Source organism: Manis javanica, chromosome 15 (assembly GCF_040802235.1).
Source record: "Manis javanica isolate MJ-LG chromosome 15, MJ_LKY, whole genome shotgun sequence".
NCBI lineage: Eukaryota > Metazoa > Chordata > Mammalia > Pholidota > Manidae > Manis > Manis javanica.
Genome location: NC_133170.1, coordinates 17,688,866 through 17,833,044, shown reverse-complemented (window position 1 = coordinate 17,833,044; position 144,179 = coordinate 17,688,866). Strand labels below are relative to the sequence as shown.

Here is a 144,179-nt window from a genome sequence, read left to right as displayed (position 1 = left end):
TGGGGAGATTTGAAAATGTCTGGGTATATTTTTGATTGTCATAAGCAGGGCTGGGGAGAAACTACCTAATGGATAGAAGCCTGGGATGCTGCTAAATATCTCAAGTGCACAGCAGAGCACACCCTCCCACCCCCCAAAAACTCGAAGAATTATCCTACCCTAAATGCAAATAGTGAGGGATTGAGAAATCCTGAAGTGTGTGTGTATAGACACACACACACACACACACACACACACACACACACACGCGCGCGCACGTATCTATAATATAAATTCTAGTGTGTATATATAATGTTGATTAAATATATTCTATATATTAATATATTACATATAAATTATACACACAAATGTAAAAGTAATAGGAATTATTTAAGATTGTAAAACATTTCTCAGCTACTATGTGCAGTGGTTGCAGGTAGTGTATTAATTTGTGGCTACCTCTGGAACCAAGAGTGGGAACACAAAGAAAAACAAGAAAATATTTAGCATTACTGGGAAATAATACTTTGTTATACAATAATCTGTTGTGTTCACGTCACCTCAGAGGAACAATTTGACAGGTTAATTAATTTGTCTTGTCTCTTAAGTACTTCTGCTGCTGAAATCCCCTTCGTACCGTAAAGCAGTGCCCATTCGTCAGCAGGGGCACAGCTCACAAACTTTTGCAGTGAGTAAATGAAGCCATTTTTTGTGTGGAGGATGTGGGGCAAGAGATGACGAGTATTTCTCTGGGGTCCGAACACTATTAGTTATGACGGTGGATGTTCATAATACAAGTTGTGCTGTGCCTGGATTCTGAGAGGCAGAGACACCCATGTAGCCCTTACATTCATCTGTGTGTGTGTGTGTGTGTGTGTGTGTGTGTGTGTGTGTGTGTGTGTACAGAGGCCCCTTGTGCTCAGATTGAAGGACAGCCATAAATAGTTTTAAAAAATATGTGAAATTGGAGGCTTTGTATTTTCAACCTGAAATTAGAAGGTGGTTAGGTGGGAATCAAGTCAGAATAAGTGGAGCATATGGTAATGTTAGAAGAATTGGTCTTACATTTATACTTGAATAGTGTAATAAAGGGCAGGCATTTCTGTCTGTCTGCTGGACTCCTGAATCAACTGTAGAACATGTGTGGACTAATCTCAGGCCAAGTTGTTTGTGCCTAGAGCAAGACGAGAAGTGAAAAAGCCAACATGGGTAAGGCCTGCGGGAACAGGACCCTTGATCCTGAAGCTGCCTTGGCTTGATTCTACCCAGGGGATTTCAGGTGAAAGAAAACTTAGGTTTAAATACTTTCACTCTGCAGAATCTTATTTCTCTTCCCCACTCCAATTTCCCTGGTTCATTTTCTCTTAATTGGTCCTGATTGGAAGTCATCATAAATCAGAATAATTTCTCTTTCATGCTCTTCAAATTTTAACTCACCAAAAAAAGTCTTTAGCTGGAAATGTCCATAAAAGATGAATGTCAGTGGTTTCATCTCTAACAGGGAGAAAATGAAACTCAGACATTTTGGAGTCACAGTCAAACTACCTCAGTATGATTGTGAATTGATTTATACAGGGCCTTTAAGAAACTTCATGTCCTTTTTGGAATATACTAAGCAGGAATCACTCTTTCACAAAGCCAGGAATTATAGCCACCCGTGAAGTTAAATGCTGCATCTGTCTTAGCCTGGGTCTGTGCTAGGCTGATAATTTACTTCAAGACTCAAAAAAGCGATTTGTCTCTGCTCTCTAGTTCTCAAAATGGCTTATTTAATACTTAATGTATTTAGATAAAGGGTGAAGATTTCTTTCTTCTCTCCTTCCTTCCTTTGCCTCCTGCATTCTTCCCCTACACCTTCCCTTTTTTCCTTCTGTTTCCTAACCCACATGCTGTAGGTGACCTTGATGATGACCTGCTGTCACACAGGAAACCGTGTGGGAAATATCAGTTTATATACGGATAGAGGTTACACATCTTCCTTTAGCCCCAAGGTTGCAAGGAATAACAACTTGTTTTCTAGTAATTTCTAGGTATTATTTGACTAATTTAAAATCTAGTATGTTAAAGACATTTATATACATCAGTATTTGAATTTGCTAGACACCAAGTCTAGATTGTTGAGACTGCAAAAGTGTAGGGTACGTGTAATATGTATGTGTAACATTTTGCCTGAATAACCGCTGAATTTACCTATTTTATTCCATTACTTCCTCAAGTAGTACAGTCTGGGCATTGGCTTCAGAGAAGACGTGAGAAAACATTTTAGTGAAACAAATCCAAGTTCCAAACTTAAATCATAAGCTAGTCTTTTTTTTGGAGCAATTTAAAAAAATTTAAGAAATTCGCCATATTAGCCCTGTATAGGTAAACCATGAAGGTCAACCAGAAAGATCCCAAGAAAAGATAAGTGTTAAGAGAATAGAATTTTCTTGGAACCATGCCTCATTCTTTTCTTACAGCTCAACAGAGACACTCCAAATAAAGCTCCCCTCATGTTGTCAGGTCAGTTAAGACCAATAGGAAGGCTGCCCTACATTATTTTTTACTTAATGGCCAATCATCTTGAAGCAGTCCTGAGCTTCAGTTTGTCTGTTCATAAAACAGACACAACAATTCCTTCACTGGTTTTGCAGAGAGCTGAAGTCTAAGAATGGTAAATATGAGTTATAACCTTAGTCGAACACCTAAGTTTAATACTGATATACAGCAGTGGTCTTAAGACAAATATCAGTGGTTTAAAGAATAATGAAGAAAGGACCATTGTTATTTTATGGAGAGAAAGGGTGCAGGATAGACTCCTAGGATTAGGCAGGTGTGTGGCTAAGGGGTACCCTACGAGGAGGGGCAAAGAGATGAAATATATGTTTTTCCCACATCAAGTTCTGCTCAGGCTTTGTGTAGCATCGTCCAGCATTTAGTCACTTCTCTCACCTGGTAGGGACAGTTATACATGGTCTACTGAAGGAAAATCAGGATTTTAGAGTCTTGAGCCTTTGGTAGTGAGATATAGAAGTATTTTCTCCTATATAGGATGCACAAAAAGCCAGCTAGCTAGAAAACCCTGTCCCTTCCCTTGGCCTTCCAACACTTCTGGAAAAGAGTATGAAGACTTACAAGTATCATGTCTTGCATAGGATTTCTTATTTTATTTATTGAGATAGAGTGAAGTACTTGGGTTCCTAAGATAGACTTCTGCCTCTTTTCTTCACCTGTTCATCACATACTCTAAGGTGCTGAAAGAAACAGAATGAAAGGGCAAGAAACGGAGGGGACAGGGAAGGAGGGAAAAGAAGGGGAGGGAGGGGTCAGGAACGTGGGCGCCTGCTGTGTGTCGAACACTGCATCCAACATTTTACATTTTAGGAACTTAACCTTAGAGTCTGGTACTTTCTCTGCTTACTCCAGTGACTACTGGACGTTGAGATTAATTTCCTGTTTTCAGATTAAGTGATACTAACTTAAAAAATTACATTCTCTCTCTCTGATCCTGGTGGTATCTTTGGGTGGTGTGATAGACAGTTGGAGCTGCTGTAACAAAAATTGCACAGACTGTGTGGATTGAACAACAAACATTTGTTTCTCACAGTTCTGGGAGCTAGAAGTCCAAGCTTAAGGAGTAAGCAGATGCGGTGTCTGGTGAGAGCCTGCTCCCTGGTGCACAGAGGGCCGTCTGCTTGCTGTGTCCTCATGTGGTGGGAGAAGTGAGGGAGCTCTCTGGAGTCCCTTCTGTGTGGGTGATAGTCCCAATCCAAGGGCCCGACCCTCATGATCTAATCACCTCCCAAAGATCCCACCTTCTGATAGTATCATACTGGAGGTTAAGATTTTAACATATGAATTTCAGGGGAACACAAACATTCAGTCTCCTACATTTGGGAGAAAAGAAGTGCCCCCTGCTAAACAGACAAGGCATAATGCTGTGCTCTGAAACCACTGTGTTCTACAGTTATTCCAGCAGCTAAGCATCATAGACTGACAGAATGTGGAAAGTCCTTATGCAGCTACTCATGAGCTCTTGAGAATTTTCCTGTGTCTCCTCCTTAGGAGCAGCAAGTCTAGTGGTAAGAGATAGATAAATAAAGTCTAGAGACCAATTAACAGGCTAGATGTGCCTTATCTAATCAGACTGTGACAGTTAAACAAAGCTTTCTTTGAGTGCCTGCCTAGAAGGTGTTTGCAGAGAACTCAGATGCTTAAAATGAGCATCTGCTTTTTAGGTGAACTTACTGGGATTATGGATCTGATTTTTCCTGAATCAAATACTCACTTTTCTTTCTCTCTCTCTCTCTCTTTTTTTTTTAATAAAATAAGAGTCCCTTCTTTGAGCTAAAGTGATTAGAAGTCTTCAGCAAAACTTTACTTTTGTCACATGTTAGGCAAACTCTCATGTGACCCTGCCGGCCTGCTAGAATTCATAGAGAAAGCAGGAAAATAAGAGAAAGAAAGAAAGGGATCAAGCTGAAATTAACAGTCCAGAGGATTTTTTTCAATAAGCATGGCAGGGTGCTTTTGCATGGTGATACACATGGTATGCCAAGACCAATTTTGTATAAAAATATCCCCTTCTTGTATGAGGATGAGAAGCTTCTCTTAGAGTAACAGAATTCTGGGATAGTGCTTATTTTGACTTTGCGTCTCTGCTTTGCTTTACAAGATCTCTCCCTTCCAGTTAACTAAGATAAGAATGAAGAGATGGGACAGATTTAGGGATGGGTGGGTTGGGAGGGGGAAATGAAAAATGAATCTGTTTGGGCACATTGCTCCACGTGGAGATACCTAATAGATGGATTTGGAAGTAGTTCTGGAACTCAGAAGAGAGGTATGGATTGACAATAGACTTGGCTCATTTAGGTATTGATTGACACTTGATGAGCAGGGAGCATAAAATACAAAGTGGAATCCAGGGTACGAATGTGAAGGGACTACTGAGCTCTTGTGATGTGGTTCAAAAGAAAATCAGTACAAAAAAAATTGCTACCAGAACACAAGGTACCTGACCGGGATTGAAATGGAAACTTTCTGCTGGTCTAAGCCATGCTGATCACATTTTAGCCATTTTCATAAATTATATTCTATGACAGATGTGACCCACAATGGCCACTTTAAAATATAGCAAGTTTTTTAAATTAGCAAATTGGGAAAACTGAGAAAAGACGGTCATTGTGGTCCTGCTCTTCACTTGCTGCCATTCGACAGTGTAGGACTGTTTCCTGCCCTGACCATGTTTTCTTATTTATTCATGAAGCAAAGTTCTGGCAATTTTAGGAATATTCAGATACGCAAAGAAAACGTCAATTCTTAAATGTTCAGTAGTGATCTGATCTGCTTTACAAGCCTTCACCTACACCAGACAGTGAGGGGAGAAAAAGTCCAGCTATGTTTTGTCTAGGGTTTAACTAGTCTCTTTATGTAAATCGGCCCCTTTGTACGTGTCACCAATAAAAAGCTCAGTCTTTGGGAATCCCATATCCACGCCCATTCTCTTAGTTTCCTGTGGCTGCTGTTAACAATGTATGACCAACTGAGTGGTTTAAAACAGAAATGTGTTGATGAACAGTTCTGGAGGCCAAAGGGCCAAATCAAGGTGTTGACAGGTCTGTGCTCCATCTGAAGCCTGTAGGGGCCTCCTTCCTTGCCTCTTCCTACCTTTGGGTCGCGTGCTAGCTGTCTTTGCTGTTCCTTGGCTCACAGCAGCATAATTCTCTGTCTTTGTCGTCAGGTGGCACTCTCCCTGTGGATCTCTGTCGTCACACAGCCATCTTTTAAGGACGCCCTACTCCAATATGACTTCATTTTAACCAGTTGCATCTGCAAGGCCCTTATTTCCAAATAAGATCACATGCTGATGTACTAGGGCTTAGAAATTCAACATATCATTTTGGGGGTACACAAATTCAAATCACAACAGCATCTTTCCTTAAAGCTGGCATTGAGGCACATGAAAGAGAGTAATCTTACCTGACAGAGGGCCACTGTTTTTTGCATCCTTGCTGGTCTCTGATGAGAGGTGGTTGCTCTGAGTTGCTTCTGGGACTGAGTGCTGAAGTAGAACCTCTGTTCTTGTTGTAATAGTGCCCACTGCCGCGGTGTGATGCCAGTGTGACCTGTGATCCGTTCTCTCTGCTGGTTAAGACTCAACTGATTTCCTAGTTTCCCTTTTGGAGAATGTGGGAAATTTGCAGTGTACTTGCTCAATCCCTTCTCCACCGTGCTGAAGCTGAAAAGGACTGAGGGTGCAGGAGAGCTGAATTTCGGCTTTCCCTTTGCCAAACGTGACGGGTCATCAAGATTACATTACAGTAGCCACGCATAGACAAGGGTGACCGCCCAAAGTAGCCTCTTCCCAGAGTTGTAAATAGGAGGCAGCTCTTGGACTCTTACAAACCTAAGTAGAGGTTTTCTCCAGCTTTCCCTGCACCCAACCTGCTCCACTTCTACAGGCTTTGAGAAGGTGCGGATGGGGAAGAATGTAATAAAGGACTCTGAGGTCTGCTTTCCTTTTCCACCTCTGTCTTCTTGCAAATTCTTTCCACAATCCCTTGGGCTGAAAAGAATGGACCTTGTTTTGCTCTGTGTCAAATTCTCCTTCTACGTTAGGGCAATAAGCCTGACTGCCAGAGGATCAGGAAAGAAGGTGTAGGTCCTTTTCAGTGTGGAAGGAACCCTATGATTTGAGTTCTCCAGCCAGGAGTTTAATGTGGGAGAATTAGAATGTCTTTGAGTTGGGCATAACCAAAGATAACCAAATAGATTGGTTTAACATCACAATGTTTTTTAATGATGTTTTTTGTCACAAATATTTGTACAAACATTTTTTGGTAATATTTTTTATCTGTATGCTCATAACTTGAATTACAGTCTGTACATTAAGGGACTAGGCTTTGGAGTGAGACTGCTTGGGTTCAATTCCCAGTTCTACCACTTACTGTTTGAAAGTGGGAAACTTACTTAATCTTTATGAGTCTCTGTTTCATGGTCTTGACAATAAGAATAATAACAACACCTCCCTGAGGGTTATTGTGAAGATTAAAAGAAGTAATAAAGTGGTTCAAGAGCACCAGGCACATAGTGATTGCTCAGTATATGTTGGCTGATATTACTAGGAGCATTTATTTGGCATTACCTACTTCGTTATTATGCTGTGCCCTTTGCTTTTTTTTCCTCCCAACAAACTGTAGTCCTCTGTGGCATTTTGTCCGACAAGACATTGCCTGTCACACAACAGTATATATCTTTGGTATTAACATAGATGCATTTCACATTGGATTGCAAGTTGCTGATATGTCCATGGAGGGTTTGCTGCCCATCAGTATGTGGGGAGGACTGATTAAGAACCACTGATCCAGTGTGGAATTAATGCATATCCGAACAAAACCATGAACTTGCTAAGCTAAAGAGAACAAATGGTTAGCCTTGTAAATGCTAAAACAGACGTGACATCATTTACTTTTTCTTTTATTTAGAACTAGTGCTTTTCTTTGTATTCAAATATAGGAAGGATGACATTGTAGGACAATTTTCGTCTTTCCATGTGATGCATGTGTCAGCATAAATATAATAGAAAACTTTATGAAACAAATCTTAGCCTTCTTGGTAGAAACACTTCAATGTCTGATTTTTAATTCACACTGTTATCTGGAAAACTCCCTGATGATTTAATGATTTTGAGAAGAAGAGCTCATCTGAGAAAGAAAGTTCTATAGGGACAATAAGGGCAATTTTATATTTAGCTTATTGCTTTAGACAAAGGACTTACTCTATTAGTAACATTACTTGGGCCTTTACTAGTAAACAGCGATGAAAGCAATGGAAGCTAACTCTTCAGCACTGTTCCTTTACTTTTGTGCTCTCAAATGCTTATTGAAATATAACTAAGACTGCCAGTTTTCTTTCTGGAAATTGTGGGGTTTGGAAATTATTGAAGTGAGAATTAGCGAGGTTCTGCTCTATTTAACCCAACTTTTCCCTACTATGGCTTAAAAGCCATTAGCTCTTGTTCTGTCTTCATGACTAATGAGAATAATTGATTCCTGTCTTCTTTTTACATTATCCATTTATGTATTTTTGTCCACTAAGTGTTCCCTTTTAAAGTGATGTTTTCAAGAAATGCCATATAGATGATCCATGAGTAGAGGTTCCTGGTTATACTAATCTGAAAGGGTGAGTAACTTTATTTCTGGATCATTAAACCAATTGGTGGAATTAGAATTAGACAAACAGATCTTCTCTACCTCTAACTTGAGTCTGTCTATTAGAGTGGAATAAAATGCTTGGCTTCATGCTTTTCATTTCCCTACTTACCCACTAATTACTTGAGTCTGTTCTTTATTGGATTTTAGAGCAGAAAGTAACATTTGAAACCAGGTAGCTCAATTTCATTATTTTACAGATGGCCCAGGATGGTCAAATTCTGTGCAGCTGCACATGCCTGAACACTTTCTTCCTCATTTTTTGTATGGCTATTGCCTTCCTCCCTTTCAGGACTTAACTGAAAGCCTAAATATTAAATATAACCATTTTAAAGAGAACTTCTCCTGCTCCCCTATTTGTGAAGGCCCTTTGTCCTTCCCCATCACTGCACTTTCTTGATTTTCTTCCCAGAGCTTATCATAAAAACTTCCCATGCTATGCTGAGTACTTACTTATTCTGCCTTTTCTGCTATGCAGTACGATTCAGAAAGGCAAGTTTTCTGATGGAACTGGTAACACCCGGCTTCCAGTGCTCAGGAAGGTGCCTGATGCTGTGTAGGCACTTGATATAAGAGCTGGGACCAGAACTATATCTTCTTTCTCTTCTTTAGTCACAGACAGACAGACAGACAGACAGACAGACAGACACACACACACACACACACACACATACACGTTCATATGCAAGCATGTATATACATGCACACAGACCCTGATATAAACCAGCAACATTGTTTACCTGAAATTCCTGGTCATGTGACTGCCATTAAGTTTTGTAATAGTGTTACATACTCAGTCCACAGTAGGAGTTCTTACATTACTATTACATGCAAGGGACTAATTCAATTATGCAGAAATCATATAACATCTGGGAAGTGGAATAGCTACAATTTCCCTTCTCCCACAAGGGAAGGAAGATTCTGAAAATGGAAAATGCATGTTAAGCTAAAGCAGCAACTTTCAAAACAGTATGTAGGCGTGCTCATGGAATAAGCTGAAGCCAGATCTCGTGGAAGCGGTTGCAATAAGAAACTGTGCTGGCCATAATTTGCACTTGTAGTGCAAGGTAAGATTACCTGTAGAGTCCTTGAAACACACTGATGTCCTGGCTCTACCCCTGGATCCCTTGGATCAGGAACTCCAGTGGTGGGTCCTGCGAGTGCATATATTTAAAAATCGCCACTTGTCATTCTGTTATAAACCAGAATTTAGACCAAAACGGAGGATAAACTTTGGTCCTGGATAACCAAATTTGCCTTCAGTGTGTTAGAGTATGTCCTTTGGTAAATCAGTAAGCCAATAACTACCATGGATGCAAGATTATGCACACTATGGAAGGTTCTTAACTGAAGATAGTTTGTAGATGAACACTGATAGCGTTACTTTAGGATACAGTCTATATGATTGGCCACTGAAGACTTCTGAAAATGATCTGACATTTTAAATGTGGTCGCCTAAGTGGTAATTTTGTGGGAGTGATTACCCTTCTTGAATATGTGCCAGTGTGCCTCCGTGTGGATCTGTCACCTCTCTCTGCCCACTCACCATATGGATTCCTTCTCCTGTTTTAAGTCAGGGTTCAGGGCTTGTCTCCTTCAGAAAGATTTCCATAAATAGCTCCGTCTATTCTAAAGCATACTTACTGTTTGTCATATTGAGCCAGATCTGTCTTCGTAAATTGCTCTTATGCACATACTTCTATGAGCTGCATATTAGTCACAATGTCCACCTCAATAGCAGTTCAGCAGCTTTTTAATATGGATTACAAGGACCCAAGGACATATGAGTGCCCAGTAGATATTTTTTGACTAAATGAGTAGCCAGGCCTGCTCATTCCAGGCAAGCATGTTTACAAGGGCAATTTTAAAGCACGAAAAGTTGTTGGCAGTTTGTTCCTGTGAAATAAAAATGAAATGGAATTTTCTTTTTTCTTGCAGCTGATTTCCTTTCACAGGTTTCTTCACCACTTGGCTGGTGTTCAACTTTGTCAGAGCTGAAACATCAGACAGCTAGAAAAGAGGTTCTCTGTTGATAAATATTTGATTTACAAGGTATTGAGAGGTTTAAAGCAATGGAAGGGAGTTTGCCTAATGGGAGATGTGTTTAATATGGTGAGGAAGATGACCAATAACCAGGTCTGTTTTTCCTTCCAATGGCCAGTGGGTACCTAGCTTTATCAGCCTTGTTGCATTAGATTGTTCTGGAATTGGCTACAACTAAGCAAATTAAGGAGGACTGGGATGCTCCTGGTTCCACAACAGAAATACAGCTGAAGGGAATATTCTCAGATTTTCTTTTCTTCTTTTCTATAACCTGTGATAAATATTGTATGTCTCAGCAGCATAGGGGGAAAAAATGATTGATCCTTTCTCAGTAATATAGATATGTGGCTGTATATGTTATATGCAAGATGAATGATTGAGCGAGAATGGGGGAGGGTGGCAAAGGAAGTGCAAGCTGCTACATACGGAGTTGCCAATAGCAATCTATCAAAGCACTGTCAGGAGTGCTGGAATAGATGCTGAAGTTTATCTCTGATTTAATCACTTGTTGTTTTTCTGTTGTCTAAGTTTTGTTTAAATTTGTTTTCTTTTTAAATTTTACTTCTCACTCCCCCCCTCCCCCAGAATGTGAAAGAAATAGGAACAATGAGGATAGAAATCAAATTGATTCAATCAAACCCTAAAGAAAATAATGTGCTGCCTTTTATATATGTTGTGAATCTTTTGTACAAAGATAACCCTCCAGATCTTGTGCTGCTGTTTATGAGCATTGCCCTTCAGTTTGCTTCTTGTTTTTTTTTTTCCATAGGAAGAGTGCAAGCAATTCATTTTCAGTGGGGATGATATTGCTCCCAAGGGAGCGAAAATTGGTTGGGGGAGCCAAAAATTATTGTATATCATTATAGTTTATGACCCCCCAAAGGGCTATAGGACATACATACGTAGACGATATCTGTGTTTTGTTTAATCTCACCTTAACTACTGAAATTTTTCTTTGCTGAAGCTATCATATGGGAGGATATTTAACCAGGTAATTTTACGTGGACTGTGTTTTGTTGGAAGCTTGGTTTCAAGATGAACACCTGTACAAAGAGTCTGTGTAGGCTTGAGGTGTAAGTTTGAATTCTTCCTGGGTTACTTAGTAAGTTAGTCTCCTCAAACTGCTGGAGAGTAGAAGTATGGGTGGAACACAGATTTGGGAAACTGTGTTATCCTTTGATAATGAATGCTATGTAAGTAAGGTTAGTAGCTCATATACTTAGGTCTGTTTATCCACACAGTGGAGATGGGTTTATGAGTTTTCACCAGGAGGGTTGATTTCTTGCTCCCTATCTCCCCATAGTCTGAACATAATGCAGTACTCCACTGTAACTCTCAGCTGTGTACTCTGAGCCTCCAGCAGTTGGACAACTGCAGTTCAGGTTTCCCTACCTGGCGCTGGTCCCACTTGAAAGTGTGTGTTCGGGCAATCCATGGCTTCCTTTATTTACCTGCTATTCCAATCTTGGGGGAAGCAGTTTGTCCTGATCCTCACCCCCTCCCCACCCCCTCCCACACTCTGATGGATCCAAGAAGAGTTGCTGAGTTTTCAGTCTATCCAGCTTTTTATTCTTCCTAAGATGGAATGGTGACTTCCAAGCCCTTTGCACACAGATCTGGAAACTAGAAGCCAGCACTTCATCATAGAGTTCACTGTTAATATATGTTTTGGTTTTGTCTCCCTCTATAAATTGTGTACTCTGAAAGAGAAGAGATCATGTAGAATCATAAAGCATTAAGGAAAAGGAAGGGAATTGCACTAAGCCAAAATTTACTTGTTCATTCATTCATCACTCAACAAATATATTGTGTACTTATCACATGGCAGTTATGATGCTGGAACTTTGGGAGGTACAAGTCTAAATTAGTCAACAATTAATCATGTTTTTAGAGAGCTTATGTCCAGCAATAGGAATAACACATTTCCTCTTGCCTTACAATCTCCTCAAAAAATTTTTTTAACAGCAGCATTTTGTATGACTATACCATGATCTATTCAATTATTCTCTTATCCTTGAACTTTTTAATTCCTTCTTATAAACAGCACTGCAAGGAACATCCTTATATATAATACACAATTTGTTAATTGCTATTTCTAGCATAAATTTCTAAGTGGGGTTACTGGGCCCAAAAGTATGGGTTCTTTAAACTGTCTTGACTTTAATAGTCTTTATACTGTTCTCCAGAAATTTTTTTTTATCAGTTTGCATACTTAGTAGTTATTGTGTGAATCTGTCTCACTATACTTTCACTAGCATTGAGTTTATTATTGTGAAAATCTCAATTAATTTAAGACAAAGCTGAAAAAAAGTTACCTCAAGACAAAAACTGATTGCAACAATTCTGCTTCTTAAAGAAGGTGAATAATTCAAAATAACAAGAAACAAATATCTGCACCATTCCAAGGGGAGTGGACAAGAGAAGGGCAAGATGGGAAATGTCAAAGTCAGTTCATTTTTTCTGTGCTGAATGTGGGACACAGACTAGAGACTCAGTATTAATGGAAAAATATCAGTGACTCCTGATGGTTTGAGCCAAGCAAGGGGGTGAAAAACTGCAGGAAAACAGTAGGGAAACTGAGTTTTGATGTAGGTAGGAGATTCTGAGTTGGCGTGGAGAGGTCGGGGGTAGGGGCAGGGAAGTGGGGGTATGTTTTGTCTGAGGATAAGGATTCTGAAAATAGAGGGGACAAAGAAAGTCTTTGAAGGAAATATGGCTTAGAAAAGTAGTGATTCATAACCTCTCTGTCACCATAAACCTTTGGGAAATCTGTTTTTTAACTGAAAATTAAGGAAAGAGGATATGGTCCATGTCTGTGGCACATTATGTACAAAAAGCACATTGTGAAACAACAAGACAGTCCATCCATGCGCTGGGTTCGTGGAGTCAAAGTAGAGTAAGATTTATAAGGAATTATAACTGATTCTGAAGAATTCCAAAGGCATTAGGAAGGATTTAGGCTTTCCCCTGTGAAGACTAAATTGGGTTATATATCATTGATGTTTAAAGTTGGATTTTTTTAATTAGTTCTGGGGCTGAACATTTTTTTCAAATGGTTTTTAATTTTTGGGGGCCTGTTCAATTTTTCTTCTGTGAATTATCCACTCAGATCCTGTGCCACTCGCATTCATAACTTACATGACTATATCGTAACTGGGCTACATGACAATAGGACAAAGCAAACTTTTGTCATGTCAGGAGAAGAACAAGATTTAAAAGTGATAAATAATACTCAGTCAATAATAATATTCCAGATGTTCTTCCTTGAAATGGAGGGCCAACAAAGGCCTGTCGCATTGTGGGCCTTGAACAGTTACTTGTTGAATATGTACAAAGACTGCTTGCATTCTGCAGAATACCTTGTGCTAGGAGAAGGCTAGGCATATCCCACTTATATTCAAACAGCAGCAAGATATTCCTTCTGTACCAGCTTCCCCTCCAAACGTTCTCTCTTAATTTCAAATCAGTCATGAGTGTTCAGAAATAAAATGAACATTTTCTCGATCAGCTGAGCTGAATTATAACATGTATTTTTCTAGAGAGCAGGCAAAGAAGACCTTAAGACTATGCCTGTGACTCTTTCTAATAGAACACTAAAATTTAGGCAGCTTATATTATGAAGACTATCAAACTTTGTGCAGGAACAACCAATTTTGGAGCTAAATGCCAGATACCTTGTTGGTTTCTCCTTGAACTGAGGTGTTTGGTTTTCAGTGAAGTATACTTCACACACACAAAAAATCCAAAGGTGAGTTTGTCTTGCTTCCAATTTGAACACTATCAGCATATCCCTGAAAAAAATAAAGTCAATCTCAAAAGGGCTTATCATCATAATAGCAATATTTTAAAAGTGATAAACTTCAAAAGCAGGATGGGCTTTTGTTTGTTTTCCTGCTGGGATAGATAGTATCCCACATGGTCCTCCTTTGGGAATCCTTGTCAGAGAATGAAAGAACAAGGTTTACGTAGGCAGTGCCAGCTCCTATTCCTTTCAATAAAACAAAACAAACAAATAAGCCAAAAAAAAAAAAAAAAGAAGACTACTTCTTCCAGTAGTTTGCCATGTGGATACAGTAAAATTTCAGTTGACCTGCTATTGATTGATCTATGTAAAAAGATAAGAGATTTATTTAAAAGCCTATTCAATCAACACGTTTTATTAATTTTCTGTCTAGATGGGAGGCGACTGAAGGAAGCTAATATTGAGATCAAAATCCCTTTGGCCCCAGATCATTGATAAATTGATTATGACGCTAATCAAACCTCCAAGCTGGAGAGCAGGAAACCTGGGGACTGGCTTATTAAGTTTACCTAAATAAACCTAGCTGCAGGAATTGCACTGGCATTGCTCATAGCTACAGCTCATTCCAAGGAGCAGAATAGAGCTGGACAACCTGATTCAAATTGTCTTGTTGTCTCTAAGGAAATTCTGATCTCATATTTCTTAGGATTGTGAGCTGGACAAATCTCACCTTTACTTCATGGGGGCAGATTTAAAAGTGTCAATCACACCTGAAAACAATACAAAGAACTCCTCCATCAACTTAACCCTAAAGAAACTGAGGACCAGATTCCTAGGTGATGGAGAGCCCCAACACAGAGCAGGCTGTGGGTATGGTGCAAGGGTTTTGTTTCCCCACAGGTCGTCTGCAAGATTGTGGCCTGAAATTTTCTTCCTATGGCTCAGACCATCATCTGTGTATTAGACTCTTTGATTTACAAATGACAGAAAACCCAATTCGAGTTGGCTTAAGCAGAGAAAAAGAGCTTATTGACTTGGGAACTGCAAAATGTCAGGCTAGAACTAACTTCAATATGCCTTGATCCAGGAGCTAAAATGATGCAACCAGGACCAGTTCTCTCATCACCTCTTCATTCTGCCTTCTTTAAAGGCTTCATTCACAGTTTTATTTGGAAGCAAGAAGAAAATTTGTAGCTCCAGCCGAGTATCTTCCAATTCTATGTCTCATGACAAATAGAATTCCAATCACTAAATAGTCTGGACATAAGTCTTGGGACTAACTCACATCAGCCCAGATAGGGTCAAAGGCTCACCCCCAAACCAATCACTGTGGCTAGGAGGACAGAATTTTCTTCTTGTGCTGTCTGAGTCACATGCTACTCCGTGAGGCTGGGACCAGAGAAAATGGGAGATACAGTGATATCAGAGAGGACACTGGATGCTTATGGCAAAAAGGCCACAGAGTCCAGTCCACGGTTCTGGAGGCTTACTGAAGAGGTCACAAAGCCCCCTCCCTCCAAAGACTGAAGACACAGATTTAACTGGAATAGGAATTAGCCAATGAAGTTTTTCATTGAAAGACCTAATGTCCCGATCCTCATGGAAGCAACTGGAAGATAATCACCTTTTCTTGCCAGTCTTTTGGCAAATAGAAATTTCATCTCTGGGAAATGTGCTGCTGACGTTGAAAGAAATACATGTATAAAACTATCATTTCTTATAATACACTTCTCTTTTTTGTTTTGTAACCAGCATGAAAGTCAAAGGCCTGGTATCAGCTCACTGGGATGGTGTCTACTGGGGAGAGTTAAACCAATTTCAGAGTCAGAGTTGGAGCTAAGATAAATGTGATACCACCATAAAGATATTTTCAGATACAGGGAACACCATTAATCTGGCACCATTATCAGTAAACAGTTGGAATTTCTTGGCTTCTTTGTGAGACACACATTCTCTGAGAAAGATCGTTACTTCCAAGATTCAAATGCAGTTGGATGAGAACAGATGCTATTTGTATCTTTCTCCAGATGAGGTTCACTTCCTGCACCCAAACTATAACTCAGTTCCTCTTGGCATCTCAACCCATTATATACAAGGACATACAAGAAGGTGGCTGTCAACAAGCCAGGCAGAGAGGCCTCACCGGGCATCGGTCCTGATGACAACCTGATCTTGAAAGTCCAGCTTCTCCAACTGGAGGAGATAAATTTCTGTGGTTTAAGCCATCCAGTGTGTGGTATTTTTATTATGACAGCCTTCACAGATCTGATAAAAGGGGAGCACCTATAACAAAGGGAAGATGTGGCGAACTATGTCACATGTTGCTGATTAATTTCAGAGACATTGAAACTGAAAATATCAGTAACTGAGACACCACTGGAGATCTTGATAGAGCTGCTTCAGTGGCCTGGAGTGAGTTGAAGAATGGACAGATTTTAGAGGAACGGAATGTAAAGGGGAATCGTGGCATGGAGTAGTACATTGAAGGCGACTGTGGGACTATGAGAGGGGTCTTCTAAGAAGAGAGCTTAATAAGATGAGATGTTGATAGGAATGATTCAGTAGAGGAAAGAAAATATTGTGATCTATAAGGGTGGGAAATAATTGTTGGAGTGGCTCTGGGAGATGAGATCTAGTGTTCAAGTATGGATCTTGGCCTTAAACAGGAACACAGATAGTTCATCCATTGTAACATGGGGCAGTAGGGTAAATGGATTTAGAAGCAGGTAAGTTGATGTGGCAGTAGAAGTGTGTGGACATTCTCTTCTGATGCCTTCAACTGTATCAGTGACATTGGAAGCAAGGTCATCAGCTTAAAGTGAGGACCAGGAGAAAGGTATTAGAAGGTTGTTGAGAGCTGAAAAGATGTGAAATAGCCTCTAGAGGTGAGGTGAGTGAATGTAATTGGTGAATGTAGAATTGTTGCTCGATATCCATAATTATGGATTTGGAGTAAGGCAGAAGAATTAAGTGTTTTTCTTCAGCCTGGTTCAACTTTGAGGTTCCAGGTGCAGGGTACACTGAGTTGGTTTAACCAGCCAGCACTGGGATTTCGCCAGGTCTATCAGTCCAGGACCAGCCTGAGGACAGAAGCCACACCAGGAACTGCAACAGGTAAAATTTAATATAAACAACGATACCTAGGTGGATGATGGCTAACTATGAAGAGGCGGTAAGTGAAAACTCTAAGGTGTGTATAGGTAACAGCTGCAGAGGGCAGCTTCCAGTTCTCCAGCCCAAGGCAAAGTGAACATGGGAGGGATCTGGAAACTTGGAGGAGGGCTGAGATTCAGGCCTGAGGAGGGCATGTGGCCACTGGAGGGTGTGTGTGCAGAAGAGCGGTCCTGGCTGGCGCACTGCCCATAGTGATGAGTGCAGCTGGGAGCTGCCTGCCAGTCCACTGTGTCATGGGGTGAGACAACGCCGGACGAAGAAAAAGTGCTATGTGCCTCTTCCAGCCTTGCCGTCTCCCTGCATCACCCTCTGTGGGCGGAACCTATCCTGGAGTGGCACACTCCAGGCAAAGAAGAAATGATGTCCTCAGAATACAGTTCCATGATCCCAAAGCAGGGCAAAGAAGGGTGGGTTTGGAGCCTAAAGGCATTAACAGTAATTGACACAACTTTGAGCCCAGGCGAGCCCAAGGAAGCGGGAGACAGGGCAAAGAAGTGGAGGCTGTATGCCAGAGAGCTGTTATGATAATGAATCAGAGAATCTTATCTGGACACGGCGGGAGAGGAAAAAGGAGGTGAAGGGCAGTGACAATCAGTATGATTCAGGACCACCATCTACAGTCTGGTGAAGGATGCTCTGGAGCTGTGCAGGGCAGCCATTTGCCAAGGCCTGGAAGGCCCTGAAGGACCAGTGGGACCAAGGAAAGGTTTGAGGAAGGTTCTAGGTGTGAGCAAATCTGATCTGGCTATTCCACTTTCCAAAATCATCATAGAGCTCTAATAGGCTGATCCTGTTGAAGAAAATAAACAGATGCACTAACTCCCAGGAAGGCATTTCCATTTACCCCAAGGGCCCTGGGGAAGGCAAATTTCCACCTAAACTGCTATTCAACATTGCAAAAATCAGGCATCTTTCATCACTTTTCTACTTTATTTTCTAGGCAAAGAAAGACTAAAAAAAGAAACAACCCAAGAGATAGAGTTCTAATTATATAACCCAACAATGACATATTAGATGTCTCTAAACGCATGAAGATTGGCATATCCCCTTCTCCATCCTTGCCTCCATGTCTCCCTGCTCCCACTCTCTTGAGAATCATTGACCTACACATATAAATGTCTAATAGGGGAATTTCAGGTGTCTGCTAGAGTTCATGCAGGAAGAAATTTCAGGCATGAAGCATTTTACCTGACTGAAATCATGCTAGTCATTGACAGCTGGCTCTGCCTGCCAGTAATTATGGCCTGTCAGGGTTCATAGGCACTTGTGTTTCCCAAGTGTGTATGAAGTGCACATGCCTCACATTTCTTAGTAGGAGTCCGCCCTACAGCAATGTTCTTACAAAATGACAGTTTTCAAGAAGGCAGAGGATCTTATTTAAGTGAAAAAAATAAAACAGAATAATCATACTTATTCTTCACCATAGGACTATAATAAATGAGACTGTAATTAATGACTATGCTGTCAGGAGCACTTGCTAAAGGCACTAGTTCAAGCTCAAGTTTGGTTTGGGGCAGCTTATTTACCCTTTATTTGGAGATCCCAGATCCTTTTGGGGCGGCAGGCAGTGTAGCCTTAGTTCCTTGATCTGCTTTCTGTTTTTCACCTACTCATCTAGATCTCTCAGGGGTAACTTGCCTCTTTTTAATCTACCTATGCAATATAAAATTAAGAGCCAATTACATTACCATCAAATAGAGGAGGGCCTTTAAAGGATAACTGGAGAATGATGTAGGCTTCCTAATCACTGTGCCTACTTGCCAAGAGGAGTAAAGAATTTTTCATAAGTATCTGAACTATAATTAAGTACAAATACTGAACTCTGAACTTTCCATTATTTTAGCAGCAAGTTCTCAGAAGCAACCACACTCTTCCTAGGAGGAAATAGATGATGTTTGTGGTGAATCAAGTGAGTATGGAAAAAAGGGTATACAACAAAGTGGGAAGAAGGGAGATATGATCCGAAAAGTATCTGGAAGAATTCCTGAGTCAGGAAGAGGTGGGAGAACTTTTGGAGGCTGCATGGGAAAGAAGTAGATAAAAGAAAACCCAAGTAAGCATGAAATGGGAGGGGCAGGTGGACAAGCAGGCTGAAAAGGAAGCCTAGGAATCAGATGGCCAACCTGCTAGGGAAGTCTGCTCAGAAACAGTCGATTTTCAAGCTGGACTTTACCAGAAAACTCTTCCCTCAACTCAGCATCTAATTTTTTTTACGCGCGGCAGTTGATTACCAGGTGAGAAGACGCACTCAGAGCAGGCTTCCTCACTGGGGAAGCAGTAAAGATTCTAGAAGGAAGGCTGTTCCCTGGGGATGAATGTGAAAAGTGGAGAAGTGTCCTGCCCTTCTAAGTACTGGGGATGCATTCATTTTTCTTTAATTTCACATTCCTTTGGCATTTGCTAGGTTCAAGGCCCAAATACTTCATCCCTACTGTGAGCCAGAACAACAAGCTAGTTGCTGTGCTGGTTACCATTTTTTGGCTAAAGAGAAACATAATAAACACAAAAGTAACCAAGACCGTATCAGGTAACAACCTCTGCTATGAAGAGGTCACAGCAGCAGAGTCAGGTGGATGATACGTTTCCTTACATGGAATGAATTATTTCACACTTTTATCTCCCCTCCCTCCATCTCTCCTGCTGTCTTTTCCTCTTTTCCTTTCCATTCTTCGCACATTTTACTGAGCCCATATCATGTGCCGGGGATATCTGGTTCATATTTTTATACTCCCCAACCCCCACCCAGATAAAAAGTATTGTGTTTTCCTCTAACAGGCACTCAGTAAGTTCTCTGAAAGATTCAGTTGTTCACAAACTTAGAGTCTGTTAAGTGAAGAACATAATATATCAGAAGAGAGGAAAGACAAAAATTAGGCATAATTAACACAGAAACAGGTTAAAATTAGATGACAGTGAGCCTTATTGGCACAAATAATGACTATATCAATATGGCATTTGAAATAGCAGGACGGCATCATTTATCTCACTTTTGTGTCTCAGCTGTCTTATGAATTTGGAGAAAGCAAGGCATTTTGCCAAATTTAGAAGCAATTCAAATTTTACGTATTAAGAGTTTCAACTCAAATCGTGTGTGTCTGTACTTGAGCTCTGATTGCTGGCAAGTTAAAATTTCCGAGTTAGAAAATCAATTTTTAAGACTATGACAGGGAGAATAAGGAGAGTGAGAAATGGAAAGAAAGGGAGAGAAAGGGAATAAGATCCAACGTGCAGAGTTAATGGTAAAGAATCAGAAACAGATGGACCGACCTCTTCTTAACAGGTGGAAGTGAAAACAAAGGGCAAACAGTGATTGGCAGAATGCAGTTTGGAGGTGGCTGTCTTTGATCACAGAGCCTTCGTATGTTGGGTGACTAACAGGCTTAGGCCGATTTCCCTGGTAAAGAGGCTTGGATGACATAAGCCAAATGTTTTTCCTCTTAATTCTCCTGGTAATGGCAATTTATCTTTTTCAAGCAGTGGTGGAAATGGAGGAATGCACATGAATGCAGATGCTGGACCTCTCTGCCCACCTCAGATGTGGATGTTGTAATAGGATTTACCTGCCTTAGCAGTACAGTACAGCAGAGGTGCCCAGAATTCATTTTGATTCCTTCCACTGCTCACAAAGGTGCTATAGGTTTGTAGAAAAGATGGGCGTTAAGCAGAAAAAGTCACAGCCACACCAACACTTTTGGGAAGTGTAGGTTTACCATAAAATACCAACCAATCCGAAATCCTACTAAGAAAGTTATGGGTGTCTTAGGGTGTCAGTGGCTGATCTTCAGATGACTTAGGCAGATGTTGCCACTGGTATTATCCTGCATTTCAACATTCATGAATAAATTCCCTCAACCTAACACACAGAAATACACATTCATGAAACAACCCACACAGCTCTTTATTTTTAGGAAATTACATAAAATATTTACATCCCTCTGTCCTCCTAACCAATTACTTTCCCTCAGAAAAAAACAATAGTACGTATGAAATGTGATTAAAAATTTACCTTGTAACAAATAACTGGCAATTAACTCATTCAGTTCCACATCACCTCATCCTCCATTATACTTGGGATGTACTGTAAAATAACTATCACTTTTGAACTTTTCAAACTGGAAATACACCCTATCAATGGTGGCAGGCAAGTCAAAACACAGTGTAGATTTTGTATCAATCAGAATGTCAAATGATCTCATTAGAGTTTCAGGTCTATATGTGGGTGCATTTCAACTACTCCACTTTTCCTGCATGAAAGTTGAGTGAAGATTAAGTCATTTACTAGTGACAGTCGGCTCAGGCAGCTGAGTGGAAGCTTCGATGAAATGTGTCAGTCATTTCCCAGCAACTTGGGCTTTGACAGGAGGCTATCGGAGTAACCGCTGTCCCTAGCTACTGCCCATGTGGCTGGAACTCTTGACAGACTATTTGTTTCTAAATTTTGTCTTTAACTTGTTTGTGAATCTTTTACTTCTGTGATTGTGTTTGTCATTAAAATGAACTATTTGAATGTCATAGCCTGGGATTATTTATTTGAAAATAATTTTGAGGTGTAACGAATTGGAAGGATGGGCTCTACATTTGTATAAAGAAATAGTACGGAGGTTGTCCATAATGAAACAATGACTGCCACATACTGTCCTCTTTATATAATACTTTGTTCCAAGTTTTACTTAAAATTAACTACTTAATCTCATTTAGCTTAATTCCGAGTGTCAAATATTGTTTCTGAACTTGTCCCTCTCCTAAGCCTGAAGCAATCCAAATGGCTGGTGGTGCTGGGACACAGAATAAACTCTAAACAGCTGCTTGTGGCATATTTGTGTAAAGCAGAAAAACCTTGGCCTTCCAAGGGGCTCAGTAACAGATCGCTCCAGGAACTAGTCCTACTATTTCCGGTACTGAACTTCCAAAATACTGCTACTTTCTCAGAGGAACTGGCAGTGATCAGATCCTAACAAAATTTGGAGTCTCTGAGCATGTGTACACAATATCACATAAAACAATAAGTAAATTTAACATGTAAGAAAATGAACTTAAAACAATGACCATCTGTTATTAAAATAGTGATGTTAGCCAATCTTTGAATGTTTTTCTTAAACTAAAAGAAGCTTCTTTCTGTTTATCTTATATAAAAAAGTCAGTACAAGGGCCATGATTTCTGTTTAAAATGCCTCATGGAATGCTTGACCTCACAGCACTGTTTGTAACTAACAACTTGATAATAATGGAGTAGACTGACATTTTACAATGACACATATTAGCCTGGACATCATTACCATCAACTGGAAGCAGAGAGACTTCTGGTTCAAAACTGTCCTCTCCAATTAGCCTGTGTATTTCAAAATTGAATATGCATTTTAATATTTTACATTTGATTGAAGACTTTAGTGAAAGGCTTGTATTAAGGAAATGGAACCAAACAGTGGAAGCATTGTTAAACATTTTCTAAATATAAAGTAACTTTATTTGGGGTTAATTTTTTTTAAGAGAAATTTTTACTTGAAAAAATTGTGAGGTATGTTCTGAGATTTTGAAAACTTTTAGTAGGTGAATTATCAAATGGCATTGATTTGAGGGTGAAGAAGACATGTCAACAGATAATTACAATAAAATACGATAAGTGCTTTTGTGAGGATTTGTGCCACGTCCTTGGAGGCCTCCTCCCCTTCCATATGGGAATTTTGGCAATGACAGAATCAGGGTGTGGGTGACTTTGCTGAAGTGATTGCAATCAGGTCAGAGGATTAAAGAATTCTTGAAGTAAGGACTTAAAACCATCTTCCTACTGATGGTATGTTGAATATGAAGGAAATAATGTTAAATAGGATTAAAAAAAAGACATTAATAAGATTATCTAAGAACTCACTCTGGCATTCTAATTGAAATTAAAATTCCACCTAAAATTGAATGCAGTTATAACGCTTAAAGTGTATATAGCACTTTGAGCTTTACAAGGTAATTTCTCATTGTGTTAACATTTGCTTTAAAAGTAATTTAATTTTTAATATATTCATTCATATTACCATCCATGTATTCAATAAATATGCTCTGTGCCTGATATTGTGTCAGGAGTTGATAATTCCAAGATGAATAAGACACTACTTCTGTGTTTACAGGATTGTATTCTTTTTGAGGCTGTGAACATCTTGGAGGGCAAAAGTATTTATAGCAGAAAAATACTCAGTAAATGTTCACTGAATTAATAAATGAATGCATGTTTTGGTCAAGTTGGCAAATAAGGGATTCTTTTACCAAGTAGAAGTCTGGACATGATAAACTCCTACGTGCTGGAATCAGAAGCTTTGTTTCTAAGTTTTAGCTTAGATATGTGGTATCATGCTAGAATATTCACCTAACATTTTCCAGTCTCAGCTTCCTCCTTGTGGGGATAAAATAATCTCTCTCTTACAAGGTTGTTATGAGGATGGATGTGAAAGTGCTTTCTAACCTAATGTGCTGTGTATATGTTCGTTATTATTACAAACAAGATTGCAAGATTTTGTATTATATTGCAGCACTGAAAGAGAAGTAGTTCTACCAAGAGCAAAGCAAGTTAACCATTCCAGAACGGATAAATCAAGGGTGCTAGTCATGGCAGAATGACAAATACCTAGAATGAGAAGTCAGTATGGAAGTCTGTATGTAAGTGGGCAGACCAAAGGCTCCTGGAAGGGTTGCAGTTTGGGGTAGCACAGACCCCAAATGGTTGTAACTGAAGGTGTGGGACTCTGCATCTGACTAGTAAGGTAGGCCGGCTTCAAGGTCAGTGAACGGTCCCAGCAGTCACCCTGGCACCAGAATATTGGTTCTGGTATTCGGATGATATTTGGAACTCCACTGATGGAGCTAAGGGACTGGATGAGTTTAGGGATGAGTTATCATGAATGTTGATAAAAGTATGTAAGACAGAAGTAATTGAACTGAGATGGGGCTTAGAGCAGGGGCGCTGAATGATATATTATAACAACGACCACCACCACCAGCACCAATAACTAGAGCTGGCAGTCTATGAGGCATTCTCTGTCATCTCTGTTAATATTCATGAAAAACTTATAAAACACTTATTTTTCTTCCATTTACAGATAGAAGTGTACATTCAGATGAATCAAGTGACTAGTCTAAGGCCATATGGCAGGTAAACTGACTCAGCCCCAGTGAACCCAATTCCCCTTATATAAGATGCCTGCCTCTTTATATCAGGGTGCCAGGGTGTCAGCGGATGTGCAGGGCAGACTGGGAGGATAGAAATGGTTCCTGCGTAGTTAACAGCATTTGCCACAGAAAGCCTTGAATTGTTTTTTTTTTTTTTTACATATGTGTGTTTTCTCCCTTATGAAGACTGTGAGGGCAGCAAACACAATCTTAGTCTCTCTTTTCATTCCATGCAGCTCCAAGGGTAGTATTTGTACCTGGTAACTGGATAAATAAATGTTAGCCATTGTTAATATTATAATAAACATATCAATCAAAAATTTGCATTCCATCCAAATAGCTCATTCATGAGCTGCTAGCCATTCCTCCCCTTTCTGACAGATACACACAGATTTCACTACCAAGCCCAGTTCTTTTCCATGCTGCCAGATCCCTCCAGTATATCCTACAACCGGCACTTCATGGCAAACCCCTCCAGGCAAGGAATTCCTGAGCGTGCTCCTCGCTGACTTGTTGCCCATGACGTGATCCTCTTTTCTATAAACATACAACTCATGACCCATCCAATCTACAGCATGATCCCGCTTCTTGTGGCTTCTCCATTCTTCAACCTCAATGTTTCAAAACTAAATATTTGACTTATTAAAGGAAGGAGAGACAGAGGGAAACACAACAGGTTGAAGTAGAAAGAGTAAAGAAAGACAAGTTAAATAAACGCTGGGCATAAAAAATAACCAAAACATTTCTTGTATCCAAAATTAATTTGCACGTCTCATTGTCAATGATCAACTCTAAGCTTATTCATAGAAAAGCTGCGGTGAGACCAAAATGTAGGAGCGACACCCATTTTAGTTGTTTATGAAGCTGCTTCTGGTCGTGTAGGCACTGTTCGGGTCCCCTTGTCATGCCAGGCTCCTTCTCTCTGGTCTGATCTTTTTAGAAACCATGTAACAAGGGCTTCAAACAGTGGCCATTGGAAATTGACTCTGCTGAGACTGATGGCTGCACAAAAGCCTTACTTCTCAACCAGCAGGCTCTAGCAGAACCACCTCGGGAGCTTTTCAGACTGTCCAGGCCACCCTTCTTCTTCCTTCTGACTATTCAGAAGGCAATGGGCATATAAGTTCCAAACTGGTTTGACTCCTCATGCCTGTCTTTGCTCTGAGAATCGCTGGCCTAGTGGTAAAGAACATGGTCCCTAGATTCAGTCCCTTCTGGATTCAAATCTTGACTCAGCCACTTTCTAGATCTGTGACTTTGGATGAACTGCATAACCTTTCTGATCATCTTGTTCTCTCATTTGAAGAATGTAGTTAACAATTCCCAAAACATTTAGACACTATTTGCTGATGTATGCACAAGAACTGTACTGTGAAAACTAAAAAAAAAAAATTGATAATAGAAATGAAAGAAAACCTGAATAAGGGAAAAGATATGTCACACTCATGGAGTGGAAGATTTAATATGGTTAAGAGTAATTATTCACAAATTGATATATAGATCAATGCCAATAAGAATCTTAGTGTGAGTATGATTTTTGTAGAAAATGATATAGAAGTTGATTCTTGCCTGGATAAGATGAAGACAGTTTTGAAAAAGAGAAAGGAAAAAGGAGAACTTATACCACTTGATTTCAAGACTTACTATAAAACCATAGTAATCAATACAGTGTGGTATTGACTAAGGATAGACATGTAGATCAATGGAACAGAATATAGTCCAGACATATATCGTTGATTGATTTTTGACAAAGGTGCCAAAATAATTCAATTGGTAATAGGCAGCCTTTTTTTACAAATGGTGCTGGAAAAAAATAGCTGTCTGTGTGGAAAAAATATGACTCTCTGCCTCTACTTCACAACATATACTAAAATAAACTGGAGATGGATCATAGATCTAAAGACAAGTGATGGAACTATAAAACACCCAGAAGAAAACAGAAAAAAATCTTTTCACCATTGAGGTAGACAAAGATTTCTCAGGACACAGAAAGCTTATAAGAAAATTATTGATAAATTGGATTGCATCAAAATTAAAAGCTTCTGCTCTTTAAAATACACCATTGAGTAAATGAGAAGGAAAGCAACTAACTGAGGAAGAATATTTGTGATATCTAACAAAGAACTTGGCCAGAAGAGATCAGTTACTCTAACAACTCACTAAGAGACAAAACAACCCTCCAAATGGGCAGAAGATTTGAACAGTCATTTTTAAAAAGCAGGTGTGTAATGGTCAGTAACACATGAAAAGAAGCTGACCATCACTATTTATTATTTATTACATTCTAATTAAAACCAGAATGAATGCTACTTAGTACCCCCTAGAATGGTTAAAATGGAAAAGATGATAATACCTAGTGTTGGTGAGGATGTGGAGCAACAAAACCACCACCAAAAGAAATTCTTTTATTTTGCTGGTGGGATGTGAAATAATATAATCACTTTGGAAAGCAGTTTGACAGTTTCTCATAAGGTTAAGTACACACTTACCGCATATCCAAAAATTCTACTCCTAGGTGTATGTCTGAGAGAAAAGAAAACAGGTTTGTTTTCTTTTTAGTAACAGCCCCAAACTAGAAACAACTCAAATTATCTGTCCACAGGTGGATGGATAAATAGTGTCATAGCTACACAATGGGGCAGCACTCAGCTATAAAAAGGAATGAATTACTGATACAACAACATTGGTGAATCTCAAACATAACATTGAGAAAAATAAATGAGACACGAAAGAGTATATGTGGTATAATTCCCTTTAGGTGAAATTGTGGAATAGGCACAGGTAATCCATGTGACAGAAAATCAGATCAGTAGTTGCCTGGATGAGGCAAGGGTGCAGGGATTGACTTAAAAAGGGACCAAGGGAATATTTTGAAATGTTCTATATTTTTATTTACATGGTGGTTACATGATATATTATTCATTTATCAAAACTCATCCAACACTTCTGTTGAAAATCATACCCCTTATATAGTTGACTTAAAAAAAATCCTGCCTCCTGTAATTGTTGTGAGGGAGAAAAACTATATACACACATATGTGATATTATGTTATATATATATATGTAATATATATATATAGATAGATACGTGTATATATATATGAAATATATTTATATTGACTTGTATATACATAATACTTAGGAAGTGTCTTACATATAGTAACAAAATAAAAATAAATAAATAAAATGTATATTCAATCTACTTTCAGTACACACACCTATGATATTACATTATATATATAATATATAAGTAATGATATTATATATATATATATATATATTATAATACCTAGGAAGTGTCTTGCATATAGTAACAAAAATAAATAAATAAAATGTATATTCAATCTACTCTCAGTGTTATTATTAGGGGACTTTGAATGAAATGCCGAAATGTAAGCTCTGATCATTACAGAATGCCAGCGGTTTATAGACAGAGACTTTGGTAAAGCAAACAAACAAACAAAATCCCACACAAAGGAAGAGGCTGATATTTTGTCAGCATAACAATCATTCAAGCTCTTCAGTGAGAGTTGGTCAATATCAGCAAGAGAAAGACTTGTTGGTCCTTCAGATGCTTCATTTGGAAGAATCTGGAAGACATCCTTCACCATGCGTTGGTCCCACATCTGTACTAAGAGCATGGGTATATGACTTCAGGGACAGGTGCACCACCAAAATGGAGATGGGAACTTGGGAGGGGGCCAGCCATGAGAACTGATGCTGGACACCTTTCTGGCAGACTCTGAATGAATTGGAAGGGACCCCATCCAGAAAAACAAACTAATGGATTTGTACGATCTTCTGGGTTCTGTATATTTGTGATAAGCTAACAATGAAGTTGTTCTGAATCCGGCAATGGGCCTGACTCGTGTCCTTTCAAAAAATAACTGGACCTAACACTTAAATAAAGAACAAAAATGTACACCATGTTTATAGGATGGCTGAAAAAGCATTTATAATTTTAGTAACTCTATGTTTGATTAGTTTTTGAGTCGATGTTTAATACTTGTCATCGTCTACTCAATCAATTTCACACCAACCAACCGCAACATAAAACCCTGATGCTATCTCAGGCTGCCCAGATGGCTAGTCTCTCTCTGCCCTGAAAGGGAGAGTTAAGAAGCAGGGAGGATGTAGAGATTCTGAGGAGGCAGACAAGCTTAGTGAAGAACATGAAAACTATGCTGAATGCTGAATGAAAGGAAAGGGAAGGGTGTATTTGAAAGTCTGTCATGCAGAGTTCTAAGCTGCTTTTTCTTTGCTGCTCTCAAGGCTGGAAACCAAGCCAGTGGGTAGAAATTACCATGTGGGAGGTCTGGGTTTGAACCATTATGTTATGTGGGTTTTCAGATGTTTGGCCTCTGCCGGAGTATAGCTGGTGAAGGAGGAGGACTCACCTCCCCACAAGTAGCTCTGTCTTCAATGAATGGCTCTAGATGTTAATGGTGAGGAACCAGCTCATAGTTAAGAGAACAAATTCTAGACTCTGAATTCTATCGGTGCCATGGTCTAGCTACATGACTTTGGACACAGTGCTAACTTTATGAATTCATTTTTGGCAACTTTGCAATGGTGCTTACTTAGAAAATTTTTGTGAAGAACATACATAGATGGTACTTAGAACAGGATCTAGCACTTAGTAAGTGTACATTAAATGTTAGCTAATAATTACAATTATTACCTTTCTAGGGAATTGAGGTGGAGGTTTCTTTGCAAAGTGAGAGGCTGGGCTAGATGATCTCTAAGATTTCTTCCAATTCTGTGTTTTAGTTTGTTCAGCCTGTTGGGAAACATCCTTCTTATTAGAGGTTTGCAGATCATTGGAAAGTGACAGCCAGCCTTTAAATGTGGAATCATCTTCCATGAAGATTTTGAAACAGTACACTTCATCTTGCTATAATTTCACATGAGTTTCCAGGTGAATTAAAAGACTTTCAGATGAGGCTGGATGTTCTCTCCAGCAAGTCCTTTATCCATGTTCCTGCATCTTTTCATGTGTGATAGTCTCACTGAGAAAAAAAAGTGGGATGTAAGGCCTTTTTCTGTTTTTTCCTAACTGTTCTACAAAAGGGCATAGTTATATGCTAACAGAATTTATTAGAACATATTGACTAACAGTCTAAAATAGAGATATTTCTACTCAACTACAAATCAAAAAATACTTATAGGATGCATACCATGACAAAAACATTGTGCTGAGCATTGGAAACACCTCTCCTTTAAAGTCCAAATTAAATACTACTTAAAAAAGTCTGATCAAGATGTATATCATTGCCCGTTTCTGTGTAACAAAACACCCCCTTAAATTAAGACGTTTTATTTTGAACTCAGCCAAGCAGTTCTTCTGGTCTTATCGTAGTCAGCTTCATCACGGCTAGGCAGCTCTGCTTCTGGCGGTGAGTTGGATGTTGGCAGGAGTTATGGTGTCACTGGGCCACATATCTCATTTTTCATCAGGCAAGCCTGCGCTTGTTCTCATTGCAGATTGAGGGTTCAAGAGAAAGAGCGGAATGTGCAAGGCCTTCAGAGGCAGGTTTAGATGTGGCACATCATTCTTTTCTCCAACCTCTATTGACCAATGTACATCACAGGCTCGGCCCACATTCTAAGAGGTAGGGAAACACATTCCTCCTCTTCATGGGAAGATGTGTGAATTCATACTACAAAGAGCATCAACACAAGAAGTCAAGAACTTGGGCCATCAGTGCAATCAATCTACCGTAAGATGCAATCACCAAGTAGATAAGAATGTTAAATAACCGTGTTTTAGAGTCAGACACTCTGCAAGACATTGTAAAAGATTAACCCTGGTCACTGTTCAAAGCTTCTTGGAAGTAACAGAAAAGTGAGCCGCTCTGCGGCTCCGTCAGTCTGAGTTTTGGTTTTCCTTCGACAGTGTTCCCAACAGACCTCTGCTCAGCTGACAAATATAGAACGATTTTAAAGCATCAGGTATTATCAATTATAAAATTATAGTGTCCAGAGTAATTTAACCAAAGGTACCAGTGTAAATAGCCAGGAGTGTGAGTGTTCTAGAGGTATGAAGATTAATTATGTAGTGTGAGAACCAGGGACTTCTGTTTACGGATAAGGAATTAAACTCTCACAGCAGCCCCAGACAAGACTTTTGAATTAATAGCTGATTTCAAACAAAGCATTTAATGTCATCACTTGAAATGTTTCAGTAATAATTCAGATGGTTTAATTCTAAGCTACTTATGACTAAATTTCAAATATGCTAAGGTATTGTTAGACATTTATGTGAAAAATCATTTTTCCCTGGTTCTCCATTGACAACGATTCAAGTTTTTGATGGGGGTTCTTGTTTCCTTTTAATTATAGCCCAAACACTTTGATGGATAAAGCGGTGATAGTATTCCTATTTCATTTTGGAGCCATTATTACTGAAATGCAAAATATCTCAATCTCTAGCCCTCTTCCCCACCCCCTAGGTTTTCTTTTTAATCCCATAAAAGCATCTGTCTTTGATTTCAAGTGGAGTACCTGCTGTGCAGGATGCAATGCAAATCCAATTTGTGTGTAACAAAACCAAATGGGCTGAAATGAACTCTGCATTTTAAAGATGTTTTTGTTTAATCATCGCCATCACTCGTCTTTAATGAATGCATAATCAAGTTAAACTTCAGGCAAGAAATGGAAGGGCCCTTCTTAAGACAGAAAGCAAATTCCTGTGATGCCCCTCACTGCTGATCTGCCGCCTATTCCTGTGTCGGCAGGAAAGAAAGAAAAATCTTCAAATGCGTATTACGGCAAACTGTTGAGAACCAGGGTGTGAGCAGAAGCACTGCTCAGTGTTTTCTGCTTCCTTCGGAAATCATTGTTATTGTTACCTGGAGCAGAAAGTGAGGGTGCAGAATTCCTAGGTTCTCATTTCGTCCCCCCTTTTTCTGCATCTCAAAGAAGTTAGGAGGTGTAATAAATACTTTGGGGGTTGAGAGGATGATACAGCAGGAGGCGTTTCTGTGCCACCCAGAATCTCGCCTGAAGGTTGAATTTAGATTTCTAAAAGTATAGAGGTTTTTCCGTTAGTGAAACATCTGTGCTTCTTTCTTTTAAAGGGGGAGAATCTTCTACAAAGACCTCAAAGTGTCTGATGACTTTTTGTACAGTCGTCATTCTGGGCAAATAGATCAATTACCAACAAGGAAATGGGATGAGAGGATGTTTTCTAAGAGATCCTATAATTTGCTCATTTTACAGGTGAGGAAGCTGAGCTCAAAATGTGCGCTCAGGTGGGCTCAGAGGGTTACTGAGTGGGAGAGTCAGGCCTCTATCACTGGTGCCTTGATAATCAGCTTTTCCCAAGCAATCTAAAATGTAATACTGTGTTACTACAGAACAGAGATGACAGACCTTGAAAGGGAAATTTATTTTCAAAGAATCGTTTGGCGATGAACTGACTACATGAGCCTTGTATACAAAGTGAATGTGGATGGCAGTAGGGTTAGGTACAATGTATGCATGTATATTTTTCGGTTGTAAAGCAAAAATCTAGAGATTTATGAGGATGGCAGAATGCAGGGCTTCTTCTGATTACTTGTAATGGGTAAGAATTAGGATTCGTTTCATTTATAGCTGAGAGGCTACATGGTAGGATTTGTAAAAACTGAGATGGACAGCTTGAGCATCTGCCATTATGCCTAAAATTCTACTTTGCAACTTATTTTTATGTGATAAGGCATTTACTCCTAATAGGAAAAAATTCTTCTGGAGCAGTAACACTGTGAACCTTTACCCTTAAATTTCTAAAGATTTATCAATTTCCTTTCTGATTAGAAACATCTCACTGGGAGCAGGGTCCTGCGTTGTATACCACAGTTAAGTGTTGATGGTTGATGGGAAGGTTAAGGAAGGTTGGAGAATGGCTTACAGGGCAAGCCTGTTAAGAATTCCAGTGACTATTGTGGAAAGCAAGGGGATGGATCACTACAGAGAAAGCCTCAACGCTAGATGCATCTATTCACAGCTTGTTTGAGGGTGGCTGCCCCTGACTTGAGCAAGGAGAACAGATAAAACAATGTACATTCTAAAGAGACCATCCTAGTATCTCCCTTGACCTTGTCCTTGGTAAGCTCACCTGTCCTCTACCTTTACCTGTTTTTTTCGGGTAAGAATATGAATGTTGACTTTTCAGTGTTTTTGAAATTTGCCATGTGATAGGGAGAAATATTTCAAGCTTAATAATTACTGCATTCTCAGAGAAAATATTTAATAGTGTTTTTTTATTGGCCAAATGATTTCAGCTCATGTCAGAATAACACAAACCGATTTCAATAGTATTTTTCTAGGGAGGTTAAAAGACACATGTATTCTTTCCTTACAAAAAGATTTCAATTCCCAAACTTGACTAGCTGATCAATGAGACCTCATGACCCCTTGGGCTTTTTCATTTTTTCTTTATACTGCCAAAAGGAAGACTTCTTTCAATATTGGTGTATCATGTGCATCCTGAGGCCAGAGGTCATCCATGTAAATGGACCAAGGCAAACAGTCTTACGTTCAGATCTTTTTAAAGAAGAAGTTAATGTAATCATGCACTTGGGTTTAATGTAGTAGATAATTTTGAGCAGTCGACTATGATCCAGGTATCCAAAAATAAGTTTATTTGGGGAAGATACACTTGCCAATTGAACCCTAAGTACAACTATGCTTCTACTAAAGGATCCCCCTTAACAATAATTTGGAAATGTTAAAACCAAAAGTCTTTTAAAACCCTTTGTAGCACAAGAGTTTCCATCAAACCAACATATCGTTGCAGGGATAATTCAGTTGTTATCAACCAACGTGGCCACTGGATGTCCCCATTCTTCCTCAAATGCAGCCGAGGCATCACTTGACTGGCAGTTATAAAAACAATGCATTTTGCAAAGAACCTTTAGAAAGATCCTGCAAGAGTTCTGGTGCCTTCTGCTGCACTGCTTGCTCCTGGCAACAGCAGGAGGGACTAAAAATGGGTGACTTGGAGACTGAGTTCAGTGGAAGGAATTCTTGGGGTCATGTCACTTTGTATCATTGCATACTTAGTTCCATGTCTTCTCCAGTGGTTTTTCTAAACAGCTCTAAAAAGGAAGTAAGGCTGAGGATCCTGCTATTATAATTCATGCAGGTGAAACACACATCAGTTGGGAAGGGTGAGAACATGGGAGCATGCCAACCTTGCAAATACAGGAAATACTGCCTCCTGGGAGTGAGGGTTATGAAATACAATGGGATTCTTTAGCATGGTGGGTGGAAGCTCTGGAGTTTGATCACTCATTTAGTCTCAGCAATTGTTCCTAACCCAGTTAATAGCTGTAAGACAATTGGCTGAGCACTATTCTTAGAGTTAGGAGACCAGAATTTGAATCTTATTTCTATTACTTGCTTACTTGCTCTGTGACATTGGATAAACATGCTTTGTTTTTCTGAACCTCAGGCCCTTGTTTGTAAAGTGAGGTAATAGTACTGTCCTTGGATTTGTTGAGAAGCTTAAGTGATATTTTATAAACATGAAAGAGCCTGGGGACATAATAGTTACAGAATCAAGTCAAATATGTTAGGAATTTGCGAGGCAATTGAAAGTTGAGAAAGGATTTTACATCTTTAAAAGATCCTTGGTTTAGTTAAAATGGAAAATAAAAGGATTTAGTTCTACTTACAATGTACTTTACTATCTACTGAGAATTAACGAACATTTATTTAGCCACATCAGCTTTCCCTTTGCAATTGTCAAGAGAGGGAGAATTACACAAGCCACTGAATGCTTCACCTTAAAAAAAAAAGCTTGGAAAGTGAAACTCTCTTAAAAGAAAAGTACTGCAGATACTTCATTAATTCTTAGGCCTTTATAGAAAGGGGAGGAGAATGCAAATGAAAGGCATTTACGGCTGAGGAGCGAAGCAGGGAACCCTGGTACGTGGAGGATAGAGACTTCTCACCATCAGCCCCTTGGCCCTGTGGAAGTCCTTGATGGGACAGAATTTATGTGATTTCTTTTGGAACCACGGTCTGAAACATTCACAGAATATGGAAAACTGAGAATTTTCCTCTCTCCGTAGGTTCAGTGAGGCTCCCAAGTCAAGTTTCATTTCTCTAATTCCATTCTACCATCAGACTATTTTATTTTCATTTAGGGAAAACAGTAAAAGTTGCTTGTAACTAAGGAGCAGTCCTCGCACACAGTTCCTGCTGGGAAAACGGTATTGGAGCTCATCTACTGGGAGGGCGTGCAGGCTCACTTCCCCGCCCTGACTACCAGGCTGCTAATTAGTAGTTCTCAAGGGAGGAAGCTCACTCCTTATTGTGGTTATTCAGTTACCAGTGTTTCTATACAGCTTAGCAAAAAAATTAAAAAAATCGGATAGTACTTCTGGCATTGTCAGATTAAATAAATAAAAGTTAATTTAGAGATACTGTCTGCTTTGATTGACTGAGACTAAGATGCAAGGCTTTAATTAGCTTTTGCTTGGTTGAGAGTGATGCTAAACTGCTGAGAGGTTTGGTAGTTAGAGTTGGGCAGATGAGGAAATCATGAATCAGGGTCCATGGCCAAGACACAGCTCTTGTAAATTGACTTTGGCCAGCCCACTGAGAGTCGTATTGGCCATATTTTGTAAAAAGAATCCTCTCGCAATGTAACCATGTGTAGTTCCTATGGCAAGGTTTCTCACCTGACCCTGGTCGGCTTGCTCACAACACACGTGAAGGAAATACATTATTACTGATTCCATATAAAGAGCTCTGCCCAGGGCTCTAGGCTGCATGGCTGCAGGAGAGCAGAGGCTGGAGTGGTGGTGGCGCCCAGGGCAGAGACTGAGAGGCCTGGAGGCAGGGAGCAGCTTGCAGCATGCAGACTTGCTTTGAGAAGGACGGGCTTTAGCATTTCACCTGTCACCGTGAGAATAAAGTTGGATATAAACCCTTTCACCCCAAGAATGTTCCATTGTTGTTTTTTGGTTTCACTGAATCAAGAGTGAACTTGCCTGGGGCTGAAACCCACTGGCAAGACACCCTGCAATCCTGTGTGAAGCAAATTGCTGGCTCTGCTGCTTTTTAAGATCTTTGGACCGAAGATAAGACATGAGTTAACCAAGAATTGGGGTAAGTCTCACTGATGTTTTTCTGTTTTGGAAACTAATACTGTGGCTTGATTAAAAGTTAGGTATTATTCCTCATTCAAGAAATGTCAGTGGAAAAAAATACTTCCCATTGTGGGTAAAGATGATGCCCTTGAAATTAATTTTCCAGTTTTGGTAATATACTTGACTTTGTCTCTCTAGACTCCTGCCCTGTGTCCCCATGTTGTCTAACTGTTCGTAGTTTGAAAGAATTCTGAGTAAATTCAGAAAGGATAGGAATAGAACTGCCAAGCTAAACTGGATTTTCTGCTTTAGGATTGAGCTACAATCTAATTAGTCCTAACTAGCTGAGTGAACCAATCACAGAAGTCTAAATTGAGTTTAAATGTAAGTATCAGGATCATCTAAGGAGCTTGTTTAGAACACAGTGGGCATCACTTTCCAAAATCTTAATTCGGTGAATTGATGGTCGGATCTTTTTAAAAAGTACTACTGGTGATTCAGACTGTTTTTGGGACAAATTCTGAGATCAAAATCTATGCCTGAATCATTTGAATTCACTGGAGACTAGTCAGGATGCGATGCAGAAACAAAGCTTTACCTTCCTCTTAAGGAAGGAGAGGCAATAAGGGATAGAGAAACTGAGAGAAAAGGAAGACATGTACTTGGCTGGGTGTCTGTAGCATTGACTGCTGTAGCCATAGCCCCTGGGAAATGTATGAAAACATTTTCTCACCGTTTGCCATTGTTCATGTAGGGCTGTGGACCCACTCACGTGAGGGCGACATGAGTGAATGTGAGTAAAGTGCTCAGGACTGTGCCTGGCCCTTAGTAAGTGCTTGATAAAACGATCACTACTCTTCTAATTCAGTGCTTTTCTGGGAAGGAAACGGGAGCAAGTGGAGCTGGAAAAATGAGGTCACTCATATTAGAAGAAAAAAACGTAAGCTGTGAACCCTGAAATCATGCCATTTTGTGACTCGACTTCAGTTATTTTTTAAGATACCGTGATCTTATAAACTTGCATGTATTTGAACTTCTATATTTTCAGTTCTGTTTTGCTTTTTGGTTTTGCTTTGCTTTTTGGGAGAGTCCTGTATGAAATATTCTAATGTTGATTGAAAGGATTAATGCCTTAGAGCATTAATTCTTGGGCTTGAGGGGGTCTCTGATGTAAAAAGTTGCCTGTATGTGCTTAAGTGCATTTGGAGATACAAGGTAAGAAAATTTTCCCCACCGAATTTTGTGAGAGTACTAAAACACAGGAAATTAACATTCTCCTCTGAGAGCCAGCTTACCCCGGCCCTCTTCCTGACCCCACTTTCCACGACCCTAGAGGAGTGGTTCTCATCCAAGGGCAGTTGTGCTCCCTCCTGCCCTGGGGGCATTTGGCAATGTGTTGAAATTTTTGGTTCTACAACTAGTGGGTGCTACTGGCACCCAGTGGAGGCCAGGGAAGCAAAATACACTGAAATGCATGCGGCATCTACTCACAACAAAGAATTATCCAGTTTAAAACAATAGAAGTTTTGAAGTTGAGAAACCCTGACCAGAGGTAAGGTCAGCAGAAGCACAGCCGGAGACGTGAGGCAGTTCTGGTGAAGCTGGGCACTTGGTGAGAAGGGGCAGACCTGGGGACAAGGGTGATTACCACTCCTTTCCTCTGGGCTATTCCTTCAGCAGTAGCATAGGCTTCCTGTCAGATGCCAATGGCATCTACGCTGTGTCCGTACAGAGATACTCCTGCCAACACTCTTTGGGTCTTTGTGACTTGGACCTGGAATACAAACCCACTGCGTGCAGTCCTAGCATTTACCCCACTCATAGATCAGGTATAAGGATCACTTACAATTTGGATATTTGATTCAGAAGCAGGCAAATTCCAGTTTCTTTTTCTATAGCATAGACTTTATCAGGGGAGACCTTTCCTCACTTGGGTAATGGAGTCCCTATAATAACCAGCCCTAATTGAGACCCAGGTAGGCAGCTTTCATTGAATGATGGACAACTAAATCGTCCCTGGTGAGGATCTAGGGGACTAGTCTTGTAGGTCCTTGACTAGTTACATGAGTGCAGAAGAGGAAGGCAGAACTGGGTGAGATTATGAAGTTTGTTCATAACAAATGTAGTGCTTCCTGAAAACTATCAGCAAACTATTTGGGCTAACTGCCATGAACCAGATACACACACACACACACACACACACTCAAACACTTCTTTCAAGGAGACTGATTCTCCCTAGTTATAGACAGAGATCAGAGGGTCAGCAGGATTATTCTTTCAATAATATATAAGTTCTGCCTAGTAGCCTGGAGACAAGATCATATGTCCCAATCATGTCCGTAGAAGTATCTTTGCATGACTTTTACTTAACTTTTCTTCTGTTTCTCCGTTATTAAAATGACCTAAACCTTTATTGTTTTCTGTTCTGTGAAAACTCTTCCATACCTCTGGAGACCTGCATTTGGAGGTGAGGCCAACATCACAGAGAGCTGTGAAGTTTAGAGAGATGTGAGTTCATTAGCTTTCTAGAGCTATACCCTGGTTTTCTGGGGAAATAGAGTAAGTATGTGAGAGAAAGTCATTTGGATGAGAACATTCCTTTTTGATGGATCAACGATGAGAAGAAAATCAATGAAAAAATGAGAAGAGCTGGGAAACCTGCTATGGAAAATGAGATGAAAGATGGAACATAAGATGTTACACTCAGGCTGTGTCATACAGACCGAGGGAATAGATGCCGATCAGCGTTCTCAGGATTTTGACAGTTTCTCTCTGACCTTTCTCATGAGAATATGTAGTGAGAAGTGGTCTGCATTGGATGAGGGCAAGTTTCCGTAATTCAGGACAAATGTGGCCGATGCCAAAGCTAGAAAAGTGCCAGTAATCTTTGCTCTCTTGTTCTTAAGATTTTTTTTTCCTTGATGAGAGAAAAGAAATCATTATCTGGGTTCTAGTTCCAGTTTTGGCACTAACTGCCTGAAAAGAAGTTTGTTTTCTTCCCATGCCAAGAAGAGATTGTACTAGATGGCATCCAAGCTCCCATTCAGGCCTCAGTTTCTTTAAAACATTGACTCTGTGATGTTTCAAAAGCACTAAATTCAATCTCATACAACTTTCTAAGACAGAAGTCTCTATGAGAGTATTGTTTCTATAATCTAAATGCCTGGAACTCCCCAATTCTGAGCAAGATCTCAAGCTCAGAACTTTTCCTGGTCAAATTCATCATCACAATTGACTGCTAGTAAATTCCAAGCTAGAGTCTAGGCTGCTGTCACACTGGGAAGTTGGACATAATCTGCATCTTTTGGTTAAACCCACCCATCAGGAGACTATTCTTACAAGAGACCTGTCAACTCTATGAGTTCTCTGTCTAGGGAAGAAGTTCTTTGAGAAGAGAGTTCTAGACACCCGAGCTTGCTCTACTAGCTTTGGTAGTTGAAATGGTTTTGCATGCATAATGGTGTCCATTATTTCTATGTTTCCACCTACACTAACACCTCCATAAGACCTTGAGTGCCTGGCTACTCTGCTTTGTTGTTTGTGTGGCATAATGGAGCACAAAATGGGTAGATTCTTGGGCCAGAAACAGAAGTGTGGCTTCAGCCAGCTGAGTGCTTCAGAGTATAGAATCTCTAAGGCTCTAGCCAATTTACCCTCAGGAGCTGTCATGCTATGTGGAGGCTCTGTCAACCCCTCTGGCAGCAGTGGTACCTGGGGGTCACACGGAGAAGCAGGACCCTCATGGGTGGGGGCCACACTGTGGGGTCATGATACAGCAGTGCTGGTGAGACCCTCTCGAGTGGGTTTCTTGGGGAGTATGTGTGTGCAGAGGAAATATGACACAGTGTAGTCTACACGGAGTGAAGAGAGCTCTTCCATGGGAACTTAGGAGGCCCCCGGGTGAGACTTTGAGTAAGGCAGAGGCTCCAACAATCGCAGGTCCTGGGGGAATTGGACAAACATGGTGTGTATCTATAAATGTGAGCCCCTCCTTCCCCCCTCTCTCTCGTCTACCTCCAACAACAACCTCTCCTCTACCCACAACCTCCTCCCTCTACCTCCTACTGTCCTCCCACTGAAAACCACTCAGTCAGAAGAGAAATCTCACAGGAAGTCTGAGCAGAATGGGGCTAAAACAGTCACGCACTGGGTACTGTGGTTCTCATATAGTAGTTAGAAATGACTGCAGGGTGGGTGGGGTCTAGGATAATCAAATGGTAAATTTAGGAGATAAGGGCAGAATGCAGGGAAAATGCCAGAAGAAGCATCCAAATGGGATACCCCAGCATAGAAGTTGTGCACGTAACAGAACATCTTGGAAAAGAGCCACAGCCTGAGGTGTACTACATGGCCTTACCTAGTGGCCCTTGCTTGGAATAGAAACATCTCGACTTGAGTTCCATGACTTTGCCAGCTCCCAAATCAAGTACAGTTGCTTGATCACACTGAGCTTCCTACCCCGACATCCTAGATAGGACCGTTATAATGGTTTCTAACCTTTGTTTTATTTTGCTTCCTGACATCCATTTACCCTACTTCTGGTGATTGTACCCCAACTTTCCACTGGCAGACTGCTCTATTCCCGACTTTCTCCCCATGTGCTTCATTCCTATGGAGTAGTCTCTGTCTCTGGCTTCAGAGATGGGCAGTGGGGTAGAGCCCTGCGTAATTAGAGAATTATATTCTTCTGGTAACAGTGATTGGTTCAGAAATGGGTGCATGATCCTTTGGAATCAGTGAAATGTCATGACACAATTGTTGAAAGTTTTGAGAAAGAAACTAGCTTGTTTTCTGCAGCCATCTAGTAACCATGCAATAAGAACCTGGCTGAGACTAAAGCCAACAGGGGAGCAAGCAGAGACAGATAATGGAAGAGATTGAGTTCTGATGCTACCATGAGCTTTCCATAACATTATATCAAGGAACTAGGACTAGTTTTATGGGTGCATGTCCTGTGCAGTTGCACAGGACCCTATGCTCAGAAGGATTCTGTGCTTGGTTGAATGCTCAGCTGTCATCTTGCAAATCCTAATACATTTTATATTTGAACTTGTGTATTGTAAGTGAAGTCCCATGGGATGATGGAGCATGTGGACAGAGGAGCACATGTAATATGCCATTCCTTGCTTCCCCCTTGCATTTGGCATTCACAAAATCCTAGTGAACCCCACAATGTAGAGAGGTTCAGGGAGACTCAAAACAAGTATAAAGTAAATCTGCTATATGGATAAGTGGAGGTGCCGATGGTCCCAAGGGGCCATGCTTTCCCTTTGAATGAGAACTTGCCTTGAATGCAGAAGGAAGGCAGTGGCCCTCTAAGAAACACAGCCCACCAAAGCACCTTGGTCAGATCCTTTCTAGCTGTGTGCTACTTCCCTGTGTCAGTGAACCATTTACACTGAAAATGATGATAGAAAAGAAAAGGGAAAGAACAACCTTTAGTTCCTTTTCCTTCCAGTCCTTCCATGCACATCAGTAAATGTAGGATAAATGTGTGTGTATCAAGAAGTAGAATAAAAACATTTGAGTTGGTTTCTGTTGAGTTCCACTGCTCTGGTAAGAATGCTGTATGGGTGCACAAGGGGCTATGAAATACAGACTGTACAATTGTGGTGATCCTGGATGTAAGAATTAAGTGCTCTTATGTTTGCCTTTAAAACTGGCATTGCATGATATAGAGATGAGTGGTCAAAATTCAACATTTTAATTTTCCTTTGCTTAGACTCACTAAAACAGCAAAAGAAAAAAAAAAAAGAAACCAAGAAACAAAAACAAAAGTGCCCTCAAACCCAAACAACAAAACCATGGAGACAAGTCAGAGGGAGACTAGAGAAGAAAGGTAAAAAACATAATGTTGTAGTGTGGATAAAATGAGAGTTTCTGTGACCAGGATTCTCACCTGGCCATGGTTGACTAGCTCACTGCACACCTGTGGGCAGTACATGGCTGTTGACTCTATAAAAAGAGCTCCGCCCAGTGCTCTGGGGCGACACAGTGGCAGGGCTGCAAGGCTGCAGAAGAGCAGAGCAGAGGCTGGAGTGGTGGCAGTGCTGAGGACAGAGGCCCAAGAGGATGGCTGTGAGGGACGGCTGTGCAGAGAGGCCCAGAGGATGGCTGTGCAGGACAGAGGGGCCCAGAGGCAGAGACTCGCCTGCTGCATGCAGACTCGCTCTGAGTGAACAGGATTCTAGTGACTGACCTGCCACCTGTAAATAAAGTTGGGTATAACCCTTTCACCCCAAGGACGTTTTGCTGACATTTTCTTTGGTCACACTGAATCCATAGCGAACTTGCCTGGGGCTGAAACCCATTGGCAAGACATGTAGTATATTTTTGGTGGCATTTTGCTACTGCTTTTTTTTTTTTTTTGAGAGGGCATCTCTCATATTTATTGATCATATGGTTGTTAACAACAATAAAATTATAGGGGACTCAATGCACAATCATTAATCAACCCCAGGCCTAATTCTCAACAGTCTCCAATCTTCTGAAGCATAATGAACAAGTTTTTACATGGTGAACAAGTTCTTACATAGTGAATAAGTTCTTACATGGTGAACAGTGCAAGGGCAGTCATCACAGAAACTTTCGGTTTTGATCACGCATCATGAACTATAAACAATAAGGTCAATCATGATTATTCGTTTGATTTTTATACTTGATTTATATGTGAATCCCACATTTCTCCCTTATTATTATTATTATTATTATTATTATTATTATTATTTTTAATAATGCTACTGCTTTTTTGAGCCAGAAGCACCATATTTTCATTTTGCACTGGGCTCTGTAAATGGAATAGCCAGCCCTACAGGAGGCTCAGTTCGCTAGGGCTGCTATAACAACACGAGCCTGGGTGGCGTGAACAGCAGACATTAATTTTCCCATGGACACGGAGGCCAAGTGTCTCTCCATGGGGAGCCACCAGGGCTGGTCCCTCCGAGGCCTCAACCCCTGGCCTGCAGATGGCTGCCTTCCTGCTGTCTCCTCACCTGGTTGTCCCTTGGTAATGTGCGCCCCTTGACATCACTGTGTGTCCACCTTTCCTCTTTTTAGAAGGACCCCAGTCAGATTGGGTGAGGATCCACCCGTATGACTTCATTTAATCTTAATTACCCCTTTAGTCATCCCAGCTTCCAAACAGTCCCATTCAGAGATCCTGGGGGCTAGGGCTACAACATCTGAATCCTGAGGGCATACATTTCAGTCCGTATCTAGACTTGTCAATGGCATGAGCCAAGAAATTCCCTTTTTCTTTATATCAGGTGTGTTGGGAGGCCTGTGGCTGGCTGGTGTTTTAAATTAAGAATATGCAGATTAAGACCTGCTGAATGAGGAGGAACAACCTCACCCCCACCCCCTCCACAGGGTTGACAGGTAGTTCTCTCAGCATCCGTTCCCCGACTTTGGGGAGGTGAAAACTCCAGGGTCATTCTGATCAAGACAGTGCTTCAACATACTCACACCAGGGCAATAGAGTTCCTAGACTTATTACCTACAGATTCCAGAAATGGGGAGGTGTGTAGTAAGTGGGGGAAAGAGGAGTCCTCTGTCCCAGGTCACAGGTGAGCAGAAGGTAGAGAGCAGGGAAGCAAGCTCCTACTACTAATAAGGTGGTTGGGGAGGAGGCCACTAATGTTTTGTGGACTTAACTCTAAGTGGTGATTTTTAAAGGTGCCCCAAGAAAACCCAGAGTGGGAATGAGTGACAGGATCTTCAGCTCAGGTCCTTGTGGAAATGTCCAGACTAGGTGTGAGCAGGATCGTCATACTGTAAAATGCCTAACAGCAACTCCAAATAGCCGTTTCTCATTACAGCAAATTAGGGTTTTTTCTCGCTTAGAATTTAAGAGATTCTAATTGAGACCACTTTCAAATGTAACCTCTCAGCCACCTCTCCTGAGTATTCTTTTATCCATGGACAACATTTTTTTAATTCTCTTAAAAGACTTGGAAATGAGGGAAGAGTGACAGATAAAGTTGCCATAAAGTGCAACCAGATACTTAATGAAAGTATACCTTCACACTTTGTGCACAAAACTCAGGAAATGCTAGTGGTAGTGGAGATCAGGTATTAGCTCCTTAATTTTCACACATGGTAGAATGAGAGCCTGGGGAAGTCAGATTAAATCCAGAAAGCTTTAAAAGCAAATATTAGAATCTGCATCTCCTCATGCACAGGTCAGGATTCTTGCTGTCCCACCCAGTGATACTTATCTCAGTTGTCCATAGTACAGAGATTAAGGACATAATTGTGATCCCTGAATTGGCTCACAGTTGTTTGATAAAAAACTCACCTCTCAGGTGGTGTTTGGTTACAAATTTTTTGAAACAAAGGTTTCAAAAATTATTTTGAATGATTTTTAAATCATTTGAATGAACTATGCCTCAATACGGCAAGATCCTGGCTAAATCAAACTAGTAAAATATGTGTTGTAGAGGCATGGCATGTTTTCTCACTTTAAAGAAACTTCTCATGAAGAAATAATGCAAATAAATGCATTTCTCATTCAGGAAAAATCACAAATGCTTCAATCTAAACTGAGATCTTTGTAGATGTGACTTCAATTACAGTATATGCAAGGTAATCAATAATTACAGAAGGCAATTCCTCTAAGGCAATATTGGGCTTCAGAACCAGGATTGAGATTTGAAATTTAGAACACTCTCTACCCATCCCCTGGAGTTAATTCCCCATGCAGGGCATAGACTTTGGTCTCGAGAACATGCAGGTAGCAGAAAAACACTATTTTACTTGCACAATTTTGTAAAGAGGAATCACGTACAAGGTGGATGGATATTTTTTATTTATTGAATGTTCTCAGCATTTCTCATTGGTGTCTCTAAGCAGCAGAGCTAAGATCAATAGGAAGGCATAAAGTTGCAAGATGGGAATGAAAAATGAGATTAAGAGTAATGTTTGTAAAAATGTGAAGATACCTGCTTGAGAGACAGTGGAAGCTGTGTGACCCAGCCTGTCCCCCATTCTCTCTTCTTGAATGACCTCACTGGTGCTTTGGCCTCGTTGGAAAAGCTTCTAACATGTAGAAAAACAGGAGGCATTGTGGAAACTGAGACAGTGATAGAGATGCGATTTCAAGGGACATGACTGTTCAGTCTAAGTTGTTGGCCTAAATACCCATGACTGTAAAGGGATGTGGCTGTTTTTTGGTTTAGTTCTTGTTTTACACAAATACACCAATACATGCAAATAAATATTTCCAATCAAAATAGTCACCTTGTCAATATATGTATGAAAACATTCTAGGCATTGCTTAAAACATTTTGGGGATTGCCTTTATTCTTTCAATATATTCAGATCTAATAAAAATCTGTTGATTTTTGGAAACTCCCAGAAACTTGCAAGTGCCAAGTTTGGTGCATAAGGCCGTGATTTAAAGTGGATCATTTCTTTTCTTTTCTTTCACTTTCTTTCTTTTACAACTGGTAGTCAAACATGGCGAGTCAATATAAATGAATGGAATCGATTTTCCTGAATGGTTTATGAAATGATCCTGAAGACTTAAAAAAGTGAACAATGACACCATAAACAGAACCTCCCAAGATGGCTATTCTGAAGGGTCTAATATTCAAGTACACTTGGTTATGTTCATAAACACACACACACACACACACACACACACACGTACATAATGTGTGTGCAGGTTGCAGTATTTCAAGTGTCTTGGTTATATAAAAAACTATATAATCCAACTAAATATACATGCAAAGAAACCATTACTCCCTGGTTATAAACAACACAATCTAAGTCATTTCTGAGTTTTCTCTATTTCCAGTTTAAACTCCATCAAGTCATACTTTTTTCTTTTTCCTGGGGCTAATCTAAGCTGTGAGGTTTTCATAGTCTCACGGCCTTAGTGAGGAGATGGTATCTCCTCCTGTCTTGTGGTGGCCTCTGCTGATACCCAGGTCTGCCGTTTGCCTCCCTGCTGCTTCATGCTCTGGCCCCCATCATGGCTGCAGGACCCACTTGGGGGCACCTGTCTCCCTCCACCTCCTTGCTGGCGTCTCTCTTTCAGAGCTAACTTTGGTCTTGAAAAAGTGAAGCAGAGGGAAGGGTCAGTGCATCCCCCACACCTTTTGGAGTGCTAGGGTCTTGGAGGGATCCTGGACCTTGTGCCCCAGACGTCCCATGAAACTGTCTAGCTCTACTGCTGCGCAGTATGTGGGGAAAAAGTCCCTGGAAAGACATGCCTGGCACACAACAAGGATCCCTGTGTATATGTGTTGATTGGCAGAATGAATAAATGCTGATGCTGTTGCCAGAGTTCCAGAAGGGCAGCAGGAAGCATGTTTTCTCTTCTTTGGGATTCCCCAAGTTATTTAAGGACTCTATTTTTTTTTTCTCCGCTCTCCTTGAAACTAATCCTAGAATGAAAGTGGAGACAAGAGGATGAGGTCTCTTCTGAGATAACTCACGAGAGTAATTCTAGATCTCCAAGGACTTCCTATGGCAATACAGTCACTTGAGGAGGCTGCTTTGTGTCTCACCTTGTTTGGTTAACTTTTGGTTAAGTTATACTCATATTTTAGGGTTTAGATAAGACCCACACCTTGATTTTTCTCTAGAATTGTGGGCTCCATGAGGAGTCTTTTCTGTTTGCATCACTTTTGTATTACTAGGTACTGTACTGGGTGTATCCAGAGTCTATACATATCTTTGAAATAATGTGAACACAAATAGTTGAACTATTTGAAGCAGGCTATTTTTATATTATAGATGGTTACTGGTGTTTTCTAGATTTTTCTAGTTTAGTTATCTCAGAAGACTTGAAGCATCATCTTAGTCTTGGCTACATCTTTCCAAAACTAGAGATAAGGGGTTAAAAGGGAAAGGTTACTATTCCCACATAAACATCCCTTTCACAGGCCAAAACTCAGGGAGATGATCTGGTTTTAAGATGTGATTTATATAACTTTCCAGATAGTAAAAAAAAAAAAATTTTTTTTTGCACACACGTAAGATCTCACTATAGTGTTGTAGAACAACTTGAGATCTGACAGTCAGTAATTATATGTAAATTTTTAGTTATATAACCAATAATCCATTTCTTACAGTTCAGATTCCTCAGTGACCATAAATGACTTTGAAAGGAAAAACAATCCTCACCAACTAGTACAGGGAAATCTCCAACGGATACTTTGCACGGTGAAGATTAGGAATGGCTGGTAAATCTTTAATGGACAATTGGCTCCACTCTTTATGGGTTTATGAGAACAGCTGCACCAAACTTACTAAGTTGAAATGCTCTGCATTCTGCTGAGAAGGATCAACTTTTTTTTTCTTCCTTCCCTCCCTCCCTCCTTCCCTCCCTCCCTCCTTCCCTCCCTTCCTCCTTCCCTCCTTCCCTCCCTCCCTCCTTCCCTCCCTCCCTCCTTCCTTCCCTCCTTCCCTCCTTCCCTCCCTCCCAACCTCATTCCCTCCCTCCCTCCTTCCTTCCCTCCCTCCCTCCCTCCTTCCTTCCCTCCTTCCCTCCCTCCCTCCTTCCCTCCCTCCTTCCCTCCCTCCTTCCCTCCTTCCCTCCTTCCTTCCTTCCTTCCTTCCCTCCTTCCCTCCCTCCTTCCTTCCCTCCCTCCCTCCTTCCCTCCTTCCCTCCTTCCTTCCCTCCTTCCTTCCTTCCTTCCTTCCCTCCCTCCCTCCCTCCCTCCCTCCTTCCTTCCCTCCTTCCCTCCCTCCCTCCTTCCCTCCCTCCCTCCTTCCCTCCTTCCCTCCTTCCTTCCTTCCTTCCTTCCTTCCTTCCCTCCTTCCCTCCTTCCTTCCTTCCTTCCCTCCCTCCCTCCCTCCCTCCCTCCTTCCTTCCCTCCTTCCCTCCCTCCCTCCTTCCCTCCCTCCTTCCTTCCTTCCTTCCCTCCCTCCCTCCCTCCCTCCTTCCTTCCCTCCTTCCCTCCCTCCTTCCTTCCCTCCCTCCCTCCTTCCCTCCTTCCCTCCTTCCTTCCTTCCCTCCCTCCTTCCTTCCTTCCTTCCCTCCCTCCCTCCCTCCCTCCTTCCTTCCCTCCTTCCCTCCCTCCCTCCTTCCCTCCTTCCCTCCTTCCTTCCTTCCTTCCTTCCTTCCCTCCTTCCCTCCTTCCCTCCTTCCTTCCTTCCTTCCCTCCCTCCCTCCCTCCCTCCCTCCCTCCTTCCCTCCTTCCCTCCTTCCCTCCTTCCTTCCTTCCTTCCCTCCTTCCTCCCTCCCTCCCTCCCTCCTTCCCTCCTTCCTTCCTTCCTTCCTTCCCTCCCTCCCTCCTTCCTTCCCTCCCTCCTTCCCTCCCTCCTTCCCTCCCTCCTTCCTTCCTTCCTTTTTTCCCTATTACTTTTTCTAGCCACCACGTCTTTAAGCCAGTTAACAACATTTGCACAGAAGAAATTCTACTTAATGATTGGCATATGTAGGGGGGAGAAGAGTGCGTATTCCCACAGGTTTAAACCTCATCTACATCCAATTCAGCTGCACGTAAGAGCTAAATTTTTTTTAGAGTTGAAGGATAAAATTCAAGGAAGATACCAGTAGTCTGGGATTTCCTGAGAACATGTGCCTTCCTTTTTATCAAATATCAAAGACAGAGAATTATTATAAGTCCTCAGAGTCAAGGCAAACATGATTTGCATGCAATATTTGATCTTTATTAAGTTGGGTTCATCATGACAAGACAGCACAGCCAATAGGAAGAGTTGGAGTTAGAAGATGTTAATCCTTCATCTTAAATTTGGGGCAAATTATTTAACTATAATTTTGAAATCTGGAACTTCTTTCTCTGGGGCAAACATACATACTCAACTTTTTTTTCTTATTTCCTTCTTTTAATTTGGATAGTGAATCTTCCAGGCAGATGAAAAAGCTGGATTATGAAGGAGCATTGTTAAGCAACTAATCGAAAAGTGTTTATACCACACTTTAAACAAAAGTTTTCACTATAGAATATTTCAAACATACACAAAAATAATGAGGTTGGTATAATGAACTCCTGTGCACCCAGTCCAGCTTTAACATTTATCAACTCATAGCCAAAATTGGTTGATCTAAATTCTTACCACTTCACCTTATGCTAAGTAATTTTGAGGCAAATACTAATTTCATCCATCAGTATTTCTACATGGGTATCCAAAAAGATAAGAATTCTTTTAAAAAACATAACTGTCATTTATGTCATCATTATACTTAAACAATAATTCCTTAATATTATCAAATATTTTCACCCTCAAAATTATTGCATATTTTTTACATTTTTAAATTAACTCAGGAACTTAAAAAGTCCAAATATTGGAATTGGTTGATATGATTTTTAACTTTCTTTAAAAAAAATAATTTTGTTTTGATAAGAACACTTCACATGAGATCTACCCTCTTAACAATTTTTTAAGTATACAATGAATTGTTGTTGACTACAGGTACAATTTTTTCAGCAGATCTCTACAGCATCTTCATCTTGTTTAAGTGAAACTTTAAGCTGATTAAATTCCTCATTTCCCTTCCCTACCACCGTTGATAATCACCATTCCATTCTTTGATTCTATGAAGTTCTTTGATTCTGTTTCAGATACCATGTAACTGGTATCATTTAGTATTTGTCTTTCTGTTACCACTTAACGCACTTAGCATAATGTCATCAGGGTTTATCCATGTTGTAGCATATTGTCGAATTTGTTTTTTGAGGTCAAATAGTTTTCCATTCTATGTATAGACCACAATTTATTGATTTATCTGTTGATGTACATTTAAGTTGTTTCTACATCTTGGCTGTTGTGAATAATGCTGTAATAAACATAGAAGTGCTAATATCTCTTTTAAGATCCAGATTTTAATTCTTTTGAATAAATACTCACAAGTGGATGTGGATCATATAGTAGTACTGTTTTGAATTTTTTGAGGACCTCTATACTATTGTGCATTCTTAGCAATAGTGTACAAGGCTTTAAATTTCTCCATAACCTCACCAATACTTGTTATCTTTAGCTCTTTGATAATAGTCTCCCTGACAGGTGTGAGGTGATATCTCATTGTGGTTTTGATTTCCATTTCTCTGATAATTAGTGGTGGTGAATATTTTTTCATATACCTGTTGGTCATCTGTATGTTTCATTTAGAGAAATTTCTATGCAGTTCCTTTGTCCATTTTTTAATTGGAATATTAGTTTTTTTCATGTTGAGTTGTAAGAGTTCCTTATATATTTTGGAGTTTAACCTCTTATCAGAAATATGGTTTTCAAATATTTTCTTCCATGCCATAGTTGACTTTTAATTTTATTGAAAATGCTATGCAGAAGCCTTTGAGTTTGATGTAGTCTTATTGCTATGAATTTCTTCTTAGTATTGCTTTTACTATATCTCTTAAATTTGGTATGTTGCATTTTTAGTTTCATTTGCCTTGAGATTTTTTTGTAATAAAATTTTTTTTTTCTTTTAACCAATGGTTATTCAAGAGTGTGTTGTTTAATTTTTGCATATTTGTAAATTTTTTAGCTTTCCTTCAGCTATTGATATCTACTTTAAATCCACTGTAGTCAGAAAAGATCATTTCCTTTTAAATTTTAATCCTCTTAAATTTGTTAAGACTTGTTCTGTGACCTAACATGTGATCTATCTTGGAAAAAAATCCATGTGTGCTTGAGAAAAATGTGTCTTTCTGCTGTTGTGTGGAATGTTCTGTATAGGACCATTCGGCCTCTAGTGTTGTTCAAGTCCTTTGTTTCCTTGCTATTTTTCTGTCTTGATGTTCAATCCATTATTGGAAGTAGGTATTGAAGTCTCCTGCTATTATCATAATGCTGTCTATTTCTCCCTTCAGTTCGTCGATGTTTGCTTTATATATTTAGGTGATCTGTTTATCTCTTATCATTATGTAATGTCCTTCTTTGTCTTTTGCAACAGTTTTTCACTTGAAGTCTTTTTTGTCTGATATGAGTATAACCACTCCCACTCTGTTTTGATTACAATTTACATGGAATATCTTTTCCCATTCGTTCACTTTCAGCCTATATATGTCCTTAAACCTAAAGTGAGTTTCTTATAGACAACATATAGTTGGAGTTTGTTTTTTAAATCCATTCAGTCACTCTGTTTTTTAATTTGTGAATTTAATCCATTTACATTTAAAGTAATTGCTGATTGGGAAGGATTTTCCGTTGTCATTTTGTTATTGTTTTCTGTTAGTCTTGTAGTTCTTTGGTCCCTCTTTTCTTCTGTGCTTTGTTGATTTCTTTTGTACTGACAGCTGTCTTCTGCACAGGCCAAATAGGAGAGATGAATGGGGATGTGGTGAGAATCACCACACCTGCATCTTTCAAGTCCTTGTTGGTGGCCCCAATTTCTGCAGTCCCTCCAGAAATGTAGTATTTCTTTTGGTTTACTATTTTTCTACACAGTCAGTTCTAAGAATTCTACCCATCCTTTCCTACCATAATAACCCTCACTCTATAGTCAAGGAGCTAAGATTTTGCCTGCTACTAAGTGTGTCTATTCCTATGCATTCTGGAACTGGGAAAATAACCACAGGATGGGTTTGGAGACCCAGTGGGCGAGTCAGGCTACTCTGCTGCTCTGACTCTGCTGCCCATATGGTAACCATGCCCACCCTGCCTTTGGTGGCTTAGTGCTGCCTCTTGGCCCCAGCCTCCCTGGGATCTAATCATTCCCATTGCATTTATGTTTCCCAGTTCAATGACTATAGTTCCTGCTTTAAGCTCTGTCTTTTTTTTAATTAAGGTATTATTGATATACACTCTTATGATATACACACATGAAAAAACAATATGGTTACTACATTCACCCATATTATCAAGTTCCCACCCATACTCCAATGCAGTCACTGTCCGTCAGTGTAGTAAGATGCCACGGATTCACTATTTGCCTTCTCTGTGCTACACTGTGTTCCCCGTGATCCCCCACACCATATGTACTAAACATAATTCCCCTCAATCCCCTTCTCCCTCCCTCGCCACCTGCCCTCCCACACCCTTCGCCTTTGGTAACCACGAGTCCCTTCTTGGAGTCTCTGAGTCTGCTACTATTTTGTGCCTTCAGTTTTGCTTCATTGTTATACTCTACAAATGAGGGAAATCATTTAGCACTTGTCTTTCTCCGCCTGGCTTATTTCACTGAGCATAATATCCTCCAGCTGCCTCCATGTTGTTGCAAATGGTAGGATTTGTTTCTTTCTCATGGCTGAATAGTATTCCATTGTATGTATATACCACATATTCTTTATCCATTCATCTACTGATGGACACTTAAGTTGCTTCCATATCTTGGCTATTGTAAAAAGTGCTACAATAAACATAGGGGTGTATATGTCTTTCTGAATCTGAGAAGTTGTATTCTTTGGGTTTTAAGCTCTGTCTTATAGGAAAGAGTGATCATGGAGGATCCCTTTAAGGATTCTGGGGCTCTCCTCACAAACTTATTTCTCATGGTATTGATGAAAGGTATGTCTTCTGGAACCTTTCAGAAGTGTGGGTGAATAAGTCTTAAATGACAAATCCACATTAAAATTCCAATCTCCCCAAGCCTTTGAATCCCTTCTTATATATTAAACCAAGCTGTTTGGACTTTTTTAGTTTACTGTCCATCGGTCCATGTTTCAGCCAACCAACTGGACAAATTGTTAGCCCCTTTTAACTCTGAGCTTCAACACTAAATGCAGAATCTTGGCTTAATGCACCCATATCAATAAATTCTGCTTGATCTAACTTTATATTCATTCTATCATTATCTTTTATTCTTAGTATCCACCCCCATACAAATACTCTGATTTTCTGACTTTATAATTAGAAAACTCATGTCGTTCTTCTGGAGTGTCATGCATCTCCTCATGGGTCACGCATTATACCTTACCTTTTGGGTCTCCTGGGATTTAAGTACAGTTATAGGTCTAGAAGCAGAGAGGGGTGGTGAGGTGGGTCCTGAGGATACTTGGCATTGTGTTGCATGGCAGCTGCCTCAGGGGAGGCCATCATGGTTTCTTCAAACAATGCAGAATTAGGTGGAAAGGTCAATACTATTGTGAGTGGAAAGGCTGATTCCACTGGGAGTGAAGATACCTTTTCCTCTGGCAAAGACTCATCAGAATTTAGAAGCTCAATGCCCTCAGCTTCATCTGTATCTTCCCACTTGTACTCATCCCAACATATAGGGCTGCACTGTTACCCAAACAAAGCCCTCACTTGAATAGTAGATACCCTAGGAAGCTAAGAGTTCAACTTGCATTGTGATTCAGCCATTTACAAGATGGTTCTGAGTTTGGTTTTAGCAGTTTCATTCCTACAGCTATAGAAGGTAAGGGTCTCTCAGGGAGGGTACCTAGAAACTCTTAGTGTTTGAACTGGGAATTCAAACCCCTGAGCTCATCCTTTCCTTGCAATACTTTGCCTGGCAACATTAGGAACAACCAGTCATTATAGTCATCAGATTTTCAAAAAAATTAAAAATTGTCACATACAGACTTGCCCCATTTCTTGATCCTCTAAAGTAGTTGATTTGGAGTATCCAATGCAGATGTTTGGCATGAATCCATGGCCAGGTCATGCCACGGACTATCAGAGCTTTCCTTACTACTGGCAACAGAGTGATTATCTTTCAGCCAGCCAATTCCAGAAACTTGGAAACCAATTCAGGAAACTCATCGTTAACATTTTGTTCCTCTAGACCCGTTCTCAGTAACAAAATCTGTATTTGGGTTCTCCAGAGAAACAGAACCACTAGGATATACATATGGAGATTTAACATGAAAAAGTGACTCACACAATTACAGAAGTTCTGGGACTGCAATGTGGAGACCCAGGAAAGCCAGTCGTGTAGTTCTCATTCAAGTTCAAAGGCCAGAGGACTGGGGAGCAATGGTGTAAATCTGTCTGAGCGCAGGAGTCCAAAGCCCCCAGCTCAGTAGGTAGGAATGAAACTTCTCTTCCTCTTCTGTTTGTGTTATTCAGGACCACAGTGGATTGTATGGTGTTCATCTGTATCAGGGAAGACAATCTACTTCACTGAGTTCACTAACTTAAATGCCCAGCTTATCTGGAAACATCCTCGTAGACACACCTAGAAATAATGTTTACTTTGGCACCCCATGGCCCAGTCAAGTTGACACATCAAATTAAAAATCACAGTTTCTTTCCATGTCATATAGTGATTATCTGTATGAAGCTGTAACTCTATTTTGAATTAAATTATGAGTACCAAGGAAGAGGAGACTTTTTAATTGTGTATCTAGAGAAATTCCAAATTCCATGACATCAAGACCTATTATGATAAACTGACAGGTACTTTTTGTTCTGACAAATAAGATTTCTGCCTCTCCATCTCTTCTACCCCTGAAATTGGAAAAATTTAGGGTCTAGTATCAAGGTGATTGGTATGAATAAACATTTTATGTGGAGTAAAATAAATAGGGAAGACTGAATATTTTTAGATTTTCTGAAATAATAGTGGGGAATATATCAATTAATATACATCTGTAAATGTTTTTGAAAATATAGAAGATATCCAACAAATGTTCATTGATTGAAGAGGAGACAAAAATAGCAGTTCACTAATTTGTGCTAACCATCTCTGTGTCTGAGGGTCTTTGCAAAATGCATTGTATATGTTGGTATACAAAGTACTGTGAAAACTATGTTCTTACACTATTTTGCAGATGTAGAAACTAAGGCTTACAGGATTAAATAACATGTCAAAGGCTGCCCAGCTACTTACCCACTGGAGACTTAGTTCCAATTCCGTCCTGTGATTTCCAAGACCTGTGCATTTTCCACCCTACCAGCATTTCCAGTATATACAAAGATCAGTGCTAAGAAGTGTTCTCTGAGTAAAGGATGGCGTGGCCACATGCATTTAGGAGACTCCAAATAGCAAAATCATTTCTTAGGAATTCCCAGTGTATATTAAAACATCTTCTTAGAAGTCCTGAAGAAATCAAACTAAATTTCTTAGCTCCAGCATTTGACTATGGATGCTTTTCCTCTTCCCTAATAATTCTTTGGAGAATGCATACTCTACTGAGCTAGACTGAGAGTCAAAAGTCCTGGAAGCTTTAGCAGCTAAAGAGGTATTTATCTGTGGGTAAGGTAAGGTGCATTCACTTCTCTGGGTCTAGATTTCTACATTCATAAAATAAAATTTTGGCTAGATGATCCTTAAGGTCCTGTTTAAGTGTAAATGATTGATGAATCCAACTCATATTTATGTAAACCAATCCCATTGGGCCTTATATAGATGACCAGGGTATTCAAAATCTCTGCTCAAATTCACACAACATGCTCAACATGTTTGTATCCTTGCCACTGTCCTGTTCCTCCATCTGCCTTTATTCCTTTATCTAGTTAAATGGCATTAACAATCACTTAGTTGCTTAAGTTAGAAACCTGGTAATGATCCCTGACTCCTTTTCCTTTGTGATCACCACATCCATTCAGCAGAGCTTAGTAATTAAATGTGTGGGCTTCCATGTTACACTCCACAAATCCTAGCTCCAGTTGTGAGAAAATGGGTAAGGAGCTTGACTTTTCCGTGTCTCAGGTTCCTTATGGAGAATGTGAAGACAACAATAATTCTAAGAGCATAGCATTACTGTGAAAATTACACGAGACAATAAAACAGAGTGGAAATGCAATAAATGGTTTCTTCCTTTATTCTGTCTTTGAGTTTCTTATGTTCCACCCCTCTTCCATATCCCCCAGTACTGCCACCCCAACCTCAGGCCTCATTTCCTCTTACCAGTCATCACCAACCTGGGCTAACTCTTTAGTCCCTACCAGTTTATTCCCTACATTTTGACTCTGTTCTTTTTGAAACACAAATATCTCATACTATCCTGCCCTTGAGTCTTGTGCTCTGGTCAAAAGTCCGAAAGACTTGAAGTTTTCCGAATAAGCGGTGCTATTTCACACGTGGGTGTTTTGCTCATGCAGCCTCCTAATGTTACCTGAAGTGCTCCTGCCACTGCCCTTTGCCTAACAGGTAGTCTGTTCATCTCTGAACTTAAAATGTCCATAAGAGTATTTCTGTTTCCAGATGCATTTTGAGAATCTCGCTGCTTCTCAGGAAGAGATGGAGCCTATTTGTCTCTTGAAGTCTAGACAGGACTTCCTGACAGCCTCAACAAATAGCCTCAACAATGAAAGTGAGGCCGGCTAGCCACTGAGGCTAGATCACTAGAGCAGTTGGGTTTCTGCCTAGCTCCCTTTTCTTTTGGGGATACTTGCTCTTGGATACCAGCCACCAACCCCCAAACAACCCCAAAGTAACCCATGTAGAGAGGCAACATGAGGAAGCCCACTTGGAGAGGAACAGAGACCTCTAGCTGATGACTGGCATCAACTGCTGGCTGGATATCTCTTCCTGTATGTATATGTGTGTGTATGTGTCTGTATATGTTTATATATGTATATTTGTAAATGTTATGTATAAGTATGTTGTATGTGTGTATATGTACATATATATTTATGTTTGTGTGTGTGTATATATATATATGTATATGCATATACATATGTGAAGATAATGTAGCTCCACAAAAATCCCTGTTCATGGGCCACACATTCTCTATAACCTTGCAGCATGTGTAGGAAATAAGAATACTGTAGTAAAAGAGATATCCTCAATGAGACAGGAAGAGAGGAAAGTATCCTTGTAGATAGACTTACTCATTAATGTGAAAAAAGTCATTTACAATTTAGCATGAATTAGAGAGAGGCTGGAAGTCTGAAGCCTTTGGATTTCTTCCACCTGCTCCTCTAGCCAATGAACTTCATGGACAGTTATGCAGTCAAGCTTCTTTGTAATTTAAGCCTTCTCTTGTCTGTGCATATGGTGATCTGGGCTGGCCGTCTGGGATGTGACTTCTGCTTCAAGAGTAATGATAAAGTTTCTAGCACTCACTGTCGTTGTGGGAAGCAGACTGTTGTGGAAGTGCTATTATTAATGAGAATTACTGCTGGACAGCTTGAACTAGAGGATAATTTATTCTCCGTGAACTTCTAATTGCAGTAAAATGGTTCATTCACTGCCACACTTGTCCATCTTGTTCCTTCCTGTCTTTTAGGCATGGTTGGCTGCAATGAAATAAGGCAGAGCGGCACAAGCTGTACAGGAAACAAAAGCCTGCATTCTGGAGACACCGTGGAAACTGGTCAGAAAGGTCTAACTCGTGTATCGAGTGAGAGGGGCTTTAGAAAATGGTAAGAAGCATTCTGGCATGCTTAAGGGGTCATAAGCAACTCATACAAATCAAGGCTCCTACTATGTGCAGGGCATAAAGCCAAATCAGAAATTAGTGTTTCCAGATGGCCTCTAACAGCTCTCACATTTGAGGCAAATGCTGCCTCTCTGGCGATTCTGAGAGAACGCTCGTCTCTTATTTTAATGTATGGCATATCCTCTCCACTCTTTCTCTCATTTTGCTTCAAGAGATTGCTTTTGGAAAATGAAAACTGTCCATGATGTTGACAACTATGCTTTCTTGGTAGTATCTTTGATGTGATGGTGTCTTCCCCGATTTTGGCTAAATTTCTACCTCTCATGGATTCTGTTTTTCTCCTCCTTTTACCCCTCGTAGAACTGTTGCCTTGCTCTTTGCATAAATGTCATTAAATGTGCACCTGACTTGCTTCCACCGTGATGTAAGATGCTTGTTGTAGGCTACTGACTCATTACTGTATTTATGCGTGATTTGGTCACTTGTGGTTCAGCAGGCTTAAGAAACCTGATTCCCAGCCAGTCAATGGATTCCAGCCTAAGATGGATGATAGATGAAGGTTTGGGTACTATTATTAGTTAATAGTTAGTAAGGTCTCAGAGTAGACTAGTGACAGTGTGTCACCTGGGGATATGATCTTGGCTGTCAAATAGCATCCATTTGCACTACTGTAGACAACCTTAGTGGGACACACAGCCAGAGAGAGAGGAGAGAAAGAGACAGAGATAAAGAGAAAAAGACAGAGACAGAGAGAGGCAGAAAGAGAAAGAAAATGAATCTTACTATTACCATTTTTGATTATCTTTGACAATTTTTTACTCACTGGGAAACAGGCCTGGAGGAAACCCATGGAATCTTTGTGTAGATGCTAAGGAAGTCCTCGGGTTGTCCTCTGGTTCCCATCCTGATCTAATCACTGTTTTCCTTGAGGAACACATGGCTTACATTGTGATTTAAGGAACATTGGAAAGTACCCACACAATAATTGTTAGATATTTCCACTCATTGCCACAGAGGTAAAATTATGCCCTTAGATCATGCCTTTGGGTTTAAGCAGAAGACAGTGATTATTCACAAAAAGAGAGGGAAGGAGAGGGTACAACCTGGGATGTTAAGAATCACTGTTGTTTCAGTCCAGTAATTGCTGATGGAAGAGGTCATATTCTTGGTGTTGGGACAGAAAAAGACTGAAATCCATTGGGCTAAGTCACTGTCTTCCCTGGAATTCTACTGGGAATATATAAAAATATACTGTAGACAACAGCTTTACAGAGAGGCAGTTGTGCAGAGAGAGGCTAGTCCCTGGATTCTGTAGCCTGACTCTCTGGGCTCAAATTTTTACTCTGTCTGTAGTACCTGTACAACCTTTGGAAAGCTATTAACTCCTCTATGGTACATGTTTCTTATCTAAGAAATATGGTTAGGTGTTGTACTTAGCTCATAGGGTTATGCTGATGATTAAATGAGCTAATATACAAAAAACACTTAGAAAAGTGTCTTGTACTTACCTAGTACCACAGGAATGTTCCCAATTATTAATAATACTTTGGGGGGTGTCTTGCCAATGGGTTTCAGCCCAAGACAAGTTCACTATGGATTCAGTGAGATTGAAAAAATGACAGTGGAATGTTCTTGGGGTGAAAGAGTTTATATCCAACTTTATTCCCAAGCTGGCAGGTCAATCACAAGAATCCCATCCACTCAGAGCAAGTCTGTATGCAGCATGTCAATCTCTGCTTCTGGGCCTCTCTGCACCCTTCAGCCATCTCAGTTTCTGTTCTTGGTGCTGCCACCACCCCAGTCTCTGCTCTCCTGCAGACTTACAGCACTGCAGCCATGCGGCTGTGTCACCCAGAGCAGAGCTCTTTGTATAGAGTCAGTGACAACGTATTGCCCACATGTGTGTAGTGAGCAAGTCGACCAGGGCCAGGTGAGAATCCTGGTCATAGTAACTTTCACTTTCTCCATACTGTACCCTTCCAGGATTCTCGCCTCTCAATCTATGCACCCTCAATCTTCTGCAATGGTCCCTGTGTGAGAAAGCTGGACCATTGTAACCAAATTCTATAATAACAAAAGGAACAACAATATACAAATAACAGAAATTATAATAACCCTCAAGCTTGAGGAGATCTATTGTCACCAAGTGGTCATCGCAGCTGTATTCAAACCAGTTCTACTCAAATGAGTTAACCAAAAGGACCATGGGTGGACCTCACAGCACCCACCTTCTCCAGCCTCTCCAGCAGAAACTCTTGCAGAAACACAGGCCGATCTTGTTGCTTTGTCTCTGGCTTCTGCTTCTTCATCCTCAGCGGCTGGAACTGCTGCTCCAGTTTCAATTGTTGCCACAGCTCCAGTAAGATTCTGCCTGACTTTCCATCCAATTCCATTCTGTCTGCTTCTGCTTTTTTCAAATCAACCCACATCTGGGTCCTTATGATCTTCATGGGGCCCTTTAAATTCTTCCTTCAAGTAGCAGACTGTATTTCCTTTTGTGCTTTCATTGCTTGAGCCTGAGGATAGGAGCAGAGCATAGAGTGCTCCCCGACCTGGGGAGGAGGCCACACATTTCCTGGAGGAACCCGTGGTTGCCAAGCCTTTATTTTCCTTTGGGCTTTCTACCAGCTTTCAAGCAGGTGGGGTTTAACCGAGGAGAGGCTGATGCCTCAGGCACTGGCAGAGCTTCCACCCCCATCTGTTCATCAAACCTCAGCTCCTCCATTTGTGGGGCTGGCGGCCCCACTACGTCCTTCACCTGCCCCACAACACCTCACAGCCTGCATTCTCATGCTGCTACTTCTCATGCTGTCATTACATCTTTTACCAATTCCACAGCACTTTGTAGTGATGCCATTTCATAGTCATCAACAAATTTTTTTACCTCCTCTATGGCGCCTCGCAGCTCGTGTTCTCGTGTGGCCTCTCTGGTACTTCCTGCAGGAGGATGTCTTTCTCCCTTATGGCCTTTCTCAACACCAAGAAAAAATACCCACAATTCCCACAGGCTCATGGGCACTCTGTTTCTTTAAGGAATTCCCTATTTTGCTGAGGGCCAACTTTACTGCCTCAGGTGTTTCCTCCCAGTCTTGGTGTGGGACCCAATCCTCTAGGAGGCAATTCATCTCAGACCACATGTCCACTGAGGGGACAGTAGAATGTCTTCCCATCCATAAGTGCAGCCTGTTGAAGCACTCCTCCATGAGGACAGCCTATTCTGTTCTTCTGTCTACAATGAATCCTGCCAACTATGCCAATTGTCTTGCCAATGGGTTTCAGCCCCAGACAAGTTCACTGTGGATTCAGTGAGACTGAGAAAATGACAATGGAAACATTCTTGGGGTGAAAGGATTTATAACAAACTTTATTCCCACAGTGGCAGGTCAATCACTAGAATCCCATCCACTCAGAACAAGTCTGTGTGCAGCAAGCTGGTCTCTGCCTCTAGGTGCCTCTGCCCCCTGCACCCATCTCAGTCTCTGTCCTTGGTGCTGCCACCACTCCAGGCTCTGCTCTCCTGCATCCCTGCCACTGTTCTGCTATTGCACTGTGTCGCCCAGAGCTGAACTCTTTATATAGAGTTAATAACAACATATTGCCCACACATGTGTAGTGAGCAAGCCAACTAGGGCCAGGTGAGAATCCTGGCCACAGGAACTCTCATTTTATCCACAGGACTAAATTTGTTTTTCTCAAATTGTTCTTTTCAAAGGCAGTTTGGAATTGACTGCAGCCCATCCAGAAGGTTTTGATGAAAGGAGAAGGAAAGACTGTTCCTAGCCTAGGACCCCTTCCCTCCCCCAGCCCAATGTGGTCAGTCTCGGTGGGTCTTTTCCTGCAGGAGCCTGAGTCCATGTGTGGATAGCACTTGGCTCCACAGAGAAAGCTGAGTGAGGGGGAAGACATGTTAGAAAGATGCTTGCTTTGTTAAGTATTTTGTCAGGGTCTCTGCTCCTCACATGGTCTGTGCTCTCATTCTTGTTCCCTTTTGGCTGATGGGGAAAGTGTTTTGCCTAAGTGCTTTTGGGGATGATTCAGTGTTGGTGACATCGTGAGTACTGTTTGCAGAAAGAGCTGGCACTCTAGAGATGGGCAGACTGAGGTTCTGGTCCTCGCTGTGACATCTACTATCTCTGTGACTTCTGACAAATCTCTTAGTGTCTCATAGCTGCAATTTCTCATTTACAAAATGGGCATGCCAAAATGTGCCTACCTCCCAGAGGGGTGGCACTAATCAAATGTGATGATATGCATGACAGAAACTTGTACACTGTAAAGGGTGACAAGGATATGAGTTGTTATTATTAGTGCTTCCTTTAATTGCCCTGTTCTCTACAAGCAGACCTCAATTTTAGTAGCACCTGTGTGCTGTCATCACCTGGCTGTTGATTTTACTTGCGGGCGTTACTCATAAGCCTGTCACTGGTAATTGTACACTAGCTTCTCTTGTGGTGGAGATGACATATGCCCAGTGCCAGACTGGTTTCAGGGTTCTGGTAATGCTGAAACTCTGGACTCATGAAAACAGGGAATCCTAATGGTGTTCAGAAGTGGTGTTTCTCACTGTATCAATTTGTAAGTCACAATAATTATAGGAAGATTTTTGGAGCCATGAGCTGTTGTTTGGTGAGGCAGTTCCTCTGATAGTTGATAAAACACTTCTAGAAACCAAGAGAATTAGAGGTTGGCCAGCATGGAATGAATGCTATAAATTAAGATTACCTGAAGGGAATATGAAAGATAAGGGATTAAGCTGAGTAAGGAGATAACAAGGGAAAATATCCAAGGAGCCTGGAAAAGTTAACCGACTTCCAGGAGCAGATTTCTGAGTGCTGTTAGAAAAATCCCTCTGATGGAAGCAAAATTCCACTAGTAAATTCATATAAAGAATATGGTTTTCCTACTTTTGTATATAGGCTCACTGTAATGATGTTTGACTGGACTGGACTGAAATATCACAAGAAAAGGAGAGGAAAGACATGTCGTGGTCAGTTGTGGACAGATTCAAATGGGCTCAAACCTGTTCTGTGGGTCACAGAAAACATTTTCAAAACATCTTGCCTTTCAGGTCTTGATCATAGACAGAAATAGAAATAGTGGTGCTTCTTAGAGAAAACTTCATTTTCCCAATCTTTCACAACTGAGATATGGAGAAAATGAGTGTCTGGGTCCAGACCCTTGGCACCAAGTGACTGGGAGTAAATGCAACACTGCAGGGACCCAGAACTTTGCCTGCCACTGAGCATATTACCGGAGAAATACAGAACAGACCCAGCAGGCTTCTGCAAACAACACATCCCTTTAAGTTAATTGGTGTTATATAGAAGCTGAAATGCTCCACTTATTTACAAAGCTACAGATTTATGTAAAGCAAAACCAATTACACTTAATGCCTAAACTATTCCAGGTGCTCAATGATAATGTTGCTAGGCAGTAGAGATGAAACTGCTGTGTGAATGCGTCCTGTTCCGAATGGAAGCGTGTGTAGTTACTGCAATTTAGCTAATCACGAGTGTCAACCCCAGTGTGAGAATTCTGAGCTCTTTTGGTGTTTGCTTTGGGTCAGCCTTATAATTCTGTAGATCTCTTTTCATCTCTAAGAACAAGTGAAAGCATAATGAGCACTTTTTTCTATTATGATGTGGAAATTAAGGTGATGAAGGCAAATTTGGGAGGAAAAAAAACAACAAAATAAGGCGGATTCTTTTTCTAATGGTGAGAGAGAGACTGTTAGAGTGAGGTATTTAAAGGCTTCTTGATCTTTGGGGTGTTCATTAAACCTAAACTGCAAACTTGGCATTTAACCTTTTGTGGCAAAGAAAGCTTCTACGGCATATCAGAGGTCAGCCTTGCTGTTTTGTCTAAGAATACTAAAAAATGAAGGACTCAAAAAAGTCACAGGGCAAAAATTTATGTCTGTAAGATCTAGTTTTTTACTTATCCTCAGAACAAACACAAAAACAATTGAAAATCTGTATCTCTTCATTTCTTTCACCTATTCCTCCCAGTCATGGGGATGAAAGTATAGCATAGGGAACATAGTCAATAATATTTAATATCTTCCTATGGTGACAGATGGTATCTACACTTATGGTGAGCATTTAGTAATGTATATAATTGTTGAATCACTATGTTGTACACCTGAAACCAATATAATATTGTATATCAACTCTACTTCAATAAAAAAAAAGGAAGGGGGGAAAGAAACCCAAGCAAACAAAAAATAGTTTGAAGAAGAGAAACACCTGGTGCTTGACAGCTGCTCTTTTGCAATTAAAAATGCATATCATATCTAATCAAGATGAATAAATCTTTTATTGTACTGATTTAAAATATTTTAGGTATACACAAGGGAGGTGCTTAATTGAAGAATCATTTGCAGTCAGCTGGTAAACCCATCTATCTTATCCAACATGAACTGTCCTGGAAAGCAGTGGTACTCAAACTTTAGGGAGTATTTCTTGCCTGAGGGTTTTGGCCCCAGGCAAGTTCACTATGGATTCAGTGAGACTGAGAAATGACAACAGAATGTTCTTGGGATAAAAGGGTTTATACTCAGCTTTATTCTCTTGGTGGTAGGTCAAGCACTAGAATCACGTCTCCAGCCAGCAGTCTGCAGGTCCATAAGCTGCCTCTGTCTCTGCCCAGGGCAGTAGGCCAATTACAACATCAAGTAGTTTAGGGTCAGGTGAGGATCCTGGCCATAGGAACTTCTGTTTTCCCCACAGAGCATAAGAATGATTTGTATGGGTTTGTAAAAACCACTGATTGCTGGAAAAGTACTTGGGGTTAGGCAGACTCTGGTAGGGGCCAGAAGGATTCTTTAGAAGCCAGTAGTCCTCAAGCAGATTTTGACAAACACTGCTACAAAGGTAAGGGATGTCACTTTTGACACTGGTTTATTTGTTTTTCATTAAATGAGTTTCCATATTTCTGAATTGGTAACAGTGGAGACCAAAAGATGTCATTTGGGTTAGGGAATCCCTGTAATCATCTCTACTTGATTTGATCACTTATCCTCCTCTCAACACTTATTTGACCTTTCTAATTTTCTTTCTTTCCTTTAATCTCAGTAACTCCACTATTTACATTTTTTATAACTTCTTCAGTGTATGAATATTCTTTCTTTGTTCGGGACCTCTATTTTAGTTAACGTTGCTTTTCAACTGAGAGAAAACTTTCTTAATCAATTCATATCTTGACAGTGTAATATCAAGGTCAAATGTAGTAAAATCATATAGGAACTTATAATTTACTCAAACAGGAGACAGCTTATGATCACAAGGCCTAGCATGTAATAAGTGGTCAATAAATGTATGGAAAGGAAGCATATTAACATATTATTATTTTGATTCTAATGGCACATTGAAACTAAAATATATCTTTTATGCTACTTTTAATGGTTGAAACATTGTACAAAGTGTAAAATGTTGTGATATCTAGGAAATTGTCATTTTGTGTCAGAGTAATCATAGACTTTGCAATTATTAATTCTAACGCATAACATTAGATGCAAAAGCATAATAGTTTAGGAGTCATAATTAGTCTTTGTAAATAAAATACACAGATAATATTCATAAAGGCATTCCCATACATATTAGCTCTTAAACTAAAATGCTTAAAGTGTTCAGCCGAAGAGAACAATGAGTACTTTGCTCATAAGACAGGTTGAGTCAAATATAGTTTCATAGGGCTGTCTCCCAAAGATCAATACTTGAAGAAAATTCCTGTGTACTGCCATAAAATTTCAGAGACTTTTCATGGAGGAGAAGTGTTTCTTCAAGATTACTTCCACTGATGTTCTGGGCATTAAAATGATTTAGATTACAATATCTAAAAAAAAAGGAAAGAAAGCTTTTTTTTAGGACCAGATGTAGATGACTTGATAAATCATTTGCTTTCCTCCTGTGCTTGTCTACCTTTTATTATGGACCCATAGATACTGACACAACATGTGATGATTATTTAGAGCACCTCTCACCAGAACAGTCTTTATAAAATGACAAAAGGAGTTTTGGTTCTGATTAAGGGGTCTCATCAGGACCTTTAGATGGCGATCTTTTACAACCTGCAGTGAGTGATGGTGCGAGAGACTGGCAAGTCTGAAACCCCATCAACCTCATAGATTTCATGGAGGCCAGGAAAGGTCTGTCAGGCACACTGGGTGTTTGTAAATTTGTAGTCGAGGCTGTGTGGAAACAGTGTTGTCAAAGAAGAAGATCATGAATATATTTTTAGAATGTGTACCTTCCACCCCTGTCCCAAGAAAAACCTGTTTTCTGAGGAGTCTTCTTAAGTGCCAAGCGTTATACAAGGGCACTGTCCTCACCCTAACTTACTGAATTCTCACTACAGTCCTGGAAGGGTGGATTCATGCCCCTGACAGATAGGGAAACTGAGGCTCTAAAAGGTTAAATAACTTGCTAAGTGTTCATAGGAATAGGAGCTGACAGAGCCTGGGTTTGGAATCAGAACTCTCTTACTCTGAATCTTGGTTTTCTCTATGGCCAGCTGCCCCTAAAGACCAATTGTTTTCTTAAACCCTTTTGAGTGAGCTCCAGGCGGATGGAAATTTCAGACTGCTTTATTCACGGCTATATTCCGAGTGCCCTGACAGTGCCTGGTACGTAGCAGATGTCTAATAAATATTTATTGAATGAACAAATGAACATGGGCTATAAATGCAGTTTTATCAAATACACACAATTCTCTGGGTCAAATATCTAATTTTGATTTGTGAAGGTTTCCAAAATTAATTTTACCTTCTTCTCCCTCCCAATATATTGCTAAAAAATAACTAAGAGAAGAATATGCTTGTGTAACTGGTATTTTGTCTCTGATTTATGTCACCTTCAATAAATATTATAGGTCCTGCACAAAAGATTACTGATATAATTGACAAAATGCGTTTGGTGTTATTGGCTGTATTTCTACTGTTGGGTTTTACAACACTGGGGGGATGGTGGTATTGTTATAAAAACAAACAGTCTTCCTCCCTCCCTCCCAGGAACATCTGTAATATCTTTTTATTTTAGCAACCAATGGGCAGTACATATTTACATTCAGCATTATAGACATGTTTATACAATGCTTTTCAGCGAGGCAGTGACATGTCATCTGCCTACTTCCTTCGCCCCCAACCTGGGCAGCCTCAGGTATGACATGTCACCACTGTCCTACTTGAGACTTGATTGAAGAGGACTCTGACAGAGACAGAGGCCAGGGGCTTGGGTTTGTTTTGTTTTTTGGTATAAATGAAAGGTAAGTCTGTACTCACATGCATGAGTAATTCTTAACTGTACTCAGGTAGTAGCCCAGTGACCCTGACAGGTTAGTTAGATTCTAGGACTTAACATCTGATGGCACCACACTAATATGAACTGGCAGCGGGTTGCCCTTGGGTGCTAACACGGACCTACTGTCCCCTGTCTATTGGTGAGAATGCTGTTTCATAATTAATCCACTGTCCTCAAAATCTTGGGGACAAGAGTAACTTGAGACTGTCCTGTTCTTTGTTAGATTGATTTGCCACCATTATCTGGCTCCAAATGATTATGACTTTGTTAAAAAGTGGATTGTGATTGGATGTGTGTTGTGATCAAACATTAACTCATAAATAATATGTTTCAATAATACTGTCCCTGGGACACCTGTATTTTCTCTTGTTTCTTTGCATCCTTAGCGTTTGTTAATGTTTGACAATAACAATTAGTCTAGATATAAATCTGAATCATGTGCTCCTCGCTGCAGACACTGATTATCCTGCCTTAAAGCCCATACATTTTCTTGCCCTGCTCTTCTGGTTTGGCCGGTCCCATCCCTGACAAACAACACATACGCAAGGCAGCTCACGCCTTTGTGCTCATGTAGGTGGTTTGGGATACTTCAGCTCTGCAGGCAAATTTTCCAGACTCTCCTTTCTTCTTCTAATGTAACACCTATTCTTTTCCTGTGATGTGGATGATCAACTGATGATTGTGGGTACAGTTACTTTAACTGAAGGGACTGGTTTCCTACCTACCCACCAGAGTTAAGGGACTGTTAGAATGTGGGTAGAGGGCTCCCCAATGGCACTTAGAAGAGCACAGTAAAGGAGAAAGTGTGTGGGCTTTACAGAGAAACAAACTTGGATTTGAATCCTAGGTTTGTGAACATAGTCAATTCATTTACCTAGGTAATTGCTTGAGTTTTCTTATTTGTAAAGTAGAGTGATAAGCTCTATGTAACAGGGAAGTGGTACAGATTAAATGAGGTTATTTGTGTCTAAGACACAGGGTACTCAACACATGGTAAATTAACTTCTTCCCTTCATCTTCACTCTTTATTTTTTTTCCTTTCTTCAAAGAGTAAGGACGAAAAGAGAAAAGAAAATATACTGGAAATGAGAGAATTTGGTAATAATCAGATTTATCACTAAATAAACCCTAAATGATCATTTAGCCCCTTCTCGTCTTTGGCTTCTCCAGTCTCTGGTGCTTTCTGTATTTTTATTCTTGCCTCCTTCTCTGCACTCCACTCCACCATGTCTCACTTCCTTATAGTCACTCACTTGCTCAAGGAAGACTCTCACTTAAATATTTTAATATGAGCACTAGATGCTAGCTCTATATAGACTAGTACTCTGTTTTCTTCAATTCTGTTTTCTCCAGTGCCTGGAACCATGCTTAGTATGTTGGTTGAATGAGTGGGTGGATGAATACATGAGCGAACAAATCCCTGAGCTAATAATAGACTGTGGTTCCAGTGCTACCTGGAGTCAGTCCATAATCGTGGTGATCTTGGCCACACCTCAGCAAGTCTAGAAGAATAAAAAGGAGGAAGAAGGGAGCATATGGCAAAGTATGAGGCCATTATTATTACTATGGCTCACATTTTTGAGCATTTACTCATCCTCTCGACAACTTTATGGTACAATTACCATTTTTACTGTTTCCATTTTACAAATGAAGAACTGAGGCTTAGCAAGATTAAACAGCTCACTGAAGTTGGACAGCGAAGGTGGAGAACTGGATACACCTGGGCTGACTCTGGAGCTCACCTTTCAAACTACTTCATGAAAGACAAGGATCAGATCTTATAGGGGGAGGAAAAGTCAGCACTGAGAAACAGCACAGGGTGATGAGAATTGCACCTTCTATATGTTCAGAGGCGAGGGACGGAGGGGAAAGAGGCCTCGCCATCAGCTTCGGTTTTGTTGCTGACTCTGTTTTGCTACAAAGGTGAGGGCTTCCCTGTCGGCTTCTCTGCAAGACTCTCTGACACTCTTATTTAATTTTCAATCTAAGAATAAAATAGGCATTTCAGGGAAACTATACATTGTGAAGGATCAATTTGATAGCTTCTATACCTTGGAAGGTAAGAAATTAAAAAATTCAGAGAGCCATTAAGACTTGATTTTGTCCTTGGCTCAGCCTTGAGTGGGACTTAAGTGTCTCCTACTGGACATAAACTCTGCAAGAGGAGGGACGTAAGTGGCGCTAAATATTCATTAAGTTACTGACTTTGTGTCCTTCTCATTTACTGTGGTACCTATCACATGAGTAAGGTTCTAAAAGATTTATTAAATGAATAAAGGAATGATTTAGGCAAAGGAGAAGTGACAATGAATGGGATAAAATATGACTACATGGGTAAGTGGATGGAGGGAAGTGAAAAAAAGGAAGATCTGTGTAGTTTCCACAGTGTGGCAGACATTGTGCTTATCCCTTTATCAAAATTCATCTCCCTGAAGCCCACAAGAGGTTGGTATTATTGTCTTTATTTCATGTGTGTGGAAACAGGCTCAGAGAGGTTAGACAACTTGCTCAAAAGCACACAGCTATCCAAGAATATATCAGTGAGAGAGTAAGCTGGGCTGGTAATGGATGGATGGTAGAGGATACAAATTAAGCCACTGAATGGTCTCAGATGACTGACTAAATGATTTTGCAAAGTTTGTTATTGACCTTGAAATGGTCATTGCTGATTTAAAGGCCTGAATGGGATCCAAATCTTAAGCATCATTAGATTTCTAGCTATTTGTTTAATGATATTTGCTTTTAATGATAATGACTCATCCATTCTTATTATCAATATGGTTATTTGTAATTCTAAAGTGGCATTTTACAGTGGAGAAAAAAATGTCTTGTTTTAGAACATGTTTCAGAATTGAGGCAAGCACTGTTTTATTAAAAGGATCAATGGAAAAAGTGGAGTCTAAATTGAAATTTCTTGCTCTGAATCATCTGTTAAATTTCTGTAATATGCTAATTTGTCCAGTCATGGCATACAAGATTCCCGTTGGCTCAGGGGTGGTTCCCAGATCAATATTTCATGGGCTCAGAAATCATTCATCTTACCACACACTTACGTACCTTTGTGAAATACTCCAGAATCCCAGGGCGTTCAAAAACGTTAACGATGCCAAGAAGAAGAAGAAGCTCTCTAAATTGCCTTTGTTCAATGTGTTTGGAAACCAATTGCCTATTTGGAACAAATGTAATTGTTATTCAACTGCAGAATTGTAAGTTTCTGTGAATATTTTATCATTCCACAATTCCTAGAGCTTTATTCGCTTCAGTAATATCTACAGAGTAAAAAAGCTCATCTGAAAATCTCATTGTCAAAATTTAATTCTGTAATTAAGAGTAAAATGACAAGCAAAGTACCCCAAATATTTTGAAGGTCAAAGAAACCTTAATTTGTATAACACAATAGAGATGTCAGAAGAACTGGGCTGTAAAATAACCCTGTTATGCCATCAATCTGTAGGAATCTTGCTATCTTGTTTATCCTAATGTTTGTAGTATCTTGAAGAGTACCTGGCATGGGAGGATTGTTCAGTAAATATGCACTGAATGAAAAGTATTTGCCAAATCTGTTGCACATGCTAATTGTAAGGTCAGTGAGATAATATATGTAGATGACAGATGTCATTATTTTGCCAACTTACATAAAGCCAGTGCTACCTTATTATATATATATATATATATATATATATATATATATATATATATATATATATATATATATATATCACAGACCCTGTTGGAGAAATTACTTGAAACCTGGTTGACATGAAGATATTCTTTTGACTTGATAAGTAAATCCTTCAATTTATTACTTCAAAATAGGATATACCCACTCCTTTATGATAGTACACTGGTATATTCAAAATTATTACATGAATATATATGAAACCATTAATGATTCAAGGTGATTGCTTTTACTTTGCTTCTAAGTTTTGACTTTTGCTTTGGATGTTTGCTGTAATACTCAGTCTCTTTCTATACAAAATCTGTGTATCTTTATCTGTATCATCTCTATCTATCTATATATATATCACCTGCATCTCTACACACATACCCAATTTTCCTTCAATGGGTTTTGAGATGTTATTATTTAATATATTATCAAAATATAATGTATTATATATGCAATACTTTTTTATGCAACATATTAAAACAGCAATAGGATCTTAGTATTAAATATATCACAGATATATAGTATTAAGGAATGTTTAAAAGATTGTTGAAAGGGCAAAATTTATCTTCACAGAGAACTTAAATTCAGTTGCAGTTCTAAATGGGCAGAATATTTCCAGAAAATGTTATGCATTATAAGAATGGAAATTGATTATATTTGAGCAGTCAGATGCTAAAGTTTTGGCATTTTGTTGCTTTTTTATAGGGGCAGCAACTACAGTGGGTTGTGGAGACAGGTGTGGGGCCAGAGCAGTCAGTCACATGCCAGTGCACTTGATCTTCAGGCCATCTTTGGAACAGGGGCTGTGGGTTGCTTCCTGAACTAAACAATTGTTCTTGGCCTCCCCCTTGACAGTGCACACTTTTAAATGGGATTTGAATTAAATGCTCAGTTCAGGGTTGATAGTCAGCAAGTGCGTAAGTATGATAGCAGTGATTAATAGTGCCACTTCCCATTTAAAGCTGTTTCTCTTCTGTCATTTAACAATGACTATTGTTATGTACAAGCCATGAAAATTAGCCTGTGTCCCGTATCGTCTTGGACTGATAAATGAAATCTTGTATTTAGTTTAAAGCTGTTTTGCAAGTTCTAGTTCCCCATGTTATTTATTTGTGTTCCATTATAATAGATATTTATGATTTATTGCTATATTGACATAATGCCTTCATCTGATATGTAGGAATAGTTTCACTGAATGTTTCCTGCTATGTCTGTCTATTGGATATTGTGTAACTCTTAATGTGTGTATGTGTGTTTCTAGAAACTAAGCATTTGATTGTACTTGGATGAGGGGGTTTGGGGTAGAAGTCCAGGTAAGATGAGATAGCAGCACACTTATTTTTTGGGAAGAACTAAGCCATTCTGATAAACCTATTCAAATAGTCCTATTTTCTTATTTCTCTTGAATTAATATCCCAAGCATATTTCTGTCCTTTTCATTTCACATCAGTATTTTGCATGTCATGCAGTTATACCATTTTATCACTGTGTTTCTCTGGCTAGAGTGAGAGGGTTTGCACAGCTTAGGCAAATCTCAGAATTAACATGACGTTAATTCTTCTTGGATCATACATTTTGCTTCAAAATAAGTAATTGAAAAGACTATATATTATAACAAAGTCAGGTGAGGGAGAAGAATATAAATTTTGTAAGACCTTTAAAGGTAAAACATAATATTTCTATGAAGTCGTGCAATTACAGCAAATACCAGCCCAGTGGGAGCAGCAGCAGGTCCCCAGCATGCCAGTGTGCTTGGGTCTGTCCCTGGGGATACTGTGGTGGGCATGAATGAGAAGACCTGTGACTTGGTATTATGGGCTTGTGGGGTGACAGAAGGATATCCTGCTAGAAAGGCTGGAGAGGAAGTGGAAATTTATGAGGAACACAGAACATTTTGTAAGTGGCATTATTTAAAAAATACAATGAAAGATTGCCATAGCACCCATTCCAACTCCTGATAAAGCTCCTATATTCCTTCTGAAACATCATTTTTAGCATTCAGCTTTCTTCCTAGAGCTGATCTTCGTTCTAACCCCATGATTTTGCCTTACTAGGTATAATGTAACATTCTTTGTAGCTCATTTACATGGTGCGCTTGGTGGTAAAGAGAGCCTTTAGCTGAACCGATAGTGTGGGGTGGACACCAGCAGCAAGCTGGGCAGAGAAGCTTCATGAAACCTACACTTTGCCTTATTCCTAGAGAGATTTTCTGTCTATGTAAAGAGATGGCATTAGATATAAAAAGATAGAGAAAGTGGGTGGACCCTGGAGGCAGCCTTTTGGAGTCAAGTGTCTCTCTATTCGTTAATAGTTTTATTTAGGGGCATTAGTCCAGCTGGACCACTTCAGCCTCAGTTTCTCCTTTCTAAAATGACAACAATACCTCTCTCACTGAGCTGTTAATGCAAAGTAAAAGAGAAAATAGGTGTCAAGGGTTGGACACAGGAGGCACCCCACAAACTTTAGATTATTACCTTCCTTCCCCACTTTAGAAGTCGCTCATACAAAATCCTGTAGGCCAATAGCCTGAGCTTCATCTTGGGGCCCATTTCCTGTCAGTTCTTCACGTTCTGTGTGCCTTTTTTTTTTTTTATCATTATCCCAGGACTGGTTGTAAAATGTTCCATTTAACATTGTCAGTTGACTCAGCTCTTAGGTACTATAACTTTATTTTAGTAGCTTATAAACTTTTATTGTCGTAATTCACATTTGTGCCATTTTTCATCTGACATTTCTAGTAGCTGATTGAAATTGGAAGCATCCTTGCAGAAGGAGACAAACAGAAGACTTCGGGCTTAGAATGGGGCTAACTAAACTTCTCCATATCTTAGCATGGGCAGAAAGAAACGTTAACATGACGAAAAAATGTGCCCCATACAGAGTCTGGGAGGTTAGTAAGTGCCATTTTTTAATGCTCACAAGAACCTTAGTTAAATACCTTAATAGTATAACCAAATAGTTAGTAATGAGTTAACATTACTTAAATATTACCATTGCCTAAACGTAGTATCTTCTTAAGACCCCTCAGCTAGTAGAATACTCATAGAATATTCGACATCATTTGGAAGTCCCCAGATATTTTGTATCTAGCTAGATTCATTTGTTTGCTTGAAAATCACTTGTTAAGAATTTTCATGCACCAAGAAATGGGAATTAAAAGTTGCTTAAGAAAAAGAGCTCACAGATTAACAGGGGAACCATGCAAACAGTTAATTGCTCTGGAGTACTCAATCTTATGGATACTAAATAAAATGTTCCTATGTATCTTAAATTCTCATGGTCATTTTAGAGACAAAATGGCTATGAAATTATCTAGATTAGCTCTTCTATTTACAGATTAAAGAGTGAAAGACAGAGGCAAAGTGAAGCATTGCTCAGGGACAGCTTCATCTTCTTGCTCTTAAAACAATTACAGAGAGATAGAACCCCACTGGATGCGAATAGAATTACCACTTTTATAACAATCCTTAACATCTTAACAGTTTGAAAATGCCTGGACAGCCATCTTTGAAATGCTTATCCCAAATATACCTTCTTAAATATCAAAGACATTTCCACCTAAATCCTGGGATTGACCTTCAAGCTATTGTGAGACTCTTGGAATCATTTCCACTAAGTTTAAGTCTTTTGAAACTGGACTGAGAAATCTGTAGGGTGACCCACATACACTGTGATGCTAAAGCAGTTGAAAGTTACTAACGTGAGAGAGGAACATACCTCATTACTGTCCCAGATTGTGCCTTGTATCGTTCAGACCCCACATTTCATGTACTGCCCTTGTGTCTTGAGTCTCACAGGGCCCAAAAGGCCTGACCATGTGTCCCCTTGCTATGGCCAGATGCTACCCATTGGGAAAGTATCCCCATCTGGCTAGTTCCCCTATTAGCTGGACCAGCTGCACCCTGCCAGGTCTTCAATCCAACAGCTTCGCTTCCCTACAATCATCAACATTATTCAAGCAAGCAGTCACATCCTCCTGCAGGAGCCAGGGGTCACCTCGCCTCTTGGTTACTACAAAAATGAGCTTCACAGACACTGCTTGTTCTCTGCATTCCCAGGCACGGCCCCATATGGCCCTGCATGCCATGTCCTCCTCCCCGGGCTGTGAGTACATGTGAATAATAAACTTCTGTCAGTCCCACCTGTCATGTTTTCAGCCATCTTCCACTATTGAGTTCCTACTCCCCACCTCACCTTCGGGGTGAAGAGGAGGTGATCAGAACATGCCCCCCACCACAGAAGTCAAGGTTGGTTCTAAATAGAATTCTAGTAGCTGCTATTGCTCTGATGCATAATTACTGTTTTGGGGAAGAGAAGGAGCCTCTCCATACACCCTTCTAACCAGTACCTGCCACCAAGTACCAGTGCTTCTAAACTGCATCAGGGAGTGCAATTCCCATAAACCACAAGACATGAGTAACAGGAGCAATGCCAGTCCATGTGCACCACATCCAGGAAGTGCAGTCCCTGGACATAAAGCATTAGAAATGAATGGGAACTCTGGGGAGCACGCGGTAGTCTTGTATCCTTGACACTGAAGTTTATAATCACCCCATCTGACCAGGGTGTTGGAGCACTGGAAAAATGGTACAAATAAAGTTCTCTCTGCAGCCCAGCCATTAGTTTATCTCAGTAACTTGGGTATTAATGGGGAATTTTGACAAAAGACTTTAGCAAAAATATGGAAAGTAACCAGGACTAAGGGAATCCACACATTCTCAGTGGGTAAATGCTACCTCTCAGTAAATCTCTTTTTTTAAGGATGACTAAGTAGAAAAAAAACGCCATTATAGGGGAAAGGTGACTATAATACAGATTATAACTGTGATACAGAAAATACCCCTGATGACAAAACACAAAAGACAAAGTTTGAAGTAGTAGTAATAATAATAATAATGATAATAATAATAATAATAAAAAGAATGAAGAATTCATAAGGTAAAGATAAAATGAAGTAGTGTGGAAAATAATGTTAGGCAAAGTTGAATTCAAAAGAAAAACCATGTCAAAAAACACTGAAGGTCTTTTTACATTGAGAAAAAAATCACAATCCAAATTGAAGATATGTCAATAAATATCCCTTAAGCAATGATAACATAACAAAATCCTGAGATAAAAACAGGTAAGCATAGTGAGTATATCACTATCACTCAAGACCTTGGAAGTCCTAGGTCCTGATAAAGATGCAAAGCATAGAAGTTAGTATTGGAAATAAGGATAAAATTATTGCATTTAAGATTAGGTGATTTTGCTGTGCCCTTAAAAAGATCAACTAAAGTACTCTCATAAATTTACTAAGAAAGTTTAAGAAACTGATGCAAGATGAAGACATGAATTCTAAAAGATAATTATAAAAGATTAATAATCTCCCTATATAATTGTGATTACTTCAGGGAGATATAATAAGGGGAAAGGATTCAGTTCATAATATCAACAAGAAAGCATAAAAAGCCTACAATAACTCCAATAAGAAATGTTCGGGATGTCCATGAAGAAAGGAAAATCTGACTGAACTGAACTTTTAGACCTTGAATAAATGAGGAAGTCATGTTACATACTTGGAGCACTAAGTACTTTAAAAGCTTTATTTCTTTTCTAAAATTAACAAGTTTTACTTATTAAAATAAAAATAGGATTTAGGGAAAACTGATAAAATGAGTCTAAAATTCATCTGGATAGATAAGTGATAGGAAGTAAGATTTTTATAAGTAAAAAATAATCATAAGTATGATAAGTAAGATGTACCATAAATTATAATAATTAAAAATACAATGATACTAGGGGATGGTAGTGTAGCATGGAGAAGACACACAGTGACTCTATAGCATCTTACTATGCTGATGGACGGTGCCTGCAATGGGGTGTAGCGGGGACTTGATAATATGGGTGAATATTGAAATCACAATGTTGCTCATGTGAAACCTTCATAAGACTGTATATCAATGATACCTTAATAAAAAAATACAGTGATACTAAGTTAAAATCAAGAGGCAGCTGAAAGGAGCAAGACAGAAAGAAAGCCCTGACACAGTCCCATGCTCGCTTAAGGGCTGAGACTACATTAAAGTATGTATCACTAACTGATTAGTTTAATCCCACTTATCCTACAGTTGTGGAATATTTATGGTTTAACCAACTTTTCACAACATATATCATGTTATGGTGTGAGACTTGGTTATTTGGAGTGAATGTTTTCTTGACATAAAAATAATGTTCCCATGCATGAGAAAACTGTATTCAAAATAGTAAAAAAACTACTGAAATGTTCACAACTATAAATGCAATGAGATGAATCACAATGAATAAGTTTGATAGATTTGATTCTGTATATTAATAAAGTCTGTAAAATAGACATCTATAAAATTAAGTGCTGAGTTAAAACTGGGAAAATATCAGCAATAAATTTGGCTAAGTGATATTATCCTTAAAGTTTAAAGAACATAAATCAATAAGAAAAAAACACAAAGACACCAAAAGAAAAATGAGCAAAGAATATGATTAAAAATTTCATGAATGAGAAAAGATAAAAATGTTTACATTAAAAAGTGCAGTTTCCCATTCTAAAAAATACAATTTAAAGTAACAGTAGAACATAGTTTTTACCGATCAGATTGACAAAGATCAAAATATCATTATGCTCAGGGTTGAAATTAATACATTGAGACAAATATTATACTATAACAGTGGTGGCATAATGGATGCAGCATTTTAGAAGATAATTTGGCTGTATTTCTCAACAGTCTTTAAAGTATGTATACTCATTGAAAGAGTAATCCTATTTCCAGGATTCTAGGAGGAGACAATAAATGGTACACCTAAAGATTATACAAAACAATGCTCACGTTAGTAATAATTTTAGCATTGAAAAACTGGAAGCAACCTAAATATTCCTTAAGAAGGGAAAGACAAATTAGGTATACATCCATGCAATGAAATATACCAAATAATTCTTGAAGGTGAGCTTCCTTTTTTTTGGAGAAGCATTTTAAATGACATGGAAATAAGTTCACAGTATTTTTAAGGGAAAAAAGGAAGTGGATACCTGATACAAATTTGTTCATAGAACACTCAGAAGGGTTTGTTCAGACCCTAATTTTGTTTAGAATCTGTAACATATAAAATTAATACCTACACACACACATGCACACAAATAGAAAAATATTGGAAGAAAAATTACCCAAGTAATAATTGCCATCATCTTTTCCAGCTATTTTACCCCTCCATTTTAGTTTGGATTTATTTCATCATATATTACCTTTACACCAAAAAAATGATATTTTAAAACCACTTTATCAAACATACTTTTGGAAAACTTTGACTTCTAAAAATCATTTTTAATCTATTATGAAACAACAGAAAGGGGTGGTTTTCTATTGCTATCAACTCTTCAGCAATTGAAATACTGGATAACAGCCTCCATACTGTAACTTGGAAATTACATGCTATTTATAAAACCATCCTGAGATATTATTTTAGAAATCATAATATCCAAGCGACCATAGCCAGTCGATTCTGAACCATGAGATTCACTCATGTCAGTGGTATGTCACTGTACGCCCAACTGAAATCCTAGATTTACCAAATACCTAAAGTACACATGGCATTAAGTGCTGTGGCATATTGCTTTTGATTACAGGCAAATTTCTGCAATGTCTTTTTGGAGGAAGATGAAGTATTTCCCCTTTTTTTACTAGCTACTATTTCATTTTGAATGCAATGAAACTTTGAAAATCTTAAAATGTGCCTTTTGGTATCTCCTCAAATGATAGTTGGGCACAGTGAGCAATTATTTCCTTCAGACTTTGTTAGATTTTTTTTAAAGTTATTTTTTGTGATGCTGGTGATATAGCAAATATCCAAAATTCTTGAGACAAAACAGAAATGGGTTTTATACCTTTATATTAGGCACATGTATTGCTTCACTATGTGCTTTTTACTTGAGAGCAAAGAAGTATGCAGTGAAAAAGATGCAACAGTCGTCCTCCAGGGTGGGTGTTCTTCTGAGCCAGGAGAAATAAAGCCTGTGCAGTGACAAGAGATTTGGAATCCAGAATCCACCACTGCTATTTGATTTGGGCAATTTATATAACTTTCTCAGCTCATTTTCCTCTTATATGTAATGGGCTACAAATATCTACCCCCAAAGAATTGTTGTGAAGATTTAATGAAATAATATCTTTGTGAAATGCATATAGCAAAGTCTGCATATAACTGACACTTAATAAATGTTCATTTCTTCCCTTCCTCCTTTCAGTAACCTCATTTAAATGCTTCATTTGAGATTCATAGCTCTCCTACCTGAGTTAATTTTTAAAACACATTAATTTTCATGATACCTGAAGGAAATAATATCTAACAACTATATTCTAACTTCGGCTTCTCTGCCACTTTTTCATATTTATTTAATAAGTACTCAAATTATTATTACCCTCAATTTACAGATGAGGAAACAGAGGCACAGGGAGGCTGATCTGTTCACCCAAAGTCATGTAAAGGAGACAGAATAAATATTTGTTGATTGAATGGGTGAACTGAGATGGGTCCCTAGATCTGCACATGCTCAGATCTTTTAGAACAAGGTCTGCATCGAGACTTTAATTTGCATTTCCATTTCTTGGGAATTGTGGCTAAAAGTGCAGTTGGCTCACTGTTTCCAGGAAGGGACACTGTCTTTCAAAACTGTAGAGAAATTGCTCTGTATTGTTCGCCTGAACTGCAGAGAGAATGGGCATGGGTGATGTTTGGGATAGCAAGCTGTCTTAGAAGGGTGAGCTCATTCTCTTGAAGAGCACTGGGAGGTAAAAATCCATCATAAAAAATCTAGATAGTGTGTTCTCATGATGATTTCAATGAATTATCATGGAAATGAGTTTTAGAGGAGAGGTAATGCTTTGTGATAATAGCCCGATAATGCCATTAGCCATGAACTCTAATTGTAATAGCATTAGTCAAATGAATATATCTGATATTAATTTGAGTGTCAAATATTTCTATAAAGTTCTTCCTTAATTAAACATCAGCCTTGCCATTGTAAATTTAGTATCGAGTGCCAGTGCTTGCACATAGTAGGAACCCAACATGCATTTATGAACCAAATTTATAAATCAATCTCTGAAGTGGAGCTATTTAAAATAGTTGAACATTGAATATAAATAATATGATGACTAAAGCAGGAACTGATTTTGCCCAATATCTGCATTCCCTCATGTGCAACTCCAATTAGCTAATTATGTAGATGTGTTCATTTCAGAATTTGAGAGGAAATCCTTTATCATTTGTTTTTGGCCCATGTGGAGGAAAATAGCCTCTCAGATTTACCTTAAATTACTTTAATTCAAGAGCAGAATTTATGGCTTACTTCCTGTGTCTTATGGTCTTTAGACCATTTTAAAGTCATCCTGCCTGCACTGAGCACCTGAGGGTCACTGGGTAAAAATCATGTCCTGTGTGGCTGTGTCCCTCTTCACTATCACCAACATCAACTGGACCTTCAACACTGCCCGCAAACCACACTTCTCTTCCAAGTCATCTTTTCTTCCTCTCTCATTATCGAGTTCCTCTCTCCTGCTTCTTCCTAGTCCTCATTCTCACCTTACTCCCATCTGCTCTGATGAATGGTTCGCTGCATACTTCATAAAGAAATCGGGAGCCTTGAAAGGGAGGCTTCAGCACCTTTCCAATACTAGACGCATTTGCTTGCACCTGCCCCCATCCTCTCTTATTGTGGCAGAACTTAGAGGGACACAGGCAACCTTGGAATTTGTGGCTCCAGAAAGGGGAAGTCAGGAGGGGACTAGCGTCAAGGCTTCACAGTAAACAAGGAACCACAGTCCTGGACATCTAGAAAATTCAGCATGAGAAACAAGGGGCTACATCCTGGACATCTGGAGAATTCAGCTCAAAAAACCAAGGGGTCTTCCCAGCAACAAGCCCCTGCCAATCCTGTAAACTTCCTTCTTTTTGGCGTATAAACCCTAGACACTGCAGCTCTAAGGGCCTCCACTCTTTGAGCCCCTCCTGTTTAGAGGGAGTCTTTTTCTTTCCTTTTCACTTCTCATTAAAAATATCACTGGTTGCTCCAGGCTCTTGTCTGAGGGCGTCACTCTTCGTCGCCTCCAAGACACAATCTTGCGAAAAACAGCATCCCAGCCAGTAACACTTTTTCTGTTCTGTTTCACTGAAAGAAATATCTACTCCCTGAGAAGAAGTCCATCTCTGGTCTTCCTCTGGCATTTTTAACTTCTCTGTCTTTACTAGGTATTAGCGTCAGTTACATGTGCTCAAGTATCTTTGAAAAGAAAAAGGTATCTTGAACCCACATCTAAGCTTCTCAGATACAACACAGGATTCACAGTTAAATCTGATGAATTATTTTTTAGGATAAGACTGTCCTCAATACAGCACAGTTTTTTTTTTTTGGTGTGTAATGTGTGCCCATAATATTGCATGGGGCATACTTATTACCAATAAACATATTTGTTGTTTACCTGAAGTTCTGATGTAACCATGTATATTTTTATTTGCTAAATCTGGCAAACCACATCCCCATCCAGCCACTACTTTATCTTGTAGATCTTCAGTGCCAAGTTCTTCAAAAGGGTTGCTTAAATGTGATACTTTTATTTCTACATGATACCTTTATTTCTACACTTACTAGATATTCTTTATCCTACTCCAATCTGGTTTTCATTCACTTCTCACCAGTTATGTAACACTTGCTACAGTTATCAGTGATCACAATGATGCTAAATCTGTGCATACTTTGCATTCTTCATTCTACTTGATCTCACAGCAGCATTTTACACCATTAACCATTCCATTTCCTGCTTGAAAAAGATCCTCTCTTGTCTTTATATATATGTGCACACGTGTATGCACACATGTATGCATGTGCATACTTTTCTCCCATGTCTCTGGCTGCTACTTTTCTTCTTTGGCAGGCCATGTCTCCTTTATCTAACCTGTAATGTTGAAGCTTTTTAGATCTAGGTCTTGGGCTCCTTTTTCTCCTTATTCTTACTATTCACACTAGGTAATTTCATTCACTTCTTTGTATTCAAAAGCAATTTTTGTACCAAAGATTCATGTATTTATATATCTAACCCAGATCTTTTTTCTGAGCTCCAGATATTTCTATTTAGATGTCTCACAGGTACGTCAAACCGAATGTATAAAAACATGAATGCAAGTTTTTCAATCTATTTGTCTTCTAGTGCTCTCCATTTAGTATAGGGAATCATTGCCCGACTTGTTCTTGGCAGAATCTGGGCTGCTTCCTTGATGCCATTCCTCTCTCCTGTCACCTCCTGACTCTATCAAAACCATCACGAAGCACTATTGATTCTGTCTAAAATCACCCTTATATCCATTCATTTCTCTGTATCTGCCAACTTTCTAATTCAGCACTATTCTAGACCACCTGGGTTACTTCAGTCATACCTTTCCTACCTTCCCTGAACATTCTTTTTCTCTCCCAAATTATGCTGCATCCATAGTGATCTTACAACACAGAGATCATGCCACTTGCCTGATGCCTTTATGATTTCTTACTGTATTCAAGTTTAAAAAAAAATCCCTGCAAGTCAAAGGTCCCACATGATTTTGCTTTCCTCTAACTCCTCATCCTGACTGCATGTGATTCTCCCGTTCCAGAATATTTTCAGGTTACTGATCTTCTCTGAGTTCTCTGAGGCACCTGCTAATTCCGTACTTGTAGGTTTTGGTATATATGCTCTTTACCATAAATATTTCATCCCTAAGCTCACCAAGCCAAATACTGCTCATCCTCCTAGTGTCAATTTCAATACCACTTGGAGGCACTCTTAGTATGAACATGGATGGATGTGTATCTAACTGTAGACTTGTAAACTGGCCGTGCAAAGAAAGTCCCACCGATAACATGGTCCATAAGGCCCAGAAGAATCTTGGAACACTTCATTTCATCCCATCTGGACTAGAATTGAAGCTGAATAGGACAACTGAACTCAGCATTTATGGAACACATTCTTTTCTGCCAGAACATCACATCCATGATAATCTTAGTCCACTTGAACAACAGTGTGATCCCATTTAAATTGCAATTGCAACACCACCATCAATTATTTTTGTGCACCTTCATTTATCTGGTGCTTTATAATTATTTCCTCAGTTCTCATAGAAATCTTGGAAGTTATTAGAGACACCATTTTAGAGAAGGAGAAATTTAGACTTGGAAAAAAAGTTCAGTAATATGCTCAAGATCTCACAGCTTATTAAGGGCTGAGTTGAGTTTGAACTCAGGTTTGTCTGACACAAACAAAAGTTCACCCTTTTTTTTTTTTGAGTCCAAAAGTCCACCCTTTCTACCTCTTGTATGCTAATGGCAATGGATAATTGCTTTCTATGGTCTAAAGGGTATGTTGGAATCTGCCCTGATTCTGTTAGGAATGAAAGCCAGGGCTTCTGAGCAATGGCTTCGGTGGAGCCGAAGCTTGAGGGTGTAATAAGTTGTTTGGGATATGGAGCCCCATTGTCTGAGTAGGACTTTGCCTCACATTCTGACTGACGTCCAGCAGAAGGGTCTGCCTGTGGGAGCTACCCAGGATCTGAAAAGTCAGCCACAGGAACACTGGCACTAATCCAGGTGACAGACAAGTAGAGTGTGATGCGGCTAAAGGTGAATAATGGGGTAGCGGGCCATTTCTTTGGCCTCTTGGTCTAAAAATATGTTCTCTCAAAGACCCATATAAGTTGGATCCGAGGCATTGATCTGAATTTGAAGAAACACATGTCTAAGAAAATAGGCATGGGCCCATGAAATGGAGTTGAATGGATTTCCAGATGCATACACATTTCCTTCTTCCAAATTTACTGTAGTTGTTTGAAGAGTGGCTCTGTGATTCACAGCGGCCTGGCTGTCAGTGGTCCCAATGATCACTGATATTTAAATGAGAAATTTAAAAGATCACATTTTTAATTTGAAGTGATCTTCATGGGAATTAAACGGTTAAATTCTCTGCTCCTTTCTTGAATACTGAAGAGGAAGGACTAACAGAGACAACAAGATGTATACCTTGACTTCTTGACTCTGCCCAATTATCATTTTCCTCAGACATTTTGCTTTGGATCTTTCACTCACAGCACGTCCATAACTAAGATGTCACATTTTCACTGAATTCTATTTTGTTATTTTTGTCAGAGGGTAAGCTGGAACTCTTGAGTGTGAGAAAATTGATCTGGTTGCTAATGGGACATAGTTGACATAAGCAGTTTGACTGACTTCTTCACTTCCTTATATTATTAGCATTGCTACTTTTAGATAAACTATTCCTGAAATTAGTGTAGGAGGATGGGGTTTAGTCTTGTATCTTCTCTTTTAAAGCACTCACAGTTAGAGATCCCAGAAGGATCAGTTTTCTCACTTGTACTGAAAATGTCACTCTAACAGTTATCTGTCTGCACAGTCAAGTTTTGAGAAATCTTTTGAATTTACCGCATTCACACCATTCTTCATCATGGTGCTAAAAATGACTAATGCAGCTTGAAGACTGGGAGACTGTGATAGCTAATCATTCCTTTCCAATCACACACTAACACTCAGACACACACTCATATGCACACATTCTCAGCTGATGTGAATCCTTAAAGGTTTAAAATATCCTATATGCTAAATAGAATGTGGAGGCATGTAGGATAGTATGCATATAGTTAGAGTGTTGGTTTCACTTATGGTCAGCTCTGTCCAAAACATTGGTCTGTTTGTTTGACTCAATAGACTGATCATACGTGAGTCACAATAATATATGACTTAAACTTTGTATTTAAAATGATCTCTGGTGTTCAGTGTTTCAAATGCATGATTTAACTTTATCCTCTCATCATCTCTGAGAAAAGTGAAGTGCAAGCATTCCCTTTTTTCAACAAGAGGAGACAGTGCTAGAGAGATGCTAGTCTACCCAAACTCACGCACACGGTGGAAGCAACCATTCTGTTTCACAGGCCCTAATTAGTCACTATAAACCAGTGTAGGATCACTAGAACCAAATCATTTTGATGAACTTCATTTCCTTTCTCGATGAATGCTATTTTGACGGCTAAAGGAACTATCACAGCCGCAGATACTCCCAGAAAAGCACTTAAGTCTCCTGTGATGTCATTGGGACAATGATGGAGAAGTGTGTGGGTTGAATGATTGTAATTAGGGGAAGTGGGAGCTGATTACATCCAAAAGGGAGGATTAGTTGATTGTCATTAACTTGCAGTGAGATCTCTAGGAATTTTCCACAAGGTTCTATTTTTGGTCCTGTCTAATTCAACACTTCTATCCGTCACCTGGAAGAAGTCTAGGAAGTTGCTTACTAGTTGCGGATCACACAGAGCTAGTAAAGAATTAAGGATTAGTAATTCACTGGAATGACAGACTCAAAATTTTAAAATATTCATTATTTATTTAGGATGGGCTGACATTTAGAAAGGATAATGATTAAGTCCTGCCTTTAGTTAGGAAAAAAAAAACTGTGATAAGATGTGTGGAACTAAATGGAGATAACTGCTATAAAGAAAACAACAAAAAAAAACAAAAAGAACTTCAGGTTTTAATTGACCGTAAGCATAATGCAATTACTGGAAAAGCCAACACTCTCTGTTGGCATTCAGAGAGAGAAAGAGAGAGAGACAGCAGGTTGATAAGAGTAAAATATCTATCCTGGGTGCACCCTTCTGGAGGATTTTGCTGGATTCTGAAAACCATATAAGGAATACATTGACGAACTGTTCATTTAATGGATGGAAGGGCTTTGACAGTGAAAAAATCAGGGAGTCATGCGATATGCAAAAAAATGGAGTCTTTGTGTTGAAAAGAATCATGATGGCTGTCTTTATCATACATTTACAGGATTAATTCCTAATCCTCACAATATGATGAATTATTTATTGTTGTTATTGGCATAGAAACAGGGGACATATAGCTCGAGTACCCAGGTAGTGTGATTATAGAGTCTACTCTCTTAACATTGTACCACATTATTTCTCTGAATATTTATCAAATGTGTGAAGAGTTGCTATGTGGGTAGAAAATTAGACTCATTCTGTGGAATGTAGTTATCAACAGTTGGGCCAACTCAGGTAGAGAGTCTGCTATCTCAAAGTAGAGAATTTTTCTGGGTACTAGAAGATGCTGGTACATCGTGTAGTTTTGGGTACACTTAAGAAAAAGAGTAGATGAACTTTAGGTAACACCCAATTGTAAAATTCTAACTTGTCAGGATATGATTTGATATAACACAATGTTATTGTAAGCAGAAAACAAAAACGCTTAAGACAAGTAAATTAGTGATAATTTAAATGGTGTTCTTTTGAATACAAGTTTAAAGAGCACCCCACCCCACCAATCATGTTGGTAAGATGTCCTCACCCTTTGTCCTGGGTAAACCTCCTTCATGGGCACCAAACTGCCAAAATTATATAAACTTTTGTTTATCCGTCTTTTACTATATCTAGAATATTATCAATAACATCTTATATGCAGACCCCCAGCCAAGGAGGGTGTATTACTGTGGGTCACTCCTAAGAGCTCTTTGAGTATTAAAGCAACGTTGGCATTAGTTTCAGAATGCTGAGAGGGATGGATCTGTCAGATACTACCTTTGATGACTGGAATACTTCTCTTTCTTTTTCCGGTCTTAATCATTGCACTTAAAATAAATAAGGATGACCATACACCTTTATAAGATTGTCATAATAAATGCAATAATGTACATAACAATTCCTCCTATACTATGCAGACTCAATAAAAATACAGTTTTTTTTCTGTGAAATGTATTTGCATGGATAGTTCTGTGTAATAGAGAATTTGCCTGGTCTTTGTCCCTGGTTCCTGGGAAGTGAACTCTCAGCCTTTTGATTTTCGTGGTGATTGGAGTATCTTTGTTATTCATGGTGGCCCTTCACATGCTACTTGATGGTTTATGCTGATGAGATGACTCAGAATGGAGCCTGGCCAGCAAGAAGGCCAGCCATGTGATCAGAGGGCTGGAGCTTTGAGCCACATGATAATCAGTCTAACTCTGGAGAAGAGAGTAGGCTGGAGATGGTGTTCAACCACGTGGCCAATGGTTCAGCCAATCTTGCCTCAATAAAAACTCTGCATACTGATGCTCACGTAAGTTCCCTTAGTGGCAATAATCTGCATGTCGACCCACACTGACGTGTCAGTTCAGTGCTGCATCCCTGAGGCTGAAGGGCGTCTCACGTTTGGAACTCTCCCGGACATGACGTGTCTCTGCCTTTGCTTCACTCTGATTTGTATTCTTTCGCTGTAATAAAGCTGAATCATAAATACCGTGCTTCCCCGAGTTCTGTGAGTCATTCTAGAAAGTTATCAAGGCTGAGGAGGTCTGTGGGGTCACTCCACCTGTATGGCCAGCTTATCAGAAATGATGGCAGCTCTGGGACCTCCAAACTCAGGACAATCTTGTGAAGAATTTTATCTGTAAAGTTTGACTGAACTCTGGGTAACTTGCTTAAGCGTGCGTATGAAGGATTTGGATTTATATAAGAGATAAACTGATACTAACATTTGATTTTGAAGTTCTAGAGTATATCAGATATGGTTTGATCACAGATTTTTTTAGAATAAATTTGCAGAAACATCTTCATTGAGTAATGCTGAAGAAAATAAACATACATTCATTACCTAAGATGTTTAGGTAGAGATAGAAGCAAAACTTTTCCAGGTTATCTTATAAAATCCTAATTCCACTGTAAAATTCTTTTACACATAAAGATTCTAATGAGAAGTCAACAACTTGCTATAGTTCACTCAATTAATTATGAGGGTTTAGATTTGAGCTCTTTGAGAAATGAAACCATATCTCACATAATTCTTTGTAGCACAGGACCTGGCACATAGTAGGCGTTCCATATGCTCGTTTGCTTAACCTTCCCAGTTAACTAAGAAAAGGACTTTTTAACCATCAATCAAGGATTAGAGATTTGTTCTCTAGAATTCTACTATACTCATTGAATTTATCACTCTTAATTTTATTTAATTAAATATATTCCTTTCCTATAATCCCTGGAAATTTTGTGAAGGTTTGGGAGAGTTTATTTTGCTAGCTATAGTACCCCCAGTAACCAGTATGATGCCTGGAACACAATAGGTCCTCCATAAATATTTTTTGAATGGAGTCCTATTGTTAATAGGAGTTTCTTATTCATAGAAGTTAATTTTTCCATAATTTGAAAATAGTCATTTTAATCTGTTACGAGAGAACACAACTAACACTTTCTTTACATGAAGTACAAAGCAGAACATTTGAAAGTAGAGAAGAATAAGCTTCTAATATATTCCAAAAATAAGCAAAACTAAGTTTTAAAAAATTTAAGCCATGTTAAACATCTTAGAACAAATAAAGAGAAGTATCTGTGGATTTAAAATATAGCCAAAAACATTTCAGTGTGACAACTAATCATTGTTACATCAAGTCTGATTTTTCTCCCAGTACATGTATGAGTAGTACTTTTATGTTGCCTGTGAATTTCTCAGATTGGTTTTTTCTTCTGACCAAAATATCATGGGAAAAACTTTCCAAAATCTTTTGTTATTCAACTCACAATTTCTCTTTGTTTGCATAGACAAGATTGCAGGAAAATGACAAAAAAAGATCATCCAGATATCCTATCCTATATTTACACAAGACTTACCTTTTCTGAGGATTATCTATGCCAGCTATGAGGCGTTATTGAATATGGCCTCATTGAAAGACCTAATAAGAATACAATAATGACCAATTTGTTTTAAAATACACTAAAAAAGACAGCAGACAGGGTCTCATGAGAAGTGACATTCTGTAATTACCTCCTCCTATCAAAAGAAAAACAATTCCCAGAAATTAATGAATACAGCAAGAGTCTATGTCCTATCTTAATTCTATCTTAATTGCAAAAGTGGATCAATTAAAAAAAAGACTACACTGCCAAAGTCCCTCTCTTAAGTTTTGTCTCCCAATTCTCTAGTCATCGAATCAATATATGTAAGCATACCATGAACCTGTTTTTACCTTCTGAGATGAGATACACCAACTCCACAAGCAGTGCTCCTGCGAAGCAACCAAGTCCATTGAATAGTGTCAAAAAACTCAGAGAGGTTCCTCTGATGGTACTTGGAACAAATCTGTATGATATTACAGAGACTGAGGGTAAAAGAGAAGGTCAGAATTTAGAACATTATCTCTAACGTACTTTCATAGATACTGCTCAAATGAGTGTTAATCATACCTCAAAGTTTACTGACACAGGAAAAATTGGGGTTGGACCTTGTTGAAGTTACTATAGTAAGATATGTTATGATGTTACAATTTACAGATGTCTACAAGGAATAAAATATGGCAAAACATACTCTTGTTCAGCTACAAGGAAAATCTGATTGCTCGATGTTTGAGTGTCTTAGTATATTCACTCAAATTTCACCCCAATTTGAATATTTCTTGTGAATTGTGGATTGAAGGGAGGCTTGTCCATGATAGATAATAATACGACAATCTATTGATAATGTGTATGATTCTGTGATTCTATATAAATCATTAGATTCTGATAATGTGTATGATTCTGTGATTCTATATAAATCATTAGATTCCCTCTGGAAAACTTGAATTTATTGAATTTATATTAAACTAGCCTGGAGGCTAAGACCCTGGACCCTGGAGTTAGACAAGATTATGCTAAAATCCCAGGTCAACCATTTACCACCTCTGTGATTTTAGTAAGTTACTTAAACTTTCTAAGCCTCAGTGTTGTTCTCTATAAAATGGGAATAATATCATTACTCATTTGCAGAAGGGCTATGGCTCTTGCTATAAGATATGTAAAGTGGTTATGACAATGCTGACTTGTAGGAACTGAATAAGGTTAGCTATTTTTAACAATATTAGTCTTACCAAGTCCCTGCTTGTGCAAGGCACTGTGTAAAGCCTTGCATTTTTAAATACACAAATTTAAATTTAAATAAGCATTAAAAGTATCCCATTTAAGAAAAGATTGTCTAAAGAGAGACAATAGCTTAAGTACTGGGTCTCCTAATGGTTATTTTTTTGCCCAAGTTGTTGTGGGGGTAATAGTAAATGGTGGCAAGAGACAGAAAGAAAATCATGGAGGAAAATTTTTCAAAAATTTCAATCAAAAATAATTTTTTGGTATCAGAAATAGATGAAACTAAGTATATATGATTTTTACATGCCATGTTTACATAACTATATTAAAATATGCATGGCAATCTTAGGGATACATGCTAAAATATTTACAATATTTATGAAAGTATGATATCTGGGATTTGCTTCAAAATTATGTAGCAAAGAGGAGGAGTGTGTGCAAATGAGGGCAGAGATGAGACAAGTTGGGCCGTGAGTTGAAAATGATTGAAGCTGGAATATGTAAACAAGGGAGTTTCCTTGTGTATGCAAGGCAAAACATTGTCAGGAAACATATTAAATAACATGGACAGTTTTAGCTTTGAGTGGTTGAATTAATGGATTTTTAATTTTCTTTTTTCCTACTCTTTTGGTACTTGGCAAGTTTTTCTACAATATGATAACATAAACATCACAGTTCATTTAAAAAAGAAAAGCGATGGTAGAAAACCTATGTGAAAATACTAACCCTTTAGTTTCCTTCTCTATAAGAAGAAAGAGATGTTATTAATCTCCCTCCTTTCCTTCTCAGGAAAATTTCACCCCTGGTTTATTCGTACTTTACCTCAGTAAAACTGCATGTATCCAGCACAGTTAAACGAACTTACAAATACCCCATGTAAATGGATTGACATTCCTTCCGGCATTCATTGAATAATTCTGTTGTGCTTTCTACCTGTCCTCCACATGTTTTTGTTTGTCATCCAATAAACATTTAAAGCAGCCCCTGTCTGTGCTCCAGGGTGAGTGCTGAGTGCCGGGGCTGAGGGTGGGAGAAGGCATTGGAGCATCTACCCTGGTTTTCAACTCTGAGAAGGCAGAGAGCAGAGAGATACATGCACAATGTGAAGGGCAGTGCTAAACGGGACTCAATACCACAGATACTTTTTGAAGGAGAAGATAGTGATAGTGATACATAAAATACCATGGAGGTGGGCTTCAAATACTAGTGGCAAGGGGCTGTGGATACCACAGCTCTCCTGGGGGGTGCAAATTGCCAGCAGGAGTCCGAGGCCACGCTTACAAGTGTTTTCAGGAAGATTCAAAGGAGAGCATGAAGGAAATGCCGAAGAGGCTTTGGGAGGAAACGACTCAGTTATAAAAAAGATTTGGCTTATGAACTTCCCTCTTTATAAGCATGAAGAGACAAACACCGGCAGAAAGACAAAGTAGGCGGATTTCTTTCACCGAGAAAAAGCAGACCGTACAAGCCCATTATTACTCTGCTAGTTAATTATTAATTCTGTGCTTTTCTCTTGCTAGAACTTCTGGTGTGGTATATAATTCATGAACGCACTTTGCCAGCTCTCTGCCTGCTGGTTAATCTCTCTTTGGTGTCATTTTAGTCGTGTTGAAAGTCTCCACTTGCCTTTAATAGGACTTAGCTTTTCAGGTCCTCGAATCTCCATTTTCAGGCATCTCCTTGCATGTTCTGATCTTTTTCGACTTTACTGATCATCAACTTGAGTTTTTAGGCTCCACGATACTTCTTTTAGCACATTGTAGCATAGATATTATCAGCCAGCCTGCCACTATTCTAAAATTCTCATTGCACTATGAAGACACAGTAAAAAATGTTCAAGGTTGTACGTGAAAGCTAGTCTTGCCAGTGAGAGCTGAAATGTGCCTCAGATGGGGGCTGGTTAGTGTTTGCTAAGATGCCCCATCACGCCAGATGCAAAATCTGCGAATTGTAGGGCCATAACCATCTTCTTGAGGCACCTGGTATTGGGGACTTGTTGCTGGAAAAATTTCTTTACTCTAATTTTTCTTATATAGTTTAAAATGTGTTTATTGTGTTTGATAAGAAGTTAATTTAAACATGTGGAGAAGCAGCCCAGCCCTAGAAAATGGAGTGTTATTCTATTACCACTTTCACATTCTGATTCTTTCCTCATCCCTAAAAAGCTTCAGCTCTGAGTCTCATGTCATCTGATTGTATCAGCTAGTACCTCCCTTTCCTGCTGTCGTCTGCCAGAATCTCTAGGACATCTTCTTCTGTTGGGTCATCAGCTCTTCTCTCCTTGTCTCGCTCTCCAGGTCTCCTCCTGCCTTAGTCCTTGGCAGTTTTAACACACAGGTGAATCAGCCTTCCAACCTTCCACCCTGTCAGATCTTGGTTTTTCCATCCCTTGATCTCCTCTCTGATGTCCTGTGCTCCACTCTACCTTAGTCACTCACATCCGTGGTTACACTCTGAACCCTGTACCCCAGACCAGGGGTTGGTGAAGTATGGTTAGGTGACATCCAGCCTGCCACCTATTTATAAATAAAGTTTTACTGGAAGTCAGCCTCATCCATTCATTACATGTTGTCTATGCTCACACACCACAATGACAGAATTGAGGAACAGAGGCTGGCAGTGTGCAAAGCCTATTTACTGTCTGACACTTTTTAGAAAGCTTGCCAACCCGTGCCCGAGACCAATCAACGTAACCGCCCCTTAATCTCAGCTTTGTGCGCCCCACTCTGATGGCGGCCCTCTATTGTCCCAGCTTACTCTCTACTGCTTGACCACAGAAATGCTCTACTCCTCCAGGACCTCCACTCCTTTGCTCCTTTCAGCACTCGCACCACTTTCATGCCCTTCATATTCTCACTACTCATTCTACCCAAGTTACCATCTGTGGCCAACTGTTATGATCACATTCCCCCATTCCTTTGTGTATCTCATGCCTTCTAGAACTTGACTGGTGAAACAATTCACTGTCTGCCAGCTCTGCTCCTATATCCGTGCAACCTAATGTGGCTGCAGAAAAACATATAACCATCCACCTGCAGCCCTCTGTCTCTCTGTAGATGAGAGGGCAACTCCATCTTTCCAGGGGCTTGGGCCATAATTTACATGTCATCCTTAACTCCTTTCTTTCTCTCATACCCTATTGGTTCTGTCTTCAAAACTTTAAACTAAACTTTGACCAGTTCTTGTTACCTATACTGCTACTTCCCTGGTTGGAGACACTCTTCGGTCGTCCCTGGATTATGGTCCCAATTCTTCTATCCTTTTCCTCACTATAGTATATTCTCCACAGCAGAGAGAGGGGTTCTTTAGAACTCTCAGTAATATCACGCCACTCCTTTTCCCATTTCCCTCAGAGCCCAAGGCAGGGTCTTTGAGATGGCCACTCCCACTCATGTCTTCCTTGTTCCTCCCTTCCTTACTCTCCTCCAGCTGCACAAGACCCTTTGCACTATCTTGCCAGACACATCTTTGCATTTACTGACTCCTCTGCCAGCAGCGACATTCTTTATAGATACTCATGTGGCTTCTTCAACTCTTTCAAGAACTCCCATTGAGGTCTATCCTGGCCAACTGCTCCCTCCTACCTTGGCCTTCCTGGTCTCTCTTATCCTGCTCTGTCTTATCTTTTCCTATAGCATTCGCCACTTAACATGCTCTATGTTTTAATCATTTGTTACATTTATCGTTTTTTATGTTTTTTCCCCTTGGTCAATTGTAAATTCTAATGGCATAAATTTTTCTTTTTTTTTTTTAAACTACTGTGTCTCAAGCAACTAGAGCAGTGTCGGCATATTACAAAACACCCACACAGTATTTTTTTAAATAAATAAACACAGGTTATAAGATAGCTGGGGTATATACTACTATAGTTAAGATACAGTCTGAAAAGTTCTGTATGTACATTTTTTCTTATGGGTCATCTCCAATGTACAGCCTGGCTTACTAGGGTGAAACATGTCCATTGAAATTTGGGGAGGATCCACCTTGCTCAATGTCATTAATGTATGACATGGTAATTTGAAAAATATACTTTAATTATACTGGTATGGAAATAGCCACAGATTTCAATTATCCTCTTACTCAATCAAAATATATTTATTGATCACCTACCCACTTTTCAGGAAGAACATAGAATAATATAAGGATGAACAAGAAGTATAAAAATCTTGATGTCAAGACTGTATATTCTCATGGTGAAAAGCAGGCACTAAATATACACATATAAATAATTTCAGATTCTGACAAGTGGCATAGAGAAAATAGAAATAGGGTAATGGGCTGGAAAATGATAGCATGACTGGGAAGCCTCTCTGAAGAGATGATCTTTGAGAAAACTCAATAATGAGAAGCCAGCTATTTGAAAACAAGGAAAGGGGATTCTAGGTCGAGAAAAGAGTAAGTACAGGAGCCTTGGGGCAAACATAAGTCTGACACTTTAGAAACACAGCATGAAAATCATCACATCGCTAGTGAAGTGGTCAAGGGGAAAAATGTCACAAGATGTAGCTGGAGCAGTACATGGAGGACAAATCATGTGGGGTCTTATTCATCATTTAAGGAATTTATCTCCAAAATCCTATTGTGGAATTTTAAGGAGGGGAATGATAGGACTTGTGTTTTGGAAAGTCACGATAGCTGTGTTGAAGAGAGTGAACTCATGGGGCAGGAGAGGAGGCAGGCAGACAAGTTGGGGGCTCTGGTAGAATGGTGTACCACCATCAGGGAGATGGTGGTGTGCACTAGGAGGACAGCAAAGAAGACAGTGAGGCAAGGCCAGATTTAGATTCTATTTCAGAGTAAAGACGAAGATTTTCTGTTGGATTGGAGGTGAAGGAAGAGGAAAAAACGTTATCTAGGTGACTCAGGTGAGGAAGACCCCATTCTTCTCTTACTAGCAGGTGTCCTGGTGTTCAGGTTGGCAGGTGTGATGCAGAAATGAACAGGACACTGGTGTTTGAGTACTTCGTCTTACACTATTAATAATAACAAGACAACATGTTATAGCTGCTCATGATTAAGTGTTGTCCATCTACTAGATACGCTACCTTTTCCTTTACATAAAAAACCATTGCACTTAGTTCTTACAACAATCCTTCCCTATTTTACAGATGGTAAAGCTCAAAAATGCAGAATAATTTTGCCAGGGACACATAGCTAGTCAATGGCAGAGCTGGGTTTGAACTCAGACCTGACTTTAAGACCACAGATATTAACCACTATACTGTACTGCTATCTGGGAGAGTAACTCTTGATTTTATGGTTCAGGACACCCTTTCACATTTTATGTCATTTACTTCTTATAGAGGAGCCCCCATTCCCATTGATTCTTTCACTAGTGCTATAATATAATTATAATTATTTCCATTTTAAAGTTCAAAAAGGTGAAGCTTAGAAATTAAGTGAATTCTCAAGGTCACACACTTGGTAAGTGGCAAAGTTGGAAATCAAAACAAAGTCTTCTGGTCCCTATGAACTCTATAGCTGATAAGTCAATCGATTTAGTTGGACCTCAGTTTTCTGATCATTAAAACAGGGAGTCATAGACTAAATGATTTATATTATATGACCTGCTTTTTAACAGTCTGCAGTTGTACCTCTCTGTTTTTTGTATGTTGAACCACTTGGGCTAAGTAGCTAGGAATTTCCTGATTATATTTAATCATCACCTTCATTAGTTACCTATCTTCACATCTAGCCTACAAAATTTTGCTGATTACTTCCAACAATTTTCTGAAAAAAAAAATCATCAGGGAAATTACAAATATTTGTGTAGTATCATTATTTTATACCTCTTTTGTATTCATGGTAGTGTCAAACAATGATATACACATCTTAGAATCTCATAAAATAATTGTTCATACAAATTATATGGAATGAAATGATATAAAATTATAAAAGAGAAGTGTCATACTTCTAATATGACTACAATTGCATAAGCTTTATTAATTTAATTTTAACATTTTTTCAATGAACTGTTTTGGTATGTGTATACATGTGTATATATATATATATATATATATATATGAATATATATCTCATATATATTTAAGGAATTTGGGAATAACTGAAGATAATAGAATAATTGAAGATTTAGACACAAGTGAAATGATTAGAACTGTCATTTAGATGATTACACTAAAGGTCATATGCTGAGCAAACAGAGTGGGAGAGATACTGGAGGTAGGAAAATAGTTAGGAAATTATAAAAATAATCTTGGTAAAGTATAACTGGGCCTTGATTTACAGTCAGGGGTCCCACTATAGGGAAATACAAAATGCAGTCAATTACACTGTTAAGCACACATGTACACACACAATACTCTATTGTAAGAAGTCACTGAAATATGTGATGGATTTTAAAGTGGCCAGTTTAATTAATATCAGCAACCTAGAAAATCCAGAAAACCCTGGATATTTAATAAAGTCATTTTGAACCTGTCTTAGGAAATACAAGTGCTCACTCACGCTTTATTTAAATTTAATCAAATTTAAAGACATTGAGTTATCTGGAAAATTGGGTCAAATTTTCATTTCATTTGCGTGTTTATACACTTTCAAAATATATTATGTCACTTTTGGAGGGAGTAGACATGTGAATTTATCCAAGAATAAAGGAGGGAGGTGGCAGAGGGAAAGTGTAAGAAAGGAGGGGAGTTTTTATCTAAGTATTTTGGAGTTGTCTTCTAGGTTTTAGCAGAATTTTTTCCTTTTTGCTGCATTTCTGACCAAATGGTTATTGCCTCTAACCAAATTAGTAAATGCTTCATTTCATCCATATTTAGGTAGAATTAATAACTCTTCTGTACGTGGTAGAGGAATGAAGAGAAGTTAAACATTTTTTTTAAAAAATGAGGGTGATAAACAGGCTTGCTCTGAAGCATTGTGGCAAATCTCCAGGGGTGATAGGTGGTCCAGGCTTGATGTGATGTGTTCTGCGTAAAGGTGCTGTGGTCTGACATGAGATATAAAACTGTTACTCACAGGCTGGGTTGACCAGTGTTTCAGCCACTCCAAGTAAAACGTACTGAAGAGAAAGGTGGAAACAGGGCATGGAGGAAACGGTGAGAACTTTGCCTAAAAGAGGCTGCTCCATTGGAGGGAAGTATTTTCTATGTATTTCGAAGAAGCCAGCCACCATCACAGACAGTGCAGCAGAAAGATTCCCAGCGACTGAAGGAAAGGAGAGCAAAAGAAAAACATTAGAGAAAGCCCAAAATCAGTGTGGTTAGACCACAGGATTTCTTAGACATTGACCCTAGGGGATGCTTCCCCAACATGTTTTTCTGCTCTGGGGGTACCCAGGTGCCAGCTAGCTGTGTTGTATGACTGTCCGGCTCTTGGCCTCTGTCTGTCTGAAACTGCTCTGTGGATTCCTTAAGTCTTGAGTTACTGGTTAGATGGCCTCAGGCACGTTATTTGACCTCATTATCACTTCCTCAGCTCTAAGTTCGGGTTAATGATGTTTACTTTGTAGGGTGGTTATGAGATTTAAATAAGACAATGAACTGGTATTATTTTAACAGTTCCTGGTAGCAATTAATAGCAATTATTGAAAATAAAGCAATAGTTTTGAACTTTTTTCCTGTAATAAGATATATCATTCCTGATAACGTTTTAAGACATACATGAATCAGAAATGATTTTGGGGAAATTTGAAATGAAATGATCTCTTGATAAGGTTTTAATCATTATTTAAAAGTAGCTTTGAAATAATCTGCAAGTGTTATCAGTCCTCTGTAGAAAAAGTAAAATAGCTATTAGCACTTTAAAAATTAGAAACTTTTGTTTAGGAAAAAATATATTAAAGGTATAAATGGAAACAATTGTTCAAATAGTGGCCCAGCTCTTCTCTTTCTTTTACTTTTAAGGAATTATCCAGGGAAGTTTGGTTGACAATAAGTAGGGATTTTTGTTACAATTATGTTACAGTTGTATCTACTGCACTGTTCCATTTCTCCATTTATCATTCATATTACTGAACTTAATCCCATCGTTAGAGGCAAACTTTAGCTTGATGGAATTTACTTGAAATTTAGAGATAGTCACATTTTGCTAACTTGCATAAAATTCCAGATAAGGCAAAGTTTCAATTAAAAAAAATCAATCTAATGTTTAAATAGCTTAGTGTTTGTTTTGGTTGATAGAGAAACTGGTAGATAAGTTTTTTGATTATATCTCAGCATTTAAATGTTTCCATAAAGTCTGTGTCCCCAGGAAAAAGAAGGTGTAAAAAAGGAGGATATCTGAAAAACAGTTACAAAATTTAGGAATTTTAAGTTTTTATTATCTTGAATTAAGTTCTATAAAAGCCCATTCACAGTGAATTAGATTTTGGTTCTGTAAACACCTCATATAAAATATGAATTTCAATATTTTTTTCTACCTTTAAGATCAAATTCATCACATAATTGCATTTATCTTGATTACTTGGAACATTACAGAGAAAGTGAGTTAATATGGCAATTCAATTTAATATTTACTCTTTTCCTGCCATATGCAAGGAAATTAGGTGCAGTTGGGGATATGAGATGAAAAACATCTGTTGTCATCGCAGACTCATATTCTATTGGGGAATGTAAGAAGACTTACATGGGAGAGATACTGGAGGTAGCAACATCGGAAGTTAAAAGGTAATTGTGGTAAAGTATAATGCGGGCTTGAGCTACAGTCAGGGCTACCACTTCCAGGAAATATAGAGGGTAGAAACACAAGATGCAATAGACTCCACTGATAAAAACATAGCAACTGAAGCAAGGAGCAAGGTGAAAGCAGATGTCAATGTTGAACACGTGTCCAGGTGAGACAATAATATGATAACACCCACAGCAGATATGGAGAAAATGAATTTGATTTTGAGTTGAGTTAGTGGTACAAAGGGGGTAATCTAAGATTAAGTGTTTAGAAAACAACTGAAATGTGAACCATAAGTCAGAAGATTGGTTGAGTTAAAGAGAAAGATTAATGAATTATCTGCATAGAGCTGTAATTTAGGGTCAAGTAAAATTGAAAGATGCTTAGGAAGGTAGAGAAGAAAACATCTAAGCAATGCCTTCAACTCTGCATTTGGCAGCAAGAAAAATAAGTGAAACCACTGAAAGAGAGGCCAGAAAGATGGGTAACATCTAAGGGAAGGATTCAAAGAGGAGGATACACATAATGCAAGTTTTGATCTTTCCCCCTAATCACTCCCCATCTCCTCCAGTACCTTCCTGTACTCAAGGCAGCAATCTGGGGTCCCTCTCTTTTTTCTCCTGCCTCCAAAGATATTAAATTATCTAGATTTTATTTCCAAAATGCATTGTGAATTAACTTGCTTCTCTCCATAGCCACTGCCATCATTCTAAGCCAAGTCATTATCATTTTAACCCAGACCATATACAAAAGCATATTAATTGGTTTACCTGTTTCTACTCTTGCCCACCTAAAACCTCTTAAGTACCTACCAGAGTTTTCTCACACAAATGAAAACTTAATGTTACTTGTCTGCTTAAATTCCTTCTATGGTTTCCACAAAGTTAGGGTGAAACCCAACATCTTTAACATGGCCTGGGTGACCTCACCTGGCTCATTCATTCTCTCTAATTATTGCTACTTTCTCTTCTCTGGCCACATTGGTCTTTGTTGTCTTTCTTCACTATCTTAAATTCTTTCCCACCTTAGAGCCTTTGTTTTTGCTCCTCCCTCTGAAATGTTTTTTCTACTCTTTACCTGATGATTATCCTTCAGGTATGTATTTCATAATCTAAATTAGATCCTATCTGTTCATCTGCCCAGAGTATCCATTTTGTTCACCAGACTTACCACAATTTGAATTTAAATTGAATTTTTGGTGTGTTCATTTGTACCATGCCTGTTTCAATGACTTGACTGGAACCTTCATGAAAACAGAATCCAAGTTTGTCTTGTTTACCAGTCGTTACTACCAAAAAAAGTGTCCTGATTCACAGTACGCAACATGCATACACACACACACTACATACATATATAACTTAATAAACAAATGAGTAAATGAGCATAGAGTTAAATACTGTGAGATATAAAGGAATTAAAACAGGTGACAAGTCAATAGGATTGATGAATGGATTATTGATTATCTTTTAACTCAACAGAACTCCTGTGATGAAATCAGAAAGTAAGGTGGTAGAGAATCAGTGGGTGGCAAGTATGTGAGAGTAGTATCATCCATTCTTTTTAGAAGTTTGGGGTGTAAGAAAGAACTGAATAGACATTTCTCCGAAGGAGACATACAAATGGTCAACAGGTGTATGAAAAGATGCTCAGCATCACTAACCATCAGAGAAATGCAAATCTACACCACAGTGAGGCATCACCTCACACCTGTTTGAATGGCAGTTATCAAAAAGATAAGAAACAAGTGTTAAGAATGTGGAGAAACAGGAACCTTCCTACAGTGCTGGTGGGAATGTAAATTGGTACAGTCACTCTGGAAAACAATATGGAGGTTTCTCAAAAAAATAAAAATAGAAGTTTCATATGATACAGCAATTTTACTTCTAGGCATACACCCAAAGGACTTAAAATCAGGATCTTGAAGAGATACCAGCATTTCCATATTCACTGCAGCATTATTTGCAATAGTAAAGATATGGAAACAACACAAATGTCCATTAGTGGACAAATGGGTAAAGAACATGTAGTGTATACATACAGTGCAATATTATTAAAAAAAGAAATCCTGCCATTTATGACAACATGGATGAACTGGGGAACATTATGCTAAGTTGAAATAAGTCAGAAACAGAAGGACAAATACTACATGATAATCCTTATGTGTGGAATAAAAATAAACTCATAGAAGCAGAGAGCAGAATTGTAGATGCCAAGGGATGGGGGAGGAAAAACTGGGAGGTATTTAGTCAAAGGGTACAAAGTTACAGTAATACTAAGGGAATGACTCCTGCAGATCTACTGTACAGCACAGTGCCTACAGATAATAATACTCCATTTTTTACCTAAAAATTGGCTAAGAGGATAGACTTTGTTTTATGTTCTTATGACACAGTTATAAATTATTGTTTGTATATTTATATACAAATATATTTCACAAATATAATATATACCATAGTATTATAAATTAATAAAGAGGGGGATAAAACTTGTGAAGGTAATCTTTGTGTATGGCATAGCTTATGGTGATGATTTCATAGATGTATACTTATCTTCAAACTTACCAAATTGTATGCCTCAATAAAGGGTTTTTTTTTAAAGGATTTATTGGATTATTTTATGAGGGTCCAGTATCTGATCAATAGTAATTGAAAAAAGAAGTACAGAGAAAATAAAGGTGGGGAAATCATATTTAAATATATAGGAAAATTCTTCAGATTGAAAGAGCTTATTTGGTGGTTTCAAGGGTTGAAAAGACCTCCATCAAGGTGTCTAATAATATGACATTTTAGAATGTCATGGGTAGAGAGTAGAGCATTCCTGTTGGGAAAAGAGGTCATAGACACAGGAATGAGCACCAGAAGGCAACAGGACTTCTCAATAGTTATTCAAGATTTTTGATGACAATTGAGCACTAAGTTTAAAATTCTCAAGAAAATGATTTTTAATCTAGAATTCTCAAGAAAATGATTTTCAATCTAGAATTCTCAAGAAAATGATTTTCAATCTAGAATTCTATGTACAGCCAACTAAGCAAGGATCAGAGTAAAAGGAGGACTTTGTAGTTGTGTAAGTTCTTGGAGAATTGACTTTCCATGACTTAGGAAGTTTGAAGATAAATGGTAATAGAAGAGGGAGTAAAGCAAGACAGAGGAAGAGAGACGAGCTGGAGCCTGACAGAGGGGAGCAGCATGCAGCAGATGTGGAGGGCCGTGGTCGGGACAGAGAGTAAGGACACGGAGGTCCACAAGATCTCCAGAGGAGAAGGGGCCTTTAGTACGTTACCCTGTATGTTTTAGCATTGGGAAAAAGCTAGTGATGGCATGGTGAAACTGGTAGAACAGTTTGAAAATTAAAAAAAAAAATTAGTTGGGTAATTGAGAGAAATCACATACTTTTAAAGTAAAAAGACACCAGGTCTCTGCATGCCAAGAGGGAAGGCCCTGTGAGGACAATGAGAAGGTGGCATCTGAAAACCAAGAAGAGAAGCCTCCGGAAGAACCGAACGTGCCGGCACCTTGATCTTGGACCTTTACCATTCAGAACTGTGAGAAATAAATTTCTGTTGTCTAAGTTGCCTCGCCTGTGTTGTCTTACTTTAACAGCCCTTGCAAATTAATTCAGCTATGTTCAGGATATTGCATAAAAGTTGTTGAAACTGCACAAATTATGTTGTCCATGATAATCATATACACTTTAAGGAAAGTCTTGAGGTGGGTGGGAATAAGTTTTCAACTTCCTTTGCTTTCTTATTTTTTTGGTTATCACCTGTGCTGTGTAAAAAGACTTACCTGTTATCCAGGAAAGTTTATAGCATTGTAGGCAATAGTTTAGACAAGAGATCAGCAAGTTTTTTTTCTTTAAACGGCCAATAATAAATATTTTAGTTTTTGTGGGACAAAAGGCAGAAATTTGAAGATAGGTAGGTACTTATGTAACAAGAGATAGAATAAATTCTACACAGTTTTTACTGATGCACGTCAAAATAATAATTATTTTTTTGGGAGGTGATGCAATTTCACTGAAGTGATGTTCAAAGTTATTATTTCTTATCCTTAAATCAATTGCAAATGTTCATCCATGGAAACAATTTTTAGTTTGCAAGGCAGTGTGAAGACAATTGGTAGGCCAGATTTGGCCCATGAGTTCAGGGGGTTGGCCAAATCCTGGTTTGGTTGGCATCAGTTTCTCCTGAATTTCATCTGTAACCTGATGAGAAACCGTGGCATTTTTACCAGGGTTACTGCTCTGTGTATACAGGCACGAGAGCAGTCTTTTGGCGTCTTCCTCTGTCTTTGATATGCAAAGTATGGTTCCTGACCAGTTGTATAGGTATCACCTGGGAGCTTGCTAGATGCATAATCTCAAACTCCACTTTAGAATAACTGCATTTAAACAAGATCCCTAGAACATTCCTATACACATAAAACTTTTGAGAAGTTCTCACTCCAGCACAGAACACTGAGACCTCATCTAGAAAAACCAATGAAAGAGAGTTCTCCAGATAATTTCACGCAAAGCACAAATGTTTAACTCATTTACCCAGATATTTCAGGGCAAAGCCTATTTTACCTGAAGGATCTAGCTAACTACATTTGCTTTTCATTGGCTACTGCACTCTGGTGCCAGTTAAAAAATGACTTTTAAAAAATTCCAAACAAAGTTTGACTCCAATCTAAATGTAATCCACTCCATTTGTACTCTTAACTTCTATGAGATCATAACTTGTCCAGAGCAGAGTGCATTTTAAACTTTTAGCAGATCTGTATTTACAAGATAAAGTACATGGTTCCAAAGGAGATAGTATATTCAGGTAAATAATGCATGTTTTAATATTGACTGTGTGGTTGTACACAAATTCATAAGGGTCTTGAAGCTCTTACAGTTAATTCTATTATCCTACTATGTAATAATTTTCCAAATTAGGCCACAATGAAATAAAAGAAAGTCAGAGCTTTCAAATTAGGGTTGCCATTTCGTATTGAAACAAAAATCTAATACCAAAAAATAGATATAGTAAGATTCTTCAGTTATTGGCTCAGTTTACTGACTGAGCAAAGTATGGGTTTTTTTAATGGGTAATTTGATGTATTAGTCTCTGATATGTAACACAGCCATAAGTATGAAATTCTATTGAGCCGTGATCCATGATTTTGGCAAATTCCCAGAATAGAAAATTCTGGGAAATTTCTCACATGAGCAATTCCTCAAATTGCTTATGTGAGAACATACTGGTGTCCATAAACCACTCTCACAGAGGCAGCTATAATTTTATTGTCATATGTATCTGCTGCCTTTGTGGACGATATTTCTCACCTGCTGTTGGAATGGAATTTTTTTTACTTTTATTGTATTTCCTATTAGTGGTGTGTTCCTGTATTTGAACTGAGATATCCATATTCTGTCTTTTGTTTCTCTTTAGACAACTGGGACTCATTTCAGGAGATTTAGTTTCAGTTTGTGTTTTAATTTCTGACTATGAACAGGTAACTCATTTACATGGAGATCAGATACACAAATATATCTTTAGGGCATCAATTATTGCTTCAGATGCTCTACTAGATGGTCTACTTCACCACCAACTTAATTCCAGTGTTAATTTAAACTTTAAAAATAAGAACCTGAGAACACTGATATGCTTGTTATTAAACAAATGAACAGTTGGATGAATGAGTAGTTCAGGCTAGATATTTACACGTTACATCCTTTAGTGTTTACAGACCTCTTCTGATTAGGTGCTGTGCAGTGGCTGGGTGCTGCGATGTGCCTTTGAAAAGTGTATTAGTTCTAAAACCGTAATAGAGAAAATGTAGTTTTGCTAAAATAATCCCACTTTTGATGAAGGTGCTTGGATCCTTGACTTGGTTTTTAATTTATTAAACACTTTGGTTCCCACTGAAAAAGGAACTTTATATCACTGACAATGGTTGGAACTCATAGGAAGTTACTGGTTATGTAAAAAGGGACTGATACCTAGGCTGATTCTATGCCACAAAGGTCTTGGAGTTAGAATTTGAATTTTCATGTTTTTATTTTAAAGAGGAAGGTCTGGCAGATACCTGAATATACTTCAACCTCATTTCAATTTAAATGTTACTTAAAAACCAAGGTAGTTGCTACCTACTGTGTTGCGCACTTATGCTTTGTGTACGGCTTAATAACAATCTTAATTAGGCTAATTTTAGTCAGATTAATACTTGTGTGTGTCAGCACTAACTACTAAATGCCACATACTGCAGGCTTTTAATTAATGCTAAGGAAAGGAAATACAGTGTAAACGTTTTGAACTTAAAAAGGCTAAAATGAAGTATGTTCAATTATGACAAAGGATAAATCACGATGATAGTACTGATTCTAGATTTTCAGTGAATGAAGGTTGACTTTTAAATAGATAAATCTGCTCCCATGTAATGTTAGGAAAATGCTGTCTTGATAAAATGCTCTGACAATATCAAGCCTCTACCTTTCACAGTTCTGGAAGATTTGGTGATTTTTTATAGTTGGTACTGTGATGTACTTGATTTCTTTAGGTGATAAAGGCTCACGAATGTCGTATCTTGAATCAGAAACTCCTCTTTCGTTGCAATGTTTATGACCCAAATAAAGAAAGTAAGTTTATTTTTTCCTTTATTCAATTTCTAGTTTAACAGAGTGAGATTTCCCCATCCCTCACTCTAGCCTGGGCTGTGACTATCCATGCCAAACACTAGGTATTGTCATTGTCTGCCTCCTTAAACATGACGATCCCTGGAAGAGTAATGATGGGATGTGGAATGGGGGGGGAGCCCTACAGAGTAACTGCCCACTTTGGGGACCAAAGGATTTTTTCATTCACTTCATAGTCTAAATTGGAGATGGCAGTAAGGATCCAAATTAACAGTGATAATTTAACTTCTATAGTCTTATCAGCTATGGATAGCTGGTAAAGAAATAATAATAATAATAATAATAATAATAATAATAATAATAATAATAATAAATAATAATAATGATAATGCTGTGGCCTTAGAAGACCTGAATTCAAATGATTCTTATTATCTTTGAGACCCCTGACTTATTAAATGATAATTTATCATGAAGTTAAATGGGATATGTATATATATATATATACATATATATATATATGAAGATGCCTAGTTTCAAATTAGCCTCTCATAAATATTTGTTTGTTCACAATTTACGTACTTATATACTTCACACACATTTTCAAGGCACATGGGTTCAAAGTGAAAGGGAATTTTAATATTAGACTAATTCAGTTATGTAAATTACTGCCAAAGAGTACTGTAAGTTTATGTCTTAATAAAACATGTTCATTTTCTATAATCATAAGCAGAATATGGAAAACTTAAGCAAACATCTAGTTAAAAGGATGCAGCCCCATCACAAGTTTTTCTATTCCCATAGCAAAATATTATGCAAATAAGTGAACAAGTATGTTAATGAACAAATGAAGGGAGTCTGGCTTAGAGGTAACTGAATTCAGTGTTCTGTACTCAGAAAGAACAGAGCTCAGGTTTTGTTTTTTTGAAATGAGTCTAGATTTCCTTTTTCTTGCCTGACAAGTCTGTTCTTGAAGGAGAATTTTAGTTCATTAACATAAAACAATTTATTAGATAGCTCTAACTTTACTCTATCCATAGAAAAACCATACTTCTCCTTAAGACTTGCATTGATTTCAAATATGCAAGAATGGAAAATTGTCCAAGAAAAAGTTGCTCATCTTTAGAGTGAATTTAAGATTTCTTATTCTGTTAAATAGACCCATAAATAGTGACAACAGACTGTTGGTTACCATGGAGGGGGTATGGGTGATATAGGTGAAGAGAATAAAGAGGTGCAAATAATTACAAAATTGCATTCACTTCATAGTGAATTACAAAATTAGTCAAAGGAATGGAAATACAGCATAAAAAAATATAACCAATAATATTGTAGTATCTTGGTATGGTAGCAGGGGTAACTACACTTGTGGTGAGCTTTTAGTAATGTATATAAGTATCAAATCACTATGTTGTACATCTGAAACCATTATAATATTGTATTTCAACTATATTCCAATAAAAAATATTTATTTTCAGAAAGGATTTCTAATGTAGTTCTATCAGCCATGTTGTGTAGCACATTTTCCTAAATAGCCCAATTGAAAAAAATTTCAGTAATGAAGCATAATTTAGGAACTTCAGACTGGATTTTCCTAATACTGTACAAGACTGCTGGTATTTTGCAATATAAATTTACCCCAATTTTGTTCTGCATTCATTCTGTTTTACATGTATTTGCTAAGTATATTCACAGTGTCTTACTTTTCTTTTGTATCTTCAAATAGTGCTGGGCATTCACTAAATACCAGTTATTGACAGACAAAAAAGCACCTATTGAGATTTAAGAATTGTCAAAACCTATTAGGATTTATAGTTTGCCTAAACCTATTACAACAAATAATGTCAGGGTTTCTGGCTTAAGAAATAAATCACAAAGGTTATGTACTAAAGACTATAACTGAAGATAATAAAATAAACTGAGGAAAGTTTAGTCACTGAGTTCTTTCTAAAAACAATCTACCCTATAATGTGACCTGGAGTGACCTTGTTGAAAGCTTCGGTGAATAACAGGAAGCATGCACCCTAAAATGTAGCTTCTATATAAAGAGAAACAGTAAAAAAATAATAATGAGTTACTAAAGGTCTGCATGGTCTCCACAAATCTCTAAAACGGAGGAATTTAAAATAAGGTCAGCCAAGAGAAGAGAATCTTCTAGATGCCTGACTCTATCTATTTCAATGGAATTATTTCTCAAGCAGTTAATAAGCTTGCCATTACATGATATTTCTTAAGAATTTCAAATTCCCTTTGCTTTCTTTTTATGCCCAATAAGCAATTAAGCTGGTCCTTCGCAAATGATGGCTCAATATTAGCCAACATTTACGGAGCTTTCACTACATGTCAGACTCTGCTGCAGGTGCTGATGTCATCCTGAGTGACTTCAAAAGTCTTACAGAACAAAGGGACTCAAAATTTGTCTAGAGTTCACCCCTTGGTGAAAAAAATAACTGAGCTAGAAGACGAGAAAGGTTAGGTGGCTTTTCGAAGTCACCCCAAAGCAGCTCAGCGGTGGAACCGTGGCTGAGACCAGGTCTCTGGTTGCTTGGCTTTATTGTACCAGTGCCTGTCTTCCTGCTCCTTGGCGGCGCTGGAGGGACCCAGCTCAGCAGAGGGGCATGTAATCAGGAGGGACTTCAGCTCCTTCCCCATTTCAATTGGGGACATTTTATTTTATGGTCTATTAATTGTGTTCTGAGTAAGAGGTCCTAAACTTTTTCACTTTAAAAAAGGAAAGTAAAGCTTTGATGTTCTCAACCATAACAGCAACAACAAAATGGTAATTATATGAGGTAAAGAATATAACTAACTATGTTACTGCGGTAAATGTTTTACAATATATACATGTATCAAATCATCACATTGTACACTTTAAACTTGCACAGTGTTATATGGCAGTTATATCTCAATCAAGCGGGAGAAAATCTTTGAAAATTATTACTATACAGCCTTACTATTTGGGGAGGTACTATATTGAAGTTGTGAATCATGGTACTAATTTTTCATACATTTTGTTACTGGTTCAGAAGTTAATGCCACCCAAGTATAGCCTGGCATTATTTTTATAGGTTCATTACCTGTGTTAATTTTTAAGAACATACTCTTAACATGCACTTGGTAATAACAATCACCTTACTTGAAGAAGGATAGGCTGTTTGGTCTATTTGGAAATTTCACCATGTATTTATATCAGGTGTGTCTTCTGAGAAAACATAAAAGGATGGGAAGGAAATGCTGACGTCTGCACAGAGACTTGATAAGCTGGAGGTTATCACTCCAAAACTCATCTTCTTCCCAATTTGTCTAAACTGGACTCTACTTCACAGCATATAGCTAGCTTAGATCTCAGCAGAATATATTTTATTTGAAAAGTTGCAGACATTTCACATGACACGGTAAATTGTACTTACTAATGCATGCTGACACACATGCCCCATCTCTCTTAGAGGGAAAAAGGCAGTTGCTGACATAATCCAGAAAAGGAGCCAGGATTAACAGTGGTAGGATACTGATGACATTCATTACTGCAACTGGCAGAAGAAATCCATCCAAATTCAGGTTGGAATTCATGGTCTGCAGATAATATCCTGAAGGAATCTGTATGTGAGTGGGGAAGCAGCCATGCATTAAGAGGGTGGTTTAACTTTGGAGAAAGCATTCTATGGTAGATGCCTTGCCCCTTGCTTGTGCTCTGATGTCCCCTGGCTCTTCAAGATCCCAGTTATGAGTTGACTAAGGGCGGTAGGAGGTCTGTTTAGTCAATTGACAATAAATACCACTGTTTCTTTATGGAAGAATCTCTTGTCATATCTATTTTCTTAATTTTCTTATGAAAAGTAAAAGTGGCCCTAATTTTGTGCTGAGGATGACAAATGAGAAATCACAAACTTAAGTTTTGGATATAAGCAAATGGACTTTTTTTTTCATACAATAAAGGAAAATCCAGTAAAAAGTATTAAGGGCATTTGTTTTCACCCTGGTGAAAACAAGTTTTGAGCCAGAACAGGTCTTTTAAATAGCTTCTGATTTGGTGGCAAAATAGATAGGCACGATTTTTTCCTAAGATGTGGGGTCCAGTGTAGTGTAGAAACGCAGTACTTGTTGTAGGCTGTCTTGTGGGCTATCTGGATTGCCTCGTTTCTAATATGAGCCAAGTAACATGAAAAAGAGAGAAAGGAGAGAGAGAGAGAGAGAGAGAGAGAGAGAGAGAGAGGAGAGAGTATATACTAGTGTCTTTACTCTCCTTTTGAATTAATTATGTGGCACCAGCAGACCACAAAGGAAACTGCCTGAAAGAAGCTTGCATGAAGAAGTAGCAGATAAGAAATGAGAAAAGAAAACATTCCTGCCCCAACCAAAACCTTCAGTGTAGTGTTAGAATCTCTTCATTTTGAAACCCTAAGACTAACTAAACCTCTAGGTGTAACTTGGAATCTCTTCCTATATTCTTGTTAGGTTACAACATCAGAGCTAAATTAAAGTACTGTGTCATGAGAAAGGGGCATGTCCTCACTTTTCTAGTTCATTAGTTTTGCTGCAATCATTCATCATTATCATTAGTAGCACATAGGATCTCTTTAATTCCCAGTGGAACAGAAGCTGAGAGGAGGTCAACCTGAGTCTTGTCCTTGACAAATGGATTCTCCAAACAATTTTTCTTATGGTGCATGCTCTACATTAGGATTCTAGCCTTAGCACCAATTTGGAAGAGCAGCTTGGCTCAAAGAACTTCTTGTTTGAAACCTTCACTAACTCCTTCTTTATTGTCAATTGTACAGCTTGGGAGGGTATAAGGAGGGTCAGAGTCATTGGTCAGTACAGCTATTAATAAGCCCACCGCTTGTAAAATGAGCCTATTGCACTTAACTGCCTAAACTTAGGAATGGACTACATTTTCACTTAAATTCTTTCTATGTGAAGTTTACCCTGATGGTAATTTATCTCCCAATCTTTAATTTGACCCTTAGGATGATAAACAAGGATTGCTTTGGTTGGATACAGATGGCAAGAGTGAAGAGAACTTTAGACAGTTCTGCCCTTGCTCAGTAAAATTATTAAGCATGTATTCCTCAATCAGAGGAGAATGAATGATGTTTTTTTAAAAAAAGTGCTGGCAGCTGAACTACCCTAAGACTGAAAGGCTCCCAGCGTAACTTGGAAGTTTCTGTTACTGATTTCAAATGAGAATTATTGTTAATAGGAATAAAGTTATTATCGGCATGAATCACAGACACAGAAACCTGTTAACTTAATAATGTGGCAAATGTACTATTAATCTTTAGTGAAGCAATATTAATATATTGCCTAATCTAAGAAAAGGCTCCACTGTCTTGAAAGCTTGAAATCATTTCTGCTTCTGCCTCAAGTTCTGAAATCATCCCCTTTTAAAATTTTAAATACTTTTATTTCATACAAGCCTCTGAGTATTCAGAAATAAGTGCTGTCAATAGAGATTCATTTTCACCTTTGAGTGGCCAATAATGTCAAATGGCAGCATCCCTGGCCTGAATATCAACATATTTTAAATGTGTGCCTTGGAACTGAAGGTCAATAATGGCTACAAATTTAAAATATGGGATGTTTTATTCTTGGTACTTTGATCACCTTTATCCTGGTGATGATTTCATCTGGAGACAAAAATCTAATTCCAGTCTATTCCAGTGAAATTTTTTCTCTGCTTCCCTTGAGAAGTATATCATAACCATTTTCTCTGAAGTTTCTGGAATAACATGACTGTACATAATTTTAGAACCCATATAGTCTGTATCAGGGATTTTTAACCCAGTTGCAAGAGAGGCATTGTGGGTAATAGCAAAGTATGGGAGTTGATACCAGCCCCACCGCTGGGATGGCCATTCTTCCATGTACTAGCAGGTGACTGCAGGCAAATTGCAAGTTACTTCATGTCTCTGAGCCTCAGACTTAAGATGCTAATATCGGCCATGGGGGCGTGCTATGAGGATCAAATTAGATACTGTTAAGTCATCTTTTAGATGCTGTGACATGTGAAGGCGACCAAAAAGTATTTTGCTTTTCTTCTTTGCAATGAACTAGGCATCTAGCTTTGGTGAAGGTTAAAATGAGTTTATCAAAATGTATTGTAATTTATGTCAAATTAAAAACTAAATGACAGTTTGCAGAGAAAGCTTGATCGTAGCCAAAAGAAATATCAGTTGTCATTTTAGGAAGCTAAAGAATCAGTAATTTGGGCTATTTGCATAGGAGGTTTGAGGCTAGCATGGACCACTTTTAATAATTTTATTTTTATAATTTTATACTTACTATTAATTTCTCCAATCTATGATGAGTTTATGATATTAATGATAATATATAGAGGTAAGTTTTTATGGTAGTGTTATGCCAGTTGTTGTCATGGAGTCAGGAGGGAGGTTGAATCTGCTAAATTAGCCTAACTTTCATGCATTGTTTAGGGAAAGGGTTGTCAGCAAATTTTTCTGTGAAGGGCCAGATAATAAACATAGTGTTTTTTATTGCAACTACGCAACTTTGCTGTTTGTTGCATAAGCGGATATAGGATGATAAACAAAGGAGAGCAGCTATGTTCCAATAAAACTTTATTTCTGGATACAGAATTTTGAGTTTAATATAATTTTCATGTGCCACAAAATATTTTTCTTCTTTTGATTTTTTTCAACCATATGAAAATGTAAAAACCTTCTTACCTTGCAGGACATGAAAAAAGGTCATGGGCAGGATTTGGCCTGGAAGGAGTGATTTGCTCACCCTTGCTTTAGAGGAGCAAGTATTGTACTAAGAGTCAGAAGGTAGACTGCTTTTCTCTGCTTTTCCTTTTACTACTACTAACTGTGAGACTTACCTATATCCCTTCCAAAATCACTCAGTTTTTCTGAGCCTCAGTTTTTCTCTTCGGCTAGTGAAGTACTTGAGTAAATTAATCTCGAAGTGTCTTTTCTACTCTATTGTTCTATGATTTATGAATATAGCTTACTCACTAGTCATCTAAATTCTAAGTTGGGGGTTAGCAATGAAGATGGTCCCCAAATTTTTCAGACTTCATAATCATATCATAATCTTCATAAGTAACTTAGTTTTTGGCCATCACCATATTAAAATTTTTTAAAAATCATGTATATTTATAAAAGTTACTTCAGACTTTTAGTGTTTCCCTGATTTCTCCACATGAGAGTCACCAAGGAACTAAGAGTAGGCAGGGAGAGAATCATTTGCTCATTAGTATTTATACCTGAGAGTACAATGGAGGTGGTACTCAAGTCAGTCAATATAGCTACTTGTTAGTACTGTTTTTTTAATGATAAAGGCCAAACCTTTGGCTAAGGGCAGGTTGGATAACTGTCCACGGATTTCATATTTTCATGTGCAGCTCTTATGCCTTATGACTATGCATTCTGAAGTATTCTCAATACCTACTGACAGACATTTATAGTTCTAGAGGAGAAACAACATACCCAGGTATGCCTTTGCCTGACCTTAATTAGCTCTTAAAAATAGGCCCTGTGATGACCCAAAGCATTTATAAGATGATTACCAGGTGAAATATATGGGAAGTGCTTGTTGGGATGGAAATAAGTGTTTACCTGTAATGTTAACATGCAAATCATTTTATTGTTGGGATAGTCTTAATTACCCTTCCTTACCTGCATAATGCACATTCTGTAAAGGAGCTGAAAAATGAAGAGAGGGAGAAGGGTGAAGAAAAATTTTGTGTCTTCCACATGGAGCTCACTGTAGCAGCCACCATTTTTTCCCTTGGCATGGTCCAGCCAGTTTTTCACATCCCCACCAGGATGGCAATATCGCAGACAGCATATTTTCAGGGCATTAATAAACACCCGAAAGACTGTCAGGAGGGAGTAACCTGTGCATAATTGGAGACACTATGTATTAGTAAAGGAATTGCTCTTCAGTTTTCCAAAATATCAATCAGAAAGACAACAATCCAAAGGATAAAGGACAGTAAAGTGACTGAGGAGGTTTTAGCACCCAAGGAATCGCATTCCAAGGGACAAGCTTCTGACAAGGATTCTGGCATCCTGGTGACCAGCCCACGGTGGCACCTGACAGCTGATGTAAAAAATGAAAAAGGTAAGATCAATGGAAACACATTAAAAAGGGAAGAAAGATGACAAAATAAAACACCAAAGTAAAAGATTTCAGATTCTCTCAGAAGTCTCTAACATTTACACACTAATGAATAAGACAAGCTGAACTTTCTTGTACAGAACTTTAACACAAAGAACTGGTACGATTTTTTAATATAAATAATCCTCACATTACTTGTCAGGTAGAGGGCGGTTTCTTATTTTTACATGGAGATGAAGGGAAATGTATTCTTTGCCTTGATTTTATCCTTGAATTTCAGACATAAGGGTAAACTTTGAATTCTTCAAATGACTTTATACATGTTAGCAGGTCACTGAAAGTTCAGATTGAATTAGTTGGCTTTTGACTTTTCCAGTAGTTTCCTCTAGGTTTATGTGGCTGTCGCTTTAGCATCAGAAGCATTTTATGGCTTCAAATGTTAGCAGTCACTGACTGCTAGTGATTTGCAATCTCATTGTTGCTTCCTTTATGATTCCACCTTTCCTTTAATTCCATTAAGACTTCCTGATACAATGACAGGTAAGAGACCCACCCTCACCCCAGTTAGGCTAGCAGCTCAACTGTGCCCTCATTATTGTTACGATTTTTCATAGCACTCCCTTGACCAGACAAATCCTGCCACAAATTACATGTACATCAAACTATGGTCACAGGATAAATGATATAATAAATGTGAAATATTTTTAGTTTCTCTGAAGAAGGCTGCTATAGAAATTCAAAGCAGTTTGATCATCATTTTGATTATATTCAAGTGTCCTGTAATACAATTCTAGATGCAATGCATTCTAACCAAATTCGTTTAAATACTATGGAGTACTGGGTTCTATATTTAAATAAAGAATATTTATTAATATTTTTTTATGGTTATAGAGGGATTATATTGATTTGTTCTCTTTTCAAGAGTTTTAATAGACCTATTATGTCAGCCTTTGATTAATTGAGGAAGCTGGGGGACTGGTAATTGAATATGGCGCCTTTCACCTCTAAGCCACTGAATCAAATCCAGCCCAAGTTGTTAGTGACCAAAAATGATTACAGGAGTGGCTTTTTGGTGGCGCCTATGAAGTGTGTGAAGTCAGGTGGGAGCATGTCGGGATAAGTGCTGCTAGGAGATAGGCTCATCTCCATAGTCACTATTGCCTCTTCTTCGTCACTATTGCCAGATGCACACAAAAGGTGCAGGGACTGAGAAGGCCACGGGGGCAGGAATGCCTGTGAGTGGCCAAGGACTGTGTCCCTTAGGAAAAAGTAGTAGTGACAAATCTTTAGTATTGTGGGAAGAACTGCTCTGAGATTTCCTTAGTCATTTCAATTAGCTTTCTTAAGGTTTCAGTAAGATGAGAACTGAGAATGTCCTGATGAGTAGTCTAGAGACCGAATTTGAACAGGTCTGGGTTCAGAGACTTCCTGACATATCCTTGTGATCTTGTCTCTGTCATTCAGGAACCTGTTCTCTGCTCAACTTTGGCGAAACAGCGCTGTATAGATAGTCGGGTTATTACGGGCACTGATCCCACTTCCTCTATGCTCTAAATAGACTTTAATATGAAGTGATAACAATTTGCAGAATGAAAAACTATTTACAAAGATATTCTACACAATTTTCCCCCTTATTTTAAAAATTCAGGGTCTAACATTGAATATAGTATGTTTTAAGGTCATTATTCCCTTATTGTATAAATAAATCATTATTTGTTGCAAGATAAATTTGAATCTGCTCTTAATGCACAGTAAATTGATAACTGTAATCATATTAAGATGTTAACTATCACTATCATATTATTTCTAAAAAGAAATTGCTTACACTAGTGCTTCTTCAGTTAGTTGTGTTAAAAGATCAGTTAAAAAAATGTCTCAGCTCTCACGGTCAATACATTTTTGAAATACAATAAAAAATGAAATATCTAAAGAGTAAAACAAACTAGTACCAAAGATACAAAATGTAAGCCCTGCTATTTTTATTATTAGATTCAAACGACATAAAATGTAACTTTCCATAAATGCTTCTATGTTTTCTCTCAGTGTCTGCATTTATTTTGTTGCATACAAAATACTCAGCACTATTCCGTGCTGCAGCCTTTGAATAGCACTGGCTTCAGCTGAATACACTTTTAAACATGAATGTATTTAAACATGTAAAATTGTATCTGATAGGGTGATGTAAAGCAACAAAAACAAAAAGATTAAGAATAAGAATGATTAAGAATGGATAAGGTGTAAAATTTGGCTAGCATGGTGAGTGTACACAACTGATGCTGAACAAATGCGAATGCAATTCATTGATTCATTCAACAGATTATGTGCTTGTTATGTACCAAGGACTCGTCTAGGCCCTGAAAGTACAGCAGTGAACAAGACCTACAAATCCTTTAGTTTTCTTTCTGCTGATAAAGACACTGAACAAGCAGGAAAATATTAGACAAATTCAATGATGAAAACAAAATGGACTGATAAAATAGAGACCCATAATGGGATGGTATAAAGGAGACCAACAGGACTGAAATTTGAATGGAGGATTTGAATGACTGGAAGTAGGCAAAAGACCTGGAGGAAGCATATGCCAGGCACATCATGAGGTAGAAATGAGCAGGTTGAGGTTCAGAAAACAGTAAATGTCAACGAGGCAGTAGCTCATTTAGTGAGAAGATTAGAAGGACATGATGTCCAAGTTCTGGTCGAGGGTCAGGTGCTACACCAAAGTAAGAAGTTTGGAGTCTATCCTCGGTGCTATGGGACTCCATTAGGAAGTTTTATGCAGAGGAGAGATATCATGTGATGGATATTTTCAAAAAGTTACTCTGGACCTCTGGCAGCTGTATGGATAATGAATTTTAGAGAGGAGGCTGGGAGCGAGGGTAGTGGTGATGTGGATATAGTGGAAACAACGAAGAGGTGAACAGGCTGGCATGTGCTTCTTGATCAATAGAATTTTCTGATGGGAGAGTTTGAAGACATGAGAAAATCTGAGGATGACTACTTAATTTTTCCTTGAACCACTAGGTGGGAGTGACTTGCATTGAGATGGAGAAGACCAGAAAGGTGTGAATTTGCAGTTGTGTGAATTGGGAGTTGAGTTTTGGTCAGGTTGAGTTTGAGACGACTTTTTTAGATAATCACGTTAAAATTGCCAATTTCCATTTTCAAAACTGTGTGGAGACATCTCATTTCTTAATGGGCTCTTTTCTGTTCTCTTCAATTTTGAGAGCTTACACTTTTTTTGTTCCTTTATTTTTATTTTAATGCATTCTCAGGAGGTAGAGTTGAACATATGTGGTCGATCTATCTGACAAGAAGTTTTATTAAAAATGCATATACATGCAGGGAGGAGAAGGTAAGCTATGTATAAATGTATTAAATTGAAAAATAAAAGTTTTCTACCATAAAAAAAATGTTGAATAGAAAGTTGGATATGAGTTTCAAAGTGAAATTGAGTGTTTGGTGTGTGGTTGTTATTAAAAGTCGTAGGATTAGAAATTGCTTGTGGGAAGAGGGTAGAAAGAGTCAGGGTCTCTGGAATGGACTGTTGGGCTCCACCTCTGTTAGGAAACAATCGAGGAGAAACATTAGCCAAGAAGACTAAGAAGGTGTGGACAATGTACCAGATGGGTTTTAAGTCAGAAGGAAGGGGACAGGGAAGTGATAAACCTAAACTGATCAATGAACTGACAGGGAGCCATAAACCAGTTAGGATAATCTGCCCTGGGGGGAGCAGCTGTTGCCCCATCAAACAGGAGAGCTATCACTGGGTGTTAGGAAGGATATCCTGTTGAAAACATCTACATCACATCACACCACCTCTTTGGATTATTCCATTAAACTTAATAGAAAACTCATGCCTTCTCTACAAATAATTTTGGGTGTCATGTAGACTAAGCCTTAAAAAAAAACACCCCAAACTATTGTCATTATAATTCTCAAATTGCTTTTCTCCACCAGAAGCAGAAATGGGAAGTTGAAAAAAACTATAATGAAAACGCAACTGAAAATTCAAGCTCCAGTTTAAATGTGCAGAGCAAACACACCAGGCGTGCACATTTTAAAATAAAACAGATGAGCTATTTTAAATGTTTTATTGCAAAACTTAAAGACTGTAGCTATTACTGTTTTTTTTAAAAAACTTTAAAAGCAATTTTTCTATTCTTTGTACCTCTAAGTCCTTGGCTCTGATGTTCTGCTCCTCTGACCTTGATCTAATCATGAATATCTATGCTACTTAATTATAATAAAAAAAGCCTACATTGCACTCTAGATGGTAGATGCACATTTTTCTGCTTTGGTCACCTGCCAGTTCTCAAAATTATAGCAGTGGGAAGAAATGCAAATGAAGGCCGTGCTTGACAGCTAAACATAATGGAATGCATGGTCCACATTTGAAAAGTTACCTTAAAATAAAAGGTAGCATATAAAAAAATCACTTCTTTAAGGTCACCAATGGCTTTGAATTACAGCTCTGAGGAATTTTCAATTTAGTCATCAGAGAGGAAGAAGCCAAAATAAGGATTATATACTTGGCTAGAGGGAAGACAGAGTTTTACTTTATCATTGTTGGGTGATCTTATAATTTGGAAACAGAAAACAAAACAAAACAACACAAAATAACTCCAAAGTCTTCATTTTCTAGAGTATTGTATAAACTACTAGTGAGTATTTTCCTTCATACTTTTACTTGCAGCTAGTAGAATTTTGTTCTTGTAAATGTCCAAAGGAAGATTACTTTATCATAAGTTAAAAAATGTAACATATGGACTACAAAAGGCTGGCAGCGCACAGTTGATTATACAGATCTATATTACCTGAAGAATTGTATTTCCTCATTCAGAAGAGTATGTTTTCACATTGAAATTGGGAAGCAAATGGATGGATGCTGAATAGTTACTTAGAAAATTTAATCTAAAAATTATATATATATATATATATATATATACACACACACACACATGCACACACACACATATACATACATATATATATATTATTTGATAATTACACACTCCAGAAATATGCCACCTGGTCTCTCAGTAGCTGTTTACACTTTACATTTTCTTCTTTTTCACTATTTGGGGATGGCAGAGATAGGCTTTCAGGTACTTTTTTGCCTCTTGAAACCCTTCCACGGACCACCAGGAGGGCGGGTACTGCTTAGCTGTGACCTATGGACCACAGAGCTCTGAGAAACAGGAGCAGGGACTTCTGTGGATGCTGTTTTCTGTGCTTCGCTGCCTCAGTATGTGGCAGCAGAGCTCTAACTTGAGAAAAATAAGACCTGGGCTCTGGTTCCACTTCTCCCATTTTCCGTGAGGTCATGGGTAAATCAGTTAGTTTAATTATGTCTCAGTTTCTGCGCTCAATTTCACAACAACAAACATGGATTGTGCTCTTACAACATTCCAAGCATTGATAAGACACAGGAGTTTTAAGTATATTCATAAATAGATTATTTCAATATAATGTGGGAGATGAAATGGCAAAGATATGCTCAGGGCTGCAGGAGTGGAGGCAAAGCACTTGGAGTCTGGTCTGTAAAGGACACACAGTGCCTTTCCTGCCTACCTCACAGGTATGTGGTGAAAATGAAGGAATGTTGGTGAACATGCTTAATTTAAAAAAAATGCAACTCAATGCATTGTTATTAGTTGCATAGACAAGTAGTAGAGATAATGGTACTAAAAAAGGAAAATAGGTTAGAAATTACAGTCAGAGGTAAACAAGATAGGTGAATGGCTAGACTGGCCAAAGAAATAAGATAGGAACTCTGGAATGTGCATGGCAGTATACCATGGAGGGGACGTTTCAAATTAGTGGGGAAAATACAGACTTTTTAATAAGTGAGGTTGACTAATTGATAGACCTGGAAAAAAAATACTGAATTTACTCTTCACACCTATTTTCAAATGGGTCAGATATGTAAAAGTTAGAAAAATGAGGGAAAGAAAGAAATAATATGAGTACAAAAGAAAATACAAGTGAAGTCCTTTATAATCTCGGAGTGAGTTTTCTGCTATAACTCAAAATCTAGAAGTAATAACGAATAGATTGATAAATTTTATCATAAAAGTAATCCATCCCACAAAAAAAGATAAAATAAGCAAGTGAACTTAAAAATTCTTATGCATGGAAAGTAACACAGAAACAAAGTTAAAAGATATATGAAAATAGGGAATAGTTTTGCAACTTTTATCACAGACAAAGGGTTAATATACCCCAAACAGGAAAATCTTCAAAAAGTTTTACAACATGTTCTTTTGGAGAAACTGGGGGGAAGCAGGAATTCTCATTACATTTTTAGTGGAAACACAGTATGGTACAACCACACTGGAAAGTAATTTGGCAATATGTAGCAAAATTATGTAAGGATTTACTTTTTAACTTACACTCTACTTCTAAGAATCTATGCTAAAGGTATGCTGGGGAAAAAAAATGCAAAGAGAGGTATGATCAAGCAATTCATTAGTACCTACTTAACATAGCAAAAGTAAAGAGATGACCCAAATGTCCATCGATGATACTGATATAAAAAGCAATGGCTTACCATATAATGGAGAAGTATGCAGCTATGAAAAGAAATGGGGAATATTTTTATATATGGTTATGAAGCAATCCATAGGTTACAATGAATGAAAAAAGTAAGTGAGAAAAGTGTGAATGATACGCTGCTACTGCTTATGCAAGTAGGGGATGACACCATGTGGATGTAAGCAACAAAATCCAGACTATGGGAAATGCTCTATGAAAAGTTCAAATTTCTTAGGAGGAAAATTGAAAAGAGAGAAATAGAGATGAGGGGAACATATATGATTTATATCTGTCATTTGGAATATATAGGCCTTATTTGGATTTGATTTGAACTATAAAACAAAACAAAACAAAATAAAATAAACTTAAAAAGTGGACACAATTAGATTTTAGCAGTAACCAGGTATTTAATGGTGTTAAGAAATTCTTTTTCTCTCTTTTTCCATATGTTATGTGGGTGTGTGATAAGAAATTGTGATTGTGTTTCTTAAAAAAGTATTCAACACACACATACACACACAGATGCTATAATGTTTAGTCTTTGTTGACAAATTACTAGGTGGGATGGGGAAAAAGTGAGTGGATATGAGCTGAGAAATAGATAGATGGGGATCATATGCGATATTTTTCTACTTTTCTTTGTGTTTAGAACACTCCATTATTAAAAATTTTCAACAAGGGAAAAATAAGAGGACAGAAATTACTGATACTCTTGTAGTCTCTTGCTCTCATGTGCAATAACTGGCACAGTTTGCAAATTCTGTTGAGTTGAAAGAGAAGTTATAAGGAATCAAAAAGGAAGGAAATGTGTCAAGAAAAGCCATAAAAAACAAACAAAAAAATAAATATGAAGTGTGATTTACTTACATTTTTCTGGCTTATAAATCAGGTTATAGTGTATCATATGAAGAGTTATCAGAGCCATAAGTGCAGACATAAAAGGAATAAGTAAAACCAGGGTCCAGGCCCAGTGCTGGATGTAAGATATTCCCAGAAAGACAACAGCTGCATTCAGGTTCATGATCCAGTAAAACCTGGGGTACACAAGCAGACACAAATACAAATACCATTGAGTTACTTCAGATAACAATTGCTAATTTTAATGCTTTTATATAAATATAAGCTATAAAATAGTGGCATGTTAACTGAACTAGATTTTGCAAATATTGTTTATTAGACTTTTTAATAAGTGTATACATATCAGCTATGTCTTGTCAGTTTCATTATCTTTGTTCCATTTCTATTTACACTATGTGTCGGCAGCATGTACTCTTTTTTTTTTTTGAGAGGGCATCTCTCATATTTATTGATCAAATGGTTGTTAACAACAATAAAATTCTGTATAGAGGAGTCAATGCTCAATGCACAATCATTAATCCATCTCAAGCCTAATTCTCGTCAGTCTCCAGTCTTCTGAAGCATAACGAACAAGTTCTTACATGGTGAACGAATTCTTACATAGTGAATAAGTTCTTACATGGTGAACAGTGCAAGGGCAGTCATCACAGAAACTTTCGGTTTTGATCATGCATTATGAACTATAAACAATCAGGTCAAATATGAATATTCGTTTGATTTTTATACTTGATTTATATGTGAATCCCACATTTCTCCCTTATTATTATTATTATTATTATTATTATTATTATTTTTTTTTTTTTTTAAATAAAATGCTGAAGTGGTAGGTAGATGCAAGATAAAGGTAGAAAACATAGTATAGTGCTGAAAGAGGGCAAATGTAGATGATCAGGTGTGTGCCTATGGACTAAGTATTAATCCAAGCTAGACAAGGGCAACAAAACATCCATGGATGCAGAAGATTTCTCTCAAAACAGGGGGGCGGGGTGAGGTTCTAAGCCTCACCTCTGTTGATCCCCAAACTCTCACCTGATGTCCCCCCTGCGACTGTGCCTGTCTTAGGTTGTTCCTCCCTTGAGGAATCTTACCCGTCTCTGGCTAACCAGTCATCTTCTGGGGCCATACAGGGAAATGTAAAGTTGGTAAGTGAGAGAGAAGCCATATTGTTTGAGAAGGTTAGATTTTTACTTCTTTGCAGATTTATGCCCTGTGGGTTTTATGCCCAACATTTGTCTTGAGGTATCTTTACCACTTGGAAGAATTATGATACTCAGTAATTTCGATATGAGGCACGAATTCTACTTAAGGGTTGTAATTAGGAAGGAAGAAGAAAAGCTATAGAAGTAGCAGATGGAAGAAAACAGGCAGCATGTACTCTTTTATCTAAAGTTTGACAAATGTTTTCTGTAAAGAGCCTGATAGTAAATATTTCAGGCTTTGCAGGGTTTAGGTCTCTAAAGCAACTATTCAGCTCTGTGTTGTGATGTTAAAGAAGCCATACACAATACCTAATTGAATATTCCTAATGAACCTGGAAAAGGTTACATGGTTAAAGAGTTTAATTTCTCTGTTCTACTTTTCAAAGTATGGGAAAACTCAGGAATACTCAGATTATACCCAGACCATGCATTAAACCAAAGCAATGAATGTCATTTGAATAAAGCTTTCAGTATTTCCCTCCTAATGAATATTACAAATAAGTACCTATCTCAGTAGTTTGGTTCACAAGTTCTGGGGAAATTATCTCTACCTCTTACTTAACCTTCCATTGGGTCTAAATCATGCCATTAAAATCCCGTTGCAGAGGAGGAGTCTACTTAAAACAATTATTGAAGTAAAATTAAATACACATTTACTCATTTAAATATGCAGTTTTATGAGTTTTGGTAAATGTATCAGTTGTGCAAACACTAATAGGTTAGTTTCATAACACTTACATTGTCACTAAAATGTAAAGGGTTTACCTGATTAGATCAGGCCCAATCAGGATACCAGGCTAATCTCTCCTTTGATTAGCTCAAAATCAACTGATTAGAAATCTTTATTACATTTCAAAATACCTTCACCTTTGCCATATAACATCATTAGCGGTGATAAGCTGCCATCTTTGCCATATTCTATAGGGAAGAGTCAGGTCACGGGTGTGCGCACACTCAGGGGGATGCGTCTGTTATAGAGTGTGGTCCAGGGGGTCATCCCGTGACATTTCCTCTTTATCTTCTAATTGATCTGTCCTTCCCTCTCTCTTTCCTTCATGCCTTCCTTTCTTTTTTTCCTCCAAGTGAAGGAAGAAATAGAGTTGACAGGTAAGACTGGCTGTGGGAAGGGAATATTGAAGGTTTGAGAAGAAAGGAAATGATTAGAAAACATCACCTAAAGGAGGAGGAGAGAGAATGACTGGGTGCTGCCTGCTTGCTGGGCAATGCTAAGGGGCCACTCGAGGTTGGTTATGAAGTTAACATGGACAGAGCATGATCTTGCATTCTTCTCCAGACTTGTTAGGCTGTGTGAGGGCAATAACGGAGCAGAGGGGCCATAACTGTTCCCTCTGTTCCTCGGAAGAATACCGCACGATGAAGGGGGAGGGAAAGAGGAACTGAGGATGTGGAATTAGATTGTTAATTAAAGTCCAGCCTCCACATCCCACCTCATCCCACTTGCCCATTGAAGGTGGAGTCGTGGCTCCTCGTTGTGCCCAGCCAACACTGCCCAAGAGGGTGCACTGGAGTCCCATCTGTGTCTGCTGGGCAGGGCATGGGAGATGACTCCTCACTGGGTCTCACCAGCATCACCCAGGCTGGGGAATGTGTATTCCTGATGCTTTTGCTCCAGTGTGTGTGTGAAATATTAGCTCCCTATTCATCTCTGTTGAAACTATGGGTTGGAGGAGGGACAGTTTCCCCATAGTGTTTGGCTGAAGTAGGGCAGATATTGTCAAAAAAGTGTTTTATGTCAGCTACCCTTTACCTTGTACTTTGGTAGGCTTTTTTTGAGCCTCCCTATACCTCCCCACTCCCACCACCCCATCCCCCTACTACCCCATTCCCCCACTCCCACTTCCACCTCCCCACCATGCAACCCAGGCCTGGTGGCTGGTTTTGGATACATGCTTCTCCATTGCCCCCACTGCTGGCAAAAAACAAAACAAAAACTAAACAGGAAACTCTTTGCTATCCTCTCAAGTTCCAAAGTTTCTAGGCACAGTCTGTCTGCTTTCTACCTTTCAGAATCTTCCTATGTTTGTTGTGTTACATTTAGGGTTTTTTAGATGCAAAAAAGGAAGACCTGGAAGGAACAGAACTACTGTCTTGGCCTGTCCTGGGAGCTCTCTCTGTTTTTTTAATTGGGTGATTTGTCTTCCTATTGTTGATTTCTGAAAGTTATTTATATATTCTGGATGCAAGTCTTTTGTCAGCTATGTGTTCTTGAAATGTTTTCTCTCAATCTGGGTCTTGTCTTTTCATTTTCTTGATGAAATCTTTTGATAAGCAAAAGTTTTAAATTTTGATAAATTTCAACCCTTCAATTTTTTTTTTTATTGGTTCTGCTTTTTGTGTCCTATTTTAAGAATATTTCCTAAATGTAGGTCACAGCTGTTGTTGCAGAGCCATTAGTGGAAGCCATTCGTCCTGGTACTGCCTTTAAGAAGAGGCTAATTTAGTGTGGTGTCCTTTTTATACTTTCTTCCATGTCTTTCTGGTTATCAATTTCATGACATCACCATTTCCTCGTTAATCCAGGCTTCACATTTGAAAATTACCTTTCACTCATGCCTCTCACCACCTTTATATATCATTAATTATATAAATATTGTAGTTTCTCTTTGGAATGGTGGTCAGAAGACATGAGTTTGTGTCACCCTCTGATAATTGCATGATCTGTGATCTTAGACTCTCTGGAATTCTGGGTCATTATCTTCCAAATGCTGATCATACCCTCTGGACAGGGTTTTTGTAAAGACTCAATAAAGAACACAGACTGTAGCTGTGTTGTTCTTAATTTTTCTCCAATCTTGATTTCAGAAACAAAAATAGCAGTAGAGTCAGAGCATAGTGAGCAAGGAATATCACATTGGAAAAGATCAGCAGTTAAGTGTGGTCTGGTCCACATCATTTAGGCCCTTGAAGTCTATAATAAGGAGTTGGAATTTTATTCCTACAGAATTGGGATAATTGAATTTGTTCATGACCATAATCTTAAATTCTACCACAATTAACTTCAAATCTTTATCTCTACTTCTTTGTCTCTATGGACCATAGCATAGTTCTAGGTCTACAATTAATGTATAGTAAATAACTAATTGATGAATAACTTGGCACCTCATAAAAAAAACGATCAAACAGACAACTTAAAAAAATTCTTTCAATGATTGACCTAGGAAAGTGATCAAATCAAAAATAATAAAAAAAACAAAATCAAAGATCAAACATGGTCACGCTGAGGAAACTGATTTACTGTAATCCATCAATAGGAACTTGTCACAATGGCAGCATGTTAGAATTTTCTAGGACAACTGGATAGAGTCCCTAGACTCAGCCCCAGGTCATGCTTTTATGCTGTTGCAGGCTGCATGCTTGAGTAGTGACTAACAACTGAGAGAGGCTGGAGCTGTAAGCAGTGTTACTTTCTTCCAATCTTTAGGAAACCCTTTCTTTTAATATTAAGTATTGCTGAGAAAATCCAAGAAGACACTACATGACTCTTCTGTACACCACATAGTGATATAAACTGAATTGCTCTAAAGAGGGTCAAGCAAAATTATAATTATTTCAAGACTTAAATCTTGTGAATGGTAGTTAGAAACCAAAGAATTATAGTGCTGAATATCTATGTATAGGAAAGAGATTTCACATAAAGTACTAAATGTATTTTAACAAATGCCACCTAACCTATTTGATTGTATAATTTTCTGAAAGGATTACCTAGCACAGGCATGTTTTATATATATCTTTATTGATCCATGGACAGGACAAGCCATAGATAATTAAGGGTGAAATTATATATGTATCAACTGTAAAAAAATAAAAGAAATAAAAAATCCGCAGTCTTCAAACTCACCATTAAGACTCCTTTCATCTCATAGCTCACTAGCAAATTGAATATATAAAGCACCTCTCACACAGAAAGTCAGAGAGCAAAGCATTAAAGCAGAACAAATACCAGTGATTAAGGAAAATTGGAAACAGTAGTAAAAATATGTTTCCTTAGTCTACCTTTAAATACAGACGGGGAACTGCAAATAAAGGGAGCATATATGTGATAATTTTTTTTGTCTTTGTGGTTCTGTGGTACTGAATACAAATAAGGAGAAAGAAAACCTTTGTTGTTGCAAAATGCAGTAATCCTTTCAAGATTATTTATTTTAAACCTTCATCCTTTTTATTTAGTAATAATTTTTAAAGTCATTCATATCTTCTGTCATTTCTTAGGCTGACCAATTTTGACCACATTCAGATTTATTTTAAGTGAATGTAGAAGAAGTGGCTTAAAATGCTTTTTCCCAGCCTGAGAAGGTATCGAAGAGGGGTGGCAAATTTTAGGTCTTCATTCCAGCAGTGGACAATTGAAAGTGCTCAGTGAGAATATTTTATTCTGCATTGAACCATATTGAGATAATTCACTGGGGGATTTGTGGCTCTTCGATGGGATAAAACTGAATTGTTTAGAAGAGTCAGTGAAACACTTGGGTGCTGATTTCCTGGTGGATAGCTGTCAATCATTACTTCTTTTAGCACAACCATTGGCCCATTGGAGTACCTCACAGCCTGCCATGGTAGCCACGTATCTGGAGAAAGAAGCTAAGGGAAATTTTGCAGCTGCCGCTTTTTGTGCATAAATATTTTTCAAAAGTGTTGTTAAAGAAAAGGCAGTTTAATAAAGGGAGATCATTGATTTTAGTGAATAGGCAACAAGATTAAAGTAAAAGGTAGATTTTTAATGAAGAAATTGGGGAGAATGCTTTACTCTCTTGCTCTCCTTGCCTTTCTCTCTTTGATTCTTTCTCTTGCCAACATCCTAATTTTAAGTTATGTATATGCTTTTCTTATTTCTTGACTTTAAGATCTTTGAACCACTGAATATTTACTAATAAAAGTAAGTCTCTCTTCATTCACTTTACCAAGTTTAAAAGTGACCGAGCAGGGGCTTTAAAAAAGCAGAAGCCTGCAGTAAGAGATGTAAGGAATTCGCCGCCCCCCAATTCAATATTCTTTGGCTTTCACAGTTATAAACCAGGGAGGAATTTTGAATGTTCTTTATTGAAAGCTTACAAATTTGGCAAAGGTAAAGAAGAAGGGGCCCATTGTTAATATTGTGAGCGGGTGAGAATATTTTATTCTGCACTGAACCATATGAGCGGGTAGCATTTGTTAAACTGGGCCGGAACCCATGCAAATAGAATTTTGTAAGGTCTCTTTGTTCTTTTAAAGGCTATTTGTGGGTTATTCCTCCATATGCAAGTAAGAGGATATTTTGAGTATTAATGAGTATTAGTAAGATTGTTCCTTGAACTTCTTTGATTTTGTTGGCTAAAATATACCTTACAAATTATGATTTTTACCATTGAAGACTTAGCAGATTCTTATTTGTTTCTTCTCCCAAGGATTAAGTAAAATTTCTCAATCAGGTCAAATTCTGCATGTGGTAAAACACGGCTATGAATCATCACAAATTTCTGAGGCAGCCTGGCATACAGTATGTGCACTCAAAAACACGTCATTCCTTTTCTTTTCAAAGTTATCCCTAGAAAACATTTGGAATCCCCTTTCCTTACATCTCTGGAATTGTTCTCAAAATACTGAAGTACTTGATGAAAATGTTTCACTCTCCAGCTATTCTCTCAGGAAATTCTGATAAGGGGTGTGGTAGGGATGGGTGGATTGGAACTTGGGGGCTTGGGGGAGCTGGGAAATGTTTTTAAATAAAGCCTCCAGATGATTCTTCAAATTAAGCAACACTGCTTGAGAGCAAGGCTTCTCAAACCTGACCACGTAGGCAGATAAAAAAAAAATCCTGTCTTAGGTTCTCACTTCAAACTAATATAATCAGAGCCTCTGATGGCAAGGACCAGATATGAATATATTTTGAGCATCCTCGTGGGCTTTCATATCCATCTAGGATTGAGAATTACTGCTTTTGAACAACACTCAAGTGAACATTAAAACAGCTCCTGAAAAAATCCTGTGGAATAATAAATTTTTACCTCTAGTGTTTCCCTAAGACAAAAGGTATTAAATTTGAGTGAGTATTAAAATCAGAACACTTTAGTATGAGACAAATATTATGTAGAGTCAGTTTGAGTACTGGATATTCAAAATTCCTGGGATGGAATAAGTCAGTCTCTAGACTTTTTCAAGAACTTAACCAGTTTTCCATTTGGGCCATTAAATCATGTGTAATTCAACTGGTTAGCAGCAAGACTGTGATATGCAGACAGGATGCAAATTATCAGGTGAAGTAGGTGGAGAAATGTGGTAGCAAGAATTGAGGTTAATTGTGGTAGAATGTTAAGATTATGGTCATGAACAAATTTCATTATCCACCTTTCTTTTTGCTTCCAGAAAAGATTCTGCACAGGTGTATTTACCTAGATGATCTCCAGTGTGGCAACTCTTAATTGTGCACCTCAGATTTTGGAAAATGCTGAAATAGCCAGATTTTGATCTAGATAATGGCACAAGGATGCTGGCAGATAATTATGCCTTTCGATTTCGGGGAGTTTAGTTTTATTCTTTCAGTGAAGTACATAGTTGAGGAAGATCCAGTGCCAGATGGTAATGTTGGCTGGAAGTGGTTTTCTCACCTATGTTTGGCAGCTTTACTCGAAGTGGTGCTTTAAATGCCCGAGACTCAGTCTATACTATTTAACATGATCACTAGGAAGCTTTAGGTGGTATAGATGCAATGACACAGCTCATTAAAGGTCCCATAACTATGAGCATCTGACATCTGTGCTGAAAATAGAACTGGATACAGCCTTCAAGTGCTTATAGATATGAGTGGTGCACTGTTTTTTAAACACCCTACTGAAATGCATTGTATTAACCAGGCTTGTAATTTCTAGGGGCATTTTTGACATGGAAGAATAGACTTAGAGTTAAAGGGCTGCCCGTTTTAAAGTTGGCCTCCTCCTAAATGGGTTCCCACTTCCCCAGAATTTAGACAATGGTTTTAGCTGTTGATTTATTCATCATTTAATAATAATAGTAATAGCCATCCTGATTGGGATACCTATAATGTGCTAAGATACTTTATGTATAAGCTATGCAGCAGCCTTCCAAGGTATTACCATTTGTGGGTGAGGGACCTGGGACCCTGAAAGAGTAAGAAACTTCCCAAAGACCATAAAACTGCTAAGTGACTGAGCCAGGAATCTGCCAGCTGTCTGTCTGCCCATCGGGGTCTCTGTCCATCTTGCCACCAACCCCAGCAATATGTACAGGAATAAAGTCAACATTCATTTCTATAAACTGCAACAAGTGCCCATAAAAGTTTTCCTGTAGTTTGGTGTTTGAACTTAACAACAAAACAAAACAACCTGAAACTAGCAGATTCAGCCTTCTAGGAGCTTCCATCCCAGTAGTCCTTTATCACATTAAAGAAAAACACCCTGATTCTTCACACACATTTCTAGGCACTTTAACTTTTGGTTTTAAAAATACTCCATGATCCTTTCTATTAGAGATGTTAATGAAATTAGGAAATAAGAAGAAGCCATTGTAAATAGTGCTGCGATAAACATAGGGGTGCATCTGTCTATTTCAAACTGGGCTGCTGCATTCTTAGGGTAAATTCCTAGGAGTGGAATTCCTGGGTCAAATGGTATGTCTATTTTGAGCTTTTTGAGGAACCTCCATACTGCTTTCCACAATGGTTGAACTAATTTGCATTCCCACCAGCAGTGTAGGAGGGTTCCCCTTTCTCGACAACCTTGCATAGCCAAGAAATGGAAGCAACCTAAGTGTCCATCAGTAGATGAATGGATAAAGAAGATGTGGTACATACACATAATGGAATATTATTCAGCCATAAGAAGAAAACAAATCCTACTATTTGCATCAACATGGATGGAGCTAGAGGGTATTATGCTCAGTGAAATAAGCCAGGTGGAGAAAGACAAGTACCAAATGATTTCACTCATATGTGGAGTATAAGAACAAAGAAAAACTGAAGGAACAAATCAGCAGCAGAATCACAGAACCCAAGAATGGACTAACAGTTCCAAAGGGAAAGGGACTGGGGAGGATGGGTAGGAAGGGAGGGATTATGGCGGGGAAAAAGAAAGGGGGCATTATGATTAGCATGTATAATGTGGGGGGTGCAGGGAGGACTGTGCCACACAGAGAAGACAAGTAGTGATTCTATAGCATCTTACTACGCTGATGGACAGTTACTGTAATGGGGAGTGTGGGGGGTACTTGATGATGGGAGGACCCTAGTAGACATAATGTTCTTCATGTAATTGTAGATTAATGGTAACAAAGCAAACAAACAAGCAAACAAATAAATAAATAAAAAGAAGCCGCATGGAAATGCATTCATCCTAAATTTGGCCTGGCTCCTCACAGCTGCAGAAACTCATTTTCACCCCTGGCCCCATCCCCTTTCCAGAGTCCTAAAGAACAAACCCACTGGGAGTCCCCTTCATTTCCCAAAGGAAATATTTCATTCATATAATGTCTCCTTTGTAATCAACACTGAGAAATGTCACTTTGATTAAACACAACTCTGAATGTCCAAGACCACAGTACAATGAATTCTCCAGAGCTGTCTTTCAGAACAACTGATTGCTCTCCAGTCTTAATCCTCCAGAGTCTTATTTAATCAAAATGATGTTGCTAATTAAGGATTAAAACCTCCAAATAGAATAAAAAAGAAGGATTTTTCTTTCTCCTTTGGGCAGGTCAAGGAGGCAGAATTTGCTATAAGGAAGTAAAGCGTCCCTTCCACCTTTGGTAAAATTGCATTATTCTCTGATGTTTGGACTTAATCCAAAATAGGCCTAAGTGCTTTGTAATATTCATGTAATTAGAGAGAGAGAGAGAGAGAGGAATAAAGAAATAAAAAAGAAAGGAAGGAAGGAAGAAACAAAGGAAAGGATGAGAGGGTCAAAGAAACTGCGTGGATAGCTACTATCCTAGATAATACTTACTCTAATTTTTTTTCATTTAATGCTTTTAATCTGAATTTTCTTTAAACATTTTGTCTGACTCTGTGCATTGCTTTTATCCATTGTTAACATTGATGGAAAGACAGAATATTGTAGAAAAATATTAGCAACTCATTTCACAGAAAAGAGGGAACAAAATAATGTATCACAAATCTATTTGATGTCCCCTGATGAATAACAAAAACAAAATTATCTTTTAAAGGCTGAAGTGCTTTACCTTAAGAGAAAAATCTTAATTTTTATGAATTTGTATTTGATTATAAAAACTGATTCCTTAAAAACACATTGAACTGTAAAAAACTTATTGGGAGAGACAGAGATTCACAGAAAGGTGATTTTATTTTCATGGATCACAAACTCTTTTAGGAGTTGGGGGTCAGGTGGATATGAAACAGGTGCTGGTTGATATTTCAGAAGTTGTAAAATACTTTTTCCATCCCTTTCATGTTCTCTCTGCTCTGGCCTGTGAATTTATAAACTGGCCAAATTAGTATATTGAAATGTAGACATAACTAATAGTAACAGCTATTGCTTATCGATCACCTATTCTGTGCCAGATTATTTGTCAGCAAATACATACTTTTCACCTCTGATAAAACCCCAGAAGAAGTATTAGCACAACCCTTCAGAAATGATTAAACCACAATAGCCAGAGGATAAGTGACTTGAACAAGGTCAGGCAGCTTGTGTTAAGTAGAGTTGAAACTTCCACCCAGGCCTGGTAGCTCCAAAACCTCATTCTATTCAGTATAACAGCCACTTCATACTTGTTGACTTGGAGAGTAAATGTATCAGTGAGCTTTGAGAAGGTGCTGGTAAGCTGTGTTGGTCTGTACTTGACTCACATGCTCCCACAACTGCAGCATGGTAATTGTCCAGGCATCGTCGCATTGTCACCTACCCAGCCCAACCAGTGCCGAAGACTGAACTGCAACCATCAACTCAGAACCAGAATGCAAACAATGAGAAATCCTCAAAGCATGAGAAATGTCATAAACCTTGTTTTTCTCCCAGCCAGCAATACCTACCAGTTAAAAAAGGACATTCGTGTGTGTGATCCATGCTCCTGCAGGCTGTACGCACCCACCGGGCAAACAATGGCTCTTGTCCCGCCTATGCCAAGGCAGATGGCCAACAGTGCTACGTAGAACAGCCTGTTCTGTTCCTTTTTTGGTATGTCGTTAATCATGTGGTGAGAGCCTATACAGAACTCTCCCAAGGGAAAAGCAACCACAGATAACAAAGCAGTGCCTGTAGATAGAAAAAAAGAATAAATATGGCATAGACACTGTATCACTGAGTCACAGCACAAATAGGGGTCTTCCTCTGAAACTATCATCATTTTACATTTGATACATTTACTCTCCAAGTCAACAAGTATGAAGTGGCTGTTATACTGAATAGAATAAGGTTTTGGAGCTACCAGGCCTGGGTGGAAGTTTCAACTCTACTTAACACAAGCTGCCTGACCTTGTTCAAGTCACTTATCCTCTGGCTATTGTGGTTTAATCATTTCTGAAGGGTTGTGCTAATACTTCTGTTGTATAGAAGTCTTTATTGGCCATTGCAGTTCTGGACATAGCATGATTTTTTTAAGTGTGTTTTAGCTTATCTAGAATCTTAGTATTTTTCCTTCTCAAACTTGAATTCTCTTTTCTCTCAGAATGCAAATCGTGTCCATTTTAACAAAAAACCATTCAGAAATACATCATATAAGAAAGTGAAGATGCCTGTAATCCCACCCCCCAGAGAAAAAAAATCACTGTTCACAAGTGTTTATGTTTATTTAGTCAATAGAGTAATGGGAAAGTTATGATCTCGGCCATCTCAGAAGCCTGTTAAATAAAACATCTTAAGGAGGGCGTCGTTGTAGTTAAAGAGCAGAGCCTCTCCTCTGCTTTTCTACTTCTCTTTCTCCTCTTGCTGCCCTTCTAATTCTCCTCATTTCTCATGCAGCTGGTGGGGGCCTTCTCTGTGCCAACGGAGGTGAGAAGGCCGTGGAGGGGGCACCAGGTCAGTGAGAGCCTGAAGGAGGGGAGGCCAGGTGACAACGAGGGCCGAGCATTCTTTCTTCTGCTTCACAGAGACTACACTTGAAGATTTCCCTTGTCTAGTAGAAATTATGATTCAAATGTTGTATTTTTTGCTAAGCTCTTTACCTGCTGCAGAGCATCTTTGTGTACTCTGTTGTTTCATCTTGGAAAACCTGTGTCATGTCAGAGAATAGATTTTCTTATTCTGATACTTCAAAAAAAAAAAAGAAGTTGAGTGAGATGGAGGGAGTTGGCTGGTGTTAAGAGTAACCTAGACGTATTCTCCCTGTTCTGGAATTCCTTGCATCAAGTGGTCAAATCATCATTTTTTGTGAGCATTAATTTGATTAGTGGAAAATGACTTCTCTCTGTGAGTTTTGGCCTCCATTTTATTAATTTAGCATGGTCAGTTTTCTCAATGAGACTATAAACTCCTTAAAGGCAAAAAATTGGGTCTGATGTTTCCATCTCCCTTACAGTAGCTTTCACAATGTGAAGAAGGTATTGCACTCAATAATTGTTTAGTAGCAGATCGATTTATCAGGTGGGTGGGCCCTTTATATTATTGAGTTTGAAATGTTTGCCATCAAGGTTAGCCAGATGTGGTATTAATTACTCTCTCTCTCTGCCAGTCAATCCTCCTCACCTCTGAAAGTGTGATGTGGGTCAGCCTAAGGGGATGGGCAGAGGAGCTATTTCTTGCAGCCACTATTTATTTGAAGACAAAGCATTTTAGTGGTACCTTTGTGTAAGTTAGAAGGGCACTTTACTTCTTATTTTGAGAAAATGTCATATTACGCTGATTTCATTACATCCAAACTTTATTTCTATCAACTGTAAAATTGATATAATAAAAATACAAGTCTATGACACACATCTCTTTGATGTGTGCTAACCGTGCACTGCATAATCAATGCCCTTGTATTTGGTAGCTCTGTATAAAGTACCAGGATGTGTCCTATGCTCTGCTAGGTGGTGGGGGTCCACTGGCTCTTCTCTCCAGGAGTGAAGGAGTCCGTCAGAGAAGGCAGATGTGCAGATAGACAGGTACATTATAATATGTGGTAATGCAACCAATCATGTAGGTATGATCAGAGTGTGGTTGAGCACCGAGAAGTGAGCAACAAACATCACATGGATCTTGAAGGAAGAATAAGATCCTTCCTTGGAAGGGTGGAAATATGAAGGAAGGTTGGCAATTTAAGGAATAGGAAAGAGTATATGTAAAATTAGAAAAGTAGGGAAGTAGGCAAGGAGAAATCCATCATGAGGTCACATATTGAGGCAGAAGTCTAGAGAGGTAAATGTAGGACAGATTGTAAAGATCCTTGCTTACTAAGTTGGAGTTTAATTTTTAAATAATAGAGCCAATAAATACATTTCTTCTTTCTGGGAGTCAATGTTGGTAGAAAAGTGTTTGGACTGGAGTCATACTGATGACTGACAAGCCAGTAAGTAAGCCATAGTAAGGGTTAAGAAAAAGAAAGCTGCATTTTTGAGCCAAGGTTGTACCAATTCAGACAAAAGATACATTTTTGATGAAACTTGAAACTTAGTGACAGGTTGGAATTTGATAGTAGCCATGAGTGGGGACACGAGGAAATAATTTTTGGTAAGAAAAATGAATGGACATGGGGTTAATTTAGGTCTTTTGTTTGCCAAATTCCAAAATTGGAACTTCAGTCCTCGTCTGATGACTTACACAGGAATTTAGATTAGTAGAAATAACCATGTTAAACAAAAGTCACCAAGTGCTACTGATTTGATCAGTTCCCAGTTAAGAAAAGTAAATCTTTGGAGCCCTTGCTTAAATGTCTCTTTATCAGAGCACATTCCCTGATACAGAAGAGCAACCTTGTCACTGTCTAGCCATTCCTGTCCACTTATCCAGCTTTGTTTTTCATCATTTGCTTGTTTGTTTTCTCTCTCCCAGCATCAACTTCAGCAGAGAAAAGACTGCTTTCCTCTCTGTTGTATTTCCAAGTCCTAGAAAAATGTCTGACACAAAGTAGTCAATGAGGACTATTTGTTGAATGTTGAATGAATATTTGCCATGAAGTGACTTGGTTTTTTGTTTCACAGAACTGAAGCGGTAAAGTCTGTAAGTTGACATCACACTCTAATTGATTTTTTTAATTGAAGTATCATTGATATGCAATCTTATGTTGGTTTCAAATGTATATATCACACAGTGGTTTGACAGTTACCAATATTATTAAATCATTACCCCTTCTAGTGCGGTTACTATGTACCAAGTTAGAATGATGTTACAGAATCATTGACAGTCTTCTCCATGCTGTATTACTGTCCCCTTCACCAACTTCTAATTGATTCTTTGAATGGTAATTTGTCACCTTCCTGAAATTTTTGATGCATTGAATGCCTGATGTCCATCCCTTCCTCATTCCTCTTCCCATCCCCCAACCTCCCTCACCCACCCCAAACCTGCATCGCTAATGCAGTTCTCAGTCTTGGTGAGCAGTGCACTGTCTTCCTAAGTTTCTCAGCTCAGAAACATGGTGCTAAGTTTAGTTCCTCCTCCGTATTTGTGCCCTTCGTCAGCTGTAGAGTGTTCAAGGTGTTTCCCGTGCTCCTTCCTGGACTGACCCTTCTCCATTGCCTGGACCAACCTCTCGAGGTTTTTTTCAGAGCTCTCTCTGTTTATCCTCTTATCCTGTTTATTGAAGAAAAGCATTTCCCGAATGTTTTCACTATGACTCCTTGTCACCTAGAACAACAACTTGAATTCTCAGCCTAAATTTCTAGACCATTCATCAACTCACTCTCAATACCTTATCAAACAATCCGGATATGTCTCCAAATTCCTTGTAGTCATTTCATTCCTAAACTTGTGTAGATATACTTAGTTTTCTCTATGTAAAGAAGCACAGTGGAGTGTTTGGATTCATTCATTTTTAGCATAGCCATTGTTCATAATATAGAAATCATGCCTTCATATGCAATCTTAATTACTATATGACTAATTAAAAGACCACCTTTTGATGAAAACATTCCTCAATTAGTTTACATGAACTACAGAAACCTTTTTAGCACATTTCATCTTAGTTGGGAAGCAAATGAACTTCACCTTGCATGCAGAATCTGTCACACATTTGAGCTTGGGGTAGGAAGCAGGGAAAGGAGGGCATTATAAGGAGTATAAGGAGGGCATTATAAGGCAGACATGCAAAGAGGTAATTATTATAAACTATAATCAGTGCAACAATATAGGTATCAAAGCGCACACATACGTTTACTAGCACCTCTCAAATAATATAGAGAATGAAACACATTGAAATAACATTCTTCATTCTTCACATTATATACTAAGAGCAAGGTAGGAATAATATAACTAAACGTTCTAACAATGATCTATTCTATGAAGTTACAAAACAATCCAGCCAGAAGAGGACACTCACCTAGAAAATGTAGAAATAAACAAATATACACCAGTTTGTTTCTTCCTAGACAGACATCAGCAAGCCATCCCGCAAACACAGGGGTAAGGAGTGAAGTTCCAGTAAAACACAAGTTCAGAATGGCTGCTTGGTAATTGTGATAGCCCAGCTTGACAGTGCAAAAGGGAATCATATTGCAGACGACTTCGAAGAAAGCGAACCTCTCACACAGCTCCACCAGAAGCAAACAGATTCCAACCTGAAGTTTGTTCATAGAGTATGATGAAGAGAAATAATCGGTATGCCTTACCGTTTTCTCTGTCTCAATGCTGTGATTTAAGGACACTTTCTCATCAGTTATTTTAAAGTCTGCAACAGACATGACTGTGCTCTTTGAATACGACTTACATTGTTGGTTTGAACTTGATTTTTACCCACATCCCTCTAATGAAAAAAATAAGTGAGATCTTGGCTTTGAATTTCACAACTCTGTGCTAAAATTTCTTAAGGCTTTTTGCACATTAATGTTGTTCATTTTGATGACCTGGGAGCACAGGAGAGGAGGCGTGAGAATTTAGACATTCATGGTAACCCATTGTAGCCAAATCTGATTTGTTTGTCTAATTATTTAGAGGCTAAATTAGGCTCTTTCTCTAAAATTATATTGAAATACATGAATTCAGTTGCATGCATGTGGAAACTCATCTGCCTCATCCTGATAAAGGTTTAAATACTGAGGCAGAAGGAGCAGTTTTTCAGGAGAATTTGAGCACTAGATCAAGAAAGAATTTGGGTCTAATAATTTCTGATACTTTAATTAAACAAGCCAGGCCAGTACCAAGAGATAAAGCACAAAAGAAAATCTGTTTTGAAGGGGCAGGATACCTTATCATTATTACATTTCTTGTTATTTTTGGTTGGAATCCTGATAAGAAAGCTAATTAGGTAACAAAAGTGCTAATACATTTAGGTAACAAGCAGAGTTTGCAAGAAAGTAATTTAAGTGCACTAATGAAAGGATAAAATATTAAACAAAAACCTTCTTCCTTTAAGTTGACCCCATGCTTGTAGAACAGCCTCTCGGAGGAAATCAGAATCGAAAGGCACTATTTGACTCCTCATTATTAGTCAGCAGCTGGGGTGTACAGCAGCCATCCTCCACACGCTTTGGGGAATATTGGATCTGGGATCACTCTGACCCTCCAGCTGGGTGAATGCATGTTAGCATTCTATTTTGGAAAGCAGGGAGGCACCAATTAAGCTAAAAAAACAGTCATGAAAAAGCGCACCGGAACATTTAGGGGTTTAGCTGCAAGGACATAGGAAGACAAGGGAATAGAGCCATTGGGTCAAAGTCGTAATCAGTCCGCACACAGGGAGGGAGTACAAGAATGTTATTTTCATATTGGAGTCAGAAGGAAGGACTGATAAAGGCATTTGACTCTGATTCTTATCTTTTGACCTGAGAGATTGGGAGCCACTTTGTTTCAACCCCTTCTAATAATCTCATTATAATGGCAGCTGTTGTTATCTGCTCAGCATCACATCCCCTCTTTGGTAACAATGCCCTGTTTTTCCTTTGTGTAGGGTGATCCTGCAATTTATTGTCCAAACTGGGACACTTTTGTGAGTGAAAGTGATGCTATGTATAGTTATTCTTGAGAAGCAGATACAAACTGGGACCCCCTTGGGCAAGCCCCAACATGTGGTCATCTTACATTTAGGGAATGGCTTCCATCTATCACATGAGGTAGTGGTGGGATTTTCTCCTGGCCAAGGGGATTAGGGCATGGTCTAAAATAGTCCTTTTACATTTTCTCCCCAAGAACTTGAACAATGAGCAAAATGACTTGAGGTTGGACATGGAGGAAGTTGAGTCATTCCGATGACAGTTCCCAAAAGGGGGATTCCCTGAAGTTCTGACGGTCGGGTCAGTGCCTCCCCAGTTCTCATCCTTTGGGAAGCTTGATCAGTTTTTCCTTCTGTAAAGGACTTAATTTCCAATCTATGTGAGTCTGACTAAATTAGCTACATTGAATTTCTGTGGCTTATAAGGAACCCTAAGTGATACCTTACGTCTGTGTTTGCCTGAAATACAAAAGAAAGCCTTTCCTCAGCCATTAGGTGACCCATGTGACCAGCACGTGACAAAGGACGCCTGCCATGGCATTTCAGGAGCAGGGTAGCACTGCCTCTTCCCAGAGCCTAATGATGATTGGGTGTGAATTCTTTGGCCAACGTGTATCTTTGCCCAGGAACAGGCCATAGGTGGTGGGATCCTGTGGTTTGGGACTGGTTGAGTCAGGGAGAGCGATAGCCATTTGCTGAGCAGAATTGAAGCAATAGGAAAACACCTCTTTTATTTATTCATGTTTTTAATAGAAAAGTCAAGAATGGGTTTTAAAGGACAAGTTCATTTGAGAATAATGGTTGGCAAAGTATTGAATGACGTCAGCTTTACCAACAAACTGGAGCCCTTGAGCGAGGATTTATGCATACTTTAGTTTCATGCAACACTCCCCCAAACCAAACTCCAGGCTTGTTCTCTGTCCTCCCCCCACCACACACCTTAATAAAATAGTTTTCCTCCATTATAGAAGCAATGTATGTTCATTGGCTACAACTTCGAAAATATCGAAAAATAGAATAATAAACATACAGTGAAAGTTTTTGGAGCATTTCTTTTGATGCTTTTTCCCTCCATGGTTATTTTTTATTAATAGGTTTTAAGTATTTAAATTGTATACAATTGCTATATAATATTTTGATTTCCTTTCTAGGTAATATTATAAACTCATTAACATTCTACTGTGACCTCTATAAACATCCATTTTTATGTTTGTGTTAATAGATACACCATTCACTTTACTATTCCTCCATTTTTGGTTAGTTACATTTGTCTTTGATCAGTTGCAAGCCAGTCTTTCCTTAACTTTGATCATGGACCCACATCAAAAAGAAGAAAAAACACCTTTATAAACAATGCTGGAATGAATATTTGTGCAAACTTTCCCCATTCCTATGTAGGATCGTTTTTCAAAAACAATATGATTGGATTAAAGTATGGGAGAGTTTTTAGGCATTTTGACCCCTACTGTAAAATTGTAATACAAATTTCAGGCATGTTTTTCTTAAATGAAAGGCCCACATTGTTTTTGGAATGCAAAGACCACACTTAACACTAAAATTCTTCATTGGAAAGACAAGAGTCATAAGTTAATGTGGGGGCTAGCAATATGGATCATGGTTTTAAGCATTAGAAAAAGTGTCTTATTTAATAGAGGAAATTAGAGGCTCATTTGATGAATTAATAACCGTCCATGATTTTTACTGAGAATCCAGGGCACAAATGCATCAGATCCCATAAGGTTACATTGGTAAGTACTAGAAATGCAAGCCCTACTTTTAAGGAAGCTATTTTTAACTCTGCGGGATAAAAAGCATTTCTATAATCTCCAGGTTGATTATGAATTTTGAGAAAACAGTGTCTTCTAAAATGGTTTTACAATGTATTACTGTAACACTTTTAAATTGCATATGTATTTGCAGAATAACTCTTCATAGGTTCTCTAAACACTTAATAAGCATTTTTAAGGGAAGAGCTTTATTTCTAAGTTCAATAACTCTGTAAAAGAGATGCACAAAGGTCAGTTACAGAGATTTATTCTTTTAGGCCTATCGATTCCATTGACTATGAGGTTTGGTATCTGGTTTGAAAGCATTGTTAAGAACATGGGGATTGATCTTACTTTAATATATTACAAATTGTGCATCAAAGACTTGTTGGAGTGAATTTCTGCTGCATTGTAAGGTGGGAATGGAGAAGTATTATTGAACTATAGTTTTTGTTTTGGGAAAAAGACATTCTGTGTGTTAACCCTTACTCCTCATTTTAGAAGGCTCTGGCAATTATGTCATATCTCTATCCAGAGTGAAAGAGAATCACTTCAGACCTCATCAGATAATAGCTCATACAGGCCCAAGAACAAAGAAAATGTTCCATTCTTCTCCTTTATTCTGAGGATAAGAATAAAATCCATTGCAATGGTAAGGGGTTTTTCTTCCACTCCATGCCATGACTGTTAAGGACTTTGCTATTGCACTGAACTCAACATAAAAGGTACATTATATAAAGTGAGTAAGATGGGAAGAGTTATCACATGTACACTGCAATAATTTTATGTATCAACCTGGCTGGGCCAGATATTTGGTCAAACATATCCTGAATGTTTCTGTGAAGGTGTTTTTAGGTATTTGGTTTCCTAGCAGACTGCCTTTAGACTGCAACTGTGAATCTTTCCTAAGTCTCCATCCTCCCAGGCACCTCAATCAAATTTTGGGCTTGTGAAACCTCCACGGTCATGTGAGCCAGTTCCTTAAAATAAATCCCTTACTGTATGTACGTGCATCCTATTGGTTCTGTTTCTCTAGAGAAAGAACACTGACTAATGCATACACCATGCATCTTGTCCCCATTTTTCTTTCTGCTTTGATCATGAAGGAAAAAGAAAACATGCTTAAGGATATGGAATTGATAGCTCCCAAATCTATATATTTACCCAAGACATTTTCCTTGAGTTTCTGATAAACTTGTGGACATGTTGATTTCTATGGAAAATTCCAGCTCATCCATCCAAAGCTATTTCATTGTCTTTTTTCTAGTCTTTCCTGATCCTGACCCTCTTGCTCTGCTTTTTAGATCATCACCACTTGCCCAAATACTCGAAGAAGAAAACAATGAGATGTCCTAGACCTTTTCTTCATTTCTTCCTTGCCTATTTTATCTACTAGAAAATATTTATTGAGTACCTACCATGTGCCAGGCACTATCCTAGACTTTGGAGCCAGGGAAGGACTGTTAATCAGCTTTCTAAAAATTTCACAAATCCATCTCTTTTCTTCACCTTTCTACCTCTGATCTTAGTTTGAGCTTTTAACCTTTCTCTCTTTATTGCTGCTCTATTGCATCCTTCTCTCTCGAACTTCAGTCATTTGTACACCATTTTCATCAATTTGCCATAGCTGTGTACTCTCTTTCCCTCTGACTGTCCTGATTTTTGTCATATCTTATATTATTTCCTTAACAGTATTACTTAAAATGAAATGCTTTTTAAAATCAAGTAAGTCTGTTGGAAGGACCTAAAGAAGTTGTTTTTAATGGTTCAACGCAGATTCAGAAGGCCTGGATTAGGGATCTCTGGGGGTGTGGAGAGAAATAAGTGATGAAGCTGAAAAGATAAGTAAAACCAGGTCATCAGTGGCTTTGTAAGAAATAATTTTGACCGGTTCCTAAAGTTGTTCCTCTTTGATATGCCAGACCTATCCAAATGGAATGAATTTCTATAATAAAGCAGGGTATAAAAGATTGAAGTCTTTCATACCATTTATTTTTCTACTCAACATCAGAAGTATGGACACCAATTAAAAGGGATTGAGAAAACTCAGTAATTCTTAGCTATTTCTTTTACTGCCGCTACCACCTAGAGTAACACTGTAGTAATCTAGGCAAAAATGAATGGAGAAGAAGTACTAGGATTTGGTAGAAAATTGGAGGCAGAATTTTTAGGACTGACTGGATGTATGCCCCGGGGAAGGGAGGGCATCAAGGGTGATGTGCAGGATTCTAGTATAGACAGCTGGGTGACAGTGGTGCTATTCAGTACAAAGTAAAACCTGGTGTCAGGGCAGATGACTTTACTATTTGACATACTGAGTTTTGCGGGACCTGCGGAGTATCCCATAGGGGATGAAAGAGGGGAATCAGATGCCCTTTCCTTGTATGTGGGAAAAGTTACATTTTGTTTTGAGTAGAGGTGAAACATATACCCCAACAACACTTTGTATAACAATGTTAAACATTCCCAAAGGCAAAAGCAACTTAGAACATTACTATGTAACAACTCTACTGAATACCACTTCAATTATGTGAGAATTTATGGGGTACCATGCCCTTCTAAGCCACATACCTGCAGAAGGCTGTGGGAGACTACAGCCAATGAAAACAAAAAACTGTAGAACATAAGCTTTTTTTGAGAAAAAATTAAAGTTCTTATTAAAATAGGAAAATGGACATGTTTTAGTTGTTTTGAAGTTAATTACAAAATACTAATGTAATTCAAATTTTAATTTTCTTGAGTCACTTCCTTTTTTTATTTCTTGGAGTAAATTAAACAATGTGAGCATTATTTTACCACTAGGTCTTATTTTCATTAAAAGAAAAACATAAACAGTTGGATCATGTACTACGTTAATCAATGTGAAGGTAAAATTAATTCCTTGTCATTCTTCTAAGATTTGGGTTTTGCCTGCACCAATTTTAGGGAAAATATGTAGAAGGAAATAATTAACCTGATACATGTACATTTTTATATCAGAGTTTTGGCAGATATTCTTTATGATGATGTCGTTTTCAGTAAGGAAGAAGTTAGAGTGAGCTGTCTCCTAGAGTGAGACGTCTTTTTCTGACTTATTTCCTAGGTCTTGACATGGATTTTAGAAGTTTTTGTTCTGTAAAACAGCATATACAAATGGTAAGTCTTATCTCTGAATTTCTGGAGGGCAAGAGGGTAGTGAACTATTTTATAGGACTAGTAAGATCCTGTCTGTCTTCTCCATATGATGGATACTGATATTAAGCTTATAAGTGCATCTGTGTATATGTTTAGATTGTAAAACTCCAAGAGAACAGAGACCAAACCTTTTCAGCTTTTCACAGTGGTCTGCCCAATTTAGGTCCTCAAATGACAAATTGAAGACTAACTTACTCAATACTTTTGGCATTGTACTGGTCTTGAAAACTCAAAATGATGATGCCTGGTAAAGTTTCCCCACCCTCTTTAAACCAATTGCTTGCTCAGAGTATGAGCTTGGCCCTAAGTTAACAGACATGTTTCCAGGTAATGATGGCTCCCTTACCCTAGGGGGAGGGAGGGCTGGAAGTGATAGATACATAGATCAACTGGGCCCTAATTTCAAAATTACACAATTTTAGATCTGGAAGCAGGCATTTTGGGCAAGCTCCTTGTTTTACAGTGTTTTACAACTGAAGGTCGAAGAGGTGAAGTGAGTGGTCTAAGCTAACTTGCCTAATTGACTGCTTGTCCTTCCATAAATTCATGCCCCTTGGCTGCCAGTTCAGTTTTATTTCTATGAAAATGTAGTTGGGTAAAAAAATGATCTTTCTTAGAGCTTTGAAGTTTGAGTATTTTGACACTTAGAAATTGACCTGGACCAATAGAGTTGTGCTTAATCAAATCTATAATATTGTAGAAATATTTTTAGATCCAGTTTTTCCACTATCTGCACAGGTTTGTACAATAAACTTCTTAGGGCCTCAGTTTTCTTTTCCAGTGATGAAGGGCTTTGGATTAGCTGATATTTAAAGCCCTTTCTGGTTCTCTGATTCTAATTTCTCTTGCTAAAGACCCTGAAAATTTATAATAAATATATCCTTTTCTACAGTAGTAATAGAATCATCTTCCTATAAATTTTTCTTTTCATATATGTAAACTATGCTGAAGGCGTAAGTAAGATTCAACTATTTTAAAAGATGCAATTACCGTGGTTGTGGCTAGATTTCTCTCTTTGTAGTGCCATCCCTGTGGAGCCAATTTGAGGGGTGGGGAAGGTAGAAGGCATAGGAAGAGCTACTGCATGGCTCTCCCTCTCTGGACCTGCGAGCTAAAAAATTATCCCTGTCCTTTCAAAATTTATATAGAGGAAGAAACAGAAAATTTAAAAATACATAGTTATAAATAGCACTTCAGTTGTGATTTCATTGTTTCTTCAAACTCTGCAAATTTTATTCTGGGGACTCTATTCAAACACGTGTAATTACCTAAGCTAAGCAGTTTTTCATACTTTCAGAGCTCTTGCATTATTGCACCTGTACGATGGCTTTATAATCCAGTAATAATTGAACAGCAATTATTTTTCATGATGCATGTACATTTTTATATCAGATTGTTGGCAGATATTCTTTATGATGATGTCGTTTTCTGTAATGAGGAAATTAGAGTGAGCTGTCTCCTAGAGTGAGACGTCTTTCTTGATTCATTCCCTAGGTCTTGACATGGATTTTAGAAGTTTTATTCTGTAAAACAGCATATACAAATGGAAAGAGTCTTATCTGTGAATGTCTGGAGGGCAGGGGGTTGGTGAACTATTTTATAGGACTAATAAAATCCTGTCTGTCTTGTCCATGTGATGGACCCTGGAATTAAACTCATAAATTCATCTATGTATATATTTTGATTGTAAAACCCCAAGAGATCAGAGACCAAACCTTTTAAGCTTTTCACAGAGTTCTGCCCAATATAGAAACTCAGATGACCAATTGAAGACTAACTCAATACTTTGGCAAAGGACAAGAGAGCAGAGGGCTGACATGATTTTCCAAGGAAATCCAGCACCAAATCAACTCAATCTAGATCATGTAGGAACAGTACAAATTTCACATCTATTGAGCACCTACTGAATGTCAGGCACTCTGCTGTATGCTGTGGATTCAAAGGTGAATAAGGTCTGGTCTTTAACTTTCAATTTCCTCCAATAAGTATATTACGTATTTTAAATCTGCCATATATATAATTCTGATAGGATTACTTCATTCATTCAAGAAATGTTTATTTAAGGTCTGTTGTATGCTAGAAAAGTATAATAAATAAGGAGTATCCAGAGAAGAAGACACAAGATTTGGCCTTCAAGGAATTCATAGTCTGATGGTAGAGACTGAAATAAAAATGCAATTAAAAAACAGTTGTTCTCATAGAAGTACACACAGGGCGCTATGGGATAACAGGTGAAGTGCGTCTTTATAAGACTGTACAGAAAAGACTTTCTGGAGGAGGTAATGCCTGCGCAGAATCTCTGTGAGGGGCAGGGGGTTACGCAGACCAAGCAGGAAAGGAATGCATTCTGGGAAGAGAGAGGAGGGACCAGGGCAATGACATGTGAAACCACGTAGAGAGTTTGAGAATTGCAGATATTCTGAGAGTACGAGAGCACAGTGTGAACGGGAGGAGTTGTGAGAAATGAGCTAGATGGGGCGCAATTGTGGAGATGATAAAGGGTTTTTTCTTTTTGCATCATGATAAAGGGTTTTACTTTTATTCAGAGGTCTGTAGAAAACCATCAAAAGTTTCCAGCTGTGGATCGATGGAGCGAGAGCTATATCCTAGAGAGCAATGAGGGACATTTTTATAGCAGCAGCGGGAAGAATGGACAGGAGGCCATAGAAACTGGCTAATATAGAAGTAATCTGGGAGATAAGTGGTGAGAGTCTGTGGGTGCTTCGGTGGGGATAGAAAACAAGGTACAGGTTAGTGAATCATTAAAGGAGTAGATATTTACAAGAATCTGTGGCTGCTTTTAAATATCTATGCTAGGGGGTGGGAAATCAATCTTGACTCCCAGGTACCTGGCTGGGGAAACATGGCAGTCTATTCCCTGAGACACAGGTTGGT

At 38.5% G+C, this 144,179-nt stretch overlaps 1 protein-coding gene across 1 annotated transcript; it reads right to left on the bottom strand.

The window, feature by feature from the left end:
- Window positions 1-62,745: 62,745 nt before the first annotated feature.
- SLC15A5 (solute carrier family 15 member 5) lies at window positions 62,746-135,097 on the bottom strand. Its single transcript, XM_073223122.1, has 9 exons — window positions 134,737-135,097; window positions 130,313-130,535; window positions 119,126-119,292; window positions 111,280-111,500; window positions 107,053-107,239; window positions 95,393-95,581; window positions 87,544-87,675; window positions 68,896-69,004; window positions 62,746-64,375 (listed from the first exon to the last, which is right to left on the bottom strand). The coding sequence occupies exons 1-9, from the start codon at window positions 135,095-135,097 to the stop codon at window positions 64,228-64,230; spliced, it is 1,737 nt and encodes a 578-aa protein (XP_073079223.1). The 3' UTR covers window positions 62,746-64,227.
- Window positions 135,098-144,179: the final 9,082 nt, after the last annotated feature.

Coding starts and splice junctions, on each gene's coding strand:
- SLC15A5 (XM_073223122.1), bottom strand. CDS start 135,097: ATGTCTGTTGCAGACTTTAAAATAACTGATGAGAAAGTGTCCTTAAAT. Junction 130,536..134,736: donor TTTATTTCTACATTTTCTAG/GTGAGTGTCCTC, acceptor TTCTATCTACAG/GCACTGCTTTGTTATCTGTG. Junction 95,582..107,052: donor ATGTGTGTCAGCATGCATTA/GTAAGTACAATT, acceptor CCTTTCCTTCAG/TCGCTGGGAATCTTTCTGCT.